The sequence below is a fragment of the Nelusetta ayraudi genome, unplaced genomic scaffold (genome assembly GCF_046127955.1).
Source record: "Nelusetta ayraudi isolate G7.1 ecotype Tasmania unplaced genomic scaffold, CSIRO-AGI_Nayr_v1 ptg000136l, whole genome shotgun sequence".
In the NCBI taxonomy this organism is placed as follows: domain Eukaryota; kingdom Metazoa; phylum Chordata; class Actinopteri; order Tetraodontiformes; family Monacanthidae; genus Nelusetta; species Nelusetta ayraudi.
In genome coordinates, this window is record NW_027466186.1 from 6,880,692 (window position 1) to 7,024,870 (window position 144,179).

At 44.9% G+C, this 144,179-nt stretch overlaps 4 protein-coding genes across 4 annotated transcripts; 1 reads left to right on the forward strand and 3 right to left on the reverse strand.

The window, feature by feature from the left end:
- Positions 1–5,913: 5,913 nt before the first annotated feature.
- On the reverse strand, positions 5,914–8,788 carry LOC142879387 (endothelin-2-like). Its single transcript, XM_076012636.1, has 5 exons — positions 8,229–8,788; positions 7,416–7,572; positions 7,154–7,267; positions 6,546–6,611; positions 5,914–6,439 (listed from the first exon to the last, which is right to left on the reverse strand). The coding sequence occupies exons 1-5, from the start codon at positions 8,284–8,286 to the stop codon at positions 6,373–6,375; spliced, it is 462 nt and encodes a 153-aa protein (XP_075868751.1). The 5' UTR covers positions 8,287–8,788; the 3' UTR covers positions 5,914–6,372.
- Positions 8,789–11,359: 2,571 nt separating this feature from the next.
- On the reverse strand, positions 11,360–51,166 carry hivep3b (HIVEP zinc finger 3b). The gene is made up of 9 exons (XM_076012548.1): positions 50,891–51,166; positions 20,649–22,998; positions 20,154–20,440; positions 18,045–20,066; positions 17,433–17,578; positions 15,518–15,693; positions 14,904–15,005; positions 13,534–14,198; positions 11,360–12,970 (listed from the first exon to the last, which is right to left on the reverse strand). Exons 2-9 carry the CDS (start codon positions 22,651–22,653, stop codon positions 12,332–12,334), a joined length of 6,042 nt encoding a protein of 2,013 aa, XP_075868663.1. The 5' UTR covers positions 22,654–22,998; positions 50,891–51,166; the 3' UTR covers positions 11,360–12,331.
- A 2,997-nt stretch (positions 51,167–54,163) lies between these two features.
- serinc2l (serine incorporator 2, like) lies at positions 54,164–60,015 on the reverse strand. The gene is made up of 10 exons (XM_076012573.1): positions 59,861–60,015; positions 58,693–58,854; positions 58,267–58,454; positions 58,063–58,142; positions 57,775–57,912; positions 57,482–57,651; positions 56,803–56,893; positions 56,310–56,460; positions 56,024–56,230; positions 54,164–55,667 (listed from the first exon to the last, which is right to left on the reverse strand). Exons 1-10 carry the CDS (start codon positions 59,897–59,899, stop codon positions 55,529–55,531), a joined length of 1,365 nt encoding a protein of 454 aa, XP_075868688.1. The 5' UTR covers positions 59,900–60,015; the 3' UTR covers positions 54,164–55,528.
- A 926-nt stretch (positions 60,016–60,941) lies between these two features.
- Positions 60,942–67,016, forward strand: paqr7b (progestin and adipoQ receptor family member VII, b). The gene is made up of 2 exons (XM_076012576.1): positions 60,942–61,102; positions 63,348–67,016. The coding sequence occupies exon 2, from the start codon at positions 63,354–63,356 to the stop codon at positions 64,410–64,412; it is 1,059 nt and encodes a 352-aa protein (XP_075868691.1). The 5' UTR covers positions 60,942–61,102; positions 63,348–63,353; the 3' UTR covers positions 64,413–67,016.
- Positions 67,017–144,179: the final 77,163 nt, after the last annotated feature.

The window sequence follows — 144,179 nt, forward strand, 5'->3', positions numbered from 1 at the left end:
ACCAGTGAGTGCATTTTATCCTATCACAATTTCACCATTTAAAAAAAAATAAATTTGTACTTTTTAAATGTTCCTTTGTATATCATTTTGTGTGAAGCATCCTCCCCGCCCAGTTTTGATACTTGAGATATTTTACTATCACAATGGGCTACCTCATTCAGATTACATATTAACTTTATTAGCTGATTTATCAATGAGTTGCCTTTATACATTTTAGATTAGGTCTAATAATTACTTGTTAATGGCATCCATGCTGTCTATACAATGTGTGCAGTTCTGAAAGTTTTAAAGATATAATTGATAATGTATCAAAAAAAAATGATGATGATGATGATGATGATGATTCTTCTTCTTCTTCTTCTTCTTCTTCTTCTTCTTCTTCTTCTTATTATTATTATTATTATTATTATTATTATTATTATTATTATTATTATATTCAATACCCATTGCCTCCCTGCTTGGCACTCAGTATTCAGGGTTGGAATTGGGGGGTTAGATCACCCAATGATTCCCGGGCTGCTGCTCACCGCTCTCCCCCAGGGCATGATGGATCAAATGCGGAGGACTAATTTCGCATCCTTCGGCATGTGACAATCACTGGGACTTTGACTTTGAATGGAACATGATGATGGACATGAAGTATTTCTTTTTTAAAGTCATCAGTGTAGTTTTAATGGTGAATTCATTGTAGTCAGAGGCCATCTACTGGCCAGGAAGAGTAATAGCATTGAGGAGGGATGGAGTGTGGGGGCAGGATAATGTGATAGGAATGTTCTTTGATATCGGAACATATCTTCCACTCACAGGCAGCATGAACAATGTGACCTACAGGGAAAAACCCCAGCAATGCAGTTATTCTGGATTCCTTTTGCCGTTGTGGTGTAACAAATCCCTTATTGAGGAAGCAGATGGATGATTAAAACATCACACAAAAGCAGCTTTGTTTGTAATCTTTTCAGTTCAACAGTTTATGACATACCTAATAACTTATCACCTGGATGATTAAGTTGTGACATTGCCATCTGACCTGGTGCCATGGCAATTATCATGTCTTTTTTTTTTTTTTTTTTTTTTTTTTTTTTTTTTGTAAATGGATGAAACAAGTCCGAGTGCAGCAGCAATGGGGTGAGATGCATCAAAGGACACACCACTTGAACTTTGAGTTTGGGATGATCACAATGACTAATCAGCATGACACTGCACACATCCATCCCAACACTTGAAAAGATATAGCATGCATGTATATTAAAAGGGTTTGCAGTTTATGTATCATATTTTATCTCTTGGTTAAATTTCAACTTATTCTGACTGTGCCAGTTAATCTGACAAGAGTTTAAAAAGATGACAATTTCATTCAGATAAAGAAAAATCAATAAAATTTATTGAGAGGCTAATGATTGTCTTCATCATCCAGTAAAAGATAAAAAAAAAAAAAATCCATTATATCAAAAATAATGGCAAAGAAAAGGGAAGAAGAATTCAAGAATGTCTTTGAATAAGCAAAGTTTAAAAAAGGCGAAATGTAACAAGTTTCACATTGTAAACCGGCTGATTTTTGACGTAGTTTGTCCTTGGATCTTTGAATGAACTCTGCACCAATGGGACATGATAAAACACTTCGGCATGAGTTCAACTTTACTTATCATCCAAGCATTGTATTCTAATGATGAAAGACAGCACTGCATTCAACTCAAAAAGGGGTTATATACCTCCTTGAAAGTCAAGCCCTGCCCTTTGCCCTGTTACACTGTCCCAGCCATTCAACTCCTGCCAAGGTTTCATAACGCAGAGGCAGCACACAGTGTTGCACAGTATGCACGGTTCCTTTATGTGTTGTGTTTTTCACATGTTAACATGAGCGGGGCAGGCAGATGTGTCAGCCTAGAATGATTGCAATGCACACTGGAGGGTTAAATACACACTTTGTGTTTATTTTCCTGTGTTTTGCACTCATGAAAACACATACCCCCCCTATAGTTTGTTTCCAATCTGCACCCAGTTTGTGTGTGGCTGAGGTGCTGGGCTATTGCTTCAGTCCGCATTTTTCCTGCTGCAGCTGTGGAGTGTTCATCCGCTGGCTCCAGGACCTTGACCCCTTCCCCCTCCCCCAAATATTTTGTTCCATAACGACTCGGATTGAGTTATTATAAAAGAAAACCTAAACATGGTCACACCCACAATTTATGACTGATGCCACGCAATCCATGAATAAAGGCAGGTGCATACAGTCATCATCAGGATTGGCACGAGAATCCACTGACCCCGTTGTGTAACTGATCACACCGAAAGTATTCAAGGAATGTTTACTGACTGCGTTAAATAAGGCAGGGATGTATCTCTTGTGAAGGGGGAACTAAATATACAAAAAGGCCAAGTATGAAAGGCCAAACCACTTATTTACATTGTGCTATTATGGCACATGCATAATATAAACTATATTGTTCATTGTTATTATTATGAACTGATGTTTTTGGGACTAAACCAAATCTGTGTCACGAATCCTAACCTAACTTACTGTAACTATGACTCCGCATTAAAGTTTGAATCAGTTATGTAACTGATTCAACTAACTGTTGTAACTAACTGTAAACCCATTTTTACCGGTATATAGCTTTTGATGGTGTTTGCTCTCTGATGATACAAGCAGAACTTTCTGTGGAATGGAAAACCAGCCATATTATCAAGTAACATTCAAACGTCATCGTCCACAAGACGAAAAGAAAAACATTATATATGATAAGATGGATAGGACAGAGAGTTGGAATAACGTGTAGCTGCTTTGCACACCACCATTTAAAATGGGGTTGCGTCTCAGATACAACACAACAATCTGAGCTCCAGGAGAGGAGAGTCACAGGGTGACTGAGTTCTTCACACAATGGCAATGAGAGTGAGTTGTTTTCTATGGAGAGAAATAGGAACTTTCTGTTTTGAAACCAGAAGTTGGCTAAAGTGAAGTTAATTTACCCCCAGAGGCCTTCTGCAATTTTCTCAGTAACATATGAGAACAAAATCTAAAAAATATTTGCAGCCAAATGTGTGTAATATGGGACCTCTACTCAATTGTTGTTGCCCAGCAGCCCACATTAAATGCTAAAATTCACGATTCCTATAATTCCAGAAGTAGAAGTGGCGCCCACAACTTTAGTGGAAACCAGTGCTTTTATCGATGCAAAGTTGCTACTGTTCCAGCACCATGGACAGAGACCTACTTACGACACTGCTCAAAGTCCAGCTGATACAGTGTCGGCCCTGTTTCCTCATTACTCACATTACATTAGTTAATCATCAACTCAAATGTCTTTGTTTCCATATAAACATTATCTCTTCTCCAATACCTCAGGTTGGATGAAACACCTCATCATAAACTTTCCCAGCCATGACGGCTCATAGTTTCTGGTGACTGGCCTGAGATTAGCATGTTGCTTCCTGTCGTTTTTCCGCTGTGTTTCTTCGGAATGCCGGGGCTGTGTCCTGTTTTGCAGTGTGAGACTACTATGCTCCTGACAGTTAAGGAGCTCAGGTAGAGTAAAGGACAGGTAAGGTTTTTCTTGTGAAAACAACAATGAAGAAAATGGGTTGTGAAGGTCACAGTGAACATGCTAACAGTACAACAGATCACTTCCATTAAAATTACAACTTGGAAAAGTTAAGACAAACACCAGGCAAACGGCTATAATGACTCTGAAATGGACACGTGAACATTAAAGTCTGGCTATAATGCTGCATTATGCTCTGTAGCTTTTAGCATGGCTGCTAAAGGTTGTTCTTGTTTGGCTTGTACAAGGTAGTTATGTATAATCAACGCAGTGTTTATGAAAGAGAGGTCATAACTCTTGATAAAGCAGCCAAAAGTACTAGGTGCTTTGTTTGACTAGAAATCTGATCTACTCGTTCAAAACACTCAAAACAAACTAACCATTTCAGATTGCGGTTAACCAGCAGCTTTCATGCTCCACGAGGTAAAATTATCAAACCACAAACATACATTTGCCCCCTGAAAATTGCAAAATGAAAGCTGACAAACCAGTCAAGGTCTACAGGACAGGGGGAAAACCCCTGGCATAGACAAGGCCATACAACTGATGTGAAATGACCTAAAACCTCATTCGTAATTGTCTCAGGAGCAGCAGGATCAGATGGTAGAAGGCTCTGCCAGTGCATATGACTTGGGGTAAACAGCCGCTTGACCATCTTTTCCAAGTCAGCATTGCGTTCCCATGGTCCTTTGTTCCCAGTGTCCTGTGTTCCCTACAAGGTTGGGATTTGAATCAAATTGTACAGCAGTGACTGGGAGACACACTTACCCTATAAATGATAAGATACTGTAGGGCCCTGAGGAACTACAGAGAACAAAGAGACTTTAGACCTTAGTTCTTTTGGAAAAAAGGGACCTTTTGAAATGAAGAAAAAAGGAAACTGGGAACATAAAGCCCATGGAACTTAGGTTGTGGTAACCTGGAACGAAGGATCCATGGAGGAACTGGGGAATTTATGGCTGATAGGCCTGTGAACCAAGGTCTTGGGGACTTAGTACCATCGGAACAAAGGCTCTGGGAACTTAGTGCCCAGGGGAACTCAGTATTCTAGAGCTAAGGAACTTAATGCTCTTAAAGCTTTGGATGACTGTACCAATGATCACAGTTCTCCCCTCAACCATCTTCACCATTTCTGTATCTTACCTGCCAACACTGACACTCAACTGGAGCCTCAATTCTTTCCGGGTCTGACAAAACATGTGCTCAATCGCAGCGCAGCCTGGTTTATTCCCTCCGTTCACAGCACACTGAGCAAGTCTCTACTCTGCTGAGAGCTGAATGTGGGATCGTCAGGTTAATTTATTTGGTTTGCCCTTTGAGTTTCTAATTTGGCCTCTATCCAGTCAGATAAGGGAGAGGGGATGGGTTTAGGTTTATTACCGATAAAGCAGCCACCAGAGGGAGATTAAAAGGCTTGGCTACCACTCACCACTCATTGTTGCAATAAGGTTTGTTTGTCTGACTTTTGCGGCATTGTGTTCAGCAATGCATTCATTGATATACCACGTGGCCTATATGTAATTCTGTGTGAGGCCAACTTGTGGTTTTTGCTCAGGCCTGTCTCAAAGAAATGGCTGCGGGGGCACTTTCCATAGAATAGGGCAGAGGAAGTATGAGAGGAATGAAACTGTGTGCAACAACGCGAGAACAACTGCTGAAATTAGAAGTCTTTGGTCTTTTCATCCTTCTGTGCAATTTGATTGGATGGAAAAGAAAATACACCAGCTCTGCGCCACCTTATCCAGCCGATGACAGATGAAATCTCTCGAGCGATTGTTTTCTTTCGGCCCCGGCCCCTCTTCTGTTCTCCTGCATACTCAGGTGTGCTCGGACGGTATGTACAGTGCGAGCAGTCAGAGAGGAACACGGGGTGACAGGGTGTTCGGTGCCTCTCTCTAACCCCCAAAGCAAATTACAAAAAGCTGCATTCTTTCCACAGATCCTTGTGATAACACGGCCCGCGCTGCACTGAAAAGTATGTAAACTTATTATCGACGGGAGCCTTGCATTCCTGCACTATTCATCCATCTCAGGCCTCCTTTGAAACTCACAAATGTGTTTGCACGTCACTCAGTGGGCGCACATGTTTTCAGCTGAGGTTGGCTTTGAACCCAATCATTCTTCCTGCTAAGTCGCCTCATTTATGCTATGGCCTTGCCCCGAACAAGTGGGAAAGGACAATAAATGACAAAAGAGGGCATAAACAAGAAATGTGGGTCAAGTTTTCTCTATTTCTCTATTAGTTTCCTCCTACGTTAATCTGATTGACGAGAAGAAGAAAAGCTTTCAGTCAACACTTTTGCACTAATCTTTATTGTACATTTATTTTTTTTTTTTAAAGAAAATTACTTACAAGCAATTGAATGATTGTTGAACTTAAAATATGTACATGGAAGATGTATAAAAGCATATATTTCCTAAACATACAAACAAATGCACTGTGTGCTGGAAAAGTCCTGGTCATGTGTGGCGCAGTATGAATGCACCTTTTCCTACTAAGACCTCCACATCCTGGTCTCTTTGCCCCAGCCGGCCTGCACAGTGACAAAGACACAACGTCTCGAGCTGTCGACAAGCACAAACACGAGCCGAGCTGCGGCTCTGCCGTCCCGTCAGCTGCTCCTCTGCATCTGTCTCCGTGACGTATTCGCAGAACGTCGCTGAACGGACAACTCTTTGCGCCGTCGCAGCCGTTCCCTCGCAGCCGTTCCCTCGCCGGGTTTTTTCAGCAGCCCCAGTAGTTTGCCACCTCTCTGTTGGAGTAGATTGGCCCATTCAGGTTGCCTGCTGCTCTCTACCTCTCACTTTTTCCGCCTCGGCGGACTTCTTGGCATTAACGTGCCTCTCTCTTCTGAGCCTGGACTGAACCGGGCACGTGCAGAGGTTTCTTGGCCAGCGCTCTGAGGGATCGGAAAAAATTCAAGGCAGATCCACCTGAGAACAGTTCAAGCGTTGGTTCGTTTTCTGGCAATTTTCCAGCTTTGTCTGGTCGTTCGGAGCTCTCACCTCAGGATGTTGAGCATCATGAGCGCACGTCTCCTTGCCAATGGTTTTGGAGAGTCGGGCTCAGAGCTGTGTAGGGAACACATGATGGTCAAAACCACTTGAACAGCCAGACTCGAGCTGACATTGCAGTTTTTCACTGATGCTTTATTGACATCCTTCCAGTTAAACAGCAACCCGTTTTAAACAGAAATGTTCAGCTGTGTTTTCAGTTTTATACTCATGCTAACGTCCTTCTCAATCTCTTTATGTTTACAGCCTCGTTGGATGTTTAATGGTAAAGGAACTATAACGTAAGATGATGACCTCCTCCCACTGTCTTTGGTATTTACATGAAGCCAATGATGGTCATCTACGGCCTGGTGAGCCAATCAAAACCTGTTTATGGGCCTGACTTCCGCGTCTATGCGATCGCTTGATGATGGCAGCCTCAGACAGTCGGAACACTGCTGCCTTTACAAGCTAATGATATCACTGCAGTAAAAAAAAAAATTTTTTCCACGCCTTCCACTCCTTGTCCTTGGTATTTACAAACTAAGCAGTGACTTTATGTGGCCCAGAAGACGGAGAGGCTTTAAAAGAAAAAAAAGCTGAAAAAGAGCTGAGCTCACCTTTGCAGGCAGAAGTTGCTGCAGGTTTTATCATCGGGGTTGGCACAAGCGCAACGGGAAGTAGACCTCCTGCGTCTGGACAGCGGGCTGCCCACACCGTAACCTGTTGTCTTACTGCAGAACAAAAATGATCCCGTGTTATGAATGCGGTAAACACATAGACATTATCCAGACTTTGATCTTTGATACCCGATGCACCTACAACAACAACTACACAACAACTATTACTACTTCTACCCACGTGTGTGTTCTCAAAACCTACCTGGGTGTATTGACCCAGATTATATCCAGGTGGCAGAAGTAGTGGCACTCTGAGTCCAGCTGGCTGCTGCAGGAACAGCGCTTGGTCCTCAGCCCGTGCGACGGCGTGCTGTCGGCAGCCTCCACCTCCTGCTGTCTCGCCACTGGAAGGGCCAAACCTGGTGGGAGACGCAGAGGCGCTCAGTCACTGAAACCAAAACATTTCATCTAGAGAATCCAGAGAAGGCAATCCAACTGTGAGTCACGCTGCCTTTACCCTCTAACTGCTTTTCAAATCACAAAACAGAGGGGACTGTTACATAACCACCTATCATGGAGTGGTTTCGCATTGGTGAACAAGCACAAAATCACTTAAAGACAGACATAAAAAAAACAAACAATGTTTACAAACAATAGACAAGCCCTCCCCCCAACACACCCCAACCAATCTAATCCCTTGTGGTTTATTACGGACAGTTTCAAAGTTTATGTCAATATTTAGCAGTAGTAAAAATTCTCTCCGAGATAAACCGAGCGCGATAGATTAGTCCCTGCATGTGTTGTCTCTTCCTGGTCAGGACGCAGCTTGAGCGGTGTGCTCGGAGCCGGTGCTGCTGCCGTGCACGGGCTGAAGTCAGCGTGCACAAAGCTGCAAAGCCACAGAGCACATGGCAGGCACGTGCACGCGAAAGTTCAGAGAAACGTGTTTCTTGAAACATTTATCATAGACAAATGAAAATGCTGCAGGGATCTGAATCTTCCCACTGACACCATGCCTATTCCATGAAACCAAAAAAAGATAAATACAAATGTGAAAAGGTTGAAAGGTACTCACCATCCTGCACGGAGGCCCAGAGGGTGATGAGAAGAAGAATGCTGGCGTTGGTACCCATGGTGTGGCAGTGGCTGAACGGTGCTCTGCTGAGACTTTCTCCTGTAGTTCACAACTCTGTTGCATGTCACGGTGCTGCAGCGTGTGTGCAGGTGCCTCGGCTCCGTCGCTCCTTTATATCTGCTCTCCCTCACAAGATGCTCCACCCACATGTGCTTCCGGTGCAGCCCCAGTGTGCGACCCCGAGGGCGTCCAGAAACTGTGACACATTCCAGGAATATTTGATACCACGGAGCCTCCCTGCTGCGCCGCTGCCACCTGCTGAGTGAGGCCGCACGACGCCCGCAGTTTTCCTCCTGCGATGACGCGAAAAACATTTTGATGATGAGATGATGTGTGGTGCAATTTCACTGCTGAAGTGAGAAAGTGCCAAAATGTAAAGGAAGAACAGATACAGTGCTACTTCATGTTTGTAAATGTTGACAAAGGATATGATGATGGATGATGCTGCTGTTCATTACAGGTTTAAATGAACACAAAGTTGATTTACCAAACCATATAATCATGTTTCAAAAATGATGAATAAGATGATAGAAAATAATGATGTTTCATTATTGTGAGTCATTGGCTTGTACCAGCGAGAATGGCAGAGAATGGCTCCAAGCTGGCCTGTCAAAGGAATACTTGTGTGTTCCATGTGCTTTTGCTCCACTGTTCTCACTCTCACACTGTCTTCTTTAGTCTTGTGTTTTGATCAGCATGGAGGGACTCGTGAGCTGGCTTAAGCACAAGTTGTTGATCTTTCCATGTGAAGTGTTGCTCTAAAACAAGGCGTGTTCTTTTGAGATGTTATAATCGACATTACACAGGCCAATACCTGGACGGACACGTGCTGTGTCAGCAGTCCTGGAAACCAATCAACTTGATGTCGTTTAAGTAACTGTAAAATTATTTTTGAAACATCGCCCCCTGCAGAGAAAAACTACACAGTGTTTCATGACGTCAGAGTGGCTAGAAAACAAATCCTCTAACATCCTCAGGTGAGTTAGAAAATCACCTGATAAGAAACTGATAACTGTTTCTCACACTATGATTGAGTCCTTTCTTCTTTTCACTTTACAGCAGTGTCGGTATTCATTAATTAACTGCAGGAAAATGTTTCTCCTCCCAAAGAATGGAGCTTCTTAGGAACTTAAACAGCAATAATAATCAATCAATCAATCAATTAATATACAGCAGCAGATGACATATTTGCCACCTAGTCTGCGCTTCCTCTTTATCCGCATGATGTCGCCTCTGCCAAACTGTTACTGATTAAGTCTGATTGCTTTTGTGGTGTTTCCAGATCAAACCAAATCAACATCATCTGTCCCTGACCAGCAGTGGGTTTTGCGGCGAAAAAACAGTGAAGTGGCAATCAACAGCAGAATTAAATAATAAAAACAAAAACAAAACAATGGCAGCAGCAGAGCAAAGAAAAAAAGATTTCACGCTGAAATTCATGGTGATGATGACATTTTTTGGTTGTACAAGACCATTTCTTGCAGAGTTTAGACCTCTTTAGAATTTCTCTGTCCACCTTAGAAAGGAGGACAGCCACGCCATGATCCAAACTTAGTGTCCATCAGGCCATTCTGGTGTCCAACAGGATAAATAGTGTAAGGCAGGGTCATCGAGGAGGAGACTGCGATTCCTCCTCACATAATTATCTGTGGAGTGTCCGACGTGAAGCTGAGTTTGGCTCATCCTGCTTTTAGAGGGAAAGGCAAGTTTGTGTTTAGCCATTCTTTTGTGTCTTTACCAGCCCCTGTCCCAGTAACAGGTGTTTATTTTTAATTAGCTACCGAACCTCCTCGGTTCCCTCCCTGTAACATGTCATCTCGCCCCATCCTCACGCCGTGTCGGAGTAACACGCGGGGCTTTCCGAGAGGCCCCAGACACCACGCACAGCAGATAAAACCCTTTTTATGTATGGTCTAAAAATACCACCGCCTCTCTGTTAACTGTTCAGAGGCATTTTTCAGAGAAATGACAAGTCACAGCTAAAACATCGTCTTGCTTGCAAAAAAAAGTGTGCCTGAGTAGACTTTACGTAATCCACGTCCTGCAAGGCAGTTCTGAGCAGAATTAAGAAAAACAAATGTCTTTATGTATTCTAAATAATATTTTATACTCTTTGAGTTGGCAGCGGTGGCTTATATTAAAAAGATATCTGAAAGGATAACAGACACTTTAATCTTTATGGAATCCAGCCTTGTAATAAGCCTACATGGATAAAGTTGTTTGTTCACATGATAAAATGCGGCGTCCTCAGGACGACGCCTTAGTTGTTTATTAAATCCATTAACCTATATAGTCAGTCGCCAATCAGCATTTATTGATGTAATTGAAGTTCCGAACGGCTGCAGTCATTTTATTTTCACAAAGGTGTGCGTCCAACCTTTGGAGCGCAATCGAAAACAAAAAGCGAAAAAAAGAACAAGACCGTTACTAAACCAGCAGGTTTCAATCGAGATTCGGTGAGGACATCTAGTGGCAAGAAAAGACGCACGCATGCACGCGCGCGCACACATACACGCGCACGCACACTGTCCAGCAGGTCAGAACAGAAGCAGAAGCACTTTGAACAGATGTGCTGACACTGTGCAGGTTCAGGGTCACGAGATATAGTTCTGTCATTTGAAACCTTGCTTCATAGAAGGAGTGGGACTTTAATTGCTGGCATTGTAATCGCTGTCAGTTTTGCACATTTTTAAGCATAATTATTAAGAACGATGTAAAAATGAAATTTTAACTTATCCCTAAAGACATTGAGGACCAACCTCCGCGTGTCACTGGATGGTAAAACAGAAACTTACCACCAGTGAAAAGGGAGAGGCCTACAATACTTACAACAGTGCAGCAGAAGTGAACCCACCACAGTGACACCACATTACATCCAGATAAACCCTGTCAGTGTTTCTCTGTCAGTTCTCCAACTCCACTAGTGTTGCTGTTGGTGTGGACACATGCAAGAAATCATCGACAAACTTGCTTTGGTTTTACACAGTAAATGAAAAATAATGGCGCAGGCGTACTGACAATAACAAAGACAACCAAGCTACAAAGTGACAAGAAAGCACAAAACATAAGACTGTCGTGATTTTTCTTTTTTAATTTCTTCTCGAATGACTAGAAATTTAGCTGTGTGAAATCTACAGGGCACTTAATCCTCCTGTACCAGCCGAACGCATCACCTTGGTTACATTTCAAGTCACTTAAACATCATGAAAAAGACACAAAGAAGTAACAAAAGAAATCCTCATCTCAAATTAAAAAAAAAAGTTTTAAAAAAGTAAAAAATAAAACAACAACCTTGAAATGATGATCATAATCATCAAATAACAATAAATAAGGAGCACTCTTCCCTGTACAGAGATATACTCTAAATAAAATCTGTCATAATAAAAAATAGAACTTCAGTGCAATTCCTTTAACCACGTTCCTGCTGCTCTTTGAGTAATTCCATGTGACCGCTGCCTGTTGCCCTGCTATTCAAACTGATGGAACAAAAACAATCAAAACACCAAATATTTACCCTCCTGAATGACACAAAAAAGCAGATAGAAAATTTCACAGCCCTCTCTTTGTCTATCTGTAATGTACATCTCAAAACACAAGCCTGGACAGAAAAGGCACAAGTAACTACAATTTGAATAATACTGGACAAAATCCGGACAAAAAAAAAAAAAAAAAAAAATGAATTATTTTTGATTAAAGATTTTGGTCATTTACAAATTTATCAATGTTCCCCATATATATGTATAGATATTTTATATATCTATATATATATATATAAAACAGACATGAAGATTACCAGTATCAATAGAGATACAGGAAGGATATATTTATATATTCATATATATATTATATATAGATAGTCATTATTTTTTTTTAAAGAAAAAAGTGCATTTTATAACAAACCTGAATATTGCCAAAGACCAAACATTTAAGTTAACAATAGTATTGAAAACTGTATAAAAACAACAAAGCAATAAAAAAGCATGACTTGTGTAGCAACAGATAAAGCAAAATGTGATGCGTGACGCATCAAAGTGTGGACACCTCTACGTTCTCTGGTCTTTACTGGCTCCTGGGGCTCCTCCCTCCACCTGTGCACCTGCAGAGTGTGGCTCCTCCCCCTCCGGTGGACGTCCAATGACACGTGAGGGCCGAGGGGCTGCTTGGCTAAAGGCTGCTCTTGAAATGCCGCCTCTGTCGGGGAGTCCGGGGCTCTCAGTGTCAGGCCCGCGGGGGGTGTGGCTGGAGCCGGGAGAGCTGCCGTATTGCTTTGAGTCTGTGGTCTCAGATTCCAGTTTGGGACGTGACCCCGGCTGGCTGGTTCCTGCTGCCTGCTGCTCGAACCAGTGGTCTCCGGCAGTCCTGAGCCTTTGAGTTCTGGGAGTCCCGCCCCAGTGCGAGTCGAACCTCGCCAGTGAGGGTCCCTCAGAGGGCGGAGACGTGGGCGATGAGGGGGTGGTCGGGTGAGACCGGGGTCTGGCCTGTACCATTTGGATGCCGCCGATGGGAATCATCAGACAGGGGACCTTGGCTTGCTGGGAGTGCATGGGGAGGTGGCTGAAGGTGGTGTCTGTCGCCTGCAGGCCGGGGTAACCCTCGCCGCTGGAGAGTCGGAAACAAGCTGGAAACGAGCCGCCGCCGCTCTCTGCCGCTGTTGGGCCTTCCTTTGCAGTACCACTTTTGTCCTGCAGAGGGTGAGCGAGGACGTTAAAATTTGTTTTGCCATGGCAGTGTGTGGGGACAATTTAGAAACAACGTGAAAGGTGCAGAGGATATTTTTTGGGAGGGGGTGGGTTTCAGAATTCATGCATTAATCAATTTAAACGTAACTTAATGCTGGAACTTCCCTCTGGCAGGAGGTTCAGAAGTATCAGCAGCCGGACAAACAGACTCAGAGACACCGTTTACCTGTGGGCAATCAGGCTCCTAAATGCCTGACCACTATCCTCACTGGCAATTGGAATTTTGTTATTGTAGATGGTCATTTTTTACATGCTTATTTATTTATTTTACAGTCTACCTCATCACCAGTGAGGTACATGGGTCTTTTGAGTGTGTGAATGTGTGGCATGTGTGCGTCCTTACAGTTTCCCGATTGTCACTTGAATGTTTTAAACTTGTTATTCCTAATTGTTTTTGTATTGATAATCGTAGGACTTACTTTTCTTTCTTTTTATTGCACTATGGGGAGATAGCCCAACTAATTTCGCTGCAATGACAATAAAGGATATTTGGATTTGGTACTCACCGACTGGACGGGACCGCCCCTCGTACCTGGGCTCTCCCACGGCAGGCACCCGGCGGCCCTGTGCTGTAACCTGAGTGGTGAGGGAGGGGTCCTGGCTCGGGACGGGCGGTAGCAGCCGGGGGAGGTGGAGGGCCGCAGTGGGGAGAGGGTTCCGATGGGGGACGGGGCCCTCTCGGGGGACGGCGAGACGTGTTGGCCGGCCAGGGGCGTCTCCGGCCTGGGGGAGTGGCTGCGGACGGGCGGGGACAGCTCCAGGCGCGGGGACAGGCTGCGGCTGGGCGAGCAGCTCTCGCTGCTGGGGGAGAAGGTCCTCGGCGCCGCCTTCCAGGCCCTCTGGGAGAACAGCGCCCTCCTGCTGCCAGGCGAGGCGGCGCGCCTGCTGCTCCAGGCTCCTCTCGCGGACGGGGCTTCCTGAGAAGGGCCTGACGGCTCTCGCTCAGGGGTTCCCTGCCGTGAGTGGCGGCTGCAGCTGTACTGGCCCTCCGCTGACGGGTGCGTGTCCGAGGAGCAGGAGGACGGCTGGTCGTCGTGGGACGCGCACCCCTCTTCCTCATCGTCGTCGTTGTCGTCGTCCTCCTCGTCGCCCTCGGACTCCTCCACCTCTGAAAACTGGTGTCCCTCCCGCTCCTCCGAGGCGCAGGCGCGCTCGTCGCTTCCTGTTGTTTCTGCGGAGGCGAGAAAACAGGAAAACCTGACTTTAATCGCTGAAATCACGACTGAGAAAAACGACACGAGAAACATTGAAATACAATTTTCAGGGGCGAAGACAAACGGTCAGGGCAGCTGCGTGTCTCTTTTGTTCGCCGTCAAATCCGTTTTAAAAATAGAGTGTGTGGAAAAACAGGCTGGAATTTCATTGAGCACAACCGTGCCTCTGTTCACACACACTATGTCAGCAGCCTTTGTGAATGGAGAGATGGTTTCAACTGGACGTCCTTGGCGCTTTCGCTGCATTTCAGCACCAAAAAAAACGACGGTGTGACGGTTGCAGGTACAGGGAGGAGACGGCGAGGCCTGCTGGTTTTGAGGCTCGGGAAAGACAATGCAGGAAATAATGAGTGGATTCGGTGCTTCATCAAATTAGCCTGGTGGCACAACTGGATGTGACGCATCCCTTCAGGAGCGAAGGCACGCTTTGTGCCCAGACAAGTGGGAAAGCACCAGGCTACGGCAAATCAGCCCCATTCTTCATTTATTTATCTTTTCCTTCTCCGCATTTCTTATGCAAGGCCAAAGGCAGTAGAATAGAACATGGTGTTGCATAAGCTGTCAGCATCGAGCAGCTACGATGTTTCTCAGACAGTCCATCCAGCTGCGTGCCAGCACCGCTCCACCGTGGCGAGATGCGTCTCGGCCCCTCCGTCCAGTACCTGTTTCCTCGCTCTCCGGCTCGTCCACCGATGACTCAGACACTCCCATCGCCTGGCATTTTTTCCCATGAGCCTTGGACTTCATGTGTTTAGTAAGGTTCCCTACAAAGAGACAAAAATAAAGGCACAATGTTGTTGTCTGACACACACAGACTCATGACTCCAAAAGTCAAATGTGTTCACTGGGCATAAATAAAATACACGGCGACAGACCACAACATTACAGGAACTATGTGCATTTGACTGAGGGCTGTATTCTTCTGTACACAAATTGCACTCAATACCCAGACTAATGCTGCATAGGGAGCTACATCACATGACACAAAAATCAAATTTGCCAAAGCTCAACATCAGTTAAGCAAATAAAGTTGCTGTTGTCAGTGCCTTAAATATCAAATGACTGCAAAGAAACAATAATGGTGTCAAATATTGTGTTACCTTCCCTGTGGTCCAGTTAGCAGTCATCAAACATTTGGATTTGGCATATTTATGTTGTGTTTAGAGGATTTATGAAGAGTTTAAAATCAGACTCAATGCCTGATGTGAAATGTATGTATGTAATGAACCTTAAAAGAGTGAAAGTCTTTCTTGTAAACTCATTCTTTTTCACTTACCTTTGGTTTTGAAGGCAAAGTTGCAGTGCTTGCAAACATATGGACGGACATCGGTGTGCGTTCGGATGTGCTTCTTCAGCATGCTGGGCTTTTTACAGCGGATACCACACTCTCCACATTTGTACTTCCCCCGACCCCGACCTCTCACGTAAATGTACTCTTGGTCAGACTTAAACCTAAGAAGGAAGGACAATAGATTGCGAAATATTTGAAATTAATGCTCCAAAAAAACATAAATAGCAACACCTTAACGATTTTATCATTACATTTTTTTTTTTTAAATAAATACAGTAAATATGTGGATTTCACCAAACCAACCTGCTCGCTCGCTCTCACTCTCTCTCTCTCACACACACACACACACACACACACACACACACACACACACACACACACACACACACACACACAGCTATCTGAGAAACAAGGCTTTCTTTATGAAGTGGGTTGGGGAAGCCCCACCAAAAGCCCGGCAGCGCTGAGTCTCTTGGCTGCTCCCTCCTCTAAACCCTGGGCACACAGAGAATACCAGTTTTTCTGCTACGATCGGGTGGCCCAGCCAACAACAGCAACAGCTAAACAGAGGGAAGGGAAGCCTGACCATGGCCCACAACCTAAAATAGGGGCTAAATATAAAAATCAAGCACCACATTAAGTTGAGTCTATAAAAACATTGTTTATACACAATCTTGATGTTTACAGGAACGTTATTTGCAGACACAGTTTACCGCAGACATTTTACCTCTGAACATGAATTTTCCCCTCATAAAAAAAATAAATCTCTCACTACCAATGAAGAGAGATTTATTTTGAAATGTAACAATACAATGTGTGCTGCTTGTGTTACAGTGTATTCTGTGTAGTATCTCCAAGAGCTATGGCTGTGAACGATACAAAATGAGCACCAAGAGATGAGAATATTGTCACGGTCCCATATTAGACAAAATTCACTTTACAAAACAAGCAACCTCCCCAGAATGAGAAAAGCTCATTTTGAATTTCCTTTGCTTACTCGAGATACGTATTGGGGTTGGTATGAATCTCGAGTTCTGGATTGATTGGCTGGCCAGTTGGTGACTGGTCAATCAAGGAAGTGGCAAGGTCAACGTTTTTTTTTTTTATTCCCACCCCGACATACCCTTCCCCCCAAATTTTTGGAAAACATTTTTACCACTCAGATTTCTCTGAAGCTCACTCATAGGCTGAAAAGAAGAAGAAGAAGAAGAAGAAGAAGAAGAAGAAAAGAAAAGAAATCAAAATCTCAAGTTGTAAACAACAAAAAATGTAAACATGTACAAAAATTGAAAAAAAGAATGCTGAGTAAACATGTTGAAAATGAACTGTGGTGGATTGTTTTCCCTCTGAGGTGTCAAAGACCCCCTGTGGTTTCAGGTTATTGTTCCAGAGAGGTGTGTTTGAATGGGCCATCAAAATCCAGACACACAGTTTGCAGAGTGGTATTACTACTCCCACACCTCCATGTGCCCATTTGGATTTTTTTTTTTTTTTTTTTTTTTTTTCATCAGAGGGTTTTAGACCTGCAACTAACATGATTTAAAGCAAGTCCAAGTCGAGACCTGAAAAATGTCCCCGCTTGGCTTTCTGGTCCCCTGTTGGTGAATGTTTAATGAGACATATGTCCTCTGTGGGATATGTAGGTAAGTGTACACACACACACACACACACAAATGAGTATCTCTAAGATACTGATGCTGGTGCCAGCAGTGAGAGGAAAAAGCTTGGCTGCTGGTACAAATGAAGTCCCTGAAGGTGCCACCATCTGTTACTGTAATGGTCGATGTACTCTCATCAACTTCTCTGTTGTCATCAGGAGTTGCTTTGCAGCAGGAGTGAAGCCAACCCGTCACCACACTAAGAAAATGTTATTTTTTGACTGCCTCCCTGTACGTCTTACCCGCCTTCGAAGATTGGAAGACAATCGGCGTCACTCTGTTTGGAGGTGGAAGGTTCTTCCTCTTCTCTTGTCTTTTTTCTCTCCTCCCTTTTTTGTTGCTGCTGGTCCTTTACTTTATCGATGGTGCTGGATGGGTTGGCATGAACCTACACTCAGGACACATGGGGGAATTAAAAAGAACTTCAAGTACATTGCGTTTTACTCAAGTACGCATAGACTTCTCAGCACTCGACACAGTAAAACAATAACATCCAGGCTTAGTTACGCTAGTAGCAATATAATTTCGAACCATTGCCGGTAGAGACGGGGATCAGACTCTGGAGTTAAGGCGAGATGAGTTCATCTTGACTACAGTGGGCCAGACTTCTCTCATTTTTAAACATGCAGCGCAAGCACAAGGCTTAATTGCCTCCCGTTGAATCTGTAAGTAATCTACCTTAAGAGACACAGTGGACTTAATACAACTTTAGTCATGATGCGTATGAACAAATATCTCTCTAAAATGGATGGGGGAAAAACGATATGCCAGCAGTATGGTTTCTGTTTTATGTCCGCACAGCTTGTACAACTCAGTTCAAAAACATTGCAAACACAGAGTGATATTTCCTTTACCTCTGAGCCATGCTGGGTGCTGCTACTGCCTGGGGTGATTTTGCTTTTGGCTGGAGATGGAGGTGGAGCTGTGGCCATAGTGTATGTCTCAGAGCTGTGCTTCTGTTTGGAGCACAGCAGAGATAACGCTACCTTGGTGCTGAGGCCCGGCAAGTTGGGGTTGTGAGAACTGACACTCCAAGTGGAGTAAACAGAGGTGGACGGTTCCCGCAGGGCAGTTGGATTTGGTTTGACGTAGTGTAGGTAGCACCAGTTGACAGACGTGGACGTGTTGAGGCTGGGATACGCAGCCATGCTTGGCCTTTCCACCTGCTCTGGCCTGAATGATGCTTCCTCTTGTTCTTTGCGAGTCTTCCTAGTTGACTTCTCTCCCTCCTTCTCACCAATAGGCTTCCTCTGTACTTGTGCCTGCCCCGTCTCCACTTTGACTGTTGTCTCTACCACCTCAATCCGTTCCATCTTGTCTTCTTCCAGTTTTCTCCCAGTGCGTTTACGTTCTTCTTCTTCCCTGCCTGCCCGTTTCAAGTCCTCACCCTCCTCTGATGAGTCTTCCACTTCCCCTTCCTCTTTCACCCTCTTTTGATGACGTTGGGCCTCTGTGCTGAGCTCCAGGCTGGCAGCAGGAGAAAGCATGCGTTTGCTTCCTCCAGCCCCAAGTGGACCATAGTCCTCCCCTGATCCTGACGCCAGCTCTTTGGGCAGAGACAGAGGAAGATGGCTTTTGATGTCTGGGGATGGTACCTTCAAATAGGCCCTTTGCAGTTTGCTGCGTTCGACTGGACTCATGATGACCATTGCTGTGCAAGTAATAGGTTCCTGTGAGCGGGTGGAAGCCAAGAACTGGGACAGGGTGGTATACATTGCACGGGCATATATAGGCATATGGGCCTGGAGGCGGACTGGTACCACTAGGGACACTACTGGTGTAAGCTGTGCAAGGCATGTGGCAATGACTGGCTGACGGTGGTGGTAGGATATTGTTACAAGGGACTGTTCTGTCAGAGCAGAGGACTCGGTAGAGTTGGCAAGTCTTCCCTCTGCAGTGGGAAGGGAGTGAACACCTGTGGTAAGTCTTGGTGGGAAAGGGAAGTAGAGCGCTGGGCCACTTCTAGTCCTAGAAGAGAACTGGAGTGGAACGATAGCAGGAAGTTGATGGAAAGGTATACCCAACTGGTCTGCCATGCGGATCTGCGTTGGGTGTATCTGAATAGGATGAGGGGTGGACTGCGACTGTAAAAAGGCCCCATGGAGAATCTGGGTTGACAATACTTGAGTGGTGATGGGAAGCAGCTGTGACAACGATCCAGGAGAAAATGACTGCTGGCTTCTGGGTTGCAGTGGGAACGTTTCCCGAAAGGGTAGAATAGCTTGAGTGTGTAGCAGCTGCAAAGCCTTGCCTGGGGCTTTCACACCAAACTGAGAGCTTGCCTCAGGTGAATACAGGGGAGGGTGAAGAGAGTGGGAGGGCCCAGGTTTCGGACTCTCTGCTCTGGCCAAAGGATTGACGTTGCCTGCCTCCTCCAATTCAGGTTCTCCCAGAGTTGCATGCTTCACAAGAAGACACTTTCTTCTTTCTTTCCAGGACGATGTGGACTGCTGTGAAGACAGGGACCCGTAGTCGAAGGACTTACTTCTGACCTCTGAGCTCTGCTCCGTCTGTTGTGGACTAGGTTGAGCCTGCTCTGAGGCCGAGCGCCTCATCTCCTTGTGGCTTTGGTGATGTTGGTAGGAAGCAGAGGGCACCATTAACATTTGAGAACTTTGGCCACTGGACGTCCAAACAGGGGGCTCTGCTCTTGCCTTTTCCTCAAAAGAGGCAGAAACATTTGAAGTGTGGGAGATGTTGCTTTCTTGACTTGGGCTCCGAGGCATTGAGGCAGACTCGAAGCTGGATTCCCCGGAGGACTGGGCTGCTTCTGCCAGACGGAGTCTCTTTTTCTTTGGCGGTAATTTCTCAGCAGGAAGCTGGGCCAAAGTCTGGCTACGTTGCGGCCACTGGAACTCCTCTTGTCTATCTAATTCCTGAGAAAGATAAATAGTTTTTTTTTCTCCAGTGCATTATTTGATCAATACTTAAATCACTTTATATTGCTTTATACAATTACATACCTTAGATGGGAATGGTGTAATTTGTGGTGACATAGGCGGCATATCAACATCAGGCTCCACTGTAACGAGGATCTCTGGCACTTGAATGTTTGGCTGGCGGATGAGGCGAGATGTAGATGGTGATGGTTTTGGCTCGGGCTGCTGCTTTTGCTCACTTCTTCTGAGTTCTGGTTCTTGACTTTCCATGGATACACTCTCCTGCTTCTCAAAAGAGCTTGTGTGTTGGATGACAGACACACCCTTCCTGTCTTGCTGCTGTTGTTTTGGCTCAGTCTGTGAAGAAAAACCTAAAAACAAATTAAAAAAGAGCACAAATAAAAACAAAGATAATATTTAATTACATTTTAATTGCATTATTACAATGACACTTTCATTTGTTGCAGGTTTTAATATGCTAGATATTAAAAGTTGCTAAATACGTGCATTTTTCAAGACAATCGAGTTAGAGGAGCATATAATTGTTACACCTGCAGCTGTAGAGATACAACAACAAACCTGAAAGTGCCTGGCTGGTCTGGTCTGGTCTGATTGCAGCAGGGATCAGTGGCGCAGAGCTGCTTGATGCAGATACAGATCCAGGGCTGGAAGGATCCTCCTCAAGACTTTCCTCTTTCCTTCGTTTCCTTACAGCCATGGCCAGTGCTCTGAACTTATAGTGCATCATCATTTGGGGACGAGCTTCGCTGCACATTTCACTTTCCTCCCTGCTCTCTTGATCTTGTTTTTTCTGTCCACGGCATATACCTTTGTGGGCCTCGTATTCTTTGCCATGCTGGAAGTGGGACCCACATGCCTCACATTCAAACACATTCCGACTGCTTTGCTGCTGTTGTGGCGGTATTGCCAATTGAGTGTCTCTTTGCAAAGATGTTGGACCAGATTCCTCCAGCAGCTGCTCAGCCCCCAGTGGAACCTCAATGGCCGGTTGGCGCTTCAACATTCGCTGAGCCTGGCCGATCCTCATCTCTGCGACCACTGCTTGCTGCTCGTCAAACGAGTGGTAACCTCTGGGGGACATGGTGCCAGAGGTGGATGGTTCTCCTTGGCACCTAGGGGACGGCATTGAATGACTTCGAAGCAAAGGCATGGCTGACTGTTCTTGGGCAGCTGTTGGGTCTCCTTCAGGATTATGGACTAGCCTCAAACAACTGGGGCCAGGCGCTTCTACTTTGGGATCAAATGTGTACACGTCTTTAGGGGTGGTGAATTTGGGCGACTCCATGCTGCTCTTTCTGGACAAAGAGGAACGCCTGGGTTTTACACTGTCAATCTCACTGGTGTCCACTACTGCTTCGTTAATTGTGATAAGCTTTGTAATGTGTTCTATGACTTGAGTTTTGGGCACAGCAAAGGAAAGGCTCTTCTCTTCTGTTGTTGAGGGCGAAGACAGTGAAGAATGTGGCTGCTGCTGCTGCTGCTGCTGCTGATGATGATGAGGGCTCCGCTGCTGTCCCCTACCCCTCCCATATTTCCCTAGAATGATTTCAGCATAGGTTTTGACATTCGCACTTGGGGGGCTAACTTGACACAAGTCAGTGCTACCCGATCCAGAAAAATACCCGGACTCCGTGCTGCCCTTACTTCCAGGACCAAGGGAGGACGATGAGGTGGAAAGGGAGGAAGGAGGATCATCTGGAGAAGCCATTGGGCCACGTTTTCTTTCACTAAGCCTTAGAGCAAGTCTCTTCCTGACAGCTTGGGAGTCTTCAGGCCGGAGGGTTTCCTCCACGCTCCCCTGCTCCTTACCACCTTTCTTTTGGTGGCCCACTACATCTTTAGTGGATGATTTTTTGTGTTGGCCAGTTTCATCTTCAGACTCGGTACCTTCTCCTTCGGTTTGTTCTTCGGGATCCTCTCCAATGCCACTGCCCTCTGGTCCGCTGAAACTGGGCTCTTCACGACTAGACGCCAAGCTTTCTTTTATGCGATGGGCATGGGACTTGCGGTGCTTATACAGGTTGCTCTTCGTTTTAAAGGAGAATCCGCAGGGAGGACAAGGGTATGGTCTTTCTCCTGTGTGGGAACGAATGTGTTTCTGAAGAACACTTGGTTTGGCACAAAGACGACCACAGTAAGTGCACTCATATTTCCCTGGCTTTTGGGGTTTCTTCTCTCCTTTCCTGGACGAACTAAACCCTTCTGGGGCATCTTTGCTGGGCTGAGATGGAACCCCCTGGCCATGCTCACCCCGGCTGGAGGGAGCCGAGTGGGGGGATGAGGTGGATGTGGAGGCTGGAGAGAAGAAGCTGCCTCCTGAGGGACCTGGAGTGTCTGACTGCTGCCATGCTACCGCTTGCTCTTTCTGTAACCGAAGCAGGAGGCCGGTGCGTTTGGTTTGGCGATTTTGCTGGCGGCCCGCGCCTCTGTGAAAGGGACGAGCACTAGAGGGCTGCTGGGGCTGAGGTGGACAAGGTCCCACAGAGGATTCGGCTCTTACATGCTGCCGCTCTTGCCTTCCAGTGTGCTCCCCATCAGCTGAACGGCTGGGCTCTGCCTCCATAGAGTGGGAGGAGGCCGCAGAAACACTAGAGGAAGGGCTCTTGGAGCCTCATGGGACTAACCACATGGCAGCAAAGAGGTCAGAGACAAGGAAACATGAACAGAATAGGCTGTGAATCACAACAGAGGGCCTTCTTCAATGTGGGCCAAAGGTTATCCAAAAAGACAAAGAAAGGCATCATTAAAATGTGCCTGGCGCTTCCATGGATGCAGGTAAAATTAGATCATCTTTGTATATAAAGCAGGTCTGCGTCTGTCCAGCCTGAGCTCTTCTAACAGCCATCACAAGGGGTTCACTGCATCTCGTTTGCTGGCTGTAAAAAGTCTTCAATGATTCTGAGTTGGTCTGAAAAAGAAAAGAAAACAGACGAGGCATGGTTACTGAGGGGAGTAGTCTTTTTTCTTTCTATGTCAAAACATTTTGGCACAATGACCATCATCCATAATCTTTCAGTGTATGCTACATTCAGTATCCTGCGTTTTCCTTTGCTCAAAACCTTATTTTAGGCACAATTATACTTTTGGCCAAATAGTGTTTTTATGTTTACATGAATCATGCTGATAGTTTGCATACTAAACTACATATAGATGTTTTCTCCCATTAAACATTAATAGCTTAAATGCTTAATTGCTCAACAATCTACATTTCGTTTGGAAGGAACACTTTATAAAGAAAGCGAATCAGAGATAATATCAGAAAGTATCAGAAAAGATGAACGTCTAGTCCTTCATGGTCATTGAGGAAAAGATTAGAAGAGCCAGAGCACCGAACATCACAAGTCCCCAGCACAAAATAAACAACACTAACCAGGGTTACATGTACTGGCCTGGTTGTGAGTGGGTTCAGTGGTCAAACTCAGTTTTATCAGCAACATGGTTTAGTCTCGTCCATCTTTGCTTCAACTCTTAACAGGCAGATGCTCCATTCAAGAGCTGGACGCCCGCCGATTGCAACTTTCTTAAAAATGTTGGGTCAGTGTGATCTGCACTTATGTCAGGACAATCTGAGCACAAACTTGTCAGGCGTGATGAAAGTGTTTGTGCCTCTGTCTACATGTTGTATAAACACTTGTGAATCTCCTTAAGCTCCTTCCCAAACTAAACAGATCTGATTGATTCATATCGCCAGCGTTAGCAGCACTACTCCTGCAGGAGTCGGCGCAGCTGAGGGGCCGGCCAGGCAAACATCCACACGTCAGGCACCGGCGGAGGAGACCACAGCGTAAGGGCAGAGAGTCAAAACAAATGTTGGAAATAGAGCCCACGCTTATCTGATCTGGCACCGCGTTAGAGGGGGATAAATGGAAAGCTGGTGTTTTCCAGTGGACAGAGGGACTTGACATCACCTGGGTTACGGCCTAATCCAACATGCTCTCCGCTTAGGCAGCTGTGAGGGTGTGGTGAAGCTTATGAGGAGACCCGAGCGTTGGTTGCTTGTTATTAAGCGTGTTGTGAAAGGGCACTGCAAAAAAAAGCTCTCATAAAGGCGGCTCTATTGTAATATTTCTCTCCCAAACTAGCGAGCGAGCTGCGTTTATGAGGAAAAAGCCGAGAAGCAAAAACTCGCAGGGTACAATTGAATCTTCTGCCTTTTATCAAGATGCATGCTCTGCAATATTGCTCGCTTACTACAATCCTGCACTCTGTCTCAACCCGAGACACAGGATTCTTGTGTGGCGGCCAATCAAAACACATTCTGGGAGCGCACGGGGCCAAGCATAACAGTTCGGCGAGCAGCCGTGCCCGGCCGCTGACAGTCACGGTGCAGTCTCATCCACAGAATCAATCACCATGGTAGGCAGTGACAGAGCTGCTGCTGCTGCAGACGGGGGATGCCACGTGTGTGTGTGTGTGTGTATTCTCTGTGAGAGTGCAGACAACACATGCAAGAGAGGAGGGAGGGCGTGGGACAGACACTGTGACTCAAAAGAGGTGAAGCATACATAGAAATAGCAGAGTTTTGTAGAGAAATATGCAAATGACGCAGGACTATTACGGAGAGTGTTGGACGGCGGAAAAACCATCGAGCCAGCGGATAAAACTCAGCAGGATTGACAGAAGTCCAACCTCAAGGTGCCGGTGGCAGTGAGGCAGCCCCGACAGTTTCCTCCTTTTTTTTTAATGAGCAACATTTTTTGCTTTCTCCTTGAGCCTTAACACACACACATACGCGCGCGCGTGCGCACACACACGCGCGCACACACACACACACACACACACACACACACTGTGCACAGTCGGCCTTCATTAGGGCAGGTTTACTGTGGAAAAAAATCGAAAGGCAGCCAGCGCTCCACTTGAAAACAACATGACAAATTCCCCCCCCCCCCCTCCCCCCGCACATCTGCTGTGGGCCAATCATCTGTTTAGGGAGTGTTTCTCAAAAACAGACTGGCACTTGGATTACATCACACTTTTAGCATCAACACGCGGCAGTTACCCAGCACAAGCGAGACTGTTCAAATATGCTCCGTTGCTATTTATCTGCCTTTGTTTTTATTGGCAGCAGACGACTTCTGTGTGCGCTGGCAGCAGCTATCGGCCCTTTCTGGCGTGAACTGTTGCCCCAGACACGTTACTCTATCCAGTTACATGCAGAATGAGAATGATGATGGAGGGAATGACGCTCAGACAGGGTGGTGAATCAGACGTTCACCGGGGGCGTGGGGAGGGGGGGCTGATCCCAACAAACTGGAACTTCGACAAGAAAACAGTAAGAAGAACAGATGTGACAAGCGAGAAGTGTAAGTACAGGTGTGACTCTATCAGAGGTGTATTCCACATGAATTCCTACACGTCTACACAAAATACTTAGTAAATAGCGTGGGATAATGGACACTTCGCCACCTCTGAATGACATATTGATAATGTAGCGGAAGCTGCATAATGGCTAGAGTTGCCAACTGTCCCTTAAAATACAACTAATATAACTGTCCCGTATTTGATGTGGGTCCCGTTTTTCTGAGTTGTCTTTTCGATGCAAACTCACCTTCGTTTCCATAAATTTTGTACTTAAAACTGTAAACTACGTAGCTGCAGGCAATACCGTTGCACAACCCATTCACAACGACCGCGTACTGGCTGCGTAGCTTGCGTAGAGTGGGCTATGAATCAACTTTATTTATTTCATTCCTTTGTAAAAGCCATCCATCCTGCACTTTATCGATTGTTGTGTAAAAAATATGTTCAATTAAAAGATTTTAATACAATTTAAACATTCAGCTTATTTCTAATGTCCATCGGGAACAAAGCAGTTGAAACTATGTGAACCATATACTTTTTTAAAACCCTATTTTAAGTTATCAATGGCACTGGCATGCTGGCTAGCACGCTAGGTAGCTAACATCAGCGCCATCATGTTGCTGTCGTTGCCATCTGCTCTCTAAAAAGTGGAGGGACACACAAATACAAGTGGCGGTTCAAAAGGCATCATTGCTTCCAGTAAGTGCAAAACGACAGCACGAAATTCGAGGCGACGCCACTCAAGTTGAAACTAGCGCACCGCAAAACGTCCCCCATGTGTGAAACGAACGTCCAGTTCAAAGCGCACAGATTATCGTTTGCCTTTTTTGCTTGAGAGCTGCGGGAACGACCGCATCTCACCTCAGGTCTTACTTGCACGTGCACACAAGCGATGCAGCACAGCACAAATTGACAGAGGAGAAATAGTGAAGCACAGCAGCAGAGAGGCTGTTCAGAATGCCAGGCAGAGTGCCACGGTTTTAGAGTTAGATAGATAGTCACGGTAGCTTTCTTTTTAAATACTAAGTCTAAAATGAATTTTAGAAATTGATTTCCCTCTACTTCTATTTCCCCATATTGCACGCTTTCAACAAAACTTGTCTTCTACCAGTTTTACAAGGCCACCTTCACTTATTGCATACAGCGAGTCCCCACGTGCACGGAGATGTGGCTACAGCAGCTACTGAAGGTTTGAGCAGAAAACCCTTTCCTGCTTCTTGAGTTGACGTTACGCAAGACATGTTAAGACACGTGAGACATCGAGAAGGTAAAGATCCAGCTTTTAAAACAGGATGACTGTATAATATAATACTTATCTATTTATCAAATTGAATATCTATCTCATAATACAGCCTAGACAACATAAATTGTTTCTAAGATTCATATTCTGTATAATTTTTGATTTCACAGGCTGTATATCATGGGCGTATAAATAAAAAAGTAAACCTCAAACCGCTGGAGACAAAAGCTGATTTCCGTCCAGACGTGTCTGACTTTCTGTCGTCCTTCAGTCCCACTTTTCCGGCAACAGACTCTTTTCCGCTGTTGTTAATTTTTTTCTTTCACAAAACTTCTCTCACAAAAGCTGAGGCAGGCTGACCATGAGGGACTGGGCGGATGTGATATTTACAGGACAACTGTTTTTAGCCATCGCATTTATCAATTTGTACGCTAGAAATGTATTATCCGCCGTTAATTATCTGCTCCAGTTTCTCTGCTTCTACACTGCGTTCAGCGACTGTGGACCGACGGAAGCGCTTACGATTTCCGACGCAGGCGCTCGAGGCGCCGGCCCCTCGCGGCAAGCGTCCCTCCTCGTGTAGCCGGTACTCGCCGTGTAAGTTTTAATAATCTCCGGCGCTGCTGTTGATGCAGCCTTTAAACAGAGCGATTAGGAGGTTGAGGAGAGCAGCGGCTGAATTATTCATGCTGGTCTAGTCTGCCTGCCAGCTGCAAGCTGGGAAATACACAGTCCAGATCCTGAGAATGAGGCAGAGGAATGCCAGAGCCGAGTGCACAATAAACCCACACACATGTGCGCGAACACGCACACACACACCACACACACACACCACACACACACACACACTCACACAGAACGTACAGTGCACTCTTCCCTCTCCTGAGCTTTACCTGATAGCGGCGAGCCTGCTTGCACATTCCTAAGCAGCTGATCAGCTGCCCTGAGGTGACCCCGCTTCACTCCATCCTCCAGCCCGCTGACGGGGGGGATTTCCTTTCTCATTACCTCGCGCCGGTGACGACTGTTAACGCAACATCCCTCCAGACGCGGCACCGCCGGCGATCACTTAGCCGCGCTTGAGAAAAAAACAAAAACAAACACGTAGTGCGGCGACCGAGTGGGCCTCTGACAGATTCAGCTTATGTAAATTTGCCTAACCTTAAAACTGATGAGGGTGGGGCGCCCTTCACTGCATGTGTGCTCTATTTTTAGGCTGAGGTGCAAACAGGAAGCCACCGCCGCAGCTGTTTCACTCAGCGACGTTCCTGTCAATCGGACTGATTGTCACATCTGAAAACCACAGCGGAGCAGCATTGGCGGGAGTTCACACAACTACCAAGTCATTAAAAACCAAGTGACTCAAATCTGGATTCACGGCACTGTGATTCGCAGAGGTTCCTCCCTCACGCAGGAGTGTGTGTAGTGTTGTGTCCTAAAAATGTGACTAAGGACTCGAATGCAGAGAGGAGCCGAGGAAGAGGCGAGCGATTTGATGGGCATGTGGTCGGAGTTGTTGGGCAGGAGGGGCGGGCATTGTCAGCAGAGAGCAGGCACCCAAGGGAACCCTGGTACTCAGGGACTCGACATCCTTCACACACACACACACACACACACACACACACACACACACACACACACACACACACACACACACACACACACACTGTCGTCTTTCATCGCGTCTGCCGCGTCCGGCAGCTAAACGTCTGAATCTCACGGAGCAAACGTTCTCTCTGGCTCCTGTTCGACTCGTATTGCAGGAGCTCTGCAGCAGAGACGCGATCAAAACTTCCGCGTGATGCACCGCTGACTGCCTTCCCAACTGGCGCACTGTTGTTTTTCGCACATCCGACGATGAAGACAAAGCCGACGTGCGCTGAGGGCTGAATTACCTGCAGTCACGAGATCGGAGAAACCCTTTTAAAGTGCTTAAGAAAAAGAAGGAGAAGAAGAAGAAAAAGATGCAGTCACACCCCCTTCAAGCGCACACACACACACACACACACACACATGCAAAAAGCTCGCACACACATCCCCTTCCCTGCTCTCTCTCACTGGCGGCAGCCTGGTGCAGGTTCCCATGGAAACCAACCTACTCTGAGCAATGGCAGATGGAGAGGGAGCTGGAGGTCTAAATTTATCTCCCAGCATCCTTTCTGACTGCACGGGCGAAGTGGCAGCAGGAAGTGAGGAGGGAAAACGGACGGCTTCTGTACGCCGGCGCGACCCCCGACCACCCTGACGCCTGGCGTCGCCCCTGACCCTCATCAGCGCCCACAAAAAAAGTCTGCGGCAAAACTTTGCCGGTGATCTGTAGGAAGAAGCAGCAGCGCAGCATTTGGGGAGCCTTGTAGAAGGCCGCGCTGCATTCCTGAAGTATAAGGTAGACGGAAAAGTAGAATCACAGCAAACCCCCTTAGCCCCCCTTTTCCTTCCACCTCCGCAAAAACCAGAGCCGCCAATCAAACTCGGGGGTTGGGGGGGGGCCCCCTCAAAATCCTAGAAATTCACACCAAACCAGCCAATGGGAAGAAAAACAGCCTGGCTGGAAAACAGGTTTTACAGCCAGATTGAGACTCAGAACTCACCCTTCAAAAATAAATAAATAAATAAATACATAAAACCTCGCTGCAGAGGGCCAGGAGTCGCCCCTCGCTGAGGGACATCGCCACTTCTGGCTGTGGAGCTCCGGAGAAGATGGTCTGTGAAAAAAACCACATTCCAGAAGTCTGGCTCACTGGCGGGCTGGCTCGAGGCCGCCGCTGCCGCACCTCCGAGGCGAGGGGGGGTGAACGGGTGGGGTGGGATGGGGTCCTCACAGGGCTTCGAAGGGGCTGACCGGCTGCACGCTCACTTTGATTAAGCACGAGGCGGCGAAGTGCAGGTCGATAGCGGCCGCTAAATCAAACGTTGTCGAGGCAGAGGCGGACGGTGCGCACCTTAATGGGGTAGAAAGGTCGCGCAGAGTTTTTCATCACAACCCCGGCGGTGGAAAGATCACCTGTGTGACTTTACATAATGTTGATTTAAATATTTGGCCTGCAGCCGCATATTTCCCAAAGATTTTCCAGTCAAGCAAGAAAACAAAGATACTTGAATATGATGAAAGATACTATAATAACACTTGTACATTAATAATGCCAAAGAGAATATACATTTTAAAGACTGTCCCACACTTGTATTGAATATCGTAAATTGCACAAATTGATCTATTGACACAAAACCTCAGAGATGCAGCCGTGTGAACAAGGGGGGGGAAGTCTGACAATTACGTAAGAGACGAGCAGAGTCGTCTAAACTTCAAAAACACGCTCGGCTGTGCCGGTCCACCGGGCGGCCAGGTGACGGGTGTCAAAACCTGCGAGCGCAAACATCAAATTGGCCTCACGCTGAGGAGCAGCTGCGGCAGAACTTTGCGAAAAAGCCGTGAGCTTGATGAGCGAAGTTGGAAGAATGAGAGGATAGAGGGGAGGGGGAGAGAGAGAGAGAGAGAGAGAGAGAGAGAGAGAGAGAGAGAGAGAGAGAGACGTAGATTGGGTGAGGAGGGTGCACGTGGGGGTGGGGGGTGCAGTGAGCCGGAGCGAGCTAGCGGGCGAGAGAGAGAGGGAGAGAGAGAGAGAGAGAGAGAGAGAGAGAGAGAGAGAGAGAGAGAGTTTAGATTACCTGACAGAGCAGTCTGGTCTTCCCCCTTAGAGACGCTTTACAGGCACTGCGAGACGAGCGGGGAGAGCCGGAGAGTGAGAGCGGATATGACTGTTTGAGTGGGTGTGTTGTCGAGAGAGAGAGAGAGAGACAGAGAGGGAGAGTGAGAGAGTGAGAGAGAGAGAGAGGGAGGGAGAGAGAAGCTGGGGGGAGGGAGGGTTGAGGGGTGTGTGATGGAGAGAGAGAGAGAAGTAAATGGAGGTCTGCACCATACAAACGTACAGGAAGGAGGAGGAGGAGGAGAAGCTGAGAAAGTGAGTCATATTCCTGTTTGTATCCGTGAGGAATCTTAAAGCAGCAGCAGCAGCAGCAGCAGCAGCAGCAGCAGCAGCAGCAGAAGAAGCGAGAATCTCACGCAGCCAAGCGGGACGGGACGGTGGAAGCAAAAAAAACACACACATTCAGATTCAGACAGTCTGCTGGTGCTGCTGCTGCTGCTGCTGCTGCTGCTTGGAACCACACGCTGAGCTGCAGACAGGCCGCCACACTAAACAGGTCCATCATGGGGTTTTCCTCCGCAGCGACGGGGATTGTTACCAACTCCTTATCGACCAGCACAATCGCAGCGCTGTCACAGTGGGCGGAGGAACAAAAAAGAAAGCACAGCGGCGGCGACAAGCCGTCACTCAGCGCCGCGCAGCACAAGAGAACCCGGGAGTTCATCCGTTTGTTCCAGGAACGGGCTTCAAAAAAATAAATAAAAAATCAGAGCGCACAGCCAGTTACAAGTTGGAACGCTGGACAATTTGACGGAGGATGCGGGAGACCGACAAAAGTGCACAATGACAATTTCAATTTTGCCTGTTCATATGAATCTCAAGTCTCAAAATGGTGACACCACAATTTAAAAACTGTTTCGACAAGCCATCACTGAACACAACACATTAATAAAAAAAAAAAAAAAAAGTGGAGAAAGCAATAAACACACAGGAATGGGCTAAAAATCAGTTAGTTGAAGAGTAAATGGAGGCGTTCTGCCCCAAAACTGGAAACAGGAAGTGCTCTGTAGCACTACAGGTTGATGCAAATCAGCAAATAATTAATCTGCAGCAGAGTGACACTGGCTGTAAGTCAAAGATCTCAGCAGCTCTGCCCATGCATGCCCACAACTTCCAAAAATGGCTCCATTCTCTTTGATGTCGTTTTTGGGGCAAATAATGACGATAATGAAAAATAACATAGTAAAGGGCCGTCACCTCCGCATGCTCGTGCACGCTCAGTCTCAGCTCTTCCACTTTCAGCCACAGCGCCGCACCCATTCACCCATTCGGCCTGCCGGGCCTCCGTGCAGCTGTGGGGTTGCACGGGCCGCAACAGAAAGGGAAAGAGCAGCGAGAACGAGCGGCGGTCCCGCTGTTTTCGTTAGCGTGGAGCTCCGCCTCGCCGGCAGAGCGAAGGAAGTGTGAGTCACCCGCGCGAAAATGAACGCGCAGCCGTCACGCAGAGGCGAGCGGGCGGCCGGGCTGCGGAGGGAACGCGGAGGCACGCGCGGCGGCCCGCTGGGACTCACCACCAGACGGCTGCACGGCTCAAAGGAAGGTGCTCTTTGCTTTGTCTCCGACCTTTTTTCCCCCTCGTGGTCGTCGCCTGCTGGACGGAAGGTTTGCCTAATTGTACAGAGCCCTTCATTGTATACACACATTTCAAGCCTAGCGAGGATCAGCAGCATGGGGTCAGGAACTGTCTCATGTCAGCAAAGAGCATAGGTGGCCACTGTTCTTCACCTGTTGTTTCCAGCAAAATCCAGTCAAATCCTAAAACAACAAATCTTCAACAACAAGCCACCAGAACCGTCCTTTGCTTTCACTTGTGGTTTCCTGCTTTGTCACAACCAATTAGGAAGTGATTGGTTAACCAAATGTTAAAAACACCTCAGACTTGAGCTTGCCAAGATGGATGCAGTTCCAGAAGTGCCATCCGGCTGCCTTAGAGATTTACGTCCCTGCCGTTCTCGCTGTGTAACTCCTTTGACTCCGACCTGTTTGTAGATCGTTAACATGCCTCCCTGTATTTTTTCTCCAGAGGTGAGAGAGTCTCAACTTTGCAGGCCGGTCCGTGTAAACGTTACCCACAAGCCTTGTCGATGGCCTCCCCGCTGTGCTGCGTCGTCGCTGACGCCCCTTCTTCCTCGCTCTGATTCCGGGCGGCTCGCTCAGCCACTGCAGGGTCGAAACACTGTATTGTGCCCCCGGCTGAATGCGCTCATTGTGGCCCCAGGCGCAGCGCACACCTTCTATACTGTACTTCCCAGTGAGGGACCTTCTCCATCCGTCATCCCTTTGTCCACTGTTCCTCAGACTGAGGGGTTCTGACGGGGAAGGTGGAGGAGGGCGGGCGGGCAGAGGGTCCGGGAAACAGAACTCGCACTGTTGCCGTGATTGACAGGAAAGCTGCTCCGCACAGACACCACGTTTAGAAAAAGCCAAGGGGAGCCCGGGGCCCGGGAGACACGTGGTCCTGGTGGGTGGGTGTAGGGTGGTGGTGGTGGTGGCGGCGGCGTGGAGAGGAAAGATCAACGGTACTTAACGGAGGATAACAATTTTGGGAGATAAAAATAGGAGGAGCCGAGTACGCGAAGGTGTAGGAGGGCTAACTGGGTGCCATAAATTAGAAATAGACGATGAGCACATCCGACTCGTTTCATGCAAAAGCGTTCACAATGGCTCCCTTGTTTTGCGGCGGCAACGTACGTGGGGCAGCGAGACGTTACGTGGAGGCAAGCGACACCTTCAACGCAAACACGGCGGCGGGTTGGGAAGCTCGAGAGCGCCCCTCGGAGCAGCCGCACACTATAATTTAAACCAAATGAGCGGTCTGCGCATTTACAGACACCCCGTGCAGATGAAATATTTTTGGACTTTCACCCCGTAAAGTGCAGACAGAGGCAGTAAAACGGGCACATGTAGAGCGGGTTCTCTGCGTCCCCGGGGGAGATTATTTCAGACGTGTGGTCTTCCAGTAAACTGACCCTCCTCCGGCCATACGACTGCGGTATTATGACAGAAACAAAATCCATTTAAAGAGGGAGCCCACGTTGTCTGCAAAATCCGCGGTGGCTCAGTGTCGCGCCGCCTGCTTGCTTTTATTTAAGTGGAAAACGCACAAACATACACTTGCGTGCACACCCACATAAAGTATGGTTCACTTCATCTTTGCCTTTCCATTTGGAAACACATTGTTGATGATGCAAATACAATGTTTTTGACACAAAAAACGTAGAAGTGATTCTGTCGGCTGGGCTAAACTGAATAAACCAAACAATAATATTTGAGGTTGTTACACAAAATTTGGAGTCTCTCAGTTAGAAACACCCCAGGTTGGCAGACAAACAAACCACTCATTTACGAGAAGAAAACTGATGTTTTTCTCAGCTAGTAGTTCCTCCATCACAGTCATGCCACAACAATGCAAAGCCACATTCCTACAGTAAATATTCTTCTTATCTGGCTTAAAGGACCTGACAAAATCCTCATATCCACTAATTTGTCAATGTGTGTAAAATCAGGCATCAATAACTTTACATCTCATCACTGCAGTTTTTGTGGCTGTTACAGTGAGTTTGAACGATGACTTCATTGATTCCTCGAACCAATGGTAAAAATTTCACGCCGGTTGTCTCCTCCAACCCCCAAAGATTTAACTTCTGTTTCCCAACTGTCCAAAGTGTTGCCGTTTCCTCCATCTTGAGCCACCTTCGAACTCGCTGACTGACAGCTGCACGCTACTGTCGCCCATCACTCCCAGTCGACTCTGCCAGGAGCTGCGGTGACGACCAGAGAGAACATCAGATCTATTACCAAACTTAAGACAGCAGCCTCATTGCGGCACTCAGCCCTCGACGGCACATAATTAAATTCTCTTGCTCCGTTCGCCGCAGTAATGCTTTATAGATGACTGCATATTAATGTCAAAGCCCCCATCACGTCCCATTTTTGTCTGACACGACGTCGACTGCCAAAGGATCCTGTTAAACACCAACGTGCGGCCGTGAAGAGCTGCAAATTGCCTCGGCTGATAAATACTCAATATGAATGGTTTTTACAAGATTTTACAAGTCACTTTAGTTTGTGTTTGTGAAGGCTCAGCAGCTCGTAGTTTTACTTGAATGTTCCACTTCTTACATCACAGTCCATTTAAAACATGCATTCAAAAGCCCCTACCAATAGTTTTCTCCTAAGGTTTGAGGTTTGGCAGCTTCAGGGTGTAGACGTCACCACGGTTTATCAGGTATAACATTGTGGCGTAACCATGACATGGGTTCTCTTTTGAAGAACAAAGCCTTTTGTCTCTGGTTATGAATCAGAGGAATACAAATTTTTGATTGCTGATATTCTGCTGGTACAGACTCAATAAATAGAAAGCTGATTTTTTTGAGTGACTCCGACAGTAAAACCACCACAGGAAAGATCAGTTAAGGCAGGTATATAAACTGACTTCAGCACCACGACTAAGTTAGACTGCCTTAGTGACATGTCAATAAAACTAAACCGATTACATTGAGTTTGCCCTTTTCCCAAAAGGTAAATCTTTGTTGTCACTTTGATCATCAAGGCACTGACTCTAAAGGGCAACTTGGCAAATGTTAGTAGCCAAAACAAAACACCCAAAGAAAAAAAAACAAAAAAACAAGTCAAATAAGAAAAAAAAAAATAAAAAAAAATAAAAAAAATATATATATATATATATATATATATATATATATATATATATATATATATATATATGTATATATCTGATTTAAGAGGAATTCAAGTAATTTAACTTTGTGCAACGAAGGGCTGAGGCCTTGGAGATGCCAGCATATCAGTTGGTGCCAACACCTGCCAACCCCTGTCACCATTCTCTGGTCAAAAGCAAGTGGACAATTAAAATATAAAAAACATCTTTAATTAAGTCTTTCAGTTCATCCATTTTTAACTAAAGCCACAAAGCAAAGTGATGCAGCGGCGTATTTCCCCGGCAACCGACTGGCCTGCTAATGTAGTCCACCCTCCCAGTCTTTTGTTAATGCCAATCGATATGTTTCGTCAGCAGATGGGACATCTAATCCTGTAAAACACTGATGGACTGACCGCCTGCTAATTCACTCAGCAGCTGTACTTTCCATTTTCACCAGCAGTTTATCTGCATCTCCTTTCGCTGTTTTTTTTTCTTATGGAACCCAGATTTTAAATTTCTTTTTTTTTCTTTTTTTACTTCTTTAGCCTCTTACACACTCATTATCTCCTCTTCCCGTGGATCTGAAGCGTTAATAAGCAGCCCTGTCTTTATATGCAGCAGAGAACATTTCATGCATATTACGGGCCAGAACACCAAGAAACCAAAGGGTCTGGGCAGCAATTAAAAAACAAAAAAAGTAGCGCGGTCCTGAGTTAAAATCCTTCATGGATAAGCGATGATACCTCTGCTTGGAGCCGATAAGTCATCGGCAGTGTGCTCATGTGGCGAAAACCCAGTTACACAGTCAGAGTTTTTTGAGTCTTAAGCACTTGGTTAGATTCGCTGCCTCAAAGGCAAAATGTTCTGGCATGAAACAAACACATTAGCAGCGGCAGCGATGAGCAAACAGACTCCGGGGCCTCGTACCCAGTTACTGCAGCAGGAATTCAAACAGATGCAGAGAGTGCACGTGTCAGTGAGACCTCGTCCGTCTTCGGGGACGCCGTGCGGCGCGGGCCGGTGTGCAAATGAAGTTGGGGGGTGACAAAGCCAGGGGGGAAGAGAAAGAGGAAGTGACTCCGGCGCCGTCCTCCTGCACCCGCAGATCTCACTGATGCGTGGATGTCGAGATCACAGCGCAAACTCTCCCACGCAGCTCACTGTTGGCTGCTTTGCCTGTGCATGTGTGTGTGTGTGTGTGTGTGTGTGTGTGTGTGTGTGTGTTCGTAGAATTGAAAAGGCTGAGACAGACCTGAGATGAGACAAGTGTCTTTTTCCGTCCGTTGGGTTTTGTAGCACTTGCGAAAAAGTACAAAAAAAATTCCCTTCCAGTCTTTTCTGCGGCTGTGGTTCAAAGTAAAACCACAGAAACATAATATTACTGGATTTCTTGCAACAACAACAAAAAAATCTGCCTATTCATTCAGGTCAATAAAACGGCACACACTAATTTTTCATTTTCCAGCCGTTGTGCTTTTTGGAGATTTATACCTTTTCTCTGATAAAAATCCACAAGCTTGGTGGGAAACCCAGTGCTGGTCCCTCTTTCTGCTCAGTCTCTACAACAGAACCTGCTGCCGGGTCGGCTCTCAGCTTCTCAAGAATGTGATACATGTAACTTATTGTTGGTCAGTAAAAAACTTTTTTTTTCTCTCTACACAACTAAAATTCTCATCATGGTGTCTACAGCAGTTAGTGAAATTACAGCACCCTCTGCGTTCAATCATGGTAATGCATGTGACTGCCCTCCGTCTCCCAACACTGCAGAAAACTGTAACAACTTAGCCTGCAAAAAAGCAATAGCCCAAATCACAATTTTGAGAAAGTGAAAAAATGCAGAAGAAATACCAAGAGGGGCTCTCTCTGTGATATTATACAAGTCACCACATGACACGAACCACAAAATGACGATAACCACGTTAAAGGAGTTTGTGAAACTGGAAGACACTAATGAACTCCAGGGAGCCGGTTTGTTTTGGAGGACACAGAGCAAAACTACGACATGTACTGGTAAAATGACGCCACACACCGCTGCCTAAAGCTGCAGTTACAATCATTTGTCCTTTAAACTGTTGCCTTCAGTGGCGTTTGCACAAACAGATCGGTTGTTCAGAGCTCCCATAAACGAGACGAATCGAGAGGAAAAAAAAGAAAAACGTATTCGACTATTTCAGCTCGAGCCAATGGACAGAGCGATTTAATGTTTTGATGGCCGAACTGGAAAACTCAACTGGCCCCAGGACACCAGAGACGTCCCGCAGCAGCAAGTTTGCAGAGCGTTTTAAAAACTGCTAAACTCCCTTCCCTCTTCCTGTGGCTGGCAGAGGGGCAACCTATGATGAGAGAGCTTCCTTTAAGAGTTTACCTAAATCACTACCCATCGCGACAAACAAGTCCATTCAGCCCCAGTGTCAGTTTACAGTTTGCTCTCCCTCCTCCGCTCGCGGTCCATTCTGCCCAGTGCCACGCTACCTTCGCGGCCTGTCAACGAGAAAAGACTTTTCCCACACCGAGGCCTCGTCAGCAACTCTTTAGAGCTGGTGCACGTACAGAAAGGTCCCACGCTCCCCCAGTGTAAGCCTCACAGTCAAGGTTTTTTTTTTCTCAAAAAAAGCAACTGACCATTTTTTATTTTATTATTTTATATTACTTCATAAGTAATGTTTTATATTTTTGGGACAGTCCTATGTGAACCCTAGAAATGGTTGTGATGCTGCGACCATCCTAGTAGATTCGCTTCCAATAAATACATTTAAAGTCACTAGCTGCATTTCCATGACCCCTAGAATTGCGCAAAACCTAAATATCACAATAAAAAAAATTGGTAATGGAAACACCTAAACTTCAAAAAACCATTCTTGACAGCAAACAACATTGAAATGTAGATTTATTGCAAAACGTTTTGTACCTTCATTCTCCTCAAAGTGGGGTCTCACGGGACGGGATTTTATGAGAATTATGGATTATGTGCTTCACACCATTCAATGGAAACACCTGCAAATGGCAATTGTACTTTGTCGATATTTTAGAAATATCGCTTTTATTTTGCGAAAAACTGTGATGCAAATGCAGCTAGTGAAATCGTCTTCACTGTGTTCACATGGGTCAGTGCACTGAGTTCCTGCCACGTAGCTATTTGTGTTAACAAGCAATTGAACAATTTACCTAATGAAGTGGCTAGTTTGCGTAGAGAGCATGTGTTTGTGATCACTGTGTGTTGCTCACTCCTGAGCCTGGCCTTCACTTAGCGGTGACACCGTCTGCCGACTGAGAAAATCTTAGAAAACGCCATAAAATGTGTGAGCGGTGTTCAGCCTCTATGTCATGAGACTGCAGCTTCAGGGCTGAGCGAGACCAGTCATCAATCACACACACGCACAGTCAGCAACAGCAGTCAACAAATCAGTGTGGGTGTGTGTTTGCATGTGGAGATGCGAAACGCTGATTCTATCAAATTTGTGTCAACAACCCCCTCCGCTGAGTTTCTAACCTGAACTTATATTTTTATCAATTTGTAAGTTTGTGTTTATATTTTCTATTATTCAAAATAATTCTAGAAAAAAAAAAATCATAGATTTTCTTTTCTGTTTGATCTCGCTGACAGTTTCAGCTAAAATAATCCGATCATGTAAAATTCACTGTATTGACTGCATTCATAACCTTTGGTTTAGCGTTGGGTAATTACAGTCATGCCGGGTTCAACAATGCTCATCCTGAGACAGTGAATTTCTATTGATGAAGCAACTAAAGTGACTGTGACACATAAAGCCATCAACCCACTTTCACTATACTAATTCTCACCTGACGAATGCTACAAGTGCTAACCGCAACAGCAACAGCACAAGTGTAAGAGTTTTACTGCGCCACTAGCACTAACAGGTGGGGAAGGGTCAATAATAAAAAGCAATGATGCATTTAAAACAGATCCACTAACAGTCCTAATCAGACATAAGCACCCCATAAAACTCACATTACTGGTCAGATACAGAGAAATGACCTCCAGTAAAGCCAGGAAACAAGTTGGCTTCAGTGTTATTTTCATTTGTGATGCTGTACATTTTGCTTCGTCCTGCACCATAATCATTCATTCACGGCTGGATTGATTAAAGACAAGAGACAAAGCTTGTGAGACTGCTTCCTCGGCAGCCAATCACCTCCTGGCCTCTCATTTCATCCTGTAGAGTCACGGAGGAGTGACACACGGAGCAAACAAGCCAGTGTCAGTACGTGCACGCAGTGCCAGTTTCTGTCCATTCCCTTCAAGTTGAACTGAGACCTGCTGCCTCACTCCATGCCCCCCCCCCCCCCCCCCACCCGCTGCAAAACCAACACACCTACTGTATTTGTGCTCCAGGAACAGAGCAGAAGTGTGTCACTGTGTGCAGTCCAGTCTGGACCACATGTGCACACACACACACACACACACACACACACACACACACACACACACACACACACAGTCTGGGAGCGTATCCATCACGTGCATACTACAGAAACAAAACCAAACACACTTGCGGAATATGACACACACACACAATGGGATAAATTAAAAAAAAAAAAATCCTCCCCGACTGGCCACCCACATGTGACCTGCATTAGGGGAATTAGCAGGGCATTCCTCCAGCTGTCATCGCCTGGTGAAGATCTGGGCTGGAGAAACCCGAGACTGAGGCCCTGCTACTGTTCCAACCTCCAGCACTGATGGAGCTGCCGCGGCTGGAACACACGGCGAGTCGCTCGTATTGAGATGCATAGTGCAATAAACCAGTGCAATGTTTTCATATGTAGGAAAAGGATTAAAAAAAATAGCAACCAACTTCCTACAGGCAAAGTATTTCTGAATCATTAGGACAGTCAGCGGATGTAAAAAAAAAGCAACAAAAGACTTCTGCTTCACTTCTGCTCAATCCGGAATGGCCCTTTAAAAAGACTCCAAAAAGCAAATGATTTAGTGAACCTGCCGAGGTCGAGTGCAGTGCTGTCAGTGGGTGGACGGCGGTTGGCTCCCTTTCTTTCATTCTCACTCAGTGTTTTGTTTAGGTACCGAGTGAGTGGGCTCTGTTCAGGCGGCCGCATTCTCACCGTTAAAGAGGTCGTGACCCCCAAAAGTCACATAACGCTACCGACCGCACCGCTCCACTCAGATCAGCCAGGCCTAGCACGGCTGAAAAGGGGATGAAAGTAAATACCTCAATAAATATCCCCCTTAGATTAAAGGCCTAGCTGGGTTTTAGAGGGATAATCATTATACAGGTTTGTTTGGAGAAAAACAACAGGGCTGGATCGGTGAGGATTTGGGCGGAGGACAGGCGGAGCAATAAAAGACGGCATCCACTATGAAATATTGCGGCGGGGATAATCTGATAACAATGTAGTAACAAGGGAAAGCAATAAACAGTGAATTACACAGATGGATGGGACGAGAACTCCGATATGCCGTGGAAAGCAAAGTGCAGCTCCGGAATAGTCTGGCGGCTGCGCTCCAGAGAGAACACAACGTCCAGGGGGACAAGAAGGAAAAAAACAGGCTCTCCTTCCAACCCTGCGCAGCCGGACGGGTTGCCATCCAACCTATGACTCGAGTGTCTGCTGCGCCGAGAACAACGTGGCCGCTGCGCGCAATGCGTGGCAATGAGCAATGAAGGGAAAAGGAAGGGAAAAAAAGAAGCGATGGCCGTCCAGAGGAACAGGGACGGATCGTCCTCTCAGAGGCTGAGCAAGAGATTCTCTGTTATCACACACCAGTCTGGAGGGACGTCAGGCGGCTCGAATGCCGATTCAAAATCTCGACATCATGATTGCGCACGACCGCGGATTTCCAGTTCAATATGGCACACACACCCCCCCCCCCCCCCCCCCAACCTTCCTTTTGTTCCAGACTCAGAGACAAGTCACCATTTCCGTCCTTTTCTAGCATCATTTATAAAAAATATCACACTGATAGTTTAGTGCAGTGCCAGACTGTCGGAGTGTTGTTTTGGTGCTTTCACATACAAACTGGCTTGTCTTGTATCGTGCTGTGCTGCCATGCTAGTATGGTCTAACGATGCGAGAGCCAACAAGAGCAACAACTGCGACAATAAAATGTGACAAAAGTTTAAGCTAAGAAATCTCAGCTTTCGAGAATGTCGCAACGCAGCAGTAGATTCTCACCCTCTATCGAAACATTTATCCATGCGCCCGTTATTTTTGTTCCCGGAGAAGCTGATTTATTATCCTTCTCCAGTGGGGTTTCTCCTCCTGATCTCCTTTTCCTGTGTCATTTATGCACTCCCACAGTAATGCAAACCCAACAAATGAGCACTGACTCGGAACTCCATTAGCTCAAGCTCTGGTGCCCTATAAAAAAAAAAAAAAAAAAAAAAGAATCCCTATCAGCTCCTCCACTCAGGACCAACACCCTGTTTTACTGGTGGATGTGAACAAACACGGAGGGGAAGGGAACTTGTGAGCGAGTGAACCAAAGGAAACTTTTGTAGTTTCCCCACAGGTTCTGCTGTCAAAACTAAAATATGGCAGCTGCAGAAGGTGCAGTGGGAGCACTCCGACACCCCGTCTCCCCTTCAAACCACAGCGCCGGCCCAGCAACCTGTCAGCTGACATCTGAGCGAGGGGGCAGGTCCTTGGAGGATGAGCACAGTGCCATTAAGCATATTAGTGTTGCTGGTGATAGAAAAAAAAACGGGGGGAGAGAAAATCAAAGTGGGCAGCGAGTGGCCTCGCACTGTGCTGACACTGCGGTGCAGTGCAGGGGGAAGTGTGTGTGGCGGGGGGTCGGGGGAGACTACCTGGACGCAAACAGCGGGCTCTGCTGCTGACTGTTTGAGTTTGTTGAGGACAGGAGGATTACATAATAGGAGGCGCTAACACCTCTGCCAGAGGAAGAGCCGCTCTCTGGCCTTTCAGCTGCGGCTGTGAATCCTGTTCAGTCAAGTTTCACTATTTAACTGGTTTCACTTTCTCACACACACACATACACACCTGCACAGCACAGCGTGTCTCTGTGATCAGCTGCAGATGCCAGGATGCAGCCGACGCAGTTGCAGTGCAGAAGAATATTTCCCTCGAAAATTGAAATTTGAATCGTCAATTGTCGGTAAATCGTTCAGGGCGACGCAGTACAAGCGCTGCAACTCACGAGCGTTGGGTTTAACAGGACAGTTTGGTCAGTCAAAACTACTCGAGTTGATATAGATAGAGGCTCTGATGGCATTTTCTAATCAATCAGAGTTTCAGGGAAGGAAAATTAAATTCCACCCAATGCACAAATTCCAACAGAAAAATAAAAAACAAAAAACAGAAAAATAAAACATGTCCATACTGCTTGTGCAGTCTTGGAGTCTGGGAGACACGGCAGGCTGTTTTGACTTTAGCCCAGCTGTCACATGATGAGATCAGCTGGAGTGAGACACAGCGAGCACTCTTCCTCTCCCTCTCCCTCCGCCTCTTCCTCCTCCGCCTCCTCTAGTTGAACGCCTGTAATTCTCCCTAATTGTCTCATTTCTTAGGCACTACTGTTGAAAGACACCCAGATGAGTCAATCTTCATTCCAATCTCTGAGGTAGCCTCGGTCCTGCAACATCCGGGAGAGTGTCAACAAAGGCAGCTGCGTAGCTGTTACAGGTCTGCTATGGACACACCCCTGTCTCGGGAGGAAAACATGGCGGCAACGTCACGGTTTCCAGTCAAGTCGGACTGTTGTGTCTTCCAAACACGTCGGATGACACTACACAAGCAGTACGGAGGCGTCTTACGCTGCCATTCCATTGGCCGCTAGCGTGAATAGCTACCATAGAGATCCATTTCATACATAGACATGCACGAAAAAGCAGAAAGAAAGAAAAATTCATGACAGGGCGGACCAGTGCTTTAACGTGCAGGCCTACCACCGGTCCACCTCAGCAAATCTGACTTTATTCCACCACTTCACCCGCAGTCCAGACCAGCTCATCCATCCTCACTTCCCCTGAAAGGTAATGAAAACCTCATCTGGCCACAGAGGATAAACACACAGACCTGTGACCAGTGTCATCTGTTTATTTCCCTCAATTACAGCAGGCAAATGTGTGTGCATGGGGTAGAGAGAGAGACAGAAAGACAGGGAGAGAGAGAGAGAGAGAGAGAGAGAGAGAGAGAGAGAGAGAGAGAGACGGCATCTGCACTAAACAAGCTGTTTTCACCGCACTCGTTTCTCTCTATCTTTCATCACGAACATTTTCCCTGACACGGAGAGCAACTGTCATCTGATCTGCCGTCTGCCACCGGTAATCCGCCGTGACGGGGTGACGAATGTGACACGAGATTATGTCAGCCGGCTCCGCGCAGCACCGGCGAGCTTTTTTTCTCGTGTCTTACGATGACTCACAACGCTTTCACGTTGCTTGCGAAGCCGCGAGGTTTGTGAATGAAGAGGAAGTCAGAGTGAGGCAGCAGCCAGAGTGGCGCCGTTTGGGGTTATTGAACCCCGAAAGGCTGGAAACAGTCCAGTGCATCAATAAAAATCAGACAGGTTCTGAACTGCTAGTCTGGGTTTAGTTTATTTTACTCATTGATTGTTTACCAGGACCTCAGGAACTTCATTTCACTCTATTTTCAATTACATGTAGACTAAAATAAGAACAAAGACGCTCTGAACTACAGAAAAGGTAGTACATTGTAATTTGCATAGATGTAAGTATGTTTTGGAAACTGAAGTCAAGATTCACTAGAAGAGACCAGGAGCGACACTTAGAAAATGGATGTGAGGATTTATTAGACACTTAAATGCAAACATAGTGAGCTGGAAACTGATTAATGGAAAATATTTCAAACTGGAAGACAGCACTTGGCTGTGTGGCCATCATCACATCACATCAAATGATGCATTAGGCAATAAAGCGATATAAAATATGTTACTCATATTTATATATATATATGTATATATATGTATATATGTATATATATGTACATATATGTATATATACATATACATATATGTATATACATATATACATATATGTACATATATGTATATATACATACATATATGTATATATACATATATATACATATATATATGTATATATATGTATATACCTTGATGACACTTTTAACTCACAGTTAAAAGTGTCTCTTATCTTTCTGAGTCTGTCATAATAGCAGGAAAAAAAACTGCCACGCCTGCAGGCTGTTCAGTTAACCACGCCTCCACTTTCACTTTCACTTCTCTTTAAACGGGTTGACAAACTGGCACTTTTTTTTTTAAGAGTTAATTTTGCTAAACTGACGCTGCATTTCTACACGACAACTACATAGCGACATTAGCATTGCTGTGCAAGATCCACACAGCAGCAGCAGCAGCAGCAGCAGCAGCAGCAGCAGCAGCAGCAGCAGCAGCAGCAGCTTTAAACTGCGTAGCACATGTTAAGGTTGCTGCTCCGACTGGAACAAGCGTCACAGGCTGAACACACAATGCATTTTCATTTTTAGGTTTCTTTCAAGGCACCAATAAAAAGTGGGTTATCAAAAAGTTCCCAAATCTTTGCCGAGCCCAAACCGCCGTTTTATTTCCCCATCCGTCTCTCATGACATCGTAACGACAGCTGAGAACATTCTATGGTTTTCTCCGGCGGGGAGCAAAAGAAAAAAATAGATGGGCACGGCAGCGCGGGAGGAGGATATGACAGGAAGTGAGAATTTTTTTATTTTATTTTTTTAAACGAGTGCACACTGGCAGCCTGTGTTCTGCCTCAGAAGAGCTAGGTGAGCCGCTTGTAGGAATGCACATGCAAATATTGACCTTCAATTAGACGAAACAGACGCCCTCGCTTAGGGGCCGCAATATGGAGGCATCAGCAAGAAGGAAAAAAGAAAAAAAAAAAGCTGCACAGCCGTGGAATAAATACACTGCAAACAAGCAGGAACATACCTGCAGTGTGCACAAATATAGCGGGTAAACACACCCACTTTCCTCCCGCCTGCGGTGCCAAGTAGACGCATCAGGCCGAGTGCGACCGCGGACCTGCTGCTGCCATTTAAGGGGAGACGGGACACCGAAGTCGAGCTGAAGAGTTTTGTGGCCTTTTCGAATGGGGTTAGAAGCAGATGACCTTCCCCAAGTGAAGGCAGCCGACCGCACTCCTGCATAATTAAGTGCATCTAAAATGAGGTGACCTTACCTGACAATGTCAGGGCAGCGCTCGCCCACAGGGACCCCCGGCCGCGGTAAATAACGCACACACGCTGCACGCGGCGGCCACATAGCAAACACACAGGCTGGCTCTTATTCCTCGTCAGTCGACAAACTTTGGCATGAGCAGTCAGAGCACTGTGCGCGACAGCCACGGATGGATAATAACAACTGGCTACCGGACTGGCAATATCACGGTACGACGATTCTCTTCCAGTGGCCACTTGAGGGACTGCAGCCAAAACCGCATGGGACCCAAAAAGCATTTTTCCCATAAACAGCAATGCAAAAATAAACGCCTCTAAAACGGCTGACAAGACGACTGTGAAGGTTCATTACGAATCTTTCTATTGCAGATTTTTCAGTTATGGTTTTGTACTCTTTAAAAAAAAAATAAAGGCCAGCAAATCACCAGAGAAGAGTTTATTCCCAGCAGGACGTCACAGCGTCGTACGCGCTGCTGGGTTTTGTTTCTTTCTTAAATTCATTTAAAAAGGACAGTGCGTATTAATGAACATGTAAATGTAAATATGCCAGAATTAGCCAACGGCTACTTTCCATCTGCAGTCCCTGGCAGGTCAGAACAAATAACATTACAATGATTAATACAAAATTAACAATACGATACAAGAACTGGACAACTGACCCTAAGAGGATACAATACATAAAAGCTTCAATGTATAATTAGTGCTGACAGATCTGGTTTCTTTTCAGCCACTTTTTTAGATTGACTTTAAAAGTTGTGTCTCGCTCTGATTGGCTGATGCATCACAGGAGTACCAGAGGCATGGTGTGAAGTGCACACACTAGACTGTGGGGCCGCATAATACAGAAACCCAAAACTTTTCCGGCGAATGCGCTGGGTGAGCAACTACACTGAGATGAATGGCCCGCCATACTGGGGCTTGGCAACGGGGCACACAACGGATTCCACCAGAGCCAGCTGCGATGGAATTTCCAGGGGATTTTTTTTTCGGGAGCGCGGCTCCAGAAAGCAGTCGGTTCAGCTGCTGCGCCGTGGTGACAGTGACATGAACGCTGAGGATTGTGCTGGAGCTGTCGTCGCAGATTCACAGCAGAGTCGGAGGGATTTTCCCCCCACGGAACCCTCTTACCACCATCCCCACACACACACACACACACACACACACACACACACACACACACACACACACACACACACACACACACACACCTCCTCTCCCGCCGGCAGAGCAGAAATCCCCTCCAATCCTTACTAGAAGGTGCCGCGGGGGGATGCCTTCCACTCAGGGATGAAGAAGGACTTCCAGACGGAGGGAAGATGGAAGAGATGCACGCAGGTGTCAATTCTTCAATTCTTATTTTTCTTACATTTTGACCTCCTAACAGGCAACAAGGAAGTAAAAACGGCAGGTCTTCCTGGAAGAGGAGGGAGCGCCACCAGGCCATAACACAAAAAAAGTGCAAGTTATCGTTGTTGATCGTCACAGATTAGTGAGCTGCGCACACACCTGCGAGCGTGGACGGGTGAGGGGTGTGGTCGGCTGGGAGGTCCCCGAGGGGGAGGCCCAGAGAGAGGGAAAGATCTGAAGTAGGAGGAGGAGCAGGAGGAGGTCAAGATATCCAGTCGTGAAACACAAAACCTCATCTGCAATGCTGATCGATACACACGCAGGGTGTGCATCTGCAGCTAATCGTTGAGGCCGGGAACAGCACAAGGCCTGGACCTTGTGAATGCTGGGTTTAAAGGGATAGTTCACTTAAAAAAACAAACAAAAAAAACAAACACACATTTTCACCTTCTAATGTTCGGACTTGGTGTCGTTGGAAGGCTCCAGTGTAATTTTCTAATCCCACATTACTATTGTGGAGCTCACAGAGGGGAAAGATTCCTCCCAGTGCCAAAGCTGTCATAACATTGAAATTTTCCACGGTGGCCATGTAACGCTATTTCAAAAACAAAAAACAACAGAAGAAAAACATAATGCCTCCATATTACTAGTGTGGCATAATCCAGCAGTCTGGAGGAGCTGGCAGTACATTTTGTCTCAAAATCGGCGCACTAACTCCTCGTCAGCCAAAATATCCAAGGAGGCCAAGGAGGTCTTCCTCCTAGTGGCTCTTGTGACTATTGCAAGTTCGATTACAGTCTATAAGAAGATTAGAACCGTACTTGCGTGAGAGGCTAGAGGAGTTATCGAGCCATCTCCTGGTGATGGTCTTTTTACTTGCCACCAGAAGCAACTGCAACTTTATCTCTCGCGTCGATTTATAAAAAAGTAACGTCACTTAAATACAAGGCCTCAAAAATCTGAGAGTATTTGGGCATTAAAAACTGAGCTTAATCTCTTATGTATCATATTTCTATATCTTTCTATGTTTTCTTTTTTTTTTTTTTTTTTTAAAGAGAGTTCATTGGAGGGTGGGGGGGGGGTCAAATTTTACTTGTCGATAAGCTGATAAGCAACTTGGGCGTGCGAACCCTTGATTTTTCAGGCTGTCCGTCCGTAGCTTCCTCCAAGCACACAAGTCACACAAACTTCGCTAACGAGATCCTGGCCGAGCCCTCTCCCTCGACATGCCTGTGGTAAGGCGAGTGCAGCGGCACACAATTACTATTACACAACAACAGTGACCGCTGTCGAGAGTGGACACCTGCCTAAAAAAAAAAAAATGCTGAAACAAGAGGAAACCAGATCACGGCCCACAAACAATGGAGAGGAATTAGAGAAAGTAAACCACGTCAGAATGACAGATGACCACTGAGCGCGCGTTGTAGTGGGCTCAGACGTGCAGCGGGCTGCGAGGGCGGGACGGCAAAAAGCCTTCCACATTCCATGTGTCTGCCGCGTAGTTAATGATCAACCCTTGTGCAGTGACTGTTTGAATGAGTAACACCCTCGTCGCTGCCTTCCCTGGCGGTGCTTGCACATCTTTGTTCTAATCCTTGCATAACCTCGGTCAGCTGGGACGGTGGAGGTAGGCTGGTAGGCTGGTAGGTCGGTAGCTGCGTGGGACGGGCCGAGCGCCGCGCCTTAGGACACACAGTGGAGACGATTCCGACATCCTGGCAAACGCAAAACACTTGTATCTCTGTTTGAGAAAAGGGCCATAGTGAAGTCAATTCCAGATGTCGACAACCAAGTAAACACCAGGCCCTCAGACTCCAAGATGGCTCCCACTCATTTCAATGAAGTTGCTCACCCAGCGCATATGCCCAAAAAAGTTTTGACTTCCGCATTAATGGGCCGATACAGCATGTGCAGTAGTGTCACTTCCCGTCATGCCTCTGTAACTCATCTGATCTATATGGCCAATCGGAACGATCCTGGAGAACGTCACTTACAGACACGTCAGGATGCAGCCAATCAGAACAAGCTGAGACACAACACATAAGACGTTGTGACGTCACACTGGGAATAAAGTCTTTTCTGCTGATTTTCTGGTGACTAAAAGACCATAACTGAAAAATCTACAATAGAAAGATTTGCTATGAATTGCGTTCCAGGTCACAGTCGTCCTGTCAGCTGTTTTAAAGGCTTTTACTTTTGTATTGCGGTCCATGGGAAAAATGCTTTTTGGGCCTGTGGGATTTTTTTGCTGCAGTACCTAGAGTGGCCACTGGGGAAAATTGGCACGCCCCCATATTGCCAGTCCGGTATCCAGTTCTTATAATACATCCATGGCACACACACACACACACACACACACACACACACACACACACACACACACACACACACACACACACACACAAGACTTTATCCGAATCTCAATAGTGGATCTATTACCATGGAGTCAGTAGGCTAGTAGGGCATCTGAGAGGTTGCCAAGCTGGTGCCCCTGGCCTCCATTTTGCCTCCCTCAGTGTGTGTGTGTGTGTGTGTGTGTGTGTGTGTGTGTGTGTGTGTGTGTGTGTGTGTGTGTGTGTGTATGTGGGAATGTGTGGGGGTACCCAAGGTCTTGTTTCTGGTTCACTCCGGTCTCCCGGCGCTACAGTGGCTCTATTCTTCCCTGGTGCTTCACAGAACAGGATTAATGACCAGCGGCGCAGACAAGAAAAGGTTGTGTCCACCAGCTACCAGGATTTTGCAGTGTGACACCGCGTTGTGTTTGTTTAACGCGTAGGAAGCAGTGTCACAGCGTCACACGCACCCTTCCCTCAAACGTAATGCAATTCAAACACGCTCCTAAATGCCACAAGCGGAGGGTGCAAACAACGGCGCAGGTGTTCCAGGCGAATTTTACGACAAATTGAACGAGCCGGCCTGTCAGAGTGTCGAATCCTTCTGCGGTAATTGACAGAAAACTGTCCCTTTTTCCAACCACAAACCGTTGGGAATCAGACCTGGCACTGACAGAGATTCCTGTTACCTGCATCCTTGCCTTTCACAAAACCTTTGCCAATAGACAGCCGCCGCTCAGCTAGTGACAAGCAATGCAAAACAGGTTGCACCGGATAACCGCATTTATTTACAGCTTTTTAAAACCAGTAATTGCTGTTACAAAGTCACCACATTGGCAAAAAAACAACAACAAAAAACACAAGGCAACCTGACTAAAACCTAAAATATTCTCTGAAAACCTGCACCTATCTCAAAAAACTGCCATCTCAAGCATTCTCAATATGACAGAAGAGAACCAATCAGCATTCTTTGAGGAGGCCAAGGATTTTTAATCTATAAAGAACGTTGTCCAATCAATCCAAGCTTCTAATTTGAACTTTGTCTTGTCCATATCTTGTCTATTGCATTCAGATGGGTATGTGAAATATACTGTGTGAAATGGTGATACTACCAAAAGCCTATACATTTTTTTTTTACAACACAAATGAAAACGTCCTGGTTGGCAGAGGAGCTCTTTTTTCTCGGGTGCCTGCTGAGCTGGCACCTATATTCTCCTGGAATGGATGAGGAGCTGCAGTGAATCACCATTGATTCAAAGAGATCACAGTATTTCCTTAGCATCCACTGGCTCGAGGGCACCCACGCTGAGGGGTGACGGGAAACAGTCATAACAATTGGACCTAACACTTTATTAGTTTTGTTTCATTTAGTTAAAATCATCTGTATGTCATATTTATGTTACATATCTGTCTGTCTGGCTAGATAGATAGATGGATAGATAGATAGATTTACATAGTGAAATCAATCCTGTGCGGCAACATATAGAAGGTGTAATTAGGCTTTAGGCTGAAAAGTGCCGATGGCCACATGCTTCTTCTAACAAACCTGTCCGTCAACTTCACCCTTTGTTTTTTGTTGTTGTTATGACGTCACAGCGGACGCAGCAACGCAATGATGTCATCGCCTGAAAATGTGACAGTAACAGCCCGGCCAGTGGACCCGATCGTCGGTGACTTCTTATTAAACTTGCGTGTGTCCGCCCCCACTGTTGCTCCACCAGGGGCGGAGGAAGCACGTATTTCTGCCCGCCCCTGAAGCTCTGCATCTCCGGCAGAGGCTCCGCGCCGACCCGGCCAGCCGGCCGGGCTGATGCCGAGTTGCTGCGTTGAGGGGCTGAAGAAGTTCCCTCCGTCACAGTCCCTCCACCAGCAGCTCATCAACTACCGCTGTCACCCACCAGGAAGCGGCTGTCAACTTCGCCCAGTCAGTCAGTCAGTCAGCCAGCCAGCCAGTCAGCCAGTCAGTCTGTCAGTCTGTTTCCCCTGTCACTGTCAACACAGCTCGAAGCGCAACTTTAAACGCCCAACGCGAACGCGGTGTTACGGCGAATATTTACCAGCTTCACAGTGCGCTCGCTGCCGCAGCCATCTATTCCGGAGCGACGGGGCCACAAGTCCGCATTTCCTGGATGGCGACGAGCGGGAGAGAGTCGCTCCGAGAGGGCGCCTTCCTGCGGGGGAACAGCCGGCGTGGGCTCCTGGTGGTGGCGCTTCCCGGCGGTGTGTGGGACGAGCGGACGGCGGCGCCACGTTCAGCCGAGGGCCACAACAAAACAACATCGCGCCCTACGCGAAGACACACTCCGCGGCTTCGCACCACCCCGCACGGCAGGTCCCCCCCACCGCCCCGGTGGGCACCGCCCCCTTCCCTCCCAGCCTCCGCCAGTCAGGTCGGCGTGTTCCGCCTGCTGCTTGAATATGAATAAGGCTTGGCGGGCGCCTATTGGCTGGGAGGCGTTACTTCCCGGTTCATAAGATTAATTCCAATTAGCCAGGCAACGTCACACGGTGCGGAAATTTGGGAGGCCGATTTTGGGACAGACTTTTTTTATCGATCTAGTTTACGGGTAATTTTATTGTTTTGTTTAGAGCATAGACGACATCGTGGTGCAATTGTTAGCGCTGCCGCCCTACAACAAGAAGAAGGTCGTGGGTTCGATTCTGGGCCTGGGACCTTTCTGTGTGGAGTTTACATTTCTCCCCTTGTTCTCCGGCTTCCCCCACAGTCCAAAAACATGCATGTGAGGTAAATTGGAAACGATTGTCCGTAGGTGTGTATGTGAATGTGAATGGTTGTCTCTATGTGGCCCTGCAATGAAGTGGTGACTTGTCCAGGGTGTCACCCTGCTTTCAGCCTATGACACCTGGGAGAGGCTCCAGCAGACCCCTATGACCCTGAGCTCAGGAATAAGCAGGTATTGAAAAATTGTATTGAAACAATTTTCAATTCTTCAGAGAATTTCTTTTAACTCTCCAGCGACTCATTGAAATACTTTCTGGCTGTCACATTTGATCAAGCAACCTCGCATGACAAGGCTGACATGGCACCTTTACCGGAATGATATTAATGGAGGTCAGGAGCTGAGGCCACGGAACAAATTAACTTCTCCTAGGTGACTGTGTTAAGTGTGTTTGCAGGGGTTTGCAATCCTATGAAAATTTTATGCTGACCGCTTCACACAGTGAGAGGCCAAGTGGTGGGGCTGAATGCGTCAGGTGGGGTCAGATCCTTTTAAAAAAAGGCCATGGAGGGAACTACTGTGTGTTTGCTGGAGATCAAATGGTGCTCTTAAAGGCCAGTGGAGCCTTAGAAAAGGCACATATAGTGTCGGTGACCTGCAACGACGAATCATCCTTTCACGTCATGAATATCATAGGAACAGAGGTGCATTTTTTTTAAAATGTCAAAACCCTGTGCAGAAACACAAAATTGCCTAGCTACCATTTGTGTGAGGCACAAATCTAACTTCCAAGCCTGCCTGCCTGCATCTGCATCCAACATACCGGCCCCTTTGTTCCTGGAGTGGAGAACAGCTCTGCAGCACAGAGGCAAGGCAAAGCACGGAGGAACAGGGGAGGCAGAGGAGGTGGAGTGGGGTGCGTGGTGTGGCAAAAAAGAGGAGGAGGAGGGGGGGGGGGAGCGAGCAGCCGATAAAGACAGTGGGAGGAAGCGAGAGACAGAGCAGGAGATGGTGGAAGGAGTGAAGAGACACCGCTGTGGTGTGAGTGCTCCGTGCTGCTACAATATGACTCTGACAGGCTTATGTAACCAGACTGGCCTGGCATTTGGCTCACAGCAGACGCCGGCTGCACTGAGTGTTATATAACTGCATTAGTTGCTCCTCTGCGTCGAGCATGCGCACAGAAAGGCCCACAGACACACAGACGCACAACGCACGCACACACGCGCAAACAAATAAGAACCAATAACTTATGGATGTTTTAAGACTGCGATGAGGACAGAAGAAACTAGCAAGCAGGGTGACAGAATGAATGATGGAATTTAAACATTTTACTGGACTACGGGAATCATGTGTCAGCAGCTTCATACATTTTACCTTCTGCTTTAAAAAAAGAAAAGAAAAACCACAGTGACCGGGTTCACAGTCTCCAGCCTCAGTCTTCCAGCAACAGGTTGTCCATCCTGCAAAGCCTAATTAGGTCCTAATGCTGGGTAAATGTTTTCAGTGTACATGCCGTTTGCCAGCACGGCTTAAACTGAGTTAACTTCAGCTGCATTCGGTAAATAATTTCTTGGGCCTGGATCCCTACTCGTAAAACACAATTACAACGTCAGACAGGCGTCTCCTGTCCATCTGTCATGGATGTTTAACGTGAAATTATGTCAAGTCAGTAAAAATGAAGGCCTAGCGATGTGAACTATGTCTTTGCAGGAAGGTACTGTATTTTCTAGAGTTATTTAAGGTGTATGCATGACCACAAGGCACTGTGCAGCTGCGCAGTGCAACAGTGTTACAATCCAGATTGACCTCTCACAACACAGTTTGCTACTGCTACATTGGCTGTGGAGCAGTTATTGAAACTGTATTTGAAATGTTTCATCCACTTGCTTTTGATACAGTTGCAATTACAACAACCTTCCTTCTTCAGTACCATCGGGTCATTTAGGTTGTCATCCTTTAAAAAAAAAATTGAAAAAAATTATTGGCAGAGAAAACTGGAAATTCTTTTTGCACTCAACCTTAACACACGCTTGCACCTGCAGATTGCCATGGATAGGCTGAGTGTGAGGGGTGGTGTTGTGGGTGGAAGGCGACAGGGAGCGAGTGTGTCCTGAACGGTGCGAGACTGTGCCAACTGGATAGAGTGAGTGTGGCAGCCAAAACCAACATGCCGTGTCAGCCAGCCAGGCGAAAGGGAAATAACACAGAGAGCTGCTGCTCCATGTCCAAAACAGAACAGGTCGCACGTATTTTCAGCCTCAGTCTTCACACTAAATATCGACTAAAACTGCAACAAAGTGTCTGAATAATCTCTGGGACAGTGTGACTTAAAACTTTGTTTTCAGTGTTTATCTATGCAGGAAGATGGCACATAACATTGGAGTAGGTGAGACACTCCAATCTATCCCACCACAACTCTGCTGTCTGATGTTATCTATGGTGTGGCGTGCACATTCAAAACAAGGACAGTCACAGAGTACTTGTTCTTGTAAACACGTGTGGGCATCTGAAGCTCACTCAAAACTAATTACAAACTCTAATCAAAAAAACATTTTTGTTATTAACTGGCCTGAAGTCGAATTAATTATCTAGACGTGACAAAGCTGTGGAGCCTTTTGGAAATGTCATGAATAAACGGCAAGCAGAAGCGATCAACAGATGTCTTTATTAAAAAACAGAATGTTGTACATTAAATAAAATGTTAATACCCTTCAGAGGCCACTGCCTAATATGGCATGCAAAAGGCAAGACGTAAGAAACAATGTCGGCATTAGTGATAAATTCTTTTTTGTAACACAGGACTATAAAAAGGCACTTCATAATGTTTTCATTATGTGTTATGACCTCACAGCGGCAATCCTGCATAGACAGACTCCTCAGCAGGGATATAAAACATTTATGCGTCACCTGTGAAATAAAAGACTCATCACTTTGAAATGTAATACACCGTATTCAAATGCAATCAGACTCATAAACAAGCGATAATACATTTCATGATTGTACCAAAACCTTTTGTACCTGGTTTTATAATTATTCTTCAATCTCATTCCCATTTCAGCAGAGTAACTTCATCAACTTGTATTATAAGTGCAACAACACAACCACCAACTAACTCAGAGGTTTAATTGTGGTGAAATGACTCACTGCTTTCTGCACTGCAACAATGCACAATCCCTTTTTTCCCTCAACTTGGAAACAACTTGAGAAACATTGTGGAAGTAGGCCGTCAAGTTAATGGCATCATCTCCAGTATCACACATTAGGTCACAGGATGCCGATGGCTATGGATCAATACAGGCCTCCCTGGTGAGAACACACTGCTGTGAGTGTCCACAGAGAGACAGAGTGAGGCAGAGCACTGGCAATAAATGACCACAATGTTGGCGCAGACCAGGAAGAGCTGATGATAAGCTGCGGTTGCAGCGTGACTCCTTGTCACCAAGTCATGATGCTGTTTTGCAAACAGCCTCCAAGCACGAGGGAAGCCCTGTTATGATCTGCAGGGTGTGTCACGTTAGTCTTATCTGCGTGGTACACTCACATCACTCTGGGGCTCCCGAGGAGGGATCTCCTTGTTGACCGCCCCTAAGCTGCCTGACGTCACAGCCTTTAAAGGGAAATCTGTCACTGAAATGTCTGAGGTATTAAGAAAGAGAAAGTGCCTTGTTACAGAGTCGTTGACAGCTCAAAGACAAGTTACAAGATGCATCAGAAAGACGGAATCAACTTGGCCATTACTGGTCAGACAGAAAGAAACTCTTATAGCCAAAATCCAGCATAAATCAGGCAAATAAAGAATTCCCTTACACTTTCAATATCTGCACAGATAATGACACTCAAATCAGCATCATGAGGATAAAAAAAAAAAGATGCAGTAACACAAAAGCAAATTAAGAAATGAAATCTTCAGACCTCGTAACGTCCTTCATGTTTTCTTATGTAGTGCTAGCAGTCACACCATTGAATATATGTGGCAGAGACAAGAAAAAAAAGGATGTAGAAGAGACATGTTCAACTGAAATCCCTGTCGGGTAAGAGGAGAGGGGCCACCAGGGTCCAGAGGAAGAGACCCAGGCCCAGCCAGCTGGAGCTCATCTTCACCCACACAGCCGGCATACTGCTCTGCATGGTTTGGGTGCTGGTGTCTGGTCTGATGCAGAGTAAGGAGGGAAAGGCGAGAGTTGGTAGAGCTTTGATTCATATGCTAAAATCTACATACAGGCATAATAGGAACAGGGTGAAAGTGGCAAAATTTCTTCCCTCCTCAAATTTAAACGATTGCAGCTGACAGCACCTGAGTTGAGGTCACAGTGCAGCAACTATCAGGTGAACTATGCCCTCTGGTGGACATCTTAAAGAGCTACAATGACTGTAATGACGCCATATACCAACTGATCCCTTAAAACAGGTTAAAATTAAACTAGATTTTGGGTAAGACAATATTGTCACACGGTTTTCCATTATATTTTGCTGTCAACACAATCATCAGTTGTCAAATTCACTTACTGGTACCAGTTGGTGAGGGTCATCATGATGTAGAGAGAAGCTAGACAGAGGTGCAAGTGGAAAACGGTGTAGCTGTAAGTGACTCCGTCCTCCTCGTTGTCCACGGCTCTGCGCAGGCCGTCCTCTCCCACCACGCCCTCTTCAACTGCCCTTCCCGCCTCCGTCTGCATCAGCTTGTTCACCTGGACGTTGCTGGACGAACGGATACTAGCAGAGGGGATGGAGAGAGTCAGGGCTCAGAAACACAAAACGTTGTAGCCATTATGCTCTGCTGCCGAAAACCTACCTGGCATAGAGGGTGCAGAAGAGAAAGATGATCAAACCAACGATTCCCTGGGCGTCCCACCACTGCACCGTCCCGTAGGTTTGGTCAGTGGGGGAGGAAGTGGTGCTGACGTTCGCCACTAGACTCAGCAGGCTGGGGTTACACTCTCGGTCTAAGACATAAAATAACGCACACAGCATATTTTCTTACTCTGTTATAGCATAATTATACAGGATGTCTGCTTTCACTTGTTTAGTCTGAACAACTGAATATCATAGTGACCGTAATGGCAACGCACTCAACCCAAACACTGGACCTGAGGTTTTATCTTTAAATGTTTGTGGAATATTTTTACTTTCCCACAAACTTTTCACCAGTGAACCCACAACTGAATGAAATGTTTCTGGACTATGGATTATAGCTATGATTGTGGGGTTTGCAAAATAAAGTGATAAAATGTTGTCTGTACGTTCATCAGTGACAACAATGCGGACAAAAACAGACGCAGACTCACTTGGGTTGTTTGTCATTGCGGACCAGGTCACATACATAGTGTAGAGGGAAATGATGGAGGCCTGGAGCAAACCAGAATGTGGCTGAGCGTCCTGTAACAAACATTAAGCAACAGCTTCATCAATTGAAAGAACCTTGGCAACAGCAAAAGTGCTGGCCAATGTCATATGCGAGTATGAAAACGTGTGTTTATATTTAAAACAAATAAATACAATTGCACAAACGAGTCAGTGTCTCCCAACTGCATCACTAAGCACTGACATGATTTCCATCCTTAAGAAACAGCTATAGATCTGCTCTCGCTGAAGTATTCGCCAAACCTCTCACTGTTAGTCAATCAGTCTTCTCTCTCCTTCAGGTGTATGTGTGTGTGTGTGTGCTGTACCATGCACTCATTCTTAATAGTGTCATGTAGCTCTGCAGTCTCTCAGGATGCAACCTGCCTTCCCAATCAGTCAATTAGTTAGTAGTGTTTCAATTTTATAAGCACTTTAAAACTATATTATTCATGATGTAGTCTCTTAATTGACATGCGTGCAAGTTTCAGATCTCCAGAGATTATTATTTCCCTTCCTGCCTATCAATATTGCCTACTGCAGGGTAAGAGATGATTACAGCTGTCAAACAGATTATTGAAGAAAACACTGCTGGACATGAGCCGAGGATGGCGCATACTCTACCTGTACTTTAGGTAAGATGGAGACCACAGAGATGATAATGCAGAAGATGAGGTTGAGGCTGATGAAAACCTTGTGCTCCGTGCAGTCGTCAGGCTTCGTATAGTAGATATAAAAAAGCACCACAGCAGCGATAGCCAGTGCATAGTAGAGAATGGTGAAAGACAACAGGCCTGCAAATAACATCAACACACATTACGACGCATATCTTATTATGGCAAGTGCATAAATAATCTCAAATGTCACATTAGGTCAGTGCAGAAAGGTGGAAGTCCATTGCCACATCAACACTGTACCTGCAAACCAGCATTTCTTGTTCCCGTTCTCAGCGTTTTCCACCCACAGCTTGTTCCACGAGTGGGCAAAGTCGATGAGGAGAATAAGTTGTATGATAATAAAGATGAAGGATCCAATGACTCCAAAGTAAAACCACACTATGGAGAGGGAATGGAAACAAATCTGGTGGCTGATCGCAAATGTTTTGTTTCACAAACACAACACAGCCAGTGTCATTAAAAGAGGGTTACAGAATATTATAATTAAATTAAAGTACAATTAAATTTACAGATAGCAATTTTTTTTACCTGTATGAAATGTTCCATCAGGGATGAAAAAAGCACCAACTGTTATTCCAACCAGGATTAGAAACTTAAAGAACCAGAACCTGTCAAAGAAAGATTTTCATAACCACAATTGCACACGTTACAACGGATGGATTTAAACACACAAGCAGAACCACAACCAACAATCAATCAAATGTAGAGCAGTGATCATCGATGAGGATTTACCCATTTTGAAGGGCAGCACGAGGTTCTTTACTGCTACGAACGCCGAGCATGATGGCGGAAAAGAAGAAGAAGAAGCAGGTCATGGCGAAGCACATGCGGTACACAGACTTGTAGCCCACGATGACATCACAGTTCACCTGGTTTTCAATCCCAGGTATAGACGATCCTCCCTGACAAAAACCTGGTATCTTTTTGAAACAAAAACAAAAGGTGTTAAATATTACAACATATGACCTTTCTGAAAGTAATAAGTGATTCAGAGAGTCTTAGCAAACATGGTTAAGTGGTATTTAGAACATGCGGGCCTCCTGCTTATCACCATGGACACCTGGATTTGCAAATGTTTATAGTCGGTCACAAAAAAGAAACAGTAAACAAATGATCTGAAGCTGACTGCAAAGTCCCCGAGGAATGTCGTCATCCTACCTTTCGCAGCTGTGTCTCCATTCCTGGGAGGATCATGATGACGGACACCATGGTGCCCAGCAACAGAAAGAAAGAGAACACCAGTCGTGTGATGGTGGAGTTGTTGGAAGAGGGACAGCAGCCACATAGGAGGCATGGTGCCGAGCCACACAAACAGGAAGCCTGCGAGGAGGGAGAGGAGTGAGAGAGTGAGTGAGTGAGAGGAAGGGAGGATGGTGCTAATGCTTTAAAAAACATTTTACAAATCACTCATTGAATGGAGGAAACTGCTTTGGTAGAGCTCCAAATCTACATTGCTTTCTTTCCATTAGTAGTGTGTTAGTGAATCATTTAATGCACATATGAATTTCCAAGACTGGGCTAGAATGTACTTTCACATTCAGAGTCAAACAAACTCAGCAACAAGGGTGTGTCCCTTGACAGACGACTGTTTCAAAAAAATGTAGGGCGGTCTGCCAGCACCAGTTATTTTTACGAGACGTTTACGACCCTGTTCCAAATAAACAGGTAGCTAATTCAGTAAATAGGTGGCACCTGCTCAAACATGGTTTGCCACTGTAGTACATAGATTTAACAGTTACAAGTCACTAGAATTCAATTATCATCACCTGACATGCAGCCAGCCTATATTTACAGAGAGCAAAATAGGCACAAAATTCAATAATATAAACGGGTGTGTTTTACCAAACAAAAGTAGCAATACACCCTCTTCTCTGTTTGAGTCACACAGGAACTTATGACAGACTGAGTAACATGACCTGTGTGAAATATTTCTACAGAATAACTTTTGTGATAGAGAACCGAAATTACATTCTTACATATACGAATATGTACGAAATCAATGTATATGCGATTTTAAAAAATGGATCAAACTTTACGTCGCCCGTCTAATTATCCTCAACGAGCCGTTATCTTACAAAATATTTAATTTACAGCTTTACGTCTTTTCCAAGTAATGAAACCCAACACTATGCGTTCACAAAGACTGCGATGGCAGAAGCTACAAACACATTTCAGGTAAACTGTCACGTAACGTTCGCAGAATATTAAGCTAACCGAATGTTAGCGAGCCTAGCATCGACGATGCTGATGAACGGCGACGGGGAAAGAAGAAAAAAAAAAAAGTAAACACGTTTTTGGAATTTTCGTTTTATAACGAGGTACTCACACAGCTTGCCAAGGAGCACAGGGCAAGGCAAGCTCCCATGTTGGCATGAAAATGATCTGCAAATGATCAGCCCGAGCGTAGAGTCTGACGACTTCCAGTCCGCCGCTGTCACAACACGACCAGTAAATAGGCGGACGTTTATTTGTATGGTTTTCAGAGTAAAAGCATTTCCGCATAGCTATGCATTTCAAAGTAAAAGTCCCCACCACATCAAAGCGCCCGTGTTTCAAACGGTTAACGGTCGATCGAGGTACTCACTCATAGTTGACACTATTTATTAACCACGGTGTCATTGTTCTCAGAGGCGCTCAGCTGATCGCGGGGATATGAAAAATGATATTTATGACGTAAAGCACCTCTTTTCTGTACCAGCAGAGTGATAGGATGCTTTATTTCAGTTTTTCACCATAAAGTTGCATTAGCAAAGCATGCATTTCTCGACAACAGTGATTGTGACCCTTTCGAGAAATGCATACACCTTTTTATTGATGAGTGATGGATGTGTCAAACTGTCTGTGCCCCATGTGTAGCTTGTGTAGTTTCCCAATTTGTGATCAATTAAGTACACCTATCTATCTAAAATAAAGTGTATTTTATTTCTATCTATCTATCTATCTATCTATCTATCTATCTATCTATCTATCTATCTATCTATCTATCTATCTATCTATCTATCTATCTAAACAGAAGTGCACTAATTAAACTAAAAACAGCCGGAAACAGCTTTTCGACGTTAGCTACTTATGAGTTCAACAAAACACCGATGGCTAAATATTATGACATCATGAGAAATATTTCATGACTGACGAAGAAATAAACGATATGTACGTGTGTGTGTGAGAATAAAACGGTGCGCGCTCCCGAGAGGTGCATGCGGACCTCCGCGAGTATGCCGGATCTCGCCATGACACCAGGAGGAGCAGGTGGGCGGCGACGTTCGATCAGTGCAAGGCTCTCATTGGTATACTAAGCGACTGACGCGAGATAGTCAGGAGAATACATAAGCGGAAGCGAGGATGCTGCAAGAAACCACGGCTTCTGATTGGTCCACAGCACTGCCTGTCAAAGGGCAACGTGCCCACCCCAGCAGCCTCGCCGTGAGATCAGCCCGAGCGCCGCCGCCGTCACGGTCATCATCCCTGGCTGGCTGCGCTCAGCCTTCGAACGATGCTAGGCCAATACATGTTCTGTCATCCACCGGCTGCCACACTTAACACGCTGGATTGACCCCAACGCCAACAGGTACGGCATTCTAGCACAGCTATCCTATCTTGAAATAATAGTGGGGGGGAAATGGAAAAGAAATAAAATTACACTGGGTATTTTTGAACGTGTACGGTTACAGTAGCATAGCATGGAATTCGCCCCGACGCCGATCTCTCCCATCACCCGTCTGGAACGTGCGGCCGTATCGCGATTTAATTCCCCCCCAGCGCACAGCAGAGCCACCCGGGGGATGCGGCGCACAAAGCGAATTGGAAGCACAACACTCGGGCGCGGAAGACCGCATGCAAATTGATTCCGTGCCAGCGGCTCTGGAATTGAAAAGCACGCCGTTGATCAGGTGCAGATATGCTGGCAGGGATTGAGAGCATCAGGCCTCGACTGATGGATCAGTTCAATTTCAGAAGAAGAACCCTCCCTTTGTTTTAGCCCACATTTTATATATGTTCATTTTGACTGAAGATGGTATATATTTTTATTTTTATTTTTTGGAGGATCGCATCCCTTCGCGGAGAAACCGAGGGTGTGGACGGCGGATGGGTGTTTCGTTACGTAACGCTAATCCCTCCCCATTCATTTCCACGAGTCTGCTCTCCTCGAGCCGCTTCCCACATCCACATCCAGCACCCCGACCCCCGCCGTCCCCCACTCTTCCTCCACCACATCCTCTGGGGGAGGAATGAGAGTCCAGAAGACGAGGATGGGGACGATTTGCTCCATCGATTTTTCCACTGTCGTTCGAGCAAATTTATCAGGCGATTGCGCGATTTCCCAGTATCGCTGCTGCTGCTGCTGCCGCCGCCGCTGCTGCTGCTCCGCGTTGCGCTGCCTTCACACATGCGCCATGCTCGGGGTGTGACCGAGCGGAGATTGCCATCAAGTTTGCTGGCACTGAAACTGGCCGCCCTAAATTTTCGTCGCCGTGGAAGTGTTTTGGTCGTGCAAACTGAAAAAGGCGGAGATGTTCAAGTCGTCTTATCGCTCTGTCCTCTCTGCTGGTTGGTTGATTTAATCGCATCTGTCAAAAATGCTCAGATGTGCCGAGTTGACAGGAAGTACAAAACTCCTCTTTTCTTTTCTTTTCTTTTCCGTCAGTTCCATCTTTCAGCGCCCCCCACCCAGCTTTGATGCATTTACGCAAATATATGCCATCTGTGAATAAACAACCTGTCGATGTTTCCCCAAGCTGAGTGATCAGCTCCTGCGGGTATGGAATTACATGTGAAAATGAGCTCTTTCCTCAGGTCAGGCTTTGTGATTTAGAGAGTGATCACTCTGCAAATATTCTTTCTAAAGCGTAAGCTTTAGCGGAAGCTTGGATGTTGAAGGAAGTGAAGGCTGTTAGAGGGGCAGAAAGAAAGCTAATGAAAATATAGCTCTTTGGTGAGTGGACACAGTGGAAACCAGGGGGATGGGCTTCAGTGGAGGAAGTCATGCAAAATTTTACACCACCAAGTCCAATTGGTAATGTTGCAATGCAAGTTGGAACACGTCGCAGATTGAGGTAGTGCTCCAGAAAAAAACAGATCTGCATTGGATTTACAATGACATAAAAGTGGCAACAAATCTGATTTGAAAGGATAGGATTTCACGTGATTTGTGCTCTTCACAGCGGCTTAGAACAATCAGATCAGGGTCACATGGGGGGGGGGGGGGGGGGATAAATCACATCTGAGCCACCTGCGCACCCAGTGTGAACTTAGCCTATGTGAGTTCAAGGCCGGGTGATTTATCGCTCCATCCTTCTTCCAGTCACCCAATTTTCTCAACATCCTCCAGTCAGCACAACAGAATCCTCCCAGTAGAATTAATGACACAGAAATGATTGGGGAGCGACTCAGAAATGGTGGAAACGGCAAACTACAATAAATGCGCGTATGAAGCTGTGATGAATTGATTTACTTTCAATACATCAAACCCTTGACCAACTGCACTGGTCAGCGTTACTGCCTTGGATTAAGTGGTCAGTGTGCATGGGGTCATGAAGGATTATCACTAACTCTCCTTCTATGAAGACGTTTGGCCCGTTTCAGTCTGTTTGTGTTTGTTTTGATGGTATTTGTAAACAGCAAACACACACAAGGCACAAACACACACATGCACATACACACACACACACATGCACAAAAGCAAACATCATGCAGGCCTTATGCAAAGATCTTCATAAACGGTACGTCTTCTCGGGACAGAAGCTCCGAGCTTCTACCAGCACACAGATCTGTTGACTGTCTGTCTGTCTGTCTGTCTGTCTGCCACCCTGCAGCTCGCCATGGCGACGGTGGTGATGGAGCAGATCGGCCGCCTCTTCATCAACGCTCAGCAGCTCCGCCAGATCCCCCAGTTCCTGGAGTCGGCCTTCCCCACGCTGCCCTGCACCGTCAAGATCTCTGACGTGCCCTGGGTGTTCCGCGAGCGCCACATCCACTCCGGCTACCGGCAGGCTGACCAGAGCTGGCGCTACTATTTCCTCACCCTCTTCCAGAGGCACAACGAGACGGTCAACGTGTGGACCCACCTCCTGGCCGCCTTCATCATCCTGGTCAAGTGGCAGGAGATCTCGGCCACGGTGGATTTCCTGCGGGACCCCCACGCCCAGCCCCTCTTCATCGTGCTGCTGTCCGCCTTCACCTACCTCTCCTTCAGCGCCCTGGCCCACCTGCTCTCCGCCAAGTCCGAGCTGTCCTACTACACCTTCTATTTCCTCGACTACGTGGGCGTGTCGGTGTACCAGTACGGCAGCGCCTTGGCGCACTACTACTACGCCATCGAGAAGGAGTGGCACACCAGGGTGCGGGGCTTCTTCCTGCCCACCGCGGCCTTCCTGGCCTGGCTCACCTGCTTCGGCTGCTGCTACGGCAAGTACGCCCGGCCGGGGATGCCCAAGCTGGCCCACAAGCTCTTCCAGGTGGTGCCGTCGGCCCTGGCCTACTGCCTGGACATCAGCCCCGTGGTCCACCGCATCGCCTCCTGCTACCAGGAGGGCTGCTCCGACCCCATGGTGTCGTACCACTTCTACCACGTGGTCTTCTTCCTGGTCAGCGCCTACTTCTTCTGCTGCCCGCACCCGGAGAGCCTCTTCCCTGGCAAGTGTGACTTCGTGGTGCAGGGCCACCAGCTGTTCCACGTCTTTGTGGTGGTGTGCACGCTGGCGCAGCTGGAGGCGGTGCGGACGGACTTCGCCGAGCGCCGCCCGCTCTACGAGCAGCTGCACGGCGACCTGGCGCACGACGCCGTGGCGCTCTTCATCTTCACCACCTGCTGCAGCGGCCTCACCGCCTTCTGCGTGCGCCAGCGCGTGCGCACCTCCCTGCAGGAGAAGAAGGAATGAGATTCAGAAAAGAAAAAGGAAGAAAACTGAATATATTTGACCGCAAAATGACCGTTGCTTAAAGAAAAAGTCTTTTTGTCAGTGAATACTATTCGTTTATAACAGTGACTTTGAAATGTTTTTTTTTTTTTTTAATGTGATCTGCCAAACATGATGAAGTGACTTGGAGGGGTTCTGTGATGAGGAAATGCTGGTTGTGTTGCAGTCCAGGTCTTATTCAAACAGGTGGTAAGAGTTCCGTCATCGTTACACTGACATTTAAAGGCCCAGTGTAGATTTAATGACATCTAATGGTTGAAAAGCCTAATGCGTGCAGTGTTAAAGCAACACTATGCCATTTTAGAGCTTACAAGGATGCTTTCAAAACCCACAATTTTAACGTGATGTCCTTCTTGTACCAGCTGTGATGTCAAGGTAAAATTACGAAACCCTGAGCAGATCCATGTTCTGGGCTGCTGCTACCATCATTTTTTAAATTTTTTTTAGCTCCTTCACTGACATTACTACAAACATTTGGACATTCCATTACATGCCAAAAGATCCCTTAAAATGTTATGCATTGGGCCTTTAATTTGTCGGCGTGTTTGTCCCAACAGTTTTTTTCTTTCTTGTACAGCATTGAACTGTCCAATCAAAGCCCGGCTGACAAATGTCAGAAACTTCCTGTTTTGCCTGGAAATAACCTGACGGTCTCGATCAAATTGTAATTACAAACATGTGATCACATCAGCTTAAATGATCACAACTCTGCTTTCTAGTTACAGATTCTAATCGTAGTAACTACCGGTTTGACATTGATAAAAATGTCAAACCGGTAGTGGTCGATATTCTTTTTCCTGTTGGGGACAAAAGCAGGACTTTTTTTTTTTTTTGAAGACCCCGTCAAAGAGGCAACGCTGTTCCACAAACATTTGTACATGAGTGGAATCAGAGACGCCAATTTGAAAACCACATGTTTGCACCTCTGTTTGATTGTTTCCCCCTGGACGACGCGTTCAGTATTTTGTGGAATTATGATGTAAGGAGAAAACAAATCGAAAAAAACAAAACAAGGCCGGCTCAGTGTCGGTAGGGAGATGAATGAAGGTTTACTGATGTCTCTCTGTTGTCGTGACAATGTGAATCTAATCATTCAAAGGGCTGGGACTTCAGCTTTTGCCTTTCTCACATCCCATGATGTCAGTGCTTTTTTTTTTTTTCTTCTTTTCATTCTGTGCTCTTTGTTTTTCATGTTACTGGATGTCACTCACCAAGCGCCGCATCTGACTGCTTCTGCGTTTTGTTTTCTTAATATTTCATGATGAATATGTATGTGCCTCTATGCATGTCTTTTGATATTATACTGTGGATATTAAGTGTGTGAATGTCTACGGAAGCTCTGCCTTGCACTCTTTTTCTGACCTTGTACGAAGACGCTGCGTTTCCTCCCGAAAGTCGTTTGCATCCCATTTCCCCTCCACTTTATGGGATGGAGTGCGTCGTGTTTGTTTTGTTGCGTCTTCTGGAGGAGTTTAGCACATCCAGTGTGTGTTGTGTTCAGACTTAATGGCCCTGAATGCACCATTTCACTGCACTGTTACACTAAAGAGACCCTTTGTTTGTTTGTTCGCCTGATGGTTTTTGTTAAAGGGAGGGAGGGAGGGGGTGGGCTGGGTGAGCGGGGGAGAGGGTTGATCACACTGTTGCGGCTCATCAATGATGTTGCTTAGATAATTTTGTCTCACCAGATCTTAAATGTCAGGAAATAATCTGTATTGGTGACACGCCCTCTCCGCTCATTACAGCGTTTGACGTCCCACCGAATGTGTCGTGGCTGCACTGATGTGACGAGTAAGTGAGTTGGAGCCCAGACGGAATGTTAAGAGGAGAAGGGTTGATAAAAAAGAATCTGAATAATTTCCCTTACCTGACTTTAAATGTTTAAACCCTCCCAGCAACCCCTCCTCTCTAAAAATAAGACGTTCCAACTGCTGATTGTGCGACTCTACTGACTTGATAGCAGCGTCCACTGTAAACAGCCCAACTGGCTCTGTTTACATGTGTTTCGGATCTGCTGTCGCTGCAGACTTTCCGGTTTTTGTGTTGACAGAGAATCCCGCACAAGAGTCCTCCCCTGTTGCGCTAGATTATTTTTTTCAATGACTGCCAACAACACCGAGGCGCCACTGCACATTAGCTGTTTTTTGTTGTAGGAAACAGGCTCCATAACATGCCAGTGATATCCATTTGGAAAATGAAATCTATGAGTCTGTAATGGCCTATAGAATGACTGGAATCATGCTTTATTTCCTGTGTGATGGAGGTATCCAGCTTTGTTTCAGCGTGAAATATAAATATTATGTGTTTTTTTTTCTTTTTTTGGGTTATTGGATTCTCTAACTGTTAAATTTGACTGTGAACTGGAACGGTGGTGGGCAATCTTTACTGTGTAGGTGATTGTGTGCGTGTCAACGTAGCCTCAGCTGCCGCCCGAGGGTTTCCTGCTGTCCCTTTGTGAAAGCAGAGAGAGAGGAAGCGGAACGTCCTTGGCCTCCAAAAACAACAGATGTGTGACTGTTTTAATATTCTGTGGTATTTAAGTAAATAAACTGTTAATAACCCACAGCTTTGTGACTTATTTCTCGTCTCTGGTATGGTGGCAAGCAAAGAAAAGTCACCACAGTTTCCACACGGTAAAGCAGCTGAGTGGGAAACAAAGAAACTTGATCCCGCTTCGGTTCAGTCTCTGCCTCTTCTAGACCAGACAAAATATGTCTGCACATCAAGTTATCTTTTTCATTTAAAAGTGAAACAACCAGCTGGTCATTCAATTCCAAAGAAAATGTTCTCTTTGAAAATTGAGCGCATCATTTAAGTGAATTTTAGCCCACATTTTAATGACCAGACCTGATGACTTCATAGCTAATCAGTCGTGACATTGATATTCAGAGCAGAAATAAGAAAAAAAAAAAAAAAAAGGATTAGAGGGCAAATTCATGCACTCATCGCGTCAGTAGTTATCTTGGTCCTTCACCACCAGGGGGCAACGTTGTTCTTCATTTTAGACCAAAGTGCTGGTCAGTTTCTCCACATTTGGACTTTAAAATTACGTCAGAGTATTAAACATATATTCAGAGAGTCAATGATTTGTCAGTATATTGTGACATTATGATTAAAAAAAGAGACAAGGACGATTCAAAGCCTGCGTCGGATGTCGGCAAACTGCATCAGATGGTTGATAGATTTAGCAATAACGTTACAGCTTCCATAAACAGTAGCAGCAACATTACAATATATGGTGATTGTACAGTACACAAATGTTGCGACACTGCAAATGACAAACGCAGTTGGGGCTCAGTAGTTGAGCAGTTGTTGCAGTAGTGACAAAAATAAACAACACATGGCTCATCCACTTTGTATGGAGCATAACTACAGTATAGGAGGACTCAATGTTGCTGTAATGTGTTGTTTATTCATGTATCTTTGCCACAGACATTGATGCACATAAGTAACATGATGCATCATGTTAGAATTCATCTGGACATAATCAAACTTGTTTTGTCTCTCGAGGCCAAAAACACGTCTCTCCATTGGGGGGCACAAACGATCTGCATATCATCACATGAGCACGCTGCATTAGTGATGTACCACAAATATACTCACAGGTCAATAAAGACATGTTTTTTAGATAAATGCACTCTATTGATAGTGTGATGCCGCCCTTGTAAGTGTACTCTTGATACATTATTCATCGCAAGGCTTTATTGCTGCCGGTGGACAATGTTTCTGCTACGTTTCTGTTGCGAAGGGCAGAAGTTGTTGTTTTTTTTTTTCATTCTGCCAAGTCTTGACTTGACAGAACCAGAATAATTACCTCATTAACATTGGCTGTTTTGTGATCCATCGGGAACAGTTGTTGCAGCAGCATTTTAGTCATGCTGCAGCCTGTGGGTGGAGCACTCAGTTGGTATGCACATGTTGTATTGTACTGGAGCCCTTTGATTTGTTGTTTGCATGCACAAACCCTGTGTACCCCTGTACATAATAAGAATCCTAAGAGTCGCACAAACTGGTGCCTGAGATTTCAAATGTCTACTTCGGATATGCCCAATTACAAAAGTCTGACACCATCACCTGTTCCTCTCATAAATGACAGGCCTGGTGATTATTACCTCACAGCTGCTTCTTTTTCAATTCTTAAATTCAATACATTTGACATCAGTCTTTTTTAGTTCCTGAATCAGCACCTTGCCACCTGCACTCCTCCTCCCTCCTCAGGCTCGTCGCTCCTGTTTCTGCTGTCCGGCCATGTTCTCCCATCACGTTTGGCAATTAAAGGTTTTTCTTGCAAGAGGGAATAGCTTCGTTCACAGATATATCAAACTCCCTTCTCCTTCCTGCCAGGTCACAGGCAGCCAACTTTCATTTTGCCCTCCACTCTCTCTTTTCTGTTCGTCCACTTCTGCACTTGCCAGGAATTGGCTTCACATTCTTTTCATTGCATTTCATGCGGTCTCTGACTTTAACTATAATGCCGTTAAAAGCTCACTTTGAGACTACAAGTGAGAAATGGAGCAAACTATGGGAAAGCAATTTTTGCTCCCACGTCCATGGAATTGTTCTCATAATGGCAGAGTGACATGTGTGAGGCTGGAGGACATTAAAGCGTTTAGCAGCTACACTGTAATATCAAAAACTGCATATAACAAGTGGGTTGCTGTGAATGATGAAAAGTCAATTTTGCCATCCTGCTATAGTGAGGGGGTATAAGCCACACACGTGTTTGACCACCAGGGTTGTGACTTTTTTGAAAACAAAAAACGAACATAAGACAAAGCAAACACAAGAGTGGGAAGGAGAAGCTGAGGTAGCGCTACTTTTTCAAGGAGTGGGCGGCATTTTCACAAGAAAGTAAAGGAGGGATTAAGATGCTGCTCCAAGCATCTTAATCAGAACTGGATGGTTTCCTCCAAACTGAAAGAAAGGTTATTTTCTTGGTAGAGAACATTATTTCAATTTATTTCTCGCATTTAGCTTAAACACGGCACTGCTTGCAACTAGCATGTAGCTAACGCCCTCTCGGCCTCGCACCAACGTGAAACCTCGAGCTGGCTGAGCAGTCAGCGGCAAGTATGATTTATTTTTGTGCTGGAAAGTGACAGAGCGACGGATGAGAAAGTCAAAGGATGTGGCGAACTGAACGCTTCGCACATTCAAAACTGGGTGAGTCGTTGACGCCACATCTGATGTACAAGTTGAACTTTTTCAATAACATTAGAATTTGTGGAAAGAACCAACATCCATCTGCGGTTCTCTGGGAATAACGCTGAGCCACAAATGTGTTTAGATGGCCGCACTCTGACTGTGAAGAGCTAAGCGCCGAAACATTGTCGTCGGCACCTCACATGGCAGCCTCTGGCTACAGTGAGAGAATTTGTTCCGGCCGCTCTCGACGTTACTCGCTTATGCAACAGTGTAGTAGCAGCGGCAGAAGCGGCAATCTGCAGAGTTCTTCTCAGATGGATTTATACCCAAGTTAACATTTCTAAGTTTGCGTTTCTAACAGGAGGAGAAAGGTGCCTCACAGAGCCGTGCATGACTTAGCGTGGCCAGCATGAATAAATCATTCCGTTTTATCCAAGTGCGCCGCAGAAAATCTTATGCGCGCTTCGCTTTGCCGCCTTTGCTGTCAAAGTGTTTGTTTTATCGGTGTTGTCCTGAAGGTGTCCATCTGCTGTCTACCATCTGCCTGAATACAAAGCAGCGTTAAGCAAACCAGATATGACATAAAGCACTCGCAGCCATATGCTTTTTCCCCCTTTCTTCTTCCCTCCCACTTCCAATTTTAGTTGAATTTTACACCTTTGGACAAAGCCAAGGCGAGCTGCAGCTTCCAGTTATTTGTGCTGAGCCAAGCTAACTTCTCCCTGCTCCCATTTTGCACTCAGCTATGCTCAGTTATTATTGCCAGAGAGCTTCGGTGTGAAAGCAAAAGCAGCTCATAAAGACTCATAAACTATGAAGGAATAAATTATACAAGGCTTTTCTTCCTGTACTATAAAGGAATGAAACAGGTGGAGATTCAACCGTCACATCTCTGACATCGCAACTATAAATTTGCACTTCTGAGAATGCGATCATGTTATAACTTTGACAGATGATAAAAAAAAAAAAAAAAATCACATTGAATTTGATTTGCATTCACGGAGAGGATAAACCTTTGTGATGTCCTCCGGTCCCGCGATTCACACAGAAAACAAAGAGGGCTATTTGCATATCATAATGTACTTGTCACCCTTTTACACTGCAGCGACTTCTGCACCATTGTTATCGTTATTATTTTTTAAAATAAAGTGTTGCATTTAATGACTTGAATAGCTATTGTACATTCCACCACCCACAGATCCTGCAGCCTCTCATCAGCCGCCCAAACGTGCATTGTTAAGTGGAGGAGAACACCGCAGCAGACACATAAAAGCTTAAAGAAATAATAATCATAAAAAATATAGATAAAGGGCTGTATGAAGGAGACGGCGGAGGCATATGAAAAAAAGAGGGAGGCCTCTTGATCCCCGTCACATGTCTCCTGGTGAATATGTTGGGTGTAAAAGGCGCACTGTGTGCGTTCCTGCTCCTGTGAAAGACAATAATGAGGCCCAGGCTCATTGTACAGTGCAATACTGCTGATAAATGTACCATGGGAGAATTATAATCTCACAACTGTCCCTGCTGGCAGTGATGTACAATGTGGTGCTGCTTCTTACAGCACTGCCAAAATTGTATTTATTTTTTATTTTTTTATTTTTTTACTGCAAATCTAATAGATTTAGTCGGCTCTGAAAAAGACACTTCTTACCTCCTCTTCATCTTCCCGGGCGCCCTGATACCACTTGCTACAGCAATCAGCTCTCCCACTGATCGAGCCAATTCATCACGGGCTCGTTGGGCAGATACTGGAGGCTGGCTGAGGTGAGGAGGAAGCACGTGCGCCCTATCTGAAGGTCTCTCTCTCTCCTTGCCAAAGCCTCCAGTCCCTCAAGGATAATAAATTCCCCCCCGCCTGCCCCTTCACCTCTCCGTCTACAGCGGGGTTACACACTCCTCACACATTACTCACGAGATAACCAGAAAGTGGGAAACTTTAAGGGGCCCGGACATGGCATTTTTCTTTCGTCCTCACGGCAGGCAGGTGAAATTGTTGCCCAAGGGGGCCGGAGAGACTCGTCTTGCAGGTGGATTGTTTTAACCTTTCGCTGTCTTCAAGTCTGACTTTAAGTTGTGACATTTAAAATTCCTCGATTCTGCTGCACGATTCCTGTCTTCTCTAGAGCATTTTGTTAAAAAGTAAAACTATTTTTATAAGCATTTTTTCACTCAGCATTAATATTGCATGTCAAATAAATACATATAAATATGCATATAAGCAAATGTGCAAATTTAGCAAAAAAAATGCAAAAAGAACTAGCTGAGCATAAACAAATTTTATTTAATTGTCTTGTGCTGCTCAGTTTAGAACAAATTTTGAATTTTAAGACATTCTATGGCAATGTGTGAAATAGCTCAATTTTTAAATGATGTTGATTTCTCTTCTCCTCGCTTTCCTACTTGAAAAGAGTGCTGTATTGCTAATAATTTCCTCAGGAGATTAATAAAGTATTCTGATTCTGATTTCCAAATTTTACCAAATGCACAAAGGAGCAAATGCTTGAGAGCAGAGAATATTTCAAATTGATTTTTTTTTTCCCTGTTATGCCTATTATTTTTTAGCTTGCAGAACTAAGAGCTCCCATGAGTGACTAGCAAGAGGCCGAGCAAATTGGTTGCATCTTCAAAGATAAAGAATTATTTTTTTTTAAGGCCAGTCCCATGAAGCAAAAGGAACAAAAACTCTGTTGAACCCAATAAGAAAACACAGAAAATGAAATGAAAATGAAAATACAATCAGAAGAATAAAAAGACGCTGGACTCTTCAAAAGGTGGACAGATCAAGTGCGCCATGGCGTGATGATAAAAAAAAAATCACTCAACATTTGAATATGAACAGGAGAGTCTCTCAACATCTACATGTACAGGAAGTGATGAGGAAGCAGAGGAGCAGAGAGAACTGCATTCTGGGGATGGAAAGTCTAAACATGTACCGTAAAGATCCTCCTGTCAACTTTTACTTGGAATCCTTTCGCTGAATTCTGTTCACGTCTGTGCCCTGCTGGCCTGCTGTCCGTTATCCAACTAGAAGGATGGAACAAGGTTTTCTGGCTTGTTTTTGGAGAAATTGTTGGTATCCGTCACGTTCTCCAACAATCAATAGTTTATAAATCAAAATGTTTTAGCTGCTTACAGTTGTTTTATTATTAAGTGGTTAAAATTATTCTCTTTTCTGAGTGAATGATGAAAGTTCAGAGCAAGAAAAAAAAACACTACTGTTCTGGTCTTCTGTGTCTTTGCACTAACCAAGGGTGAGATTTTTTTTTTGCTTTGTTTTGGGAATAGCATGATCCTGTTATTGTGGAGACTTTTTCAGGGATTACATCCATGTTGAGGTTTAGCACAGAAATTGTTATATTGAATTTTTTTTTTTTTTTTTTGCAGTGGTACACAGATGATAAAGAGAAACGGAGCTATATCATTTATTGGCTTTGCTGAATACACTTGCTCCTCTTCAAAGAACAGGAGGCCCGAGAGCCGCCTGAAACTGGCAACCCTCTCTGATCCCTTTTCTACAAAGCGGCTTATTCAGCAGCAGCAGCAGCAGCATCCCAGCCTCCGGTGCAGGACTGATTTTGTGTGAAAAGGTTGCGCACTGGTTGCGGAGAAATGTCTACGCAGCAATATGAAAACAAAGTACGGCAAAGTAAAACGTCTATCGCTCGCATTCCCTTCTTTCAAATGAAGAGCCACAGTCAGAACACTCCTGGCTCGCCGCGCCAAGAGATTGCGTGAAAAGGAAAAGGCACTACACTCAAAGCTTTTATATGTAATTGCGCCTTCAAGCTAATGGATTTTTTTTTTTCCAAGGCAACTAATTTATACATGGATATCTCTGTAATGAAATGAAGCTGTATGAGAGCCTGATGGACTTGACAGGAGCATTAATGGTAGGAACACGGTTGTACGATTACACACAATATGGATGCATGAGTAAAGGAGGCTCTCAGTGACAACCACCTCAAAATATTATAATAGCTCTCCACATATTTTATTTTGATTTCATGTAAAGTAGTTTCGCTGCTTTGGCTCAGAGACGTCAACATTACCAACCTTGAGTGTTGAATAATTTCATTGGCGGCAAATTAATTTGCAGGAAATAATTGAGACACAACTTCCTGCTAGGACATGATAGGCCACTAATGTTTGGCTGCACAAAATTGGATATTGTAGACTATCAATCTCTCCAGTAAAGGCAACCATTTATTGGAAGATTATGGTAAATGCTTAAAGGATTTTTTTTTTTTAAACATCCATCCCCAATATTTACAACTCAAGGGGTCCAAAATCCTTCAAAATTTAGCCATTTTATGGATGTGAGACAATATGTGCCTCTTGCCTGTAAATAAACTGAAGAAGTGAGAAAAGTGTCAGAAAGCTGAAAGACAGACTTCTGGGCATCAGACGTCTCTGATGTCACTAACGGCACACCCATCCCAATGATCCCTCTCCCAGGTGATTGGCCAAACCCACAGTCAGGTGTGTGTTCTGCCAGTTGAAAACCAGGAGTGCTGCAGCAGGCCATAAACAGAGGGTTAAAATCCAATCAATCCAGCTGCCACAAGGCTGCAAAAACAGGAAACTATAAACTGACGCAGCAAATCTGACGGTTGTGTTAGAATGTGACAGACAGAAGACATCTTCTTCAGTGTCTAACCCCAGATGATGCTCTTTTTGTGAAGTGGCTTTTTAATTGTGCCTGGATGCTCCATGCTGCTGGAGTGCAGGATAAGAAGTAACCATGTTAAAAAGGGCATAAGATTGCACCTTTAAAGCAAATGAAACGATGCTGATTACTGAATGTTTCATCCTCTTAAAAAAAAAGACTTTTGTCTTGTTTGTGAGGAGCTTCCAGAGCTGCAGGTGTGGCCACTGTGCACTTTTAAATTGCCATCTTATATGAGATGTAAAAAAAAAGATAAATGAAAAAATCTGCTATCATTGAGCTAAACTCTGCAGTGACACAACCATCTGTTCAGGGGTTGATTGGGGAGTTTCAGCACTGGCACCGGAGAAGATATAAAAAGGGAGAGTCGTGCCATGAACGTCCCACTGAAACAATACCTGCAGTGTGACGAGTGTATCTTGACAAAATCTAAATAGAAGTGTCGACGGGAAAACAAGGAAGAGGTCGACTATCGCTGTGGCAGGAAGTCACCGGCTCGGTGGATCGACATGGCGCTGATAGACGCCGCTGGTAATGACATCACAGGGAGGAGGGACCCAGCTGATAAAAAACCTCTTGTGATTAAGGCCTGGCCTTTGCCTTGGAGGAGAGAGCACTTTGAAAAACTTGCTTTTGGGCGGAGGTCTTTAAGAAGCGCTTCGATGAAGGTGAAGGACCTTCTTTTAAAAAAGAAAATAAAACAGATCCAAGGATGTGGCGCCTCGCCACCCACAAATCTCCAGCTTGCACCTGACTGTGTTTGGGATAATTGTTTGGGATAATTGTTTGAAAATAGCCTTTTAGCTGAGGAGCTATTTTGCCAGTTGGGATGATTGTTAACGTGAAAATATGTGAATCTCGTCGCTTTAAGTGGGCAATTTAGAGCTAAACACATAATTGCAGAGGCTGAAGCACAACAAGCAGGGGCACGGCCGCAAGGTCTGGCCCCGCTTTCGCCTTTAAATACCCCGACGTCAGATTCTCAGAGATGCGCTCTTAATGGCACGGCGAAGACGACTCGTTTGCATTATGGTGGAGCCTGGAGAACCCACTCGAGAGGACCGCTGCGCCCTTGAAAGAGGCCAGGATGAATTTCGAGCTGTCTGAAGAGTTGGCCTTTGTGGCTTAACGAAGGGCCCGCCCACGGTCTCTCGTGACTCATCTGCTGCTGCGCCGCCGAGCCGACAGCCGACTTGACTCGCACTGCGCAGCAAGCTAGTTGACACACTGCGGGGAAACAACGCAGCTCCTGACCCTGAGCCGTTATGTGAATGCGACTGACTTAATTACATGATTTTCAAATTTTTTTTTCCTGCTTGAGCTTAAAAGTTTCTCAAAGGCACATTGTGTGATATTTTAAACATATAACAGGGGGAGCAGGGGCATTTTGCAAACAATATTAATTTTGTTTCATGTTTTCCCACATCTTCCAGGTTCCAGCTATGACAATATAAATATTCATTTTTTACAAAATCAGATGATGGAACATTACTCAGTAGTTTGTTTGTTAAAATAGTATGCAGGGCACAGACTGAAATCACAAAATTTAGTATCCGGGTTTCTAATTACTTTAATTAAGTTTTCACAAACTTGCAGTATTGAAAATATTTTTGTTCCAAAACTACAAAAATCACAAAATTGCAAAAATACAAAATATCATTGGTTCATCATAGTTGGAAAGCCACCATCCTGCTAGTGCTCTTGCAGTATGCCTAAGACAGGTCAGAGTTTTGATGTTTGGTGGCATCAAAATGCGTCAACAACCGGGGAAAAGCTGCTGCTTCCTGCAAGTTCTGAGAACTCCAGGTAGCAAAATCAGCCTCCTCAAACTCGGGATGCATCACAAACCCACCTTAATCACTGAAGTGGAGACATAGTGTTTACAAGCACAAATCAAAAAGTATGACTCTTCAAAAATAAGCAACAAAAGAGGGAACCAACCAACCAAGCAAATAATTCCAGCTGTGTCCTCCAGGGGTCACTGCACCAATTACATCAGAAGCTCTCCCCAACACGTATCCTCTACCCTCGGAATCCTGGACCCTCTTAAAGGTCTCAAGGTGAACACTGTCGCATCACCTGGCACTTCACTACATGTTGGTATTGTGGCAAGTTTGAGTGAGTTGGATCTCTGAGGCATGCAGTCAACACTGTCCCCTAGTGAGACCCTGACACAACATAACACAACACAGCAACATCATACAGAGCGTCCATCAGCGCTTTTGACAACCCCTGTCCTTGCTTAGTGTAGTTTTCATTTTAACCAGCTGGTTTTGCCAGAGTTCTACTTCATTTTACATTGAAAAACTAAAAATCCTTTAAGCACGTTTGAGTGGACCAGACAAGAAATTGAAAAGAAAAAAAACATAAAAAAGGAAACTAAACAGTTGAATAAAAGCCGTAGTGGTTGCTGGTGTGTTACAAGGCCGACGGCTCTCAGAGGCAGCAGATCAGAAAACTGATTTATTTTGCTCCAGGATGTTCAACTGCAGCGGAATTGGAAACACTGCGCCTGAATCCACTGTATGTTATTAAAACTACTGCAGTAATGAGAGCTTGTTATCCATCCACTGTCAGTCACTTGGGGCCCCTGATGCGCGGGGGTGGGAAGGGAAAAAGAAGAAACAACAACGCTGCAGCCGGACTCACTAGCAGGTGAACTCTGCTGTCGGAATTAAAGATTGATTCACCTCCGCGTCAGGGCTCCATTTGCAGTTTCAATCAATTAATTGTAACAGTAAATGAGGTTGTTTGGTCAAAAAAGTTTGAGCTGTACAGGGTTCAGAAAACAAACCTCTCTCGCTCAGTCTGTCTCCCTCCCCGCCCTGCTCCATCCATGGCTCCGCCTTGGAACAGCCCTCTCCCTTGTGATTATGCCCCCCCCGCAATCCCTTCTGCCCAAAAAAGAAAAGCATTTGCCCCCTTTTACAGCAGTAAAATGGGAAAAGCCAGCCCATTTAGGAATGCGTGAGTTGTTATTTTCGCACTTGGCGTGTTAGTTGGAAATCAGTAAAGCAAAAAAACACGTTAAAGAGCTGAAAAGGTCGAACGGCGATCAACGGCCAGCAATGATCTTCTTTGTTGTGTATTTAATGAATGGAAGAGTTATTATAAGCTGCAGTGTTAAATCCCCCTGCGGCGTATTGATTATGATCACAATGCATTTAAAAGAAAAACCCCAACATACTCTGTTTTACCCGACTCAATAAAAACTGAAAGTAAAGTTCTAGCAATAAGCTAGAGGCCATTCAGAAGCAAACAAAGTCTAATTTACTGCCTCCACTGTGATCTTTTCATATCTGAAATATACAGCTGCAACATTTTTTTTCCTTTTAACTTTGCATTTTGCATGCACTCAGTTAGCTTTTTATATTCCCAAAAATGCGTTCTGGGAAGACAACTGTGCCACGCTCACACTCATAGCGCGGCGCTCCGGGCTAAATAAGTTTTGTGCCCCACTCGACCTTCGACAGGAAGCTTTGAGGTCGGGCCGCTTAAAAGCTTTTACTACAAAAAAAATACCATCTAGCCCTTAATTACATATTCCAGCTGCTTTCTCTGGCGTTATCGTGGCCGGACACCGAGTCCTTATCGCCTCACACCAGTCCCCTCCATAAATATTTAGCCAACAGACTTGTGCCCAAAGAGGAATACCGATTCCACCTCCGAGCGAGAGGTGTGTCGCGCCGCACAGCATTCCATTAACAGCCGGTTAAGTTAATATGGCATCTGCTCCTCCTCTCAGTCACACGGCCTTAAGTGCGTTTACACTCGCGCTCGCATGTGCTCCAGCTGCAACACCCATCTGCGCCGCCGCACCTCAGTCTACGGAGGTCGAAGTATTCTGGGCTTCTTTAAAGCTGCAGGTGTTAAACGTAAAAAGGTTAAAGGGTTACTCTGGCAGTTTTTGCCAAGTACCTCGTTTGACCGGTGACTTGCTGCCACTGAAATACCAGTGGAGTTCAAGGGGAATGTGCAGCTCACAAAACAAAAAAATCAGGAAAAAAAGGCAGTATTGTCAGAAAGAAGCCAAGGATCACAAAATGTCAACTTCATCATATTCATGTATTATTTAAAAAAACTGAATCAAAAATATTAAGCAAACCTCAAAGAAAACCATGCAAGGATTTATCGCAGCACTCACCAACTTAAAGAAATATATACTGTATATATATATGTATATGTATACATTTCTACATATATACACATACATACATACATACATACATACATAATATATATATTTATATATGTATATATATATATATATATATATATATATATGTATATATATATATATATATATATATATATATATATATATATATATATATATGTATATATATATATATATACGTGTGTGTGTGTATGTCCCTTTTTTATTAACAATGGAAAAAAAGTGCTCGCTGTAAATAATCGTGCTTCACTTTGTTCCACTAAAAGCATCATTAAAAAAGAGGATACAAGGAAACATAGCTTGAGTATGGCTTCAGTGTGAAGGAAATACACTTTAGTTTCAATTAAGGTATTACTGTGAAATGATGGTTTAGTCATCCAAGCAGAGATGTGGTGACGAAAGCACAAAAACCCAGTAGCAGCAAATACTGGTGCAGCCAAACTCATTTCAATCTGCAATGACTGAACAAAAATGGTTGAGATTTCTTTATGGCATTGGATGCCCAAAGTTGATTGCGGACAACAACAACAACAACAACAACAACAACAGCAACAACGAAAAAGTTGATTTCAGCGGGGACAGAGCGTAAAAAACAGAACGAGTTTTAGAACATTTTCAAACGGATTGGCTGGCAGCGAGGACCCCGCGGTGACAGATGGCTGGGGGAGTTAAGGGACCTGAGAGGAGCAACAGATCAGACCTGACTCCAAAGTGAAAGATTGGAGGAGGAGAGCTTCTGGATGGCAGGGGAGCCACGAGAGAAGAGGCTGCAGGACTCAGTCCAAACACCAATGATATAACTTTAATGACACAAAGTCGCACAAAGTCGTCACGTTAGCGGGCTCCCAGTTTGAGCGTGCTGCAGTGTCTTGTTGAGCTCCTGATGAACAGTGAGTCTCCTGCCTCACGTCTTGGACTGGGGTCAGATCTATTTCCATGTAATCAACAGTTGGAAGAGCTTGATTGTAAATATAATGTGTGGTTGCTAAGGTGGACCCTCACCCCGGCTTAATTAACCCTGACCGTGCTTCGTGTTGCCACTCGGGTGAGAAAAGCCACAAGTGCGAATGAGGCGGCGAATCCATGGCCGTGTGTGGCAGAATGTTAATGCAGGATTATTAGTGTGCAGGCCCAGTCAGAGGTGGGGGGAGCAGACGGAACCGCAGCGCTCTGGCAGCCGCACCCGCTGAAATAAAACATTTGCTGCATTCACATCCCGGTGTGTAAAGAATCAAGGTGAGCAAACTGATTAGCCAATCGTGGGTTCAATAATTAAAATGCGCTTGCTTCATTGAATATGATTTAATAAACAACAGCCAGTGTGTCAAACCACAATGAAAAAAAACAACAACGTTTGGATCCATCCTGTGAGATGATTCAGCCAGTTAGCCGTGTAGCTAGCTACAGTATGTGTGTTGCTGCGTTTCCATTGCCCCTAGAATTGCGCAAAGACCTAAATATCGCAATAAAAAACTGGTCATGGAAACACCTAAACTTGGAAAAAACTCTCAAATATGGCTTATAGGTTTTGACGCTCTCGTGAGGTGGTTTTTCAGACGTATCGATATAGAGGTATTTTTTTCCACAGGTCAAACCCAGTGTAAAAAAATTATTTTATATAACTTCTTACATTTCTTTTAGTGCAAATAAAAACGGGATGATGAAAACCTAGCCGTCAATCTTATCACCGTAACTCTTCCAGAGTTACACCAATAACCCCCAGCAGGTGTTTGTCCCAACCAGCTCCATTGTGGCTGCCGTGTTTTTTTTTCTTCTTCTTACAAATTCGTTTTAAAAAGGAAACTCTAAATAAATATGTGGCTATTTTTCATGCAAGGCTGCATGACAGCAATTAAAGTCAAAGATCTAGAAATGTGTAAAATTCGCAAGAAACCGCACTGCGCTTGTTTGTTGGCTGTCTTCATTGCAATTGTTCATTTTCCCCCCTAGCACAGATAACTTGGTCTAAAAACGCAATCTTTCATTCCTGGCACCGTCCTCTTGACCCACAGGCCAGGCTTAATGAGTTTACTGCTTCATCCGTTTCTCCATTATTCAACACTTAACACCATCTGCTGTGCTTGAGTGCAACCCACCCGCAGATCCAAGCTACCACCAGCTGATTGCAGAGTCATGCTGCTCTGCTCCTCCTCTTATCATCTCCTCCCCCTCCTCCTCCCCCACCTGCTCCTCTTCCTCAGGGAGCCCTTGATTTCAGAGTCGATGCTCGGGGCATCAAAAGTGTCCAATATATCCGTTCCTCTCTCTCAATCTTGCACGATCTTGTCATCCTCCCTGAGCTTTTTCAGATGGAAGCCACTATCTGCATCATCATCGCCTTCCTCCTGCTGTAAATTGTGTCTCTCCGCAGACAGACTTGTTGTAATCTGTCGGTAGGACTCAGTGAGTATTGCAGCAGTGAATCCAGAGTGTCAGTTTGCCACCAAAACAATTATTTGCTTTGGAAAGATATTTCATAAATTTGGCAGCTTATGGCAACCACACTGCGCAGAAATGTAAGTCCAAACTTCTCCAATAAAACTTGACAGACCTCAGATCTGTGGAATTCTTGATGTCACGTTCAAAGATCTTTTTTTTTAAATTATTGGCCAGAAATAACACCGGAAAACTGGTCAACTATCACTGGGCTGTGTACAAAGTGGCCTGGTTTATTTCGACAGCACCAACCAACTAGTGAACCAGTTAGATTTCTATTCCAAAAGATTCCAAGACTGTTTGTTCTGCGTTTTCTTTACTATTTCAGTTTTAAGTTTCAAGCAGTTTGTCATTACTTGTTTGCACATGATAGAAAATGTGTGCACAGGACCAGCGTTGTATCCACTAAAATCTTAACGCTAAAACTAAAAAAATCCTATAACAAAGTGCAGTGAATTATAGAAGCAATAACATTCTTTCAACATTAGCATAAATAAATCCTAACTAGTTACAGTTCTGTCTCTGAAACGCCTCTTCACATCTCCCACGCCACGAGTCGCCACCTGGCCTCATTCAGCTTGAAAACTAGGACCTAATTTTCCTCTTTATTCCTCTTTATTCCAAGTTGTTTGCCACCTTCTCATCCTGCGATTACCTGCGAGAGACAGAGAGAAAAAAAGCCCTGACAGATGTGTGTTCAGCGGTGTGTTTAACATGTCCAACCTGTTGTCGAGGTCACTGTGGTGCCCTGGAAAGCGCTCGCCTCGACCACAGCCTCCGGACCGCACTGACTTAAGTTCAGCGGAATTAAAAATTGGCCACGGTGGGAATTGAAATGCAGCGGTTGCAGATGGGAGGTTGATTATGACGGGGCACCGGGGTCGGTGTCTCTGTTTCAATGCGTCCCAGTGCTCATGAAAGTTAGAGGATTAGCTGCGTTATAGTTTTATCATTCTGCCCTGTTCAGTCCTCAGGTTGCAGGAGTGAATTTAATCTAATGCATTTCTGAAAAAGAGTGAAGAGTGAAACTGCTTTAAATCACTTGATGGAAACTTATCAACTGCAGATATGTTGTTAATAATTATAAATAAACTTGACTGGCAGAAATAATTTTATTTGTTTTTTGGTTTGTGTTAGACAAGATTATTTCAAGGCGACTATTCTGAAGCAGGCTCGTCTTCAGCCTCTTAAAGGGATTAGTCATCCATGCTGCTTTCATTTCCTTTGATTGATCCCGTAGCCAGAAAAATAGCTTTCACACTAGACTGCGGTTTGTTTTGATGTGGACTGCGGGCGATGTGTGCGTTATTGGACCGTCGTCTGGGAAAATTCTGGATATTAGATCGAATGGAGGAGCTGACGCCCTGAAATCAGTCATTCTCTCTCTCTCTCTCTCTAACACACACACACACACACACACACACACACACACACACACAGAAGAGACTCCCCACCGGAGCTCCGGGGGTCTGCAGGAGCTTCCATCATATCAGGCCTGCGACGGTTTGCACGGACGATATTTATGGCTTTGCCAATAAAGTAATCACTCTAATATTCTGTGTGCATTCACCAAGCCAGAGTGTTGGAGTGTTGGAGGGTTTTTCTGTTTTATTCCAGACCAGATTGCTGGGCTGCTTCAGTTTCTGTTTCCGGGACAAACCAAACATTTAATTACAGGCCAGAAAATCTCGGTGCTCGGCTCGAGGAATGAGGACAATGGAAACTCCGCTGGCCAAGACTCAAATGGGGCACATTGTGACCGAATTATTGAGGCCGTCGCAGGGCAGAAGGGAGAAATGGGCAAATGAAAAAAATAAAGTGAACACAATGAATGACATACACAAACAAACAAACAAACAAATAAATAAATACAATTGCTAAGAGAAAATCAAATAGATATTAGATTTTGTTGAAATAAAATAAAATAAAAAAAGCAGCTCCACCCAAATAATTTCTCTAATTTTTTGGAGTGAAGCCGAGAAGTCAGTATTCACATTCTCTGCTTAAAGATATGTCTCCCTCAAAGTGAACCTGGTTAAAATCACCTTCAACTGGTCGATGGTGGATCTTCACACTGACAGTGTTCTGGTGAGCGTGGAACAAAAGGGAGCGAGAGCAAAATAGACAATGACCCTCGAGTGCTTTTGCATTTGGAGCGAATAAATCTTTTTCCTCTGGAGCGTGTCAAACAAAATTGAGGTTTATTTTCCAATTTCCAGTAATTTCCGGTGTGGCGGGATGCTTGTTAAATCAATTAAGGAATCCACGTCGTTGTCCAAGAAGTTTAGCTCCCAAACAGATGTAGGGCCAGCTGGCGGGGACAAGATGTGCAACTCAACCCCCACAAAGGAAATCACAGAAACACCCCCCCCCCCCACCCCGCCCCCCTTGCCGCACAGCATTTCGCGGCAGTCTTGTGTGGTGGCGGTGGCTGCACCACACCTCAGCGGCTCAGTGGGGGGAAGAAGCAACACTGTCTAGGGACAAAACACCTTCATTAGACGCTGTTCAGCTATTTACGAAACTCTTTGAACCGTGGATGCGGCGCATCCGCTGAAGAAATGCTAATGCCTCTTTGAATGTGACATTTCGACAGATTAAAAGCCAAACAAATGTGACCTTTGGGAGTCTTATTAAGTTTGCATGAAAGGAAGTCACACCGAGACCTTTTTGTCCATTATTACTCATTATTACTCTAAAGGGTCACTTTTACACTGCCTTTGCCTTTGCCGAGCGAAATTCGCCTCCGTTTTGTCACGGGACGGCTTTTCACAGCTTGGTATACACTGACGTCATTATTGGAAAAAAAAGTATATTGCACTGTTCCAAGAGGATGCCTTGTTTTGACAGTAATATTTCATTACGACTGATGAAGGTGAATTTCAAATATGCTACATTTATCAGGATTGTTTTTAATATGCATTTTAAAGTTTGGATTTTGCAATTACTTGGGATCTATTTGCACTTCAGCCACAGTCGACAGTAACTAGGCCTAAATGCGTAGCGTTTCCAGGACACATCCACGCTTTGGTTGATGGGAGAATTGAAATCTGTTTACGCACACACACACAATTAAAATGCTTGAAATGTGCGAATACACGCAGGAGCGTTTACTCCGAGCTGAACAATGAAATGCCACCTTGTCTGCAAGCTGACTAATCTTTGAGCCCCACATGTATAGTTTTCCTTTCCACTGGCAAACATGTTTCTTATCTTCCCAATAGCCAAGAGTCAATGCAAAGAAGGCAGAGGTCTGAATACAGCATCTGCTCTGGTTTGCTGCCAAGCATAATTGAAGTTGTATCAACCTTACTTTGAGCGTTAGTTTCAGCTGCCGTGCATCGCACAAGAGAAAGAGATGGAAAATGTGAATTTTAACTCCTTGAATTCTCTGTGGCTTCTTTCCACTGTTGTGTTCGAACGCTGATAATAAAAGGTGCTTTGAATCCCACTTAAAGGATTGAATAATAATAATAATAATAATAATAATAATAATAATGATAATAATAATAATAATAATAATAATAATAATAATAATAATAATAAGTGTTTCATAAAAGGCTGCAGTGGTAAGAATTATTTTAAAATTTAGCTTTTATAGCAGAAAAACAGATAATGTTATATCTATGTCTTTTTAGGGTAAAGCTAGTTAGCCAAGCAGTAACAGTAGTGGTCATTATTCCTTTTCTCTATTAACTAATTCACTGACATTAACTTGGCTTTATTATCCCTGTGGGAGAAGCAACAGCCTGGTTTTCAATTCCAGCCCTCCCCCAATGCTACGAGTCTGAGCTGCGAAAGAACCAATCAGTCGGCGGCTCACAGTAGCCCAGCTCTCATTTCTCACATACATTTTCATGTATAACCATAGAAACGTGTTCACCATTTTCAGGTTAGATGTACAATACCACAGGGATTATTTTAGACCTGTGGCAATCTCAATTAAAAACTTGATGCATACTTTAAAAACGTGCTAGTTAGAGCCCCGTGCTGAGAAAGTCATTCATTAAAGTATTTTATCTACGTAATTGGTTAATTGATGGAGTTTGCGTTAAGACACGGCAATGGGTCAGAGGGCGCAAGTAAAGTGCATTCCAACAGGAAGTGTGTTTGTGGTAAACACCAGATTTACATCTCAGCGAATTTAAAGCGTTTCAGCATTTGAATTGCACCCAGCTGCAGGTCATCCAATAATACTCACAAACACAAATACTCCACGACTTTTTCCACAAAGAGGGCAACAGAGATGGTTTCTATGCAAACATACAAACGTGCTCATTACTGACTGGGGTTCTGCATTTGCATAATGGAGCCCGTGGTTCACTATAAACACTGTTTATTTCACAGGGGACTGTTAAACCAGTGGTTAAAGTTGTGTAGACTGCAGCGCGAAATAAAAATATTACAATGCAAATGCGTCTCCATCCTCTTATGCTATGATATGAAAGCAGGTTGCGGGTCCTCCAAAGCCCTGTTTTCTCAAGCAGGTAATTTACAGGCATTTGAAATTTGAATCTGAAAAAGTGACATTTTTGTTGACAGATTCCTGGAATATTTCTCTTTATTTTATTATTATTTTTTTTTTAACCAGGTGACATATTCTCTTGAAAAAAAGCAAAGGAAAATCTGCCGGCTAGTATGTACAGTATGTTGCAAACACACAATGTGTATGATATGTCCTGTAAGTAGCAGTAGTAGTAGTAGTAGTAGTAGTAAAGATTCAATTCAATTGTTAGCAGAAAATAAACACAGCAGACATTGAACACAATCTACATCATTAACAGTGAATGAAATGTGAATGAAATCAAGACACTTCCTCGGCTCGTACCTACAGTACTGTAACTTTGCGTCAATTCCTGTTTTGCTTGGTCTCGCTCACTGTGGCTTCTCCCACGAGTTTTAAGTAACACCCCATGGAAATGAACCTGCGTGAAAACACTCCTTTCCAGGAAATTTGCCGGCCAGGAGAGCTTGTGAAAAGGCTGGCCCATTCAAAATTCACGGAATTATGCTAATTCTTCGGCTGGTAATTTGCAGGCATTGTAGTGAAAAGATGGATTAAGTGTGGTGGGAGCAGCAGACCTGGAGGAACTGAGCCAACGCTGGACGTGCATGAACACTTGATTCCCTTCCATGAATGAGAGTCAGGCGAGCGCTGATGAAAGTGTGTGGGGTGGTGGAACAGTGTGTTCGTTTGTGTGTGTGTGTGTGTGTGTGTGTGTGTGTGTGCCAGGTGCTAGGTGTATCATCCGATGAAGAGCGCAGCGCTGAAACATTATGAAGAGCTACTCCTGATGGAAACAGAAACAGACCATGTTGGGCACTGGGCAGCCATGATCTGCTGACAGCCGGCCAAGAATTTTTTTATTTTTCCACGCACTTCGTGGTCACTCCAAACATGTTGTAACAACATTATATATCTGTAAGTGGGTTTTTGTGTGGATGAGAGAGTCGTTCAGGCTGAGGGTCAGAGCTGCATATCTTTCCCTAACGATGCTGCTTTGTCGCGTCAAGAGCCCGTTGCCATGACTGCTCGTGTCAAAGTGGCTGTCAGGTTTTTACGTAACCACAAACCTGAGCGCCGTCAAGCAGCCCGTGCTTAGCGCAGCAGCAGCAGCTAATTGCTGAACATCCTTGTGACCTTTTCACCTCCAAGAGTGTCGTCCCCTCAGTTTGAACACGTACGACCTTGTTTTCGCAGCAGGTTTACCGCACTGATGTGTTACATGTCTAATTAGTGAATCAATTAAAATAGCTTGTCTGTTTGACTCCAAACCATATTATGAGTCTGAAATTAAGTGTTTGACAATGTAGTGGATTCTCTCACTTTGAAGAAAAAGAAGCAAAGTTTCCCATTGAACACATCTTCACTGCGTAAATCTCTGATGCATCAGTGGTCACACTTTTAAAATTGAGCGTGAAATGATCCACCAAGACCAGTCTTGGTCTCAAGACCGGTTTTAAGACCAATTTTTACTGGGTGTGGTCTCGGTCTCAGACTGGACGGACTGGGGATTTTTGATGCAGACCAGTCAAGCCAACACTGTAATGACAGATAATAATGGAAAATAATCCAGTTGCTGCCGTTTTACGCTCTGTTTGTGACACCCAGAGTGACGCAGCCCCTTATTCCTAGTTCATTTTTTTCATTTTAGGATGCAAAGTTGTTTTTTTGAAAATGGTTCAAGATAGTTGGCAAAGTAGAAAAATGTTAAAGAAAATTATTAAAAGACACCTTGTTGGAAAGAGATGTTGCTGTTCGATTTCGAAGCAAACTTGAATTTTAAAAAAGATACTGGTCATTTCTTTCTGTTTTGTTTTCATTTTTCTTTGATATATAAAGATATGAAATATAAAACCTTTTTGTCTTGGTCTCGGTTGCGGTCTTGACCTCAACACTACCACCAACTACAAACCCTACAATGGCAATATAGCAAAAGTGACAGAATGCTAACATTAGTATCTGCTATCAGTGGTACATTCTTAATGGGTAATTACCATCATGGTGTGTGTTTGGTAACTGCGTAGCAAAATCTGAACTCTACTGGCTGTACTACACTATTAAAAAAGTACTTGTAAATGAGCGAGGGGGTTATGCAATAAAACACATCAATGTCAAGCGCTTGCTGCATTTTTAGAATTTCAGACTTTTTCCATCGCATAATCACAGACTCCGATCCTTGTACCCTTGACCTTTGCCATGACTCCTTCATGCAGTGGGATGCATTAGCGCAGGGATGTCTGCAAGGTTTGTTGTTTTGTTTTTTCCCCAAGTTGACATGAACTCTTCACTACACTTTGCTACAACTGTTGCCTTGCTGAGGTTTTTAGCATGCAGTCTCTGTGGCAAACGGAGCATCACCTTATTGTGTTTCCACGTTTCCAGAATTGCGGAGTGTTGTGGTTTGCACAATTCCCACAGGTACTTTCTCAAAGACAGTAGCCACACGAGGGATATATGGATTTTAACAAAAGCCCACTCACGCTAGATACAAGCTCTCAGAGACTGGTGGATGTTTCCCAGTACGAGCCTCTCCGTTTGAAAATGTCTATCCTCAGCGGCGCAAGGTTCAAACTCTGGCCAATTTCGGCTCTGGATGGAAAGTATCAAACAAGGGTTATTGCTTGGTGGAGATAGAGCACAACTTCAAGGTTTTGTGTTTTTATATATATATATAAAAAAAAAAAAAACAGCTAAATATCATCCACCAAATTATATTTTGTCACACACCCACACCTGTGTGAATCTCTCTGGGGTGTTTCTGCAATTTGAATGGATTTAATAGCATCGCTTCCTGGCAAAGAACTGGAGAGCAACGTTTTCTTTTATCACTCAGACATTATTCATTTTTTGGAGAGAAGCTGCAAAATTAAATCAAGGTTATGTTTTGTAAGAACAGTACTTCAGAAAATTAAAATTAAATTGAGTGACTAACGATGGACCTTTCATAAATGCATTAAATGCCATATGTGTGGTGTAGCAGTTTGTTGTGGAGGATGGAAAATATAGTGTGGACTCTGAGCACTGCTTTCAATGTACCAAGAGAGGAAACGTGGGACAGGGCTACTGTCTAGTGGGAGCCAGTGGAGAGTGACTGACAGACTGCTACGGTGTTGTTGTTAATCAAATTACGTCTTGGCCTCTCAATGCCCCGTTGTGCATTGGCAGCGTTGCGCTTTTTTTGGAGTCTACGAAAGCGACGCACGCTAACTTTTAATAGTTTGAGTCAGATTACATCTCCAATTTAGAGTTTAAGGCTTCCATGGCGTGATTTAATTACCGTCTGTCATTGTGTCAGCTGGATGTACCGGGAAACAGCTTGAAGAGCCGATTTCTTTTGCTGCTCGTCAAATGGAGGATGAAAGGGACCGACTGCTTTAAATGAGTTAAAAAGGCAAACAGGAGGGCCAATGAATGCGACAGTGAGCCAATCAAAACAGGCGTGGAGAGAATGTCAATCAGTAGGAACATAAAAATGGCAAATGCAGGAGGTTAGACTGTCCTGCCAACGCCGATATCTGCCATCCGCTTCCTTGCAGTCACGTCTTGATGGCCACTCTGAGCCAGACTGGGCTTGTTTTAGACCTTTGCGCCAAGTTTAGACTTTATTGAGACAGATGGTCACTTCCTCAGCGCGGCGAACATGGACAAGACGCTTTGCTGACCTGTGACGAGTGACGGCGACCTCAGCGATGGGACGGCAGACGCAGAAAATTAAGACAAGAACTCTTCTTCACTGCCCTGACATTTAGAGCCATATGTGCAGGTCGAGTCGGAGCAAACAGACACAGACGCGCGTGAACTTCCTCTTTCTACTCTTCTTTGTTTGGATTGTTTCTTCAACATAAAAACACACCCCTCCACAGGCAAGATCAAGTGCCAGAAGATCAGGGCAATATTCAATTTCTATTTCTGAGGCTACTTTCCGAGGCTCCACATCGCCGCCTCCCTTCCAGCACCCGGCGGATCCGTTCCTAAATCCTCCAAGACGATGAACGTGCGGTCCCCGAACACTGTTGCCATGGAGGTCCTCCCCCCTCCTCCGCTTAATATCAAGTTTCCTCTCCTTGTAATGTGGTTAGCGGCCTTATGAAGAGCACATTTCATTACGCCGCCCCAAACCAGATTAGAGTTGTTTTTCCCGGGAAGGAGCGAGGCCCTACACCAGCTGTCTCTGTTTGAGGGCAGGGCCAGTGCAAGAAAACAGAAAGAAGATGATGACACTGCTGTCTTATTGAATGTGAAGAGACACACACACACACACACACACACAGACACAGACACAGACACACACACACACACACACAGACGCACACACGCAGAGTGATGTTACACTCTGAATTCAGGAACTATTTGCAGCGGTGCACCATCTGCTCCGCTTCCTTTTTGGGATTCCGCTCTTGTTTAGAAGCAGCAGCAGCCAAAGCGGCTCTGCGGCGGCGCTTCCACTTACAGTACACCATCACCCAGCATGCACCGCAGCGTTCCCTCTGTCGTCCCCGCTACGGCTGTTTTTTTATTTTTAATTTTTTTTTGCCTCTGCCTTCACTCAAAACTCGCACACACGCGCACCGCGCGCTGAGCTCTCCCGAAACAAAAAGCTGGGCTGTCAGACACTGCCAAAGACGAGCTCCCACGCACCCCAGCGCCGTCTGAGAACCCAGCAGCTAACGCGGCCGTGGCCAACAGTGCAGTTGCGAAGGGGACGGCGCTACAGTAGGCGGCTAAAGTACAATCGACCACAGTGGGCGGCACTTGGGAAATGTTTTTTACATTTTTTTTTTTGCTGCTCAGTGATTAAAAGCAAGGGGGAGCCGATCACTCACTCAGATTAAGCCTCTCCTCTCACCCCGGGTGCTTGAGCGCGCACGGGAACCCCGGGAGGAGCACAAGTTCTGCGTGCACGGAAACAAAAGCAGCACCAGGCGTTTTCCGTCCCCACCCACCGCCCGCAGTCACGTCTCTCTTCCCTGGCGCTCAGGCAACATTTCTGAGTGAGTAAGAGGCAGCCAAAGTGGTTCCAACTGGACCTCATGCGCTCTTGTCTGAGGAGAATCGTTAATCAATAAGCCAATCAGGCCTCTCATCTTTCAAGGTCACAGGCGTCTAAAATGGGCCATAATTCACGCACATCTCCCACATCCTCCCCTCCCTCCCTCCCTCTCCCCTCCCCTCCCCTCCCCTACCCTCGCTCAGTGCGGTTTTTATTGTATTTCAGATGCATTAGGAAGCTCAGCGGACACGATTTGAACCCACGTTCACTGGCCAGATTTATCATTAGGTAAAACTAATTGAACTGGTTGTTAACACAAATGGCTGTTCGGTCAATCACTTGGCGGCAGTGCTTTCAGGCGTGGGAGAGTCGACGTGGGGAAGACAGCGGACTGAGGTGAATCTTAATAATGTCGAATGTGGATGTTTGGTGGCAGACGAGCTGCAGGTATGATTTCCCCAGAAAGAGAAAAATATCCAGTGAGCGCCAGTCGAGTGGAGGAAAATACTTTGTTGATGTCAGGGGTCAGAGGTCAGAATGAGCAGACTGGTTGGAGTCCAGAAAGAAAGGTAGCAGCAACTTAAATAACCTTTGTTACAGCCAAGGTCTGCAGAACAGCATCTCTGAACACGCAGCAAGGAGCACTGGAAATATTGTATCATAATATATATTTCTGTAGATTAAGAGCAGTTAGCAAACATTTTAACGCGTTTACATCTCGTTCACTCAATTTAGTCACTTTTGCTTGATGAAAGAGCAGCTTTAACCACCCACCATTATATTTTATTCAGGTTTTAATGACTCTGGAGCTTGGGGATCCTCCTCAACGTTTTGATGAATATTCCATGTCAGCTCCTTCGTACATGAATTTTTCAATGTAATGATTTTACCATCGCTCCCCAGGAGGGGGAATAACGAATAACATGTTTTTTAACTCCCCCCCTCCAAAAAAAAGGAAAATGTTTTTAAGGATATAAACCACCTGCTTAGATATTTCTCACATCAGAGAGACTGAAGCTTTGAGATTGTCAGACTTTCTTTCATTTGGCAGCAGGGGGAGCTAGTGGGTCACAAACTGAGCTGCGAAGTTTTGCGTGAACTTTGAGCAGCAGCCACAGCAGCAGCAGCAGCAGCAGAAACTGAGGGTTTTTTTTTATTTTACTTTTTATTATTATTTTTTTGCTCCCCTCAAATGTGTTCCATCAGCTCTTCAATAACACTGGCGCAGCTTCCTTTGTCTGCTGCCATGTGCGCTCAGCGTACACAAAACACTCCAATTCCTCTGCGTAGTCTCTCGCTTTGACGGAGGGCAAAAAAAAATGCCATGTGCAGGAGGAGAGAAATGCCAGTGTGCCCACCCTTCTCTCCTCCTGCTACTTTGTCATCATGATTATCTTTCTCATTGCATCTAAATTTTACCTGCTGAAGGTTGCATAAGAAATAAAACCTAGTACCACAGTTTTGCCCTCACCGTCATGCAAACCAGGCATTTAGCGGCCGCACAGTATAGATGAGAAGAAGTGAGCAGGCGAGAGAATTAACAAAAATAAAATGAAATAAAATGAATTGCCAGCCTGCGAGCAACATCGAAAAGCCCCCCGTTTTTCATTCAGGAAAAACGGGCGGCTTAGCGTACAAAGGCATTGTCAGGGCTGCTTTTCCAATCGTTAGCGCGCCGCCGCTTGTTACATGGAAGTGGTTCGGCAATAACACACCTCTTATGATAAAGAGCTCGTATTTGGTTTGATTCGAGTCTCTTTTTTTCATTTCCTTTTCACTCCCCCACTTTTCAGCAGAGCTCCCCGGCAACGACATAAAGAAAAAGCTGCATTAATGAAAGCTTCCAGCTGTCGGTCTCGGGCTGCTTCGTACATCGCTTCCTCTGCACGTTCAAACCGTCTGGCTCGTTCGTTCCTCCTTGCTCCTTCCTGCGGAACTTGACTGACTGACTGACTAGGAATGATCGGCTGCCTAATGTCTTTTTAATGTTTGGAGGCAATCTAAGGCTTTTTTTTTCTAAAAAAAATAAATAAATCCAGACCGTCTTCAGGGCATCTTTGAATGCCGCTATTGACAGCTGATCAAATGTTGGAAGATGGAGTGAGAGATTTGTCCCCTCTCTGATATTAATTGGTCCCTATGAAAATTGCCTTTTAAAAAAACCACACCAATGGGCTAAGAAGTTGGACCCAAAGTCCTTTAAATTTTATGACTCATTGTTATTGATGGGGGATGACTTATAAAGGCTGCAAGAGGAAAAGTTTCATATCACTTGAATAAAATACACTTCACTTACACTTACAACGTCTGACGGTTGCTCAGCAGTTACACATGTGCGGATGAGTGCATTTGCACAAAGTAATGTGCATGAAGGAATGGTCATGGGAATGACACCATTCTAAACAATTTCCTGTAATTTGGGAAAACTTTGCGCATTCGTTTAAGGCAGTGAGTCTTTTTTTTTTTTTTTTTAATTGGCTGATTCACAGCACATTCTGTGGAAACAGTTCTGCCCAATTAACTCTGACATTCAGCTCACATGACCTGTGCTGGTTGCATAATGTTTCCGCGATGAGCGCTTCCTTGCAGTCACCAACATGGGTGAATTATTTGTGTATCACAGAAGGTTGATTTCCAAGTGAGGGAAGGACGGACTCCTCTTATTTCCCTGCAGTTCACTGATGGATGCAGATTATTACTAGAAAAGATGACTGAAGTCTATTTTATACAATATGGGACCTTTTATGACTGCGACCAATGTAACCTCCAAGATCAAGATTAGACATGTTTTAACCGTGTGAACCCGTAAGACAGCGTTTCAGTGAGTAACCATTGTCTGATTAAAAGATTCAAAAGTCTCTTGATGTAAAACGATGATCATTATCTCCGCCTCCTTTCGGCTCTTCAGCTTAGGAGCTGCCGGACTCTCCCTCGACCGCCGCCGTCTCTGGGCGATGGCAGCTTCATGAGCCAAGATATTTGCTCTCTTCTACTGAACGGAGGTAAAGGAGAAGAGAATACACATATCATTATGCGCTGCGCTTCATTAAAAGGGGGGTTAATGGCTGCTCCTTAACGCCGAGCATGGCCTCGCCTCTCTGCAGATGTCAGCGCTCAGCGCCGCTTGCCACTGCAGCCTCAGCGTCACTTAACTTCACATTAAATCAGCCAGCGCTCGGCCTCTGCTGTGAGCCGGAGGAGGAGGCAGAGGAGCCACAGGGCAAATTAAGAGATGCCACCAGGACCTGTTCTTTTTTTCTTATCTGCCAGAACAAGTGCAACATATGAAGGTCTGGAACATCAGTGAGCCTTCATTGACAGGACGGAGGAAGGAAAAAAAAAAGGGGGGGAAAGAATAACTTTGAAAACCCCAGGACTCCATCATTTCTCCTGACGGTTCCGTTCCACAGCTTATTTAAATAATCCTTCACAAAGTCCTCAGGAAAAGTCTTATTGACGTAGTTTTTTTTATGTCAATTTCTTTTCCCGGCATACCACATTTCAATCCACAAATAATAGTGATTAACGCAACAGCTCATGTTGCCAGGTAACGCCATTGCCCCACATCAGTGGAATTGCCACAATAGATGCATTTGTTGGATGAAACAGGGTCGCAGTTTTTCCACCGTTCACTTCTGTCTGCAGGCGCTCTGTTGTGACAGGAAACAACACACAGACGCTTAAGCGTGGCCGTGAGCGTACAGTGGAGAGATGTGAGAATGTACATTTCCTCTTTGACTGCCAGCAATTTTTTTCCCAAAGCAGACACAGCGATCTTTCCAAATGCCCTTGAGCATGACAGCAGGCGTAACAAACCCCTATATCACACAGCCAGGTTTGGTTTATGCCCGGCGTAAAGGACAGAGGAGTTATTGCCGCCCACATCTATTGACTTGTGGCCTCCCGCTGGGAGACACTGGGAAACCAGTGTTCAGTCACTCGTTTCAGCGAGAATAAATGTCAAAGGCATCACTGAAACAAGAGTAGGGAGAAAGTGTTTTGAGTGGAGAGTGAGAGGAGCGATAATGCATCGGCCGAGTGGGATTCTGGATCCACTGATTAAAAGCAGACGTGGCTTTTGCTGGAGACGTTTTGCCTCTCATCTGAAAGACTTGGCTGATTCGCTTTGATGATTTTGATTGTATCCAACAAGGAGATGATATTGGTGTCCCGCACGGTTGAATATTTGGTCATTTGCCTCTTGTGCCGAACTAAAGCAGAACTAGACAGGAATGAGTGCCATTCTGCTGGGTGTTACCCTCGACGTGATGCAGTTGTAGCCACAAGGCTGCAAACCAAAGCAGGGACCTTCCGGACAACACCGCAAAACACGGCAAACTGCACAGCTCAGCATCTCACAGTCGCTCCCGCCAAGGTAGATGCCACACAACCAGCTCCAATACGGCGTGAGGCAGTAGGTGTGAATTTGTAGTGATAAGCTATTCAAGCACCTGTGATCATTGGGGAGAGATAGTGCTAGGTGAGACTTTTATTCATCCCACAATAGGCAAACTGCAGCAAATTCCAAATGTCTCCTGCCGAGTCAAAAACGGTTGGGCGGAACAAACCGTTGGAGAAATTAAATGACATTTCTCAGCGGCATATTTAAAGTTCACGTTGTTTCAACTTTGACCAGGGCTGCTGCTGACCTTTTCCAAGCACAACCATTAAGGTAACAGCTGTGTGCAGCACGGCCAGAGGCTAAACAGACAGACAGGTGAGGTTTGATGGTTAAAGGGGTAAAGAAGAAAAGAGAAAAAAAACAAACCTCTAAAGTGCAATATTCAATCAGGACGGTAATATGTGGTGAAACATTATGGCATTAACATTAAAGGACATTCGGGATCAGGATAAGTCGGTTTAATGCATTTAAACCATCACAATCAACTGACTCCTACAAGAGCTCTGCCATGATGATTGACACCGCCAATATTGCTTAAAGCCTCTGCACTGTCAACTAATTACGATTAAAGTACAACATTAATTAAAAATGTGACTCACAAATATGCTTAAAAATAAAATGCTGAAACAAATGAAATTTGAAAGCTGCCAAAGGTCCAACAAAGCATGAGTTGTAGTTTTTGTAGTTTAGCAATTAGCGGGCTAAATATGTTATTTCCTGGAGTTTCTTTAGTTTTATTTTTGCAGGTTTAACAATCAGAGGATTCTCTTCTGAAGCCTCCGGCGAAGAAAAAACTAAGTTATATTTCTGATAACATGGGGATCTACTGTTCAAATCAAAAAAATGAAAAAAAAAAAAAAAAATCACAGGTCAAACGTCGAGAAGGACAACGCCGAAAGTGAATACTTTTGCCACGTTGGCCGTCGGTACAATGAAGACGGAGAGACTTTCGCTTCAGGAGAGAAAAGCTAACTTTTCATTTCGCGCGCCACTTCCACTGTCTGCCGTCACGGATGATGTTTAATTTTCCATAGTGCCGTGCCTTTGTGTGACGTGCGCCGATAAACCCGTGTTTCTTTAAGACGATAAGCTCCTCCGAGGAGCCGCTGTAGAAATAACCTGCTGTCGCTACGACCTTTTAGCAGCTTCACCCTCTAGCGCAGGACACATGTAGATAAGCTATTAATTTGCAAGGCTACTGGGGGGAAAATGACTTGTGCATGTGAAAAATGAGGAGCGCACGTCGTCTGCTGCCTCCGCACTCGGCACTCTTAATGACTTGATAAAATTACATACGCGCTGCCATGAGACGTTTGGGAAGAATGTGGTCTTGCTGCGAGAATCCCTTTCTCATGTTTCCAAGCCTGCAGCCTCGCAAAACAGCGATGCGAACGCGCCTCTGAGGTCTCAGTCGTGCAGCCCTTCCTGATAACCATCAGCATTTAGTCCGCGAGGTATGTTTGGTGGAGTTTATTTTCCGCACGGAAAAGAAACCCTGTGTATTTACGACATCTCCTCTGACAATTCTCCTTCGTTTTTTTTTTTAATAATTCAGTGAGAGCCACATGTAAATGACTCCGTGGAACCTGTTTCTTCTCGACGGTTTAGGAGGGGGAGGAGGAGGAGGAGGAGGAGGACGAGGGAGCAATTTAAAAGATGAAGCCACTACTGGTGTTTTTTTTTTTTTTTTTTTTAAAGACGAGCAACAATTTCAGAGCAGGAACAATATGCAGACGTTTTAAAATATTCAGCAGTGCCCACAAACAGTCTGGGCCGCTCCCTGGGTTATTGTGCGCTGAAATATGCAGTCGATACGGGCAAAGCAGCGACTCCACGGCGGTGATTCCACGCGCACTGATGCAAACGCCTTTGCATGCAAACACTCTCCAGCAGCAGCACTTACTTTGTGCAACATTGAGGTGCAGGGAAAGGGGTTGGGTGGGTCGGGGGTGTGTGGACAAGAAGCGGCATATATAATTTCAACCAACTTTCTTTTTTTAGCACAATAGGGTGTTCAAGTTCTTTATTTTGCCTCTCGGGGTTTTGTAATGAATCACAATTGCGAGGCCCCCGCTGGCTGGAATCAATGCAGAGTGCCAGGCCAGCACTATCTCCGCCTTATTGCAAAATGCTCGGACTCGTTGGAAATGAGTTCCCGGCAAGCGTCCCGCCACTTCTTTAAAAATGCATAGGATTAAGGGGGGAACGGCGCGCCGGCGTATCAATCAAGCTCACCCAAGTGAGTAAAAGTACAGAGGAGATGGGGTAGAGGGGTGGAGGAGGTGGGGGGCTCGGCAGGCTCTGTAGTCTCCCGCCTTGTAAATACGTACTGCCGAAGCCCCGACGGCTGCGTCTCGCACCGGTCGGTGGGAGGCAAGGTCACGATTAAACGCTATCGGAGTCACTCTCAATTTGTCCGAGTGAGGGCTGACAACTGCAGAGTAAGTAGAAATGGAAATGAACGCTCCTCACCCAATGGAGGGCAGTTGCGGAAGAGTGGGCGTTCCTCGTTTTTTCATCGTTTCGGTGAGGAATTCAAATACGGCCAAATCGGCTTCGGGAGGGGAGCAAAAAAAGAAACTCATTTTGAGCTTTTTGTGCGTGGCTGTCGTTGGTTTTATTATTTTTTGCCCTTTCAAACGCTGTCGGTTCACTTTACTTTACAGTTGCTGGGTCGTCCTGAGAACCTGCCGAGACCTCCTGTGTAGATGCAGCATCTCCTCGGATTCAGCCGTTTGAATGCTTTTTCAAGAGTTTATTTCAAGTGTCGCCAATAAATTTGCTCTGCGAATAAATGCTAATTAAGCAAAAGAGTAATTAACAAAATCCAACCAAATAAAAATAAAAAGTACTCTGGGCTGGGGGAGAAAAGCTTATTAGAAATTCATTTTTATTCACAACCATTTCTCCACCTCATCCTGTAAACTGCATATATTCAAGGCGAGTGCATCTCTTTATATGCAAAGGTACAGCGGGAGGGTCACAGGTAAAATACCAGCACACTAATGATGAATAATGATGTAAGCGATACTAGACAGATGCTGATCCGGCTCCCTGTGAGCTGCCACAGGCCGCTGCTCTCGGTTTCACACCTGATGACACGGAGCTCTCACTGCTTATTTCTGTTGCATTCACTCTAACAGTTCATTATCATCGACTCCCACTTTTCAGCATCGGCCAAAGTAAATATTAACATGCAGTAAATGCACTTCCATTGTATTTCCTTTTCGGAAAGTTTAAAGACAAAAAAAACAACTTTTGCTCATGTGACAGTGGCGGTCCTGTCACTAATTGATCATGCACCCTGGCTACTTGGCCAAGGGGATATCCCTTCGGCCGAATGGTTAAGTGTGCATGGCTATTACCCAGGAGTCTGCAGTTCGAAGCCCGGCCGGGCCCTCTGCGCCTTGCCGCACTCAGAAAAATGTGAAAGAATAAGAAAGGCCTAAAGCTGGAAATGATGCCAGCCGGTTGCAACAATAGGTGAGCCTGCATCACAAATTGCTCTTTTGAAAAGACAATCTGAAGCTGCTTGATAAGCCTGACGTGACTCACACATGAGCAGAGGCCTAACGTGCAGTCAAGAAACAACTGTGGTGAAGCAGCCTTTCATCTCTTATCAGCGCAACACCAACCAAATCAGTTTTGCAGTTGTCAAAAACATTTCCGCTCTCAGGTTATATTTAATTTCCCACAGCGCGAGCGGTAATTTGTGCTCCCTCAAGTGAACAGTCACAGAAATAGCTGTGAATAAGGTCTCTTTTTTTCCTTACAAAACCTGTGTGTGAGTGTGTGTTGTTTTGTGAAGCCAAGTTTGTCTCTTATTAGAGACTCGCCGTACTGGCAGAAAGAAAAACTATTGTTCCAAATCACTCATATTTCTCAGCAGCAAAATGTCACCAACGTTTACTTGGAACCCATTTCCCAAGCGCTGTCTGACACGCACACACACACACACACACACACACACACACTGGAATCTGGATCCATGCCAGCCTCCAACTATCTTAAAAAAAAATAAAAAAATACCTGTAAAAGGTGCTTCAAGAACAAACTCACAGGCTCTTTTAAACGTTAATGAGGTTGGCATTGAGCGACGCTGTGCAAATAAAGTCACTTATAGTGCATTTACCGTCGCTTGCTGAGCCCCGCAGTGAAAATCACAGTCACCACAGAAGAAGACGTCATACAGCCATTACAGCCGCCTGCACCGCTGTAACCATGTGCGACACGTAAATGTTTTCCGGCTCTTAAAAAAAGAAATGCTCTAAGTATGCTGCATTCTGCCGCCAGGAAACATTCACTTCCACAAGCCTCCATCACAATTCTCGGAATTGTGATGGAGGCTTGTGTGTGTGTGTGTGTGTGTGTGTGTGTGTGTGTGTGTGTGTGTGGAAGGTGACAAGGCATCACAAATGGCTGTGAGCAGCGTGTTGGTCACTGAAAATGTGAATTCTTCAGACACGTGGTCGTCACCGACCACCGACCGATTAGCAAGATCGCGTCAGCGACGTGATTGGGTGTTTTTTTTAATGTCAGCCTGCAGCTGTGCGGCCCAGCAGCAGCAGCAGCCAGAGAAACAGACACGACTTCCTCTGGCCGCCGAGTTGATGACCAGACGCAGCTCGCAACTCCATCCCTCCAACCCTCTGTCATTCGGGTGCGGTGCCTATTTCCCACCTCTCTCCTCGCAGCCCACTGCCTGCCTGCCTTTTGCGCTCCTTCCGTCCCTCCTACAGCAGACAAACATGCAACACTGCGCTCATTACCGACTCACAGACTCCTGATTTCCAACCCCGCCTCCCCTCTGTTGATAAAAATAAAATTCTGCCTCAAAGTTTGTTTTGTCTCCTCTGTGCATCTCTTTGAGCCGGGGCTCTATTATTTTTTATTTGCGGTATAAACACTGAAGTCGTGTTTTTCTTCTCATCTACGTCTTCCAGAAAGTATATGTAGTATTCTTCAACTACTGCTGGAATAATAAACAAAGATATTTTTTTAACTTCTATACACTGGAGAGTTAAACTCGGTGGCATGAGGATCTCTGTAGTACCTGACAAATCAGCATTGTACTGTTATTATTCTAGAAAATCAGAACTGTGAAGCCTCACTGTTGACGGTGAGGGTGTTCAAGGTAAAACTTGTGCTCGGCTCACTTCCTGTGTACATTTGGACGGTGCGAAACGCACTGTGGGTTTTGCTGTTTTTCTCTGGCAGGTGTTTGAACTGGCAGCGGGAATCCATCAGCCACGCCAGACTCATTAGACTCGACTTTCCTCCTACTGAAATATTGCTGTGTTTCTGAGCCCAGTGAGCACATTTATCTCTTAACTTTGCTGACTCCAGACCTGCGGAACGGCACCGTCCCCCTTGTATCTGCAAATATTTCAACAGGAGAGTCAACAAGAAAAAAAATGCTTGGATTGAACAAACAGCACGCTGCTAATCTTTGCATTTTAAAACAGCTCACAGTTCCCCATATCCCCGATAGGTGACACATTCTAGGTCACGGCCACATAATCTCCTGTGAGTTTCTCACCATTTCTCTTTTCTTGCAAGTTCCCTCCCATCTTTTCACCTGAAACCCACAAATTATCTGATAAGTGTGGAGACACTGCCGAGCTGCAGATCCTGGCAGAATCCCAGCATTAGCAGCTGTCGTTATCTTCCACTTCAATAAAGCTCTGACGAGAGCTTTTCCATGAGTTATCGAGAGAGAGGCGGCTGAGGACAACAGGGGACATCAAGGATAACATTTTTCTTTTACCCCCAGGTTTTCATTACGAATGCAGACAAAAAAAAGAAGAAAAAAGGGGCCTGGTTTCGGATGAATTGCGGATTTCCCTTTTCACCGTTAAGGCAAAGCTTTCATATCAACCCACCTGGCAAGATCTTAACTCTAACAGCTGATAGGTGCAATTCACAGCTTCCAGCCCTCGTAATTTGGCGATGCTGCATGAGCGACGTCGGGCGAATAAATTAGCACCTGTGTTGAAAAGAGGCTGGTGAGAGCTAAAGGTTTGCGAAATGGGCTTCGATCAACGGCTCCTCGTTACGCTGCTCGATCTCTCGCTCCGTGTCTTTAAAAGAGTTGGCCTTTCTCTGCTCCTTTGTTTGTCTTTTAAATTGCTGTTTTGACAAGAAGAATCTCCAGCAGGCGCCGGGGTGACATTAAGCGTTGCTCTGTATATGGCTAATAAAAGCACTAACAGGCTCAGGTGCAATAAAGGAGGAATTTCTATAGGTATCACAACTTTGTGTGGCCATTAAACAGAATGCTTTAATTGAGGTACAACAAAGCAAAAGTAAAACTAAAAAGCGAAACATCAAAAAAAATTGCAATCATGTGGAACAACAGAGCGATGTATAACGACAAAAGCAAGAAGAGACCTGTGCACAAAACTAGAAGGTGACACACTCAAAGGTCCCACATGTTCTTATATACAATAATATGTGTTTTTCCAGCCAGTCAGTGAACTAGCAGTGAATCCAACCAAAACACAAAGTTCAGGAAATCAGCCCTTTGTGACATCATCAAGGACACTGAACCTAAATCCTCGACCATGTGTTAGTTCCTCCCAGCTAAGCATCAGTTTTAGCAGGAAGCTAAAACCCATAGACTTTCCAACAGACTGTTAAGACAGGGCTGAACACAATGTTTCCTGGATAATAATTTTTGGTATAATTAACAGTGAGTGATTCACCACAGAGCTCTTAAAACTGTAACCATGAGGGAAAAACAAGCCCTGAATTCTACAACACTCTCTATAAACTGTGTGTATTATGGTTCTTCGGGAGAGAGGAACCTCCACAAACTGAAGTTCTTATCACGCACACCTCTGGGATTCAGCTGCCAGCGTACCAATTAAAACACCTGCAGCCTTTCCCCTCAACCAATAGGGATCTTTCTCAATGTGCAATGGAGACTCAGCCATTTGACTCCAAAGACTATTGCTTCCAATCACATTACTGTCCACAGCCGACACAGTTCAACTTTGAAGCCCAATGACGCTGGAAACGTACTTTTCCTTCTCATCCCAAACAGGATTGGAAGTCCAGGAACCCTTTGACTGCTGGCCGCTGGTCTTTTTCCTCCCTGGTTCTCACTGGGTCACTCAATACTGATGGTACCTCACTAATGGAAGATATCCATTTACAGTGGCTCTATTAAAACACCTCTCACAATAAAACGAGTCCCAATGAACATTAAGAGTCCCGCTTCTCATTTATGTTCTCATCCTTCTGCCTCTTCATCACTTTAAGCACGAGGAAGATTCGCTCTTATTCACATTTGCAGTCCGAACAGCGAGGAGGAAATGCAGGGCGAACCCTCAGCCAGCAGCCACTGCACTGACTTTGACTCCAATTAATTACTTTTGGTGATATTCAGGATGTTCATACATATTGTATATTATACATACTTTTGTTCTAATGGTTCTTGTACGTGACTAACTGAAAAAATACAGACAACTCTTGCCGCTACGAGCACTATCTCTACTTTTGCTCCTGCTCGTGCCAGTTTGTTCAGATGTTCGCATTCTCTTTCACTCATGGTACAGCCTTGGCCAGATGAATAGAATGTTGGCAAACAATGAGCGAGCAGCTGCTGGCACCCCTGTAAAGTGCACGCGTGTCGCTGGAGGAATGTGTTTATCCGTGTGTCTGCGTGAGAAAGACTCATAAACAGAGAGACAGGAGCCATTATCCCCCGAAGTGATTCTCCATTGTTTGTCTCCCACCGACCTCCTGTCTGCATTTTCCTTGGCTGCCTCACCCACCGATTAAACAATTAGACCCAGAAACAAAACGCTGCTTTTCACAGAGGAATTAGTCCTGCTCAGCAGTGACGCAGTCGCCTCTAGTTTCATATCGATGCAGCTCTGAATTAGGCGCTCACACGGTTGCCCTGGTGCGAGAAGCACACACCCGGGCTGCTGGTGCAACTGGACACTCTCAGTAAGTTGTTTGTGAATCGTAAATGAGTCTCGTCTCAAGATACAGACGCTTCTTACCTCTCAGTTCAGAGCAGCAGAATTGATTTCAGCTGGTAGACTGCAGGCAACAAACTCATTTTTCTTGCCTCTCAGTGGATCTCTTGATATTTCTCTCTATGAAATATGGCAACCACCAGTAATACAGCAGCTGTCAGCCAAAGATCACTGAAGATTACAGACTTAGAGTCCCTGGTAGCTAAAAAAAAGTGGCCGGTGAGTGCATACCGTATGTCACTTTACCATAAAGGAAAATACATTTTCATGAACACATGAATGATATTGTTGTGATCTTATAACACAAAAGATTTACAATAAGCTGATCACAGAAGTTGGACGCGTGCATGACTGTAGTCAAGAAATCGCATGAATTCATGCATGAACCCCTTGCATTTCGTCATGATCATGAATTCACATAGAGTTGAAGGGATAAGATTTAAAAAAGAGTTCATTTGAAGTGTAATCATGAACAATTCAGCCACACTTCTTCATTAGTTCGTCACTTTGATTGAACTACCACATAGGATTTCCCAGTCAAACCCTCCACAATCGGATTGAGGTCTGAGTGATCTGAGTTTCGAAGACTGATGATGGTCTTGCTGAATTGAAGGGACCACAAATGTGATTCATCACCATAGTTAAGGCATGAATTTATGTCCTGAGTCACCATGAAGTCTTGTATTCAACTACTTTAGAAACATGTCAATTCACAATATCTCACGTACACTTGCGGTAGAGTTACCTTAGTGACAGCTGCCTGTCTACGCTCTCCAACTAGTCCATCTGTTCTGTAATATTACCTAATTGAGAGAATTTACCCAAAACAGTAAAGCTGGTGAGTATTTTTCCTTAAAAAAAAAGACTGAAAAGATGAAGCTTCTGTAGTTTAGCATAAACCAAGAAGGATTTAATAATTTTTTTTGTCATATTTAACTGCAGCCATTACACAGCAGCTGAAATTTATAACCGTTTTATGATCAATTCTGAAAGACGAAAACGAGAAAACGACCTGCTGTAAATTAACACAAAGAGGCACAAAGAAATAAAGTCCGCTGCCTGGAGAAAAGCCGGTTGTGAGTCCAGTAGTTTGCAAACCCAATCAGAAGAGCCCTAAAGTGCCTCTAAACAGGTTGCTTTGGGAGCAAAACAAAAAAAAAAGGAAAAGAAAAGAGGAAACGATGGGAAAGTAATTTCCATCTTTCCGTCTCTGGCAGCGGCAGGTGCCACCACGGCTCCGGGTGCCCCCTGGCGCATCGATTGGAAGATGAAGGGGGGCCTCGGCGGCGGTGCGAGATGACACAGGACTCTGTGGCTGATCCTTTGGACAGGTGCATGCTGGGTGATTTATGTGCACGTCCCCTTTGCAGGTCCCCAGGAGCAAATATCGACTGTTTATTTCTTCGAGCTCAAGGCGGCGGGGAGGCAGCAATTTCTTTATTTTTGGACCTTAGATAAATTGAACTCTGCGAGATGCAAACGCACCTGACAGGGAGGGCGACTTTTTTCTTCTTCTTCTCCCTCCTCCCGCCTGCCCCTCCCAGCCTCCTCCACCCACCCTGAAGACAGAGAGAGCGTAATAGCGAGCATTATTGATTTGTCATTCCACCTCCTCCCGATGTGTCTCTACACAACAGGGACATTTCAATTACATGGAGGCCTTTCCGATTGCGATTGCTCCTTCACTCGGGCTCCCATCACGGCAGGTTACCTGTGACGGATCAATAACGGCCCCTATATTCCTAATATACAGTATTATTTCTCGGAAGAAGCTATGTAGAGCGATAATAGTGCAGGAGGTGGAAATAAAGGAGCGATATTACAAAGTGTAATACTATTTCTTGTAGATTCTCAAGGAAAAAAACCCACATCTGTCACTTTAAGACCCGTGAGACACCAGCACAAGGTGACACTCGGAACACAGCAGAGCCCTGCTCTCCATCTTTAATTTGCTCCTGCCTCAGAGAGAGAGACTGTGCAGGCTTCTGGGAGAGAACTCCTCCTCTCCTGTGGGAAATTGTGTTTAGTGATGCCGTGGGGAGGCGCACGGGCTCAGTCAGCCAGAACAAACAATTATTGTACAGAGGACAGAGGCAGGTGTCTGGATGAAAACCACCTTAAATTGCTTATATTACTTAATCCGCAGGCGGATGGAGTGAGGAGAGTGTGCAGCGCATTTCCATCCCATCTCCTTTCTTGGCTCGACTCTCTTCTCTTGGCACGCTGGCCATCTTGATCTACGACGTCTGAGCTGACAGAGTTGTGGGTTGAAGGGGTTGAAACAAACGCAGACAGAGACGGAGCCGTGACGGCTGTCCAGGGAGGACAAATAAATTCTCATGGACAAATTCGTCTTGGCCCAAGTTCTGTTTGCTATGAACCTACTCATACGGATCAATGCCTTTTTTCTTTTTCCGAATGACAATTTGACAGCGCAAATGTGTCAAATTATCATTTGGAAAATTCTTGGAAATTAGACGTAATTTTCTTCTTTTGTGCAGCGTTATTATTGGTTGGCACTTGTGCCATTCATCATGAGAAACCTAACGGGGCTCCTGTTTCGTCGATATTCTCGGCTCTGGTCCATGAAAACAGGCCATTGTGCTAAGAATCATGACTTAATTAAGCCGGAGTGGCTTTTCAGCGCAGAACCATCGGGGAGCCGAAAGTAATCTGAATCTAAATCTGAATCTGAATCTGAGCCGTCGCCGCTCTTTTCTAAAGGCAAACTGGGGAGGGCTAATTTGACGCCATGATGCATCTGTGGCCAAGTGCTCTGTGTCACAGGGTCTTGTCTACTCTAATCAGCTAAGAGCTCAGGGTCTAAATTGCATTTAACTAGGTTGGTTGTTACTTTGTGACTTACTAAATGCAACTCCACTGCCAGTGTGACGGTTCACCACAGTCATTGTTCGCAAGGTATCCATTGTGCGTTAGTCGAATGCCACATTGTCAGCTGACACGGCCGTGACTTGAGTCTGGTGTCATGGGCGTGGAGGAGGTGAGAAATGACCACGTCCTCCTTCTCAGAACCGGCGCCATCCTACAATGTAGATTATGCGCACACGTACAGCGGGAGATATAATGCTTCTGTTTGAAATGGGAGTCACGCATGATGGCCAGTCTTTTCTGTTGCCGATGAGGCAGCGAAGTTGCCCTTTTTCACCTGCACAAAGTGCACCCACGCACGCACGCAAAGTCTTTTCATACGTGTGCAGCCAACGCACTATTAATTTCTCTCTCAGCGTGACGAAAAACTCTGCGAGATTATTGCCTGTGCCGCCCACACACAGGGCTCCGCCATTATGAGCTGCCGTGAAAGGAAAGCTAACAAAGACAGAAAGAAGCTGATGCTCGCTAATAAGTGTGAGATATTATTAGCCCACCGGCAGACTTAGTTCTCATCATAATGACTGCCTAAGAACAGACTAGACTGCCGCACACGGATTGACCCACAGGGTGACCAACTAACTACTGAAGTTATGTTGATGTGACCTGTTTGCTTGCTACTGAGCACAGCATGCTGCACGGGGGTGTGGCAATGAGAAAGGAAAATGTTTTGTGCCAAATTAGTTGTGGGGGTGTTTGTGAAATTGTTAAATTATCAGCAAGCGAGTGTGAAATCATGAGCACGGAGGATTGGGTAGCAATCTAACAACAGCAAATAATTGGAATGGGAATTTTTTCACAATGGACTTGCAAGATTTTAAAAATGTATATTCCGTACAGTTTTGATAGATTTGATGTTCAATATAATACAGCTATATGTATATATATATATATATATATATATATGTATATATATATATATATATATATATATATATATATATATATATATATATATATATATATATATATATATATATATATATATATATAGTTATAGTTTTATACTTTTGTTTTTTATTTACAAAAATTTAGTTTACAAATTTTTTAAATTGAGTTTAAGATTTTAGACCTTTCAAATCTGGAGAAATCTAGACAACCCAACCACATCACCAGTTTAACCAGCAAAACTTCTTTCGGTTTTACTCATGAGAGAGCAGAGGTTCCTCAAGGCGGAGTTCGTCTGTAATACCATTCGAGACAAATTCATCTTGACCAGATTTGGATCCATTAGCAGCCGTTTGAGCAAAATCGATTGAAATTCAAACCAGTGTGCATGAAAGAGCCGTGACGTCTCTTTCTCGCCTCAGGTGACTGAGCCGTGGCCGGAATCTGTCGACAAACGTTTCCTTCAGAAGACGGCTTCGGTCTGCCCTCAGAACTCAGGAGAAGTGTATCTAAAACCAGGGGTTAAAAGTTGTGTGATGTGGAGGCTTTCCAGTCTGTCCCAGCGGCAGACGGAGCCGCGGCAAGGATTAAACGTCTCATCAGGTCTGGAAATGCCTCGGAATCTCTCAGGAGAAGCTGAAAGAGTGACTGCTTCAACCTGTTTAACCTGCTGCCACCACATTCTCACCTTGGACAGATGCAACAGAGGACGCTAAAGAGCTCCACATTTCCCAGAGCACTGCCAAGTCCACATTTTCTGTGAAGTTGCGTAGCCAAAAGTCTCACAAGCCCATATAAAAGTACGCCTCCTCGTCTTCGTCTGCTTGAGAGTAAATAATAGAGCGAAGCTATTATGCAAGGCGGCGTGCTGTCTTCTATAAGAAGGAGATAAAACATGCAAATTTGTGGGGCAAGGGGGGAAAACTAATATAGTCTAAACCGCGTATTTCTGTCATTAAACGCAAAACTTTTGTGTGAAGCAGCAGATTGTCTCCCTGTGGCTTCCTTTGAGAGCCCAGCAGATAAGCCTAATGACTCCTGCACTTCAAAGCGCTTTTCATTTAAATATTAAATTACACCGCATCATTAATTTAAATAAAAAAAGTGAAAGTGAGGGAGTGGAGGGGAAGTTTTCTCCGGTGGATGTTATCAATGACAGTGAATGTGAAGTCGCCGACGAGCCTAAAGGCGTGAAGACTGAGTGAGGGTGCGAGGGGCAGGTGAAGACTCGAAGCACTAATTAGCCGCTCCGACCGAAGACACTCCTAAAGTCATTACTAAGCACACAAAGCACTTTTTTTGCTTTCATAAATGACAATGGCAGCTGGGTGGATCCTCCCTCCCAAGATCAGAGTCACGTTTGGTCCCACTGGGTCGGAGGAAGGTGATAGTGATGGGTTGTTCGCGAACGAACCAGTGAACGATTGGCTGCTCCTGATTGGCTGAGAGCCGCCCCCCCCGTCAACGGATCTCCATGGTGTTGGTCATATAATACATAATTTGGCCCTTAAATAAAAGAAACAAGAGAAAATCTAAGGAGCCACTTGGGAGCCAAAAGAGCCGGCTCTTTTTAGTGAGCCGAGCCAAAAGAACCGGTTCTCTGAAAAGAGCCAGAATTCCCATCACTAGAAGGTGAGCGTTCAGCGCGTCAATGCTCAAACGTGACAGCGTTTGATTTGTCACCAGTGAATTAAACTGTAAACGGTAGAACAGTTTCCTGCAGGTAGAACAAGCAGGAAACGGTTATCCTGCTTGTTCTACATCATTATGTTCTCTTTCTATTAGTTTGGGAATTTGAAACGATGCAAAGCTGTTGGTTTTTAATTTTTTCATGTGTAATAAACTTGATGCAAAATGCTCCATCTCAAAGTTATGAACCACTTTTTTCCCCCCTTGTTATTGTTTGTTGTTTTGACAAGTGGGAGGGCTTCCTCAGGGCTCTTTCCTGTTTGGCCAGCGAGTTCCTTTTTTGCTTTTTTAATCAAGTGACACTGGAGCAGCTCTGAACCAACTAATTACTTGTCATTTTACAAAAACAAAGTTTGTTGAACGTCCTGCCCTAATGTCCTCTCTGCATGAATAATGAGTTCATTAAATTGTCCACTTATGCTTTTCTTTATGCATTCAGTATGTTTATTTCCTAAACATGTCTTTTTTGGGCTTAATTTAGCTTGGCCAAAGCCAAATGAAATTCTCTGAGTGCAGCCTGGAATGTTTAATGTGCCATCTCGGTCTCTAATATAGCTCCTCAGCAGGAGGCCATTTTCCAAGAGCCTTTCCTGTGTGAACATCCATTTCTTCTGCAGGAGGAAGGAAAAAAAAAACAACTTTCAATCCTCGCAGATCCTGCTCGCTAAGTGACACCTCAATTAAAGGCTATTTCCTGTACGGGATTACCCCCACAGGGAAGATATGAGAACAATTCAAATTAGAAAGTTTAATTTGGTCGTATAATAGAAGAGACACAGGCAGGACACCAATGGTGATGGTGGTTGTGGTGGCGGCAGGGGTTTGGAAATCAGCTAAAATTTGCCTGTATTACATTTTACATATGATTTCACTTAGTCCTGTGCAATGGAAAACAATAGACAGTCAATAAAAACAAAACAAAACAAAACAAAAATGCCAACAGTGTTTGCATGCCAAACAGATTCCAAGCCTAAAACAAAAAAGTTGCAATCTCAACAACTTTCAGGGAGTTCCCTGAAAACTGAGATAAGCTTTCTTTTCTTTTTGAAATCATAGACATTTTCTTGTTTAAAGAATCACAAACAGGACCTCTAACGGCTCGCCTCCACTCCCGGTTGGCCGCTGCGGAGCGCCGGGGCTGTGTGGCGACCTTGACCAAGATGACCCTGATCTGGACCTCAGACGCCACTTCCGCCGTTATGCTACAGCGCCAAGTGCATTGGGAGGTTCTGGATTCTGTAGAAGCAGCCTAACAAGTTCCCCTTTGTACCGACGTTTTGCATTATTTAGAGCAATTCCGGTCGATCCGATGTTGAAACCAACAAGTTCCTAACGAGCGCCTGAGATTGTTCCTCACGAAAAACCGGGGGGGGGGAACCAGAAGATGTGAAAAGAGTGACCTTTTAATAAATATTAGTGTTTTTGATTTTGCCACATTTTGGGCCTCTATAAATGAACAGCAGCAGCACCAGTTTTATGGATTGTGTGCCTCTGATTAGGACTTTTCCAATTCTATCCACCCACAGAAGCTGCATTTAGGATAAATATTAGTTTCACTTTTATGGCCAGTGTAAGACCGCCTGCATTGTACTGAAAAAGAGGAGAAAATAAAGGCAACATTACAGCATCAGCTACTGATCATTCAGACATATTGCTGATCAGACTGCAGTGCAGCAGTAGTGATGTCACCATTTTGCATGGTTGGAAGACTGTCTAGCTTTATGTGGCCGTGTGGCTCAGGCCCGCGTGACAGAAGCAACATCTTGGGGAGGAACGCAGGTTCTTTGATCACCACGCTCTGCCGCTTCACCTACCTACACAGTGTGGGCTAACCATCTGTGACTCGGCTAAATTTCATCGCAGTTCCCAGTTAGTGTGTCAGAGACTGCAACCTTCATCATCAGGTCGGCTGGAACATGAACCCGCCTCTGTGACTTCTTCTTCTTTTGGAATTGGGCCATCAGTCAAACGCACTGAGCCAAATGATGACTGGACTGTGCAATAATATTTTGCAAGTGGATAAAATGAAAGTGAAGTTACTGCTTTTCGGTGCCAAAGTGTAGAAACGGCACTGCTGCTCATCACGAATCTCTCTCACGCAGGAGCAAAAGTCAGGCCCAGTATCCCAGTGCGGTTTCAGACTCTCGCTTTGTAGAACCGCGACCAATAGTCACCCCAGAAATATTGAATTAAAGATCTTTTATCCGAGCAGGACCTTGAGACAAGTGACCTTGCCTTTATTTCCAGTAAGCCTGATTAGCGTAACAGTATCCTTAGGAGAAAAAAAAGAAAAAGGAAAATAAATCAATTAGCCACTCCAGCTTGTTCACACAGCTGCTGCCGGATCACATCGCCCAGGCACTGAAATCACTTCACTGTTCACTTCCAGTCAGTGAGAATCCAGTTCAAGATTTTATTGCATTTGATGGCAAATTAACTTTGCAATTTGAGCAAAGTTCATTGTGAGCACAAAATGTTTATTTTTCAAGCAGGGTTTTTGAACCTTGAGAAGCTAAACTGTCAATGCTGCAGCCACCATGACGCCCTTTACCGTGTCTCCGTCTTCTCAGAGCTACTAAAGTTCAACTGCGATTGTCAATGTTCATGTACAAACTGCACTGCCATGCCTTTGGAAACAGAAAAGGATGGAACGAGGAAGCTGAAATATTTTATTATATTGTATTTTCAAAATAAATTACATAAACTACCACGCACACTTTTGACTGAAGGGTAGCAAACAAATGACTGCACGTTGATGAAAACCTGAAACTATTTCATGGCCTGACACCACGTCGTCCTTGGGATCTGCAGGTGGGCCGTGTTGACTCGGTCTTCACCCTTTTACCCTTTAATTTCCTGCTCGCTGTCTGCGGCTGACCCTCGTGTGGCACGGTCACTCCTCCCCTGCCTGCTGAGACCAGACGCACACTGACTGTCTGCTGCCTTGCACTGCCAGCGAAGGCCGGCCGATGAATGCTGCTCTGATCCCCGCCAGCTTTAAAGTTCAAGGATCATCTCCTATACGCAACGTTTACAAAAGTCATTTTATTGTGTCTTATTGATGGGTTCTATATGGTGGAACATGTGCAAACACAGAAGAAGAAAAACACGGTGACGCTGCAGTGGGCGGAGGCAAAAAAAATAACTCCACTGCAGTGGCAATGATAATTGTTCATTTCCATGTTGACGGTGAAGAAATAATCATGTTTGGTTAATGAAAAACTTTTTTTGTAATTTCTTCGACGTGTCTTTCAAAAGGCAGCGCTGATGAAAATGAAATGAAAACCAACGCAGGACTTCCTGTCATCTAGAAGCCTCTAACGAAGCACAAACGTGTTAAAATCCTAGCGTCTGACAAATGAGACGTCAGTAAGCAGAAAAAACTGCTGCTGACTCTTTCATCTGGGGAAGTTTGTTGGCCTTTTTACTCTTTTTTTTAGTTTTTAGTTTTCAACTAAAAACAACCTGCGAAACGTTTCCCCTTAAAACGTAATTTGCGTTGCCTCTCGATAAGGCGCCAGAATTTTGGTCGCCGCTCCTTAATTATGTTCGTATTTTTTCCGACCGGCCTCACTGTTGAAGCGTTTTATCTTCGACTTCTCAATATAAAGTGTAAAACATAATAGCAGTGACAGCAGCGGGACAGTTAAATCTACAGAGGACACACTCTTCAAAGCCTCACAGTCGACTGTATGGTTCCGAAGCACAGAATGGAATTGTAATTTTTTTAAATTTGTTTTTTACTAAACACATCTGCTGTGCTGGGATACTTTAAAACCGACATATGAAAAGTTTGGAGACACTTTCTCAGGCATTTTTTTTTTTTTTTACCTTTACAACTTTACACTGCAGAAATAATGAAGACATCAAATACATGAGCAAGATAAAAGTATGAACACACCATGTGTGTTCATACGTAGTTTTGATGCCTTCAGTGAGAAACTGCAATAGTCATGAGAATGAAAGAAAATACATTAACTTCACAGGGTGTGTCCAAACTTTTGACTGATATTGTGTATATACAGTATACATATATATATATATGTATATATATATATACATATATATACATATATATATATATATATATATATATATATATATATATACATATATATATATATATATATACATATATATACATATATATACATATATATATATATATATACATATATATATATATATATATATATATATATATATATATATATATATATATGTACATATGTATATATATGTATATATAAATATAATATTTTTCCTGATAGTGTTATCAATTCAGATTTGAAATTCTTCCTGGTTGACCATGGTGGACCATGCCAAAATATAATCTTAATCCATGCCAATTCAAAATAAATAGGCTATAGTAACCTCATTCTGAACCTGTTGTGTGCAGTTTATTCACAGCAAAGTGCCTCCTCACTTGTCACACAGCGAATACAGCAAACACAGCCAATCACTCTGGCTCGACACGGCGTGCACGAGCAGCACATGCATTAAAAAGAAACACACACACACACACACACACACACACACACACACACACAGTCTAATCTTCTCCCAGGCTGTAGTGTATCCCAGCAGTCATCGTGGCTCCATACTGGGCCTGTGATTGAACTCTCCTGGGTGTGTGTGTGAGGTGCGAGAGGCTTGGAGCGCCGCGGTGCTGCAGCAGCCCTGCAGCCGCCCTGCAGCCTGCAGACAGGCAGGGCGCAGGTTAATGAAAACATCAAACAACACCCCACGGTGCCCGGATGAATGGGAAGCTGCCACAGTCATCATGGTACCCTCCGGACGGACAGACACACACACACACACACACACACACACACACACACACACACACACACACACAATAAGGAGAAAAAGACTGAAAATTAATCTCCTGGACACAAAGAGGAACAAAGGGAAGATTTACAGAGGACGTGCGTCAGCCCCGCGCACTGAGATCTGTCTGATGAAATTAGCGACCGTTTGGCTTTTGAAGTTGAAAAGCTACACATGGCCAGACGGCGTGTTTGATGGGCTTTAAATCCAGATTGGAATCAAACGATATTTGGAGATAAACTATACATGTATATTTTTGAGTTAGGAAGAAAGGAATTCATTCAGGAAAGGGCAGAACATCAGCAGCCAAAGTCTGCCCATTAGGGATGAACATGACGATGCATGAGATCCGGCAGTTTATTTTGGTTTTTCATTTTGGTTGCTTAAATGGAAAAAAATTGTAATCTCTAATGCTTAAGCTACAGTTAAATAGAGAAATAATGGGACGGAAAGTTTCCGTGGCAACACTAACGCATCTCTTTCTCGTCTTTATATAATCATCCCTGGGTCGAGGGCGATTTTCGAGACGGATGATTTAGTCATCTAGACAATGGACTCAATCTGTGCACATTTTATCCCGCCACTGCACTAATGTGGCAGAACGGAATCTTTTCAGCATCCTCTGTTCACGCGCCCTTGTGTCTGCACGGCGTCCTCAGCCAGCTCCTAATGCACGCTCCTTTGAAAGGAGATGCAAGCAAAGCGACGCGATTTATGCACTTGAGAAGCTCGACTGTCTGCCGCCTCCTTTTTCATCCACCCCAGTAAATTTTTGGAAGCAGAAATTGGTCACGAACGTGACACATTCATTACATGTAAGTGAGTGAACTCCGGATCACAGCAAAAGTTACAGATAATTTGAGAACAAAGACAAAATCAAAGACAAATGATTTCTGCCTCTGCGTCACCTTTGATGACCTTTTGTCAACAAATAATTATACATTTGCATATTTATTGTGTATTTAGGCCTTTTATGTAAGAACACATTTCATTTATTTTTTTTATTACATATGTTATCTAACATAAAACAGATTTTGCTTTTCATCCTCCACCATATTCTTGTTTAGAGGAGTGACGATGAAAATGAGATCAAACCACATCCAAAATATATGGAAAATTTCCTTGTCACAAAGTCTCAGTTTCACAAGAGTTTCATATGAGAGAAACTATTATTGATCGATGGAACAGAAACGTTTTGGCACTCTCCTGATAGTATCATTGATTTACCAACAAAAGACGAGGATACAGGCAGTTTAGGTCCAACTGGAACTATTTCATCGTCAAATATTTGTTTCTCTACCAAATAAATGTTTTTATGTTGTATTTTTGTAGTCAAGTTCTTTTTCAAAGATTTCAATTTCCAACAAGCTGTGTGTCTGTGCCTGTCAGTCTACAACCCAGAACAATGTAATGCTTCATTTTACTTTCTTCACTTTTCAGAAAATGTTAGTGATGTGTAGTGAAGTCCTCCTTTTGTGATGTCACTATTAGCAAACACCTCTCCCCAACATCTCCAGCCATCACCTTGTTTTTGTGGCCATCGGTCGGTTTTGGCAGGAAGCCAAAACTGTTTTTTTTTCTTTTTTTGTGCATTTTCCAGGATAATTAATCATTCAAAGCTGCTCCGCTACTGGCTGGGATTAACGCTGGATCGGAAAATAACAATTCCTACACTGTTCAACCCGCCAAGGTCAGCCATCGGATTCATCACGTGAGTGTCTGCGCGCCGCACAACAGAATGCAACAGACACTGCCGCTAGTGACGCTCACGCACAACAGTCTATTATTAAATAAATCATGGCTTTCACCTTGTGGCTGAACCTCCGTAGCCAATTTCCTCGTCGCCATCTGTGGTTATTGGTGACTTTTGATTGTGTTATTTAATTCAGCTAAGTGGGAGTCAATCTGCGACACGCGTCCTGGAGCCCGCAGCCACAGACGGACGGGGGGGCAGTTATGTGAGTGCAGAAACGCCTCTGCAACGCATACATCAATCCTGCGACGCTCCTACAAGACACTTTGCTTCTGCTTAATTATTCCCATTAGCAGCTGAAGGGTCTAAAGCATGTATCACTGTCTCTGGAATCGACTCCGCAGATTGGATGTGAGGAATGACTTCTACCAGGCGGAGGCTGTTATCAGGCCCGCTGCAGGGTGGGAGTGGTGGTGTTGGGTGGGTGTGGGGCGGCGAACAAATGGCAAAATATTCATCCATGTCCTCTTTTCCCACAACAAGGGATGGCGCGTCAAGACAAATTCCGAAAATGAAGCGCTCTGTTATGAATAAATCATGACTGGATTGTTCATAATTTTTTAAAGAGCTCTCTCTCTCTCCCTCTGTGTCGCTCGCCCTCCCACTTGTCAGTGCCGAGCCCCAGCGCTGAAATGAGGGGAGAGACTTTATTTAATGAGGGGAGCGAAAAAGAGTCACATGACCCATCCCACCCCCACTGGCCAATGATCTTAGTCACGTGGCGATCAATAAGAACACAATGCTCGGGTTCCTGTTGTGCGCCGACTGCGAGATTTATTAAGTTAATTAGGAGGAAGGAGGGAGGAAAAAAAGCAATAAAAAGAGATGCAATCGGCCCGTTCTCACCGTTCGCTCCAATCAGATTAAGTGAGGCCGTGTGCTGGAACACAAACCGGCTCCGGCTAAGGCCGACCACGGTGGATAGGAGGGCGCAGCTGCAGCTCTTGTCCTCAGTGGCTGTTTATTGGATGGAGTGATTTGTGGGTTGGCTGAAACAGAGAGAGGCTTTGTTGTCCCTCCACTGACCTGCATGTCTGAGGCCTGAAGCTGCAACTAGAAGGTCAGAAGGGACCAGACATGTACACATGTACCAGTAGTGGATCAGTGGAGAGCTGCAAAAACCAATCTCGGTACACAGAAAAAAAAAACAGCCTATCAATCCAGTTTCATTATTACCCCCAAAAGTCTAGATTTTTCCTTGAACGGCTGTTGTCAAGGTGGCTCCGCCCACCACCTCCCTTCTGAATGCAGCTTCTTCAGCTGGAACACAAACACATGTAGCAATACAAAGAAAATGTACTGATTTAGTTTTTTTTTGCAAAACATCTGCTACGTGTCTCCATTCGGTTCGTCCACCTACTGCAGCGCACACGAAGAACGCTCGTCGCATCTAGGGGTTATGGAAACGCAGCTTCTGTTTGCAGCGACCGGATAGGGGAACAAGTGGGAATACAATAAACATGACGTGTTGATGAAAGCATGCAAAGTAATGATGCAAATAATGCATTCTGCAAAAACAAAACTCTCCAACAAGTCTAAATGTGTCCAGTTGTGGCGCAGCTTTGATTGCTTTTTTCCCCCCACATCATTCTCAGATTATGACAAAGCCTCCAAACACCCACCTGGATTCTTCCCTCCAGGTCAGAGAAGCAGCAACACATGTTGCCCTGCGTGTTTTCCTGATGTTTGCCACATTTAGCCAATAAACTCAACCCTGATTTGATTTTCCTGACACGGTCTGGAGTTCATCTGTGAGAGATGCTCACTATTAAACCCGAAAGCCTTCCATTGTGTTCTACTGGCATGACACGCATTAAGTTTTGCAACATTTTGACCATTTGGATTTGTTCACTGAGCTCGTATGGAAAAGAAAACGTTGCCTTGGGTGCTTGTGCATTTTTTCAGTTAGAAGTTAAAAGCAAAACAAAGGGGCATCTAAAGCAGACTGAGCGACTTGCAGACACTCAGCCCACGCAAAGCCGTAACCAGGGTCTGTGAGAAGTTGATGTTTTTGTTGTTTTAATGATGAAAATTGTTTTTTGGTTCTGCCTTTTATTTTATAATTCTTTAAGGTTCGATATTACACATTCATTTGTATGTTGCTCTTTCCCAGATGGAAACATGATACTACTCTGACATGCAAAACTATCAGACAACAAACGACATCCACAACAATAGTATTGGGCCTTTTTATGCGAATCCAACATTGAAGTGCTGCAAACAGTTGGCTGGAACTGTCACAGGGCTTCAGAAGTCCCACAGTAACCTCGAAAACCTCACGTCTGTCAGCTTCAAAATAACAATGCCACATCAGCAGCAGCACTCAGCCGCAGGCTCATTAAACAATGTTCAGTCCACCCTGGCTACACCCGAATTAAACTTTAATGTGGCAGTGTGATTAAGTGCTGTTTGGATAGATCCTTTGGCAAACACGAGCTTCAAAGCTTGTTTCCAAGGAGGAGGTTTGATCATCCTGCCTGCAGCGGCAGCGGCAGCGGCGCTGCTGTGTGTCCAGAGGAGTGTTTGCATCTTTCAGCGCGCCAAGGTGACTCCTGATGGGTTTAGCTATTCTGAATGCAGCCCTGCGATAAGATAAGAGTGCGGCATAGAGTTACTACCCAGGAGATGTGAGCTAAAGAACGCGCTCAGTAAACACAGCACTTGGGTCCTATCTAATGCCTGGGTGAGAATGTGGTGTCAATTCTCTTCAAAGGGTTTTCTCAGGTCAAGTTGAGGATTATATCACAAAAAAAAAAAAAAAAGCTGCAATCTGTATGTGTGTTATTTTTTAATGCAGGTTTGGAATCTAAAATACTCACAGTGCCATCATTACCTTACAAGATTTAAATCAAACTTCTGGCTCTGATATAAACATCACCTACATTATTCTAATCTAATTCTATTTTCCGTCAGGCTGGGAAAAACACATTTGTGTTGTGAATAATCAACCGGCCGGTGTTGTGGCTGTCAGAGCGACTACGATCACAGCCACGAGTTGGAGCGCCGTGAGGGGAAATCTTCAATTACGCTGCGTCGTCGGGCCAATCAGGATTTTGTGCTGCATCTGCAAACGGTGGCATGCAAGCCACATGACAAGGCTATGTGTTAAAGCAGACAGGAAAATAAATGACAGCAACAGGTCGTTGAGAATAGTGGAATATGACGTAACGGGAGACCACATCAAAAGTGTGACGTTTTTAAATGGAAAACTTCAGTTCAGAGGTGCTAATCCCAGGCAATTACTAAACCAAACTGGTTCTAATGAATGATTAATGGGGTTAATGTGGGCCCCACTAAGGAAATTAAATTGAATCAAACGCATTGAAATTCTTGTGAGGATGAGTATTAAAGTAAACTAAACTGATTCTGAAGAAAAGCAAGAGTGATCACATCAAACTTTATAAAGAAACTTCTCAAAGGAAAAAAAATATGGCTAAATTTTATGTTTCCATCTATTCTGTCATCACAACATAAACACAGCGGAGAGCCGCGGGTGAGTCAAGTTTGCCGTCTATGAGCGAGCTCCATGCAGATGCTGAAGCGGAGCTGATTGCCGCTATCTGTGGCAGGGAGGAAATGAAAGGCTTTACCTCCCACTGCTTCTCACAGGCAGCCGCCAACAGGAAGTTGAAAGGCCAAGAAGTGAGAGGGGCCACCGCTGCCAGGAGCCGCACGGCCAAAAGTGTGTCACCACTTTGAGTTGAAAAGCAGAGACATTATTTTCCTTCTATGGACCTCCCGGATTCCCCTAAAATCAAAGCTAAAGGGACGGAACCCTCACGTCTGTGCACTTAAATCCAGCGACGACGCCACCCCGGCTCCTCCCGCCCACCACCCAAAAGTCTGATTATGGGAGCCGCCGTGCCGGGAAGTAATTTTGAGTTGCTCAGCGGGAGGTGATTGGCTACAGTGCCGGCTCAGTGCAGCGCACTTCAGCTCTCAGACAGACCACTTGAGGATTGCTTGAAATTGCCAACAATGTTGCACCAGTGCGCCAGAGGGTTTGGTGCAGTCAATATGATCTGCTGCCCGCTCTGGAGCAGAACATCCTTTAGGTGAGGGAAGGTTTGAGTCTTTCGTTGGACGCTATAGCTCGACAAGAATCGCACATTTGAACCGGTCACAGTGCTTGACGTCATCATTTTATTTAGTACATTTATTTAAAAACTCAGAAGTGAATTATTTGTTTGTTTGTTTATTTATTTATTTTAGCAAACTGTGTAACGTTCTCTGATCCACGTGACAGTTCTGGGGTTTCACAGACAGTAAGGTTGCCAATCCAAAAAAAATCCCGTGGTAGTACTCAAGGAGAACATCATCTCCACACTGTACTGGTTCTGGAATCCACCCTTAAAAACTCATCATATTATAAAAACTGACATCACAAATTAATTCACTGCATAAAGATTTAAATACTTTCTCCTCACAGGCTTGAACACAATCTGTTCATGGCTGATCTCATGTCTTATGGTGTAACAACATGTGCCTTTTAAACTACTTCTCCTCACTGTAATTTACTTTGACTGGGCTCCACCGCTCAAACACATCAAGGAGTCATTTTGGAATATTAATGTGATCGCTCCTCAGTTTAGCTCGCAGTGCCACAGTTACTCTATGATGCTGTCAAGGCAAGGAGCTACAAGAGGGTATTGTGTATTTTTTTTTTTTTTTTTTTTTTTGTTTCACAGGTTTCGTCAGAGCCTTCTATCACATTGCACAGTGAAGGAGGGAGAGGAGGAACGTGTGCACTGGAACGACAAACGCCAGCAGGCAGATGGCAGCGTAATTTAATTTACGACGCATTAATTATTGTGCATCTTTGTGAAAGAAAAAAAAAAAAAAAAGAAATGGGAAAACTGACGCGCTGCCGTCGCAAAGAGCCGCCGACGTTCTAATCAAATCTCTCTCTGACTCGCAATCACACTACAAGTGTATGGAAAATACATGTGAGAGCGCGGATCAAAACAGAGTCCGTCCGACTCTCTTCACTTAAAAGACTTGTAGTGATGCATTATGGAGCGCTTCAGTCTGCCGCCCTATCAGTCTTTCTTCTCACTTTCTCTCTTTAATTATTGATCTGAGCAGTGTTTAGAGCTGAATAATTAACGCGCCTCCGTTGTGGCTGTCGGAGCGCCGCTGATCACGGAGACGTGGCAAGACAATATCGGGCGCCGTCACGGGCGACGCAGGGAAATGAAAATCGCGCTCATCCGCGTGTCTCCTGACCCCGCCCAGTTTGTTGTACCCACACACGGTTGAACGCGATCCACACGACGAAGTCCGGCATAGTGACACGAGACACAAAAGAAAATTAATAATTCAATACGGTGAAAATGAAAGGGTTGTTACTACATCCGTTCACCACGTACTGTAAAAGAAGACCTTGGCAAAGACAAACGCATTTCCTTTTTGTTGACAGTTTTTCATAAAGTTCTCAGAATAAAGTCGTATTACATCGATCGCCGCGAATTTCCCACCGAGCACAAAAGACATTTTTCATTCTGGCAAAAATATATCCATTACCGACTCTCAGCCTCTGTGAGGAGTTTCTGGCTGGGAATTTAATACCAGTCACTTTGTGGAGGTATCGAACACTTTTCTGCGCCGCCTCTAGTTTCAAACTCAAATCATTGAACTCCGATACAAAATGAACACGCGCACAACTTTTTACTTAATTTTGAAACATTGGCAAACGGGTAGAGAAGACCACCTATAGCAAAAAGAACGAGCAAAAAGGGAATGTTTGGTGGTACGGTTGGGCCAGTATCCATGACAACCTCTTTAGCCTCAGCCATATTTGATGCAATTTGTTGCTGCTAATTTTACCTTCCGTGACCTTTTTGTCATTTTAAAATGTAAACGACCCAAAATGAAAGTCTGCGCATGCAGTGACTGCCAGTGACAGCGACAGTGTCCTTTTCTTTCAGTGCAGCACGTTGACCGACCGCGCGTTGTTATAACCCCTGAACCTGCCTTCTGCCGTCCCAACAGATGGGGCCAAATTTCATTATGAGTAAACTCCTGCATGCCGACATGGGGGATGAGTAATGGATGTTCTTTTAAGTGCTTCTGTAGTGTCAACAGAATACTGAGCGAGTTGACTGGATTCATTTGTCTTGATTCAGCACTGAAATACTAAAAGTCACCACCACCACCACTGAACTTTCTTAGGGTTGAACAACATTTTGTGTGTTTTATGGCATTATGACCGTGTTTTTGCATTAGTTCCCAATGCAAATTGCAAAAACTGCCGGTATGCTGGTGAGATGAATAAATACCTGGTTTCACTTTTCTTTCCTGAAAATAATGAAAGTCTGGTCAAGGTAAAGTAATCAATAACAAAGAATCCCATTAAAATGCCCAGATTTAATCTATTATTTTCCACAAAAAACTTTTTTTAAATTTTTTTTTTATTTTAACATCTTAATATTGTTTATTTAATCTGCATATCTCGACTTTAATTAATGTTGGATATGTTAAAAAAAAAAGTATTATGAAATGTCTTGGCTCTCCGGTGGTTTTCTGCAGAGCTCCAGGGTATTTTACACATTATAGTTTATAATGAATATGATATGATACTAAATTGAAGAAATTTTCAATTATTTATTCACAGCAACCAAATGATCTCTCCCAGCGAAGACGAAAAACTGCAACTGAAGCATTTTTGACAGTACAACAACATCATTAAAAAAAACAGATGAATGTCTCAGATGTTTTTGAGAAAATCTTTTGATTGCAGCATCACAGCGGTGAATGTGGAAAACTAACAGTAATGTATACTATATTGACTGCACTTGATTTTTGTATATTGAATGTTCAAATAAAGATTTTTGAAGGAAACAAATATGAATACTTTTTTTTCTGAATACCATTGACAGGATTGTTTTCTCTAGTGGCAAAGGGCCATGATTATTTTACAACCCGACGCTTGACCACTGATGTGTCTTCAATCGGAATACCAACTATCATGTCTGACTGAACACCAGTTTTCTGGAGCCTAATTATAGGAATATGTTTGCTTTTCCCATAGAAATCCGCAGGGAGAGCGGTAAGCACGTTTTTTTTTTTTTTTTGCCTGGGAGGAAGCCACTTGTTGGCAGCTACACAGAAGTGAGGGCGGTGATTAAGGCTATGAGGCAGAGTGGCCATCAGCTCCACTACCTAATTTGACATAGTGACATATGGACTGCCGGTCAATTGCAATTATTAATTTGATATTTCACAGCCCCGGGAGCGTGGCACAACATGTCGCTCACAGGCAGGATAATCAAATCACCAGAGCATAAGTAATGGCCCAGCATACACCACTGCTTTTCATGACTTTACTTTTAATTCTGCCACGCTGGCTCTGCAGGAAGGAAAAAAAAGGAGGATGTATTTGAGTTGATAAGAGCAGACAGTTCTCCAGGAGGGTTTGTTAATGGCTTGCTCAGCGGGGTGCATACACATGTTGTTTTTGGGTGCAAGAACCGTTGCTTTAGGGATCTTTTTTTATGGATTGTGCAGTCGAGTTCAGGGTAAGAATGATATTCCTAACTGCCTTCACTATTTTTCTTTGTTGTTATTGTTGTCGTCTCTCTTTATGCTTTTCCAATAATCCTTGGAGAGCGACCCGACAGAACAGTGAACTTAAACAGTCAGAGGAATCTTTACAAATGATACAGTATCAGTGACTGGGACTAAGGCAAGTACAACAGATACAGATACAAGAAATCCTGCATTTTAAATAGTTATGAAAAATTCTCCTTAAAACCATGGAACAGCTGGGAAAAGGAAGGTTTCCTTCCTCCATTGATTGTTTATGCATGTGATTTATGAATATGTTCACAAAACATCACCTGGGCTCTGATATGCCGGCCCCGTTCTGCTAGATTAATCCAAATCAATATTAATTAATGTTAATCGATGCGTTGCACTCTCTCCCGCCCCCCAGAGGAGGAGTGGACCAAACTAATGAAATTAATGAAGTGCAGTGTTTGAGACTTTGGCCGTTAGCCTGTGCCGCTGCACGCCAGCTGTTTACAGTACCAGCACACAGCTGCGCTGCGCCGCAGCTCCTCTCAGAGAATTAACCCCCCCCCCCCCACCCCCCCACCCCTTCTTCCACTTTCGGAGAACAGCGTTAAAACAATCTAGCTTTTGTTAACATCCAAACACAGCTCTTAAAAGACAGAAAGAAGTGGCGGACTATTTACTGGAGCTCACGGTCACACGGGCAGCTCTCTCCACTTTTTGTGAGTTGCCTGAAAGCATCCGAGTGCCAAGGACATTCCGCGTAGGCCAACTCCAAAACAACACCAAGTGCTCGCGGTCTGCCAAGAATTTCATTTCCCTGGAATGAGGTCCATCGATAATCAGCTCAAGCATGTCTTGCTGCCTAGCGAGGGCAGCGTGATTATTTGCCGACCTCTAATTGCCTTGTAAATGAGAGGCGAAACTACTGAAGCGTCGTACTTCACTCCGACGACCCGTTAGTTTACCGAAAAACCAGTGAGTCGGCGTGGACAAACACTCGTTGGGAAGGCCATGCTGGAAGGCTGAGCTACAAGAAATCATGCATGGCAGAAGCCTGGTTGGACAAAAACCATTCAACATCAGCTTTCCTCTGATTGGTGAAAGGATCCAACCAGCTGGAGGTGAATTCATCCACACTCTGGTCACATGAATCCAAGTAGTTGTAAGTCAATCAGAGTAAATCAAAGTCCCAGACTGTGGGAGATTCCCAGGGTTCATCATTTGGAAGCAGCTCCTGTTTCTGTCAGTGGTGCCTCGTACGAAACACCTAATTTCTCTTGTCAGAAGATTCCTCTCTTTTCTGACCATGCATGCATGCATGTTGATTCACACATTTCAAAGCCCAGCCGTCAGTAGATATGTGAGCCAAGACGACTTCAACCCATTCATCTCCACAGATGTCCACATTTGTCTGAATGCGTTTTTGCTTGTGCGCGCAGTTTAAAATTAGATTTTAAATATTAATCCCATACTTCCGATGCACAAGGCGGCCATCACTCTACGTTGACAAGGCTTCAGCGCCTCGGAGAGGCAGGAGACGTCAACTCTTGCTTTTCTTGCTGCAGCTGGTAAACGAGTGAATGAGCAGCAAAGTGAGTACAAAATCACAATCTCCCCGACTGCCTGCGGAAATCCCTGCAGAAACCACAGAGGTAAGTAGGATTCACGCTTGAATCCACAGACGGAGACAACGCTCCTTCACCAAATACCTGGCAAAGTGGAAATCCGTGCAACAGTTTACCGCATTTTTTATGCCTCCCACGGAAGATTAGGAATCAGAATAAACACCACTGCAGGCTCCCTCCACAGAATAAAACTGGCTTGTGCTGGCAGTCTCGGCCAAACGTTGATGCAACCATAAAAATTTGCATTTCTTTCCCCCCCGCAGTTTTCTGTTGGATTTATTGTCCTGCAATTGAGAAACCTATAAAAGTACGAGAAAATCGCATCAAATAATAAACTCCTGAGCGCTGCTGTTTGATCTGCAATTGATTTTTATGATTCGACTCTTCAATCTCAAGCACAGCAGCTGAGTCACTTCGACTTCAACTGCTCCTCCATCTTGCAAACCTCCAGCAAAAAAAGAAACTGTTTCCTGGCAATGCCGGAGCGAGGAGTGACTGCTCTGAGAAACCAAAACCATTCAGTCTGATGATTTACTGAGACAGCAGCACCTGATAACTGTGTGTCATGCCACTTTGGTTGCTAAAATAATGATATGAGATGATATAACACGCAATATCCCAGTTTGAGTGCAGACAAAGCCAGAATAATTTAACATTTTTTGTCTTGTTTTTTAGCAGCAGAATTTGGGAATTTTTGTTCTTTCTGAAATCAACATTTTACTTTGTGCAATGAACACAATAAACATCAATAAATGTATTTGTTCCTGCTCAGGCCACTTGTCCATTTACGCTATTTGAACATGAGGAGTGCTGCCACTGAGACCTTTCCCTGTTCAAACCTTGCAGCTTGTTTCATTTCAGTCAGCGCATAAGTTGCATTTATTCCTTTCCTGATAGGAGCCCGGTTCTCTGAAAATACTAACGACTCACACGTCAATCGGCTACATTAAAGAAAAAAAAAGAAAAGAACGGCATCGCTTCCACATATCAAAGGGAGAAAGCAACCAAACACAGGGGGTTTGACAGCTGCTTCTGCTGCCAGATGCTTCAAAATGTGCAGAATATGACAGAGTGGTAAAAACAGATGCTCACGAGGTAAATTAAAAGTGCGTTCTATAGCCACCCATTGCAGCTTGCCAAGAGCAGGGAGAAGATAATATCTTGAATAGCCATTGCCATATGTGTGTGTGTGTGTGTGTGTGTGTGTGTGAACAGGAGGAGGCAATACAAAGGAACACTTTCTGACAAGGTCCTGGCAAGTTCATTGACATTTAATAGTTGCCTCAGGATGTACAAAGCTAAATGGGACGAACTTTTCTACTTGGAGCAGCACAGAGTTCCAGAGGGCCTACCCCTGACCCACGAGCCCCAGCTGCACTGCACACCCTGAACGCAGGAAGCGGCAGATGATGGATTCATCAAGCCTGCAAAAATCAATAGTAACCTGATGGAGCTGCAGCTCATCGCATCAAGGCAATAAGAGCCACAAACCTCACCAGACTCATACTGTATATAAGCAAATTGTTAGGCTGGTATGATAGTGAGTTTAGGAGAATGTGATTTTCAAAGGCTGAGAAAATTGCAAAATAGAAGCACAGTGTTTTGAGAACCCTCACAACGATCAACTTGCTGCAGATTTTCAATGGCTTAAGCAGATTTACACTGGAGGAAAAAAAAAATAGATGAATGTTTTCATTCTTGGACGACAAAAAAAGAAAAATGAATTGGAAAAAAAACCCTGTTGTGTAACAGGTGGGTTTCAGAAGAAAACTAGCCCTCGTTTCAGAGAGAAAACATTGGTCTTGGTTAAAAGCACATGATGAGGGGAAACAAAACACTCATTGATTTTGCTGACATGCCACTGCAGCTCAGCTGCTGCTGCCTTCAAGAGAGACGGCAGCAGAGAAAATCAGTGAGGAAAAACTTTCAGTTTTGTAACTTGCACTTCATCAAAAAAGCAGCTTTTACCATAAATTACCAAAATTACATGTTTCTTTACGTCTATAATTCAACCACAAGTGACTTTATGAACAGTACCATCCAATGTCTCATATCTATATATAACAGCCCTCAAGCCAAACTCTTCTGACTTGCCCAGTTATCGCACTGCTGTTAATTGATTCCTTTTTTACAGGAGAGAGCTTTTGAATCTTTCATAGCCTGCTAAGACTTGGGGACCAGATACCACCTCTACCCCCCCCACCCCCCCACCCTAACCCCACCCCCCTCCCTTCCACTACCTGATAAGAGGCACGAGGGCGGCGCGTGAAAATGAATCATCATCTCTCAGCCTGCGGAGAAGACGACGGCCGCGGCCGAGGTCGGAGAGATGGCAGCTGCTGCTGCTGCTGACAGAATTCCGAGCTAAATACACGTGCACACCTTTGAATGGAAGGAATTCACTTCTGCCTTTATGTAAGATTCACATGCTTAATGGTATGAAATTAATTGTTGCCATAGAAACAGTCATAAAAGGGCCTCTCGTGATCATTCTGTCAATTATTCATTTTTTGTAATATCAGGAGCATTTCTGCAACTCTGTGTGTGTGTCTGTGTGTGTGTTTCTAATTTGTCCGAGTGCATTTTTCTTGTTTTGGTTCTCATTTCTAATTAGTGCATGAGTTCATTTTTAGGAAAAAGAAAAAGCTGTTGCAGTCATGTAGGGGAATGACTTTGCGTACATAAAGGAGGACGGCTGGATTTAAAAAAAAAAGCTGATATTGAAACGCTTCACATCCTCACTTGAATTAAAAGTCTTACACAAAAGGATTTCAATATGATTTCAAACAGCAGATCCTTTGAAGTGCAACAAATGATAAGGCGGTGATCCGCGATGAAACACACGTAGGTGACATTGACTCACTTGGTGTCTTTTTAGCTCCTCGAGCGGATTCTAAGACCGCAGTAGCAACAACCTCCAAAAAACACCAAGTAGCTGAATTCTAGAATATATGTTGCCATTTGAATAACAAACAGGAGGTTTGTTAACCAGCCGCCGCTGGCCTCCACTGCTCTCACACCTCAGCTGCTGTCCTCGTTCTTCCTTAATTTCGATAAATGAAAGTCGCAGTAATGAGGCGGACGCAGGCAGAGCCGCCACTGTTTCCTTTCAGTTGCCGAGAGATCAGGAAGCCAATGCGTCACGACGCCGGGGTTCCCAGCGCCCTCCCAGCTGACCGTGGCTAAATGGTGCGCTTGCTCGGCTGAACACTAATCCTCCTGTCAGATAAGGAGCATTATAGCAGGGGTGTAGCCGGCCGGCTGGCTGCCGTTTGAACAGACTCTCCAACCATTCCGGAGCAGACGGCCCAGTTCAGTGGCGCCGTCGCCGTTCGCCGAGCCTCTGACATGCAGCACGCCGTCTTCCCGTCTCCGTACTTCCACCGCAGACAGGAATCAGGTGGAGGGAGTCGGAAGTGTTCGGGTCCCCATTAAGACAGCTGTTGTCCTCTACATCTGTCCGTGGGGTGTCAATGTCAAAATTTGCAAGTTTTCTCTTCCTTGCAGGGATTAATTTGCTCGGTTCGATCATCGGCTGTCCTGAAGCCTCGGCGGCTGAATGGAAATGAGGAGCCAAACTGAGGCATTCTGTGCGAGCACGTTCGCATATTGTTATTTTCCCCCACCCCGCGAAAATGAGGAGCCATTGCTGCCGCTGCTGCTGCTGGATGTTCGCAGCCCGAGGGGGAGGAGAAGGAAGGGAATGGAAAATTTAGCTTAGCGACGGAACGGCCTTGCAGACGCTGCAATCATCGCCATTGTACGGCGCGGTTTTATCGACGTGCATTTCAGCTTAATAGCCGGCAAATGTGCCTGCGAAACGCTGCCGGAAAGGTCCTCGGCCGCAAAATATATCCAAACCCCTCAACGTCGGGAGGAAGGCAACAAACCCAGGATTGTTTACTTCCTTTTATTTCAGTTTATTTCATCTATTGCCATCGTTTGCACGTTCATTGCGGGAAAAGGCCACCACGTGGCAGGTTGACCACCCGCAGTACTGCGGGGGCACGGACATGTCAGCCAAGAAATTGCACGTGTTGTGTCTCGGCGTCTGCTTGCCTACCTGCCTGAAGCTGAAACCTTGTTAATGTCACCGGGGGCCTGTTCAGTTGATCTCTGAAAGGAGGCAGCATTTCTCACAATAAGCCTGGAAGAGTCTTGGGTGTATAATGTCAAGGGAATGGGCAAGGATGTGCAGGGGAAGGAGAAGAGGGAGGCGGGGGGGGAGGAGGAGGTGGAGGAGTTGAAGGAGGCTCTGCCTGCTTCCCTCGGTGCATCACACCCCTGCTCATCTGCAGCTGTTGTTGCCTTAGTGCCAGTGCTGCTATTTTGGTGTGTTTTATGCTCTATGTGGGATTTTGTAGATGCCATAACAAAAAAAAAGCAATAGCAAACACTCCAGCTAATCAGGCTCTGTTATGTGAATCCAAGGTTTCTCTAGACGTCAAAGAGAGACTTGTCAACCAAAGAAAGAGAAGTCAATCTAAGAGTGCAACTGGAAGAAGACAGTCTGCTGATGTGGTTCGAAGGTTTTTCCAGGGAAACACAACAGAACAACAACATAATGTGGCAGTAAACAACAGTAATGCGCCTGTTGGAGACCAGAGTCACTCAGGGTGTAGGAAAATATTTCATAATTATCATATTATTTTAGTATTTTATCTGTTTAATTCCTATTTTACCACTAAGATAACAGAGATACACAATGTCTTTAGCCAATTATACGCAGATACAGCCACATCACAGTCACTCCGGCTTTCATTTCGAAAGACGGACAGAGTCGCTCCACAAACTCACACCTGGAAAAACTACAGAGTGTACGATCGAGGCAGTGGCGCCAAACTAGCGACGTCCTCTCTTGCCAAGATCTCTCACGGCAGGTGCACCCTGAGCCGTTAGCGGCGGCTAACACGAGCTGTCAGAGCTTTGTGAGACTGCATTTGAAAAGGCTGGGCAAATCACATTGGTTGCCGGCGTCATTGCCATCAGCCAGGACATCAAGATGTCAAGACGTAAGTCTTGAAAAAAATACAATTGACAGGGACATGTTGGAACGGCGGGCGACACGGTGACGCAGTGGTTAGCGCTGCCGCCTCACAGCAAGAAGGTCGTGGGTTCGATTCCGGGGCCCGGACCTGGGACCTTTCTGTGTGGAGTTTGCATGTTCTCCCTGTGTCTGCGTGGGTTCTCTCCGGGTTCTCCGGCTTCCTCCCACACTCCAAAAACATGCATGTGAGGTCAATTGAACACTCTAAATTGTCCGTAGGTGTGCATGTGAGTGTGAATGGTTGTCTGTGTCTATGTGGCCCTGCGATGAACTGGCGACTTGTCCAGGGTGTCCCCTGCCTTCAGCCCTATGACAGCTGGGATCGGCTCCAGCAGACCCCCGTGACCCTGAGCTCGGGACTAAGCGGGTATGGAAAATGAATGAATGAATGAATGTTGGAACGGCCGCTGTGCTTTTCAGTGAAGTCCAACCTCTTCGCCTGCACAATATGCCGGCTTTCCAACGATTGTGCCGGGCTTCTTCCTTTTTTTTTTTTAAGAAAACGGAAAATAAACTACTGTCAATTGTACAGCCAGGGTGGTGTTTATGCAGAGCATGAACACAGCAGTTCACAATTATAAAACAGAGGAAATAGAAAAGGAGACAAACTGACAAAAAGGCCAACATTTGCTGTTGGCTGAGCCATCATAGTGACTCAGTGCTAACTAGTCAGTACCAACCAGCTCCTCCAATTGTCTCCATATGGCCTGTCTAGGTCTTGGTCCTGATGCCCCCCAGTCTTTGACATTGACTGATGTAACTCTATACCAATTTTCACATGACAAAATGACTTCCGGAACTCGAGACGACAGCATACAAATTAGTGCTCCACTCTGCTGAAGCTGCACAGGAGAATAGTAGCATGTTTACTTATAAAAATAAATAAATAAATAAATAAATAAATTCACTAAAATGAATGAAAGCTTGTGAAAATTGACAATGTGTCGTGCCGTTTCTGAACTAATGCTATTTTTGATGATGTAAAGCACCAGAGCCCCAGAGAAATGATCAAAAACTACCAGAGTCGCCTTTTCCCCAAAGCTGCACCTGCACAACTCATCACAGACCTGAGCGAGGCCCAGCCATAATTGTATGGTTCATTTAGCATGGACAGGATTAGTTCACGGTCGGTGAGGTGCCAGTGGAGCTTTTGGCTTCCACTGAGACTCACTGATCGTGTTCTGTTCTCTTAACAGACGCATCCGCGGTCCTTTCTTCGACATTTAATGACATGATTTACAAAGCACGCTCACCGACCAATACCAACTCAGCCTGCGTGCGCAAGCTGAGTATTTTAATGATCGTGCCTTGTTTAAATGTCAGATGGCGATACAATCAAAGGAGCCCTCTCACGGTTTTATCCTCAAGCGCCTTTTTCCAGAGAAGACGTCACCTCTGAATCAAACAGCCATCTTTGCCGCTTGCCGTGGATTTTTTTTCTTCGCTCTTAAAAGGCGCAAGTGGAAAATAATGTGAACATTTGCTTTCATGGAACGACACAGCTGCATGAACATGTACGACAGGCACCTTTCAAACAGAGTGGGGTTCATTACAGCAAATTTGTGTCCACAAGTCTCTTTGTGTCCAAAAGATTTTGAAGTGAATGAATATATTTTTTCCATTTCAGTCCCTTTCATCTGTTCTTCAAAGGCTCTATAGTTTAGTTTTGTTAAAACACCAACTCACCACTGTTTACACGATTTGTCATCCTTGAAGATGAACTCTTTTTTTTTAAAATTCATATTGTTTGTTAAAACGCTCTTGAGCCCGTTTTCGACTAAATGGTTTCAAATTAAAGCGAAACATGCCTTTATAATGTGCAGTGTGCGCTACAGCATTAGCTCTTGAAGTCCACAGGCCAGAGTGGGTCACTTACCGCAGTCGGGTTCCTTGCACCAGTTCACCATTTAATCACCTGCAGGGTTGTTCACTGGTCAGCAACCTGGAATCATAATCATGTCATTGGCATTGAGTATAACTTCAGATACTTGCAGAGCATTACGTTATGCAAGACTAAATCATCTCTTGCAGCATTTTGACTGGCAAATGCTAAGGCTGCTAGCATAGCAAACGTTAGCCAAGATTTTCTTTTATAGTTAACCAAACGGAGAATGATAACCAGTTCAGTAAATACACGACCACTCAACTCGGTCTGACCCAGTTCTGTTGACAGATTTCCAGCTGTTTTGCAGTTTTCCACTGATTGTCTACAGTCCTTGAAGGAAAATCTTGGAGACAGGAGGTAAACATCCACTTTGTGATGTGCAATCCTTCAAACTCAGGGCAGCCTTTCAAAAATAGCCAAGTGACTAATGGAAAACAAGAAACATTTGTAGTTCATATTTTCTAAATGTGACCTATTGTAGACCCTCTTTGTGTGTTTTGAAGGCCAAGGCGTTCAACTTTGCAGGGACAGCCGTCTGTTCACCAAGAGCTAGGACAGAGGAAGCGAGTGGGCAAGTCTCCGCATTTACAAAAGGACCAAAACCATTTCCATCACATCCAATGTCATATTTGAAATTAAAAGTGGTGATAATCTGGCAGGTCGGCCCTCTCAACCTCTGTAACAACAGTAGCAGGAATCCAGTTGTAGTTCTTTTTTTATGCCAAAGAAACTGTGGCAGAGGAGAAAGACCTCATAATGCTATTGATTGCCTCTCACAGTCCAATATAGACTCTGTTTATGCCTCACAGACTCCCTGAGTGTTTATTCTTCCTTCAAATATTGCATTTCTTGTGTAAGACCCAGATATTTGAAATTGAGTTGGGGATAAAGGATTATTCCAACTTTGCGGAAAGGGCGCTCTCTGATATTTTTGGGTAACCTGTTTCAATGAATTTAATCTCTTATCTGCGAGTGTGAAATTATTTGGTGAAAGGGGATTAGGAAATTTAATCTTAACAGGGATTTTCACGGTGAAATGAATTATTTTCCCTTCCTTTGGCTCATCAATATAAAGTGATGCCAGAGAGGATTTCACCGCCCCCGAAGGACACAGGTGTGAATGTGTCTCTGCAGCCTCTTCTTAAAAACACAACTGTGACCCATCGCTGGCCTTCATTGCTGTGCTTCGGCGGTTATTTCCCGCTCGGCTGCTTTCATCACCTTTGATAAATCAGTCGCTAAGGACGAATCCGGTTAGTGAGGAAGCCAAACACGGACATCCATTTGTTTTATTATGTGTCACAGCGCTGATTTTTATGCCTTCTTCAGCAACACAGATATAAAAAAAACAAAAACAAACAGCAGCTACTGCGATGTTTAGAGGCTGAAAACAAAAATAATGCAGCATTCTAGACAAAGACCCAAATCACATTTCCCTCATGTGAATGTGTAATGGTGCAAAATTATCTTGCAGCGATATGAAGGGAAACTGCTTCTGGTACCTTCAACAGCAGCCAAAACAGACATTTTGCAGTAGGCAGACTTTGGAGAAACCACTGGAGAGTGGAGGCAGAAGTTGCAATTTGGGTTTTATATCACAAATTTGGAATCGGAATTGGCCATCTTCTCCCATTCAATAATAAATCAATTATATAAAAAAGAAAAAAACAAGACTCAGGCATTTATGTTTGAGTCCATTACTTGCTGTGTGTCCGAGTGCTGGAATTCTTTGAGAGTTAAAATAAGAGAGCAAAGAGAAGCTCTGATGACAGCAGTGTGACCAGGATGGAGAGGAGTAGAAGCCAGCAGCTAGTTGCAGACGGTGCAGCGGTTTGAAGAGAACGCATAGAAAGACGAAAGGTTGAGATGGTTTGTGTGCATGTGGACACAACGTAAAAGGGAGGAGCAGTGGGCAAAGACTGGAGGGAAAAGAGGAGGGGCAGAGAGCTTTCTCTGTGGATGGATGCAGTGATGAACGTCGTAAGAGGAGCCAAGGGACGGGGGAGGCAGATGGATCTGCTGCGGCGCCCCCTGAAGGGAGCAGCTGATACAAAAAGAAGCACATGGATGGACTTTCTTGCTCTTATCACTCTTTCCTGCCATCTTTTCGCAGCTGGATCGCTCAGCCCTCCAAGTGCACCACTCTTCATAAAAGTGCCGCGCCTTGCAGATGCTCCACATGTTAAAATAATTTTTGTACTCCTGGGGGTACAGCGAGGCTTTTCCCCAGCTGAGTCCACCACCGTCCCTCTCCCTCGCTCTCTCCTCCCGCCCCGAGCAGCATCATGGCGCCCCTTTATGATAGCGGGAGATGACCTGTGAGTATCAGGGCTGCAACACAGGAGGACCACACTTCACACTGTGCGCTATCTCTTCATCCTGGCTCGCAGGATCTGATAACCAGGTCACTGAAACTTACAGCTCACACTGATATTTTTTCCCCAATTTGGCCCATGTAAGCTGGTGCCGACTTATCTGGGATGGAAGTGAGAATTTCTGGCGCTAATCAAAAGCCGGAATCAGCAGGGCTGTAAAACCTCACAGCCGTGCTGAATCGTGGGGGAAAATGAGGGGGGGAATTGGGGGAAATTGTAACTTTTTCTAAAGAGTCCCTAGAGGAGCACCAGCAGGTGAAAATCCACCTTCTGTCGAATTGGATTCACAAGCCTAAGACTCGGTGATTCGCCTGCTGCATGCTGAATTCCCCCCGGAGGAGACAGGCAGCAGCCGACGGACAGGGCGGGATTTTAGTAGGAGGAGGAAAGAGTCATTTCTGCTTGGACCTTCTCTCCGAGTGTCACTTTTATTCGTGCTGGTTAACATGTTATGAACGTTTGCACCCAGGTCATGTTCACACACAGACGACCACAACAGAAACCAGATCTTATGAAAGAACCACAAACTCAATCGATACAAGGATGGTGGAAACCCGTGCAGATGGAGGTTGCAAAAACAATGTTCATGAAATGTGCACATCTGGGTTATTCCACAATGCACTCTGCTTTGTTTGTTTGTTTGTCAGGGCAGAGTATTTTCCCATGTGTCAAAGTATTTCACAGATCAGGATAATATTGTTTTGTCTTTTTGCCAGGACTTTTTCCAACGATCAGACTTGATGCAAAAGGTCATCTGCCACAGCAGAGCACTTTCTGAAAATTCACCATGACCAGCTTCAAGTGTTCACACTTCACGCAGTTTAGCTGAAATTACACAATGATAATTACCCTTAACAGCAAAATGTCACTTCACAGCACTTCAGTAAAGGACAGAGATCATATGAAAACAAACAAACAATTATCTATTATAACTATTATAACACACAAGGTATTTATTATTTATTATTTATTATTTATAAAGCTAATTCATAGTAACTCTTGTCCTGCCTCTTTAATTTGGTTGTTTGTAATTCGGTGACACTGTCACTGGTATGAAATACATGTGCTGATGAATGTGAAGCCTTTAAAAAAAAAACATGAGTCAAACTTGACAAGATCTGCAGAGCAACGCTAGTAATTAGAGAGAGTGTCTCTGAAAAGCCATTTTCCATAAGAATCCTGCTGGATTGGATCTATGCTACTGTGTCCACAGTGGATCACGCTGCAGACGACAAAGGTTATAAAAGAGACTGCAGAGGAAATAATGACTGTAAATCTGGTCCGGCACTCAAAATAATCACCCGCTGCGTGTGCAACTCCCTGCAGGGAACTGCAGCTTCTTCCGGAAAAGAGGACACGTGCTGGACAAAAAAGGACAAACTCTTCAATGTATGAGATAGTTTGGAAGCATACTTCATTTGCTGGAGAATAAAAACAGCACAGATTGGAATGACATCCAAAAGCAGGACTCACAGATAAAACCCTGCCGCTGATCACATTAGACTAAGGCAGAGATTCTCCATATTTCGGTGGCAGTAAACTCAGTTTTATCTCAGCTTTTGCCTTCTGAGTTTGTGTCAATACTTCAACTACAAGAGCACATTTTCAAGCATGGACTATTGGCTCAGCTTGGGACTAGGGGTGTGTTTTCATTATATCTGGGCCATAAAATACTTTGCTGCATATGGATTTCGATTCAATGCGCTAATATTATGTTGCCAAATGCTCACACAATTATGAAACAATGTTGATGGCAAAAAAAATAAAAAATAATGATAATCAAAGGCTGCTCAGAGTGAGTGACAAACTGGACTCAAATCCATGAAAAAGCTCTCAAAAAATCTTTTGCAAACGTGCAGCAATTAGTAAAAAAAATAACAGTCAGCTGCAAACTGAGTCAGTCCGCAGGAAGATGAAACTAGTGAAGCTTCAGTCAGGACAAACTGATGATTCAGCTGTTTTTTTGTCTCGACCACCAAGAGTCCCTTTAGAAAAGCTCAGTCTGCTGCGAAGCCTTTCAGGTAAAAGCTTGAAAGGCGTTTCAAGGTAAAAAAAAGAAAAACAGTTTTTGTGTTTTGTGGCCTTTACTCATTGATGAGTCTCGTTACTAGTGACTGCTTTAATCAGCCACACACAGGTTGTGTGTGCCAACGCTTTAGGCTCTTCGGGCTTTTGGGTGAAAAAACTCCTTCCACCGTGCCTGAGAAACGTCTCAGCTGCATAAAGGACATGAAGATATTTCCCGGCATGGCTTCATTTCACAGAACTTTGAAGTGTAACGTTATCTGACTGGAACGTTATCCCCGTCCAGACGCTTGCTGTTCATGTTGCTGAGCTCGACAAACCATTAAAAATGCACACACGGGAAACACCAAAGCAAGATTTTCTTTTAAAGAAAAAATATATGAAGCAAAGTTGATTAACATCGAGTGAGGGAGTGAAAATGTGGTGGAGGAGGACGTGAAGGGACTGCTGAAGTGGACGAGAACTCATGATGGAAGTGAGGAAGCTACAAACTATCCTGGAAGGGCTGAGACAGGTCTTATTAAATTAATTTGGCCAGGAATAATGAGGGGAGATTTCTTTGACTGCTGAGGATCCTGCTGCTAAAGATAACCACCTGGTAGGGAGAGAGGGAGGCTGTCTTCTTTTTTAGAATAAAAAATAACGACATTCTCTGCAGGCAAGCTTGGCAGCTGACAGTTTAATTTTGGCTTGGAATTATATTGCACTCACGCTCATGGTGGACATTATGCAGCCGTCGGCTCACACGCACAACCAAATATCTTCAAGGGTCAAAGGTCAGACGCTCAGGACTCTGTTTAGTCACTACGATGAAACCCTACAAGTTTTTTTGCGGTGGTTGACAGCAGGAGTGGCAGCACACGCTGTGTTTTTGGTTTTTGTTGTTTCGTTGGCTCTGGATGCTGATATTTTGGCAAAATCTCCTACGCTAAAAAAAAGAAAGAAATGACACAATGGAAATGCTGAAAATGAGTGGAAAATAGTGTGGCAGATTTGTATGCAGCCTTAAAGATGAGGAGTGATTGTCTGAGGGACCAAGCCTGCTAAAGATGTAACAGTCTTCACTTTTGAATGTCCAAATTTCCAATTGCCAAGCTTCTGTACTGTATATACTATATGTCAGTACAGTACAGTCAGTATTTAGTATGTTGCACAATGTTTCCTGATGAAATCTAATTTTGAGAAACCTGAGCTGACAAGGTCACATGGTACCTGAGGAAAAGCAATTCACCAAATAATTTGAATGCTATTTCTTTGCATCTCTCCGCTGTGCGTCAAGCCAACACACCAAGTTTCTCATCTTTTATTTTTATCTAATATTGCAGTGACTTGATTGCGGTTCATGCTGTTAAGAATATCTCAAGGTGAAAGTGTTGGCCCGTCCAGCAGTTTCCTGTTCACTCTGCTGACATTCAGAGAGAATTCAAAGCTCCCAGAATATCAGATTGTTTGCCTCTTTGCGTTCCCCTGCCATTTGCTCATATCTGCTGGTATCATATTATATTGCTGTCTTATCTCAGGCCCTCACACTCCAGCCGCCGCCTTCCGCTTCCTGGTTCTGACCTCCACACAGGTTTGCCCTCTATTCACATGCAGAGGGGTTCGCCCATAATTCCACAGTTTTCAGAGCTGCGCCACCCACTGGTGGTCTTGACTTATTGGCAGGTGGCGATTGATTGTTGACTTTAAATGATTGTTTTTGCGCTGCCATTGATCAGGTTTGGAGGGGCTGAATGCATTAATCAATTACTTCTCATGAATCCCCCACCCAGGGGTGAACAACCGCTAGGCTGTGCCTCCACAGGGCAGCAGTGACTCATCCTGGCCTTGGTTTTCACTCACACGCTTGTAAGCCCCCTAATGTGCGGCTTAGAAAGAACAAGTCATCCGCAAAATACGGAAAATGAATCAAGTTCACACACTCCCAATCCTTACTTTGCTTTGCCATCTGGAATATTTAAAACCGCATGCAGTGGTGGCCAACTTGCTAAACAAAGTGCAAGCCACATGCTAGTGGGAGCTGATTGGGCCCCACATGGTGGGGCAACCTGAAACCCAATCATGTGGTAAAAATCTACAACCCGATATTTGGAAGACGAAGGGTTTGAGGACTGAGGATGAACAAATACGCAGCAGCTCCTGACATGAAGAACCCAAATCCACCCCTCTACCCATCAATACTTGCTTTGTCCTGCACTTTGACTCACACAGACATTAGAACATATCCGACCTGAGCACGTGTCACCAGGACATTGTGCAGCCAACACGAGACAAAACAACCATCCACACTCAAGTTGGAGTCATCAGTTCCTCCAGTGCTGTATTTGGACTGTAGCTCCCTCGCACAGTCCAAAGACTGTGAAACACAGTTTGCCGCCACAGAACCAAAAATTCTGACAAGGCAGCACAGAGACTTCTCCATCCAGAGATAAAAAGAGACAGCTCTTTAACTTCAGACCTATGTTGACACTGTGCGGTGAAAGCCACGAGCCCTTGGAAGCTTCAGAACCAACCAGAAAGCACTCCCTGGATGACAGGATCTCCAGACGTTGAGAGATGCAACTGCAGCCCAATGTCTTAATTGGCCAAAGAGACAAAAGACAGCCAATGACCAGGAACGCTGGATCAGCTTCTGAAGAGCGGAACTTCCATAGAGGGAGATCCGCAGGACAAGCAGGACCAACAGGACCAGTAGCAGCAGCAGCAGCAGCAGCAGTAATCCACTTTTATACAGGCACCCTGATATTCAAACCTGCCTCCTGTAATGTATGAAGAGTGAAGTGCCATTATATAAATCTGCAAAGAACTGAACTTTAAATGGCTTTAACGCACCTTTAATTCTCAACATTAAACTTTATCGTGTGCATTTAACCCTCAAGGGTGAACATCTTCTGTTTAAACGAACCTGACTGTTTGGGGGGGGGGAAGAAAGAAGGTGAGATAAAAGCCAGCGTGGCACCACTTATGAAATTTCTCTCTGCTTTCATCGGTATTCTATTGTCAGCGCAACCAACCTATCAAAGGAATCGCTGACCAAAAAAAGCACGAGATGATTCACCCTTTCTGCACAAAGCAGCCACTCTAGTTGAGTTAAACCTCCCTCCACTTTACCAGATGTATCAAGCGCGCGAAAAATTTACTTTAGCATCCCACAAAAAAAAAAACATCCATATGACATTTCATTGTCATAAACAGAAAATAATTGGAAACCATTTCTTTCTCTGACCATTGAATGTTAATGCATCGGCTTGACTTGGGTAAATAAATCACTGCTTGGTAATGAATCCGTTAATGTGCAGACAACAAAGCCGTTGACATCTCAGGGCCTCGTGCACTATTAGTGCCTCATCTGATTCTGCGCCGCGCTGGAGAGGGAGCTGCACCAGCGTGTTTCTGCCTTCAGTACAATTAAGGGATAATGGCAAAACAGTAATGTCTTACAAGCCAATAATGGAGGCCTTCAGTCCATCAGGATTGATCTGGCAGTCACCTCATTGATGAGGGAGAGCGAGGCTCCACTCCGTCGTCTCACACAGTCAGGAGAGGCTGAATGTTGGCCCAGTCTTGACGGAAACAGACTAAATATTTAGTGGGTGGCGAGCAGCTAATAGATTCTGTTTGAAAAAAAAAAAAACAGCGACATGCCGAATTCCGTTCAATAGACTTTAGAAAAAACAACTTCTGCTGTGTGCTAATAGAAAAGTTGTGTTGCTGGCGATATCATAACTTGATGAAATGGAAGCAGAAAAACAAAATACAAAGAGGGAAATCCTCCCACACACGCAGTGACTTTATTACTGGATGTGCTCAGTTTGAATGTGCTGGCTGCTGAGGACGTACAGGGCACCGGTTCACCGCAGTGGACTTGCAGCACAGAAGTAACTTTTTATCAGCTCTTGTATGTTGTGCACAGACTACATGTGTCTAGGGGGCAATAAGCGACTCCTTTTTTGTGTTATGCATGTTATTTATTATGTCCACATATGTATCAAAGGGAATGTTTTATTTTAAAGAAAAGGTTACATTTGTTTCAATATACGTTTTTACTTGAGGAACAAATGGAAATTATCTAATGGCTACAATCTGGCATGTTTACAGTCCTGCATGCTTCAGTAACTTGCTCTGTCCCTCTCAAATAAATACAATTGATTGATTGCACTGCGACTGGAAGTGGTGAAGTGGTATCATGTACATGTACAGTCCCTTTTAATAACTTCAGAGGCGATTAAAGGCAATCAGGCAGTCTTGTTTTGGAAAGCTTCCATTGCATGACACACAAATAACAACAGATGCCATTATAAGTTTAACCAGCACCCTGATATTAGTACCTGACACACATACACTTCTAATGCTTTTTAACCTGGACTGATTTGAGATGTCATCCAGGTCACGTTTTTTCATTTGTCAGCAGCTGCAGACAACCAAACCAAGATCATCAACAGGTCTCATCTCAATTCCATTCAAATCCTTGCAATAGACTTTTAGTCACTGCTCACAAAGACAACAGAGGCAAAAATGCTCCATATTGGCCCAGGAAGGCACCACATGATTGTTGGAAAAGGCACTTGAGGAAAACCATCAGAATCAGTTCTACATATTGTGCCTTCACACACTGAATCCCAGGCCAGTCGTTGAGGAGCCGTCAGAGAAAGGCCCTCATTGGCGCTTTTCTCAGAATTTTTCCAAAGACATTTCTCATTAGTTTCAGGAGTGATAATTTCCTTGAAGCTGCTTATCGAATCTGGTATCAATAAGCAATAAGAACTCATGTCCTTATGTGACGCTAAATCTAAATATCTAAATTTAAACTGGACGAGCTTGTGAACATAACAGGGAACAAATTACTTTGCTCGACAAGTTGATCCAAATGAAACTTTAGGAAATAATAATGATAATAAAAAACAACTAACAGATAGTCCTCCCATATCACTATCCAAGCCACAAGTCTGCCAGCCAACCTGTGTAGGCAGCATATGCAGCAAATGTGTTTTTATCAAAACACATATGCTGCATTGTTATTTATTCACCAGAAATCATCCCTGTGGAGGAGGTTGCTGTTGTGTTTCTTCCCTCAAACCTGTCCTCTGTGTGGGATTGTATATTCACATGTATATGCATGTGTTTGAAAGTTTGTCACTGGATATGGCTGGGAGCTCATGAGGAGGGCAGCATGAGCTGCAACCAGGAGGAGTAGACAGGGTCCAGGACACCAGGGTGACCTCAGCGCCGAGGAATCCCAGCCACGGTCGCCCCAATGGGATGAGATGAAGCCCCTCCAACCCTCCACCATGTCACCTCCCTCTCTGTGCACCTGGACAGGAAGGCAACAGGTGCCACTGGAGATGTTTGAAGCGCCAAGAAGAAATCTCAGAAATACATGGTTGTCATTTGGGAGTTTTGTTTTGTTTTTGTCAAGTTGCTTCGTTACCTTTTTCATCTGAACTTGTTCAAACTGTTTGGGACGACACAGAAAGGCTTTGCGGGGAAAGTTAAGAGTACTTAGAATTAATTAGTTGTGGGAGAATTTCCATGAGCTGAAAAACGCTGAAAACAAGAGGTGCGTAGGCTTTAACAATGCCACACTGACGATTGTGCCCACAAATATTAGTGGTGATGCCAAGTCAGAAAGCATAATGCAGTTATGAACAATGATTCAACAGAAAAATAAATAAATGGAGTTTAAAACCGGCTGTTGTCCAAAAAGAAAAAGAAAACAAAACAATGAAACTCTTCCACTTAATCATCAATCTAAAATATTTGCAGTCACTTTAGCATCAACTCCAGCAGAGGAATTGAAGTTGAGGGACAGTAAGTGGCTACAGCTACCTGGAATCAAGCACGGGCATCTTTAAAGTGTCAGAGAAGCACTTGAAGAGAAGGAAACACCTTGATATAAAGATAATCCATATATCAAAAAATCCCTTAGAAAGAAATACACAGAGTCTCTTTACCACTTAAGGACTCAACAAAAACAAATCCCAAAACATCAATGACAGCAAAGCAAGAAGACCATTCAGTCCCTCTGAGGGCGTGTTTTCATTGCCTCGTCTCGCCACGGTACAATTGTGTTTTCATTGGCTCTGTGATCACGAGACCGCGGGTGGAGTCGACGCAGTAAAGCGGGACAATTTTTTCGTCAGCATAATTTCTGTACGACACACAACAGCGCAGCAATGGACAAAGTAGAGGTTGTTTCATACCTGCTGCAACTTTTATATTTTCAGCAAATGTTAACACGAGACAGATATAATGGGAAAATAGCATTTATTAAAGAGCAATCGAAAAACAGACTGTAAACACGGCCGAAATAGAGCCTCCTACTTATTTGAAATAGCCTTTATGAGCTGCCAAGGATGGCGTTGTTAAATGCCGCGGTGTTTGAGGCTTCCTCGCGGGCGAAGAGCCATGTCCTCTCGACGAATCCGTATTTCCTCTCGCCTCAAGGCTCCTCGGATTCCCTAGCTCGCCGCGCCTCAAGCAGGAGCAACTCGATTTGTTCCGAGCGCTGCGCCATTTGCCACTCGTCGTTTTTGCGATTATGGTTGAACACACCCGCGACGTCGAGGGCATGCCCAGTTCGCCTGCCCCTCCCCAAAAGACAAAAAAAACAATCTATTGAAATATCTGCTTTCAAAAAATGTATACACATATAAATGTATTTGTACAACATCAATAGTAGCTACTTGTATTCACGGTAAAATGTACCTGACACGAAAGCTGCGAAGAAGGAGTTGGCGTCGATGTCCGCTCCGACAGGGCACATCGACGAGGACACTGAGCCAATCCAGTGCCCTGCTTGTCACTACGTCACCACTAAACTTGGTGGCTCGCTTGGCCCCTCAACGATAGAGGTACCAAAACAGTACCCCGTACAACTGTGTAGCGGCCAGTGCTAACACCCTAACACCGTACCGTGGCGAGGCGAGGCAATGAAAACACGCCCTAAGAAAACACTCGGCAAGTTGCAATATGAGCGAGGACAAATGGTAAATGGACTGCACTTATATAGCGCTTTCCAGCACCTTCACCCCAAAGCGCTTTACAATGGCCTCTCATTCACCCTTTCAGACACACACATTCATACACCTGGCTGCTTCCATGCAAAGCGCTGCCTAGCCCCATTGGGAGCAATTCAGCGTTCAGTGTCTTGCCAAAGGACACTTAAGACATGTGGACAGTTGGAGCTGGGATTTGGACCGCCAACCCTTTGATCATCAATTCGTAGCTGACCCTACCAACTGAGCCACAGCTGCCCCACTGTCATTCATTCATCTTCCATACCCACTTCTTCCCGAGCTCAGGGTCACGGGGGTCTGCTGGAGCCTATCCCAACTGTCTTAGGGCGAAGGCAGGGTGACACCCTGGACAAGTCGCCAGTTCATCGCAGGCTGCCCCACTGTACACAAACTAATTATAGGTCTCCAACTACAACCCCAGAGGGAGTTTATATAACTGTGTGTGCACCCATGGATCATCTACACCTGAAACCGCCCCCTAATGGTGGCGCCATGAACCAGCCAGCTGGTTGCTCACTCTGCTTTTTGATAACCGCTGAAAAAGCCTCCCAGCGGAAGAAGATGGTGCTCTTCTCTCTAAATTTTTTGGCTCCAAGGCTCGTTAGTGTCTCCCCACATGACCGTCTGGACTGAGAGGTTCATCCGTGGTGACGGTGCAGCGGCTCCGAGACTCCTTTCAGCGCGCTGCTGCCTGTCAGCCCAAATGGGCGAGAAAAAAGAGGCTGCTGAAAAGATGCCTGAGAGGGTCTCTGCTAAATTGTCGCATTAATGCAGTAAAATCTGGGACCCATCGGAGCTGGCAGTGGAACCACGTCACAGCTTTTGTAGTGAGCGGTCAGAGGGCAGCCGTCAACGTCTCCGTTAATGTCCTGGAGTCGGAGCCTGCAGAGGGAACATGCAGATGGCGCAGACAAAGCTGTCAAAATGGCTGCGCAGGAACCAAGTGCGGCGCTCGCAATACAGTGAGGGGAGGGAGAAAAAGAGAAAGTAAAAACGACCAGACCAGACCACTGAGAGGTGTCGGTGTGCTGGTGAACCATAAGACGCACATTCCATGAAAACAATTCAGTTTCTTTCTATCGTGTCCTCAGAAGTCTAGACAGATGTTTGCTATCGAGCTACAAGATATTTTTTGCAACTGCGATTTTGTTCTTGTTAAACAGCCTTCAAATGCTCGCTGATAAATAAGGTTTAATGGCATCTTTGTAGCTACTTCAGAATTTTTTTTTTTTTTTTGAAAAGTAGAGACCAACTTTCACAGTAAAGACCCTCTACCCCATGACCCGTGATACACCATCAACAAAAAAGCAAAAAAAAAAAAAACACAAATCCTGCCAAACATCAGTTGGGATTTATTCTTCAGTATCGTGTAGCCTGAAGCTAATCTTCAGGGCTACTTTTAGTTCTTATTTGAATTTCAAATATAATCAAAATCCTATAACACGGATGCAGTAGCATCCACACTAGACTCACACTCGCACTATCCGTTCTATACGAGCGTACATTTATGTCTTAGTCTTCTTCTGTGGTTTGGAAGGGCACCTTGCAGCAGTCAAACCCCACCAGTAGCTCCAGCCCGTCTCTTCTCAAGGGACGCCAACTGTTAGCATTAAACTGCCTCTAAACACTTCAGATGGGAGCTTTCCAAGATGGGAGGATGTTTCTGCAGGCTCAGCAGGTTAAACAAAGTCAAAGTTCGCAAATTCCCAACTTGTCACTTAATGTTTTCTAACTTTCTTATGACAGATTTTTTTTTTTGTGCATCAACTGTCAAAGTTTTCCGTGCTTGATTGATTTCACCGGCTGTTCTCTGTGCCTGTGTGCACATGTGATAAGGCGAGTCGTTGTTAAACATGGCTGGCATTAGTCAGGAGGTGTGTGCT

Excerpts from the sequence above, each read along its gene's own strand:
- hivep3b (XM_076012548.1), bottom strand. The coding sequence starts at position 22,653 with ATGGAGGCAGAGCCCAGCCGTTCAGCTGATGGGGAGCACACTGGAAGG. Across the intron at positions 20,067-20,153 it reads TTACACCATTCCCATCTAAG|GAATTAGATAGACAAGAGGA; the intron begins GTATGTAATTGT and ends TATCTTTCTCAG. Across the intron at positions 15,006-15,517 it reads CTTTGCCTTCAAAACCAAAG|GGAACCTTACTAAACACATG; the intron begins GTAAGTGAAAAA and ends GTCTCTTTGTAG.
- serinc2l (XM_076012573.1), bottom strand. The coding sequence starts at position 59,899 with ATGGGAGCTTGCCTTGCCCTGTGCTCCTTGGCAAGCTGT. Across the intron at positions 56,894-57,481 it reads CCATCTTACCTAAAGTACAG|GACGCTCAGCCACATTCTGG; the intron begins GTAGAGTATGCG and ends TGTTTGTTACAG. Across the intron at positions 55,668-56,023 it reads ACCCTCACCAACTGGTACCA|ACCAGACACCAGCACCCAAA; the intron begins GTAAGTGAATTT and ends ACTCTGCATCAG.
- LOC142879387 (XM_076012636.1), bottom strand. The coding sequence starts at position 8,286 with ATGGGTACCAACGCCAGCATTCTTCTTCTCATCACCCTCTGGGCCTCC. Across the intron at positions 6,612-7,153 it reads AGCAACTTCTGCCTGCAAAG|CTCTGAGCCCGACTCTCCAA; the intron begins GTGAGCTCAGCT and ends TTCCCTACACAG. Across the intron at positions 6,440-6,545 it reads ATGATGCTCAACATCCTGAG|AGCGCTGGCCAAGAAACCTC; the intron begins GTGAGAGCTCCG and ends CCGATCCCTCAG.
- paqr7b (XM_076012576.1), top strand. The coding sequence starts at position 63,354 with ATGGCGACGGTGGTGATGGAGCAGATCGGCCGCCTCTTCATCAACGCT.